We start from the raw sequence: 144179 nt of genomic DNA on the forward strand, positions 1-144179 counted from the left end.
CCGACTGCACTCGGGGCGTCGGCACGGGCGTCCTCCGCCACCCTCACGACCCTCGCACGAGCCTTCTGCCAAAGAGCCAATTGCCTGACTCTCTCGGACGCGACATAGGCCTCCCAGGCAGCTTGTTCCGCAGTGCGCATATCTTCCTCGGCCTTCTTCTCCGCCTCTATTTTGGCGCGATCTGCTGGAGGCAAAGCCTCTCACAAGGCGACATCCATTTCTTTCCAAAGCTCCTCAAGGCTGGGGGGCTCGGCGGGCGGCGCGGCGTTCTCCTCGTAGCGGGGAGCCGACGCGTCCTTCGGCGCGCGTGCTGGCGAGATTGGGAACGCCGATGCGTCCACCTCGACGCGTCGCGGCGAGGAGCAGAACCCCGATGCGTCCTCCTCGACTAGTGGCGGCGAGGAATGGAACGGCGACGCGTCGCGTAGCGGCGAGGAGCGGAACACCGACGCGTCCTCCTCGACTAGTGGCGGCGAGGAACGGAACGACGATGCGTGACCGTCCACGTGGTGCAGCGAGGGGCTCCTAGGGCTTAGGAGGGGCGATGCCATGGTAGTCAACGTGAGAGGGAGGGGGAGGAGATAGCGATGAACGTGAACGTGAGGGGGAGGAGATAGCGATGTCGTGGGAGGCGCAGTATTTATAGCGAGCAATGGCACACCTACGTAAGATATGGACTAAGCAGCACTGACTTAACTGTCGGTCCAGTTGCGTCACTGACATGTGGGCCAGACCCCTCTTGGGCCCATATGTCAGTGACTGAATGCACCTGCAGTTAAGTCACAGCTACGTGGGCATATTTGTTGGAGTGAATTACAGGGGAGCGAAGGGGTGGAAATATTGCTGGTCACAACGGGTTGGACGAGTGTGGGGGGAGGAGAGTCATGCATGCAGATTTTTTCACACGGGGTGGAGTGGTGGAACCGCCGGAGGGAGAAGGAGAGTTTGGCAGGCATATTGTTTCACACATGGAGAGGAAAAAATTTGGAGACGAACGGGCTTCCTACAGGTATGGGGAATGGTGCATAATAAGTCATCTTCATGCCGGGCTAGGTATAGTCTCAAGTCAATAAAAACAAACACGCCCCACACATGTTCATATTTCAAGGTGCACTAAATTATTGCGTGTGGTGATTAAGGCTGGCCATAATGGTGGTATCTTAGCTGGTATCATGCACACGGGAATAGCAAACATGCTGATGTGGCAAAGAATTAAAGAAGAGGGGGGGTTAGAGTAACTAGAGTTCATGCATGCATTGGTAAACACATTTTTTGTGGACAACGACAGCACTAGTTGAGTACTTTTGCAGACTTCAAAAACTATTCCACAATGTGTCAACATTCACAATGTCAAATCAATATTTTTACACTCATTATAAAACATAGTTCTTATACTAGTACTAGTTGAGTACTCATTATAATCAGTACTCCCTCCGTCTAGGTGAGCAAATCATCTTAGATTGTGCACTGTGACCAAGGAGGAGGGGAAAATGAGAGATCTTAATGTTTATAATCAGTACTCCCTCTGTCTAGGTGAGCAAGTCATCTTAGATTATGCACTGTGACCAAGGAGGAGGGGAAAACGAGAGATCTTAATGTTTATTTGCTAATTAATAACATTGCATGCAATGAACTAACCACTGCATGTCGTATTTGGTAGTCTCAAGTCATTAAAAGCATGCACACCCACATCTCCTATTGGTTTTTTTGCGGGAAACACATCTCCTATTGGTTGATATGTCAAGAAACAAGAAACGAGGTAGAAGTTAATGCACCGTGCCTAAGACTAGCCACAATGCATAGTAACATACACTAGTAACATAGACATATCCCTAGACTATGAACTACCTTCATAGTGGGTAGTAACTTAAGTGTGGTAACATGCAAAGATTCATTTATTAGGTTATAGACTCATATTGCATTGGGACATGTGATGTTACAGTAACTAGCTAAGTTACTACAACTATCTCTCTCTTCATTAACTCATTGCCACATAAGCAAATCTGATGAGTTGGACTTGATGTTACCGCTGAAGTTACTCCCACTGTGGCTAGTCTAAGTGTTTTGGGAGTATTGTAGATATTGATATTTTTAGTATAAATTTGGTCGTGGGATTTCATTGATGCATGTCAAAGCGTTGACAGGTCTGCTATGCGTGACCTGAAGATGAAAGCGTTGAGCATCTCGAAGTTGATCAACAATCTTCAATTGTCAAAGATTAGCCGTTCGGCCAATAAGGTGGCACACTTAATCACTAAGTATAGCTTTGACAATAGATTAGATGGTATTCTTGTAAATAATGTACTGCCCTGTGTGGTGAATATTGTATCGAATGAGTGTATTGGTGTGGCTGGTTAATTAATATAAGGTGGTGTTCAAAAAAAGTATAAATTTCGTCAAACACTTTGCAAACGGTTGACGGGGGTAAAAAGGACCAGAGGGAGTATCATGCATGCGGAGTAGGCAAAAAATTGCTTGTCTAAAAAAAGGCAAAAAATTTGCTCATTTATAGCCGGTCGAAGTCGCAAAGGGCGTGACCGCGCGAGGGAGGCGAAGGTCGTGGGAGGCGCAACGTTTGACGGCATTAAGTGAGGTTACATCCACACGCCTACATGGCGTGCGAACAGGCAGAAGCTATACCGTCAGGCCTACGATATGGGTCTAGTAGACATGACATCTAGTGGGTCCCGCATAGTTCTCGAGAACTCTTTGGGGGATTGCAGCCGTTTATCCACCAGACAAGCCAGCAACCCCACGCCGTTCGCACGCCCTACTCGTCCCCGTCTTCTACCTTACAACAGTTTGCTCCCAGTCGTCCCATCCTTTCACATTAGTTCGCTCCCAGTTTTTTTTGCGGGGTACAATAGTTCAACTTCTCCTAACCCTCCTCCAAAATCCATGGCCTCCCAAATCTCCATGGTCGCCGCTGAGTACCAGGTTAGAGCCATCACCGGCGATCAGTTCATCGTCATCTACACACGTGGATCCGAGACGGTGAAAGCATGGCTTGATCATTTCATACGCATGTTCAACAGTTCAACGGATGAGTGGGTCGCTGGGCTGAGTACACCACAGTCCTGGGATGAGAGAAGGATCTAAAGGACGAAGAGAGGAAGAAGCCCGCCGTGATCCAGGTTTGCGTACATAACGTTTGCTTGGTCTACCACATATGCCATGCCGACGTTGAGTGCCAGGATTTTAAGAACTTCCTCAAGGACAAAAGAGTGAAATTCGTTACTGTAGGCTTTAAGAACGACAGTGACGTCCTACGTCGGATAGGTCTCGTTGTAGGCCAGCCCTTCGATCTCCAGAAGGCAAGCCTGGTGTCCTCCTCTCAACCTTCAATGCTGACCCTGGAAGCAGCCATGATTGATCCTTCGTACGCTAAATTGAAGAAACCTCATCACGAGTTTCATCATGCATGGAAGTCAAAGACATTAGATGAAGATCACATCCTGTACGCAGCAATGGATGCCTACCTTTGTTTAAATATCTACAAGGGTTGGATGAAGAAGTAGAGCCCAGTGTCCGGTTCAAGCAAAGAAGCGTCGGCGAAGAGGAAGAGGAAGAGGGACGAGGACGAAGTCGAGGACGTGGACTCGGACTCCAAGTAGGTGGCAGTGTCGTCGCTCATGCTGGTTCTACTGCAGTGTCAAGTGGACTAGTTGCTTATTAGTTTATTTTCAAGGGTGTGTTGTGCTGAGGCCCCAGCAGAACTATGCGGCTATTTGGATTGTGACTATCTTTGCCATATGTTGCCACATGATTTTTGCCACATTTGTCACACCTGCCTTACTTGAGTTGCTCAAATTGTTAGCCATACTTTGGCTTGCCTAAGGGAATCTTGCCACACTTTTTGTGTCTATGACATGTGGGGTTCACTGCTCATTAAAAATTCCTTGTCTCAAGTGTGGCTAGAACTAAACACCTACCTAACTTGATCAAACTTGCCTAAGGTTAGGTGTGGCAAGGAACCAAACAGCCCCTATGTTTATGTTCTTTCTTGTTATTTGATCTCTTTAGTACGTACAGTAGTACTAGTACTATGTCTTACTACTATTCTTCTTGCAGTTGGTACTACTGCTCGTATCTTCGTGTTCCTACTGTACTTAATACGTTCATACTAGTAGTATAATTTGGGTCAAACGATTTGTGAAAGAAGTACGACGGAGCGAAGGAAGAAGACGGCAGAAGAGGTGGAAGAAGCCCTTCTAGCCATCCATGTTGCATCAAACGGCTCACATGAGTCGACTGACCCAAATTTCTCCTTCAGATTGCAGGATCCACGTGGCATTCAAGGTCTCGAAGGTAGATTCCGCGTCCGCACCCGGTTTGCGGGCTCGACGCACGCGCGACCGGCTTCCGCCATGACAGCCACCATGCGCGCCTCCTACGCGCGGGCGGAGACGACAATGGCACGCTAGTTCCTCCTCGCCGGCGTGCTGGAGCACGCGCTCGTCCTCCTCTTCGTATGCTGCATGCATAGACGCGGCTCCACCAGCTACTCGCGTACTTGGCAGCGCGGCGGCATCGCGAGGAGGGACTGCAGACGACGTGAGCGGGCGAGCCTTCGGCTTCATGGCACAGGGATGGCGGCGACACGGCGGTGATGGGCGAGAAATTGTTGACCGGAGTAGGCGGGCGCTGGCATGCGCAACGGCGGCGGCATATTGATGAGTGCGCGTGTGGGAGCTTACTTTAGTTTTATATATAAGGTTGGTCAAACTTAAAAGAAAACCGTACTAGTACACGTAAACATTAGACTTAGGCAGCGCTTTTATTAGTTACTAGCTTATGTTCTTGCCCATTGTGACCAGCCTTAGTACCACAGCCATGATACGGAATCATGTGCAAGCACGTGAACCGCGGCCGCGCGGTCGATCGAACGGTGTGTCACCGTGTCGCGCTCGAAGGACATCCACCGAACCTTTTTGTGTGTGTGAAAACAATCCTCGAATATTACTCAACTTTTTTTCTTGTGAAAGTTCTTGACGCTGCAATATTTCCATATATTTGAATTTAGCTCTAGTTCGTGTTTATTTGGATTTGGACGTTTTAGGTGCGGCCTAGTTTTTCTAATACTGATTTTGTGTGTGTGACTGAGAGAGAACGTGTGTATGTGTCCATATGTATGTTGTGGCGGAAGGGCAATGTGGAGACGGTGTGCGTGTGATACAGACACAGAGAGGTGTGAATGTGCAAATGATCGTGCATGAGTGAGACATAGACAGATGCCGATATGTTGTGTATACATGAGAGAACGGTCTTCTAGTTTTACTTGTGTGTGTGTGAGAGAGAGAGAGGGAGAGAGAGAGACAGAGAGAGGAGCATCCATAACACAACAACCATCTCTCTCGATTCGTCTATCCCTCGCACGGTCGCATGCAACACATGCATCAACGCACACATTTTGACACCCTCACCCGGCCCCTGCCCACCTCAAGGCCCGCACAATCTCTTCGTGAATACCCATTTCTCTCCTTAGGTTTGTTTTCTCTCAATATCTGACACACACACACACACAGAGAGAGAGAGAGAGAGAGAGAGACACGCAGCACAACACACACACACACACACTCCCTCGAGCACACAATTCATCCCCATCCAAGGTTATACGGCAACCACTCTCGCTTGTGCTTCTTTGCACCCCAACATGCACAACACCTCAATCTTCAAAGAGGCAATGAGCAGATCGAAGACGGCGACCACACCGCGCTAGAGAATGCGGGGTCATTTGGAAGCAGGGTGATGTGACGACGGCTGACTGACTCCTCCCCCCACCCTCTCTCTCTTGCACAAAATTACCAATCCCTCTCTCCTCCGCACAAAATTGTCAATCCCTCAACCCATGAGATCCTTCCCCTCTCGTCCATGTTTTCCTGCTCTCTCATTAAACATGTTGTCTCTTCTCCTTCCACGTATACAGAATCCAGATGCACACGCATCTCATGTATATTACATGTATGCATCTTTCTCAGAGACCTAACTTCTTCCTCCCTCTTTCTCTCTCTATCTCTCTCTCTGTCTCGTTAGGTCTGTCTCCTACTCTCTCGTCCACATACATACAATCTTTCCCTCCCTATCTACTCCATCTTCAAAAGCTCTCTCTGCACGTTTCATTCACACATTGGGATATGTCAAAATGTTGCTTCTATAATGGCTGATGTAGAGTTATGGTTGTTCTTGTTGCATCCTACAAAGTAATAACTATGAAATGCATTTAGATTCTCATTTGACTGGGATTATGTGAGTTTGAGCATGTTGTGAAGTACTATAGACCTTGTATACATCTTGGGATTCGACAATGATTGTAACTATTGAATTATATAGACCATTACATTCGAAGTCAATAGCCTAATATATTTATTTCACAATTTCAACAAATGATTAGTTCACTACAAACTAAGAAAACAAATGTGTACTCCCTTCGTTTTTATTTAAGTCCGCGTATTAGCATTGGTCAAAGTCAAGTTTTGTAAACTCTCAGAAAGCTTATAACAAAAAATATTAACATATACAATAACAAATAAATACCATTAGATTCATTACTGAATGTACTTTCACATCATACATATTTGTTATGTATATTTTTCTATAAACTTGGTCAAACTTTAGGAAGTTTGACTTCAGTCAAACCTAATATGCAGAGTTTACTACTACTACTCGCTAGTTGCTTAGCCGAATCACTCAACACGCCACACGGGGAGTCCAGTGTCACAAAATTTTGAGGTCGGTGGGAAAATCTCCCTCGACCCTGATTCGAGCAGTGGGAAGTTACCATCATAGCCTTTGGAACAGGCCTACGGATGACGCTTGGTAGGGGGTTGTTTTCGTAACTTCAGGTTCACCCTACCCAGCCAACCCCACCCCGGCACCCAGAGTAGTACACCTGAATACTCCCCAATTTCTATCCCCACCGCAAAATAGACTTCTCCGCGGCACTGCAGCCTTCGTGCTCCTCCCCTTTACATCGGCGCACTCGTCCACCGCAGCGCATCTGCCTAATCGACGACCTCGTACGCCGCACTAGAGCCGGTCCACCGTCATCGTCGTACACGGAGCCTCTTCCCCGGCATCGTCTTCCACGGTCTCGTATCTGCTTCCCGGAAGCCGACGCCAAGCGCAGAAGTACCACGGTCGTGGACAATTAACTGACTCCCGTTGCCGACCATGACTCACAGAGGCCACGACCATCATTCTCCTCCTCGATTGGTAATGTGTGTATTGAATCACTTAGCAGTACATGTGCAGTTCCAATTTTGTTCATACCTACCCTTCAAATTTCTTGGGTGCTATTGTTCCCATAAAAGTAATTGGTTATAGCCTCCATTGTCCAGCAGAATATCAGCTTGTAATTGTGCGTCGCTCCTATACCGCGTTGTGCTTGGGTAGGTTTTTCATCTGCAACCAGTAGTGTGGCAAATGATGGAAAGGTTTTTAGAACTAGCAAAATGCCCATGTGTTGCACGCATCAAGATGCATTTGTATGAGTAGTTTATCTTGTTGGAGATGCTCTAACATGGCAGATGAGTGCTTTAATGTTGCCCACAAGATGCACGAGTATTACTAGTAGTATATTTTTCTTGCCATGTTGAGATTTTAAAACCATGAGTGCGAACATGCAGAGGAGCAATGAAGATCAAACACGGGATATTCGGTACATCTTCAAGGAGCATGGCAAGTTAAAGAGGAGCTGCATCGAACCTGTAAAACGAGCTTTGGTAAGTAACACCCTTTCAATTACTTCCATGTAGCCTCGTGTTCTTCGATGTGTATATGTTGTAGTTTCTGTTTCTCTTAAGCGTGGTGTTCTTCGATGTGTAATAAGAAGAGTCTTAATCGTCCTAATGCTTTCGTTTTTAGCTTGATGTAGGAGGTGGGTGTTCTCACCTTGTAGTCTGTTTTTATTTATTTATTCCTTTTGAATTCACTTCTCCGAGTTTTGTTTATCTGGCTTCTACTAAATGGATCTAGGTTGCTCTGAGTATTAATCTAAAAAAGAAGTAACTTCATGTCAGGATGCAGTTCCTACGAGGAGGGAAGTATGGTCAACCTCGAGATCATGTTTCCAAAATGAGGCTGGATTACACACAAGATGCCAGTTCCCTAATGATGTTGGATTAGACACAAGGTGCAAATTCCCAGATGATGCTGGATTACACACAAGCCAGGTGGAGTCGTCAGCTGTTCGTGTCCTCGTGGCATTAGTAAAGGCTGAAAGAAAGCGTGCAGCAGCCCTTGAGAATGTAGCTGAGTTCCTGAAGAAGCGAAAAGAGCAATCAGATGCTCTCTTCACCCAAGCCAAAGAAGAGATGGAAGAAGCCAGAAATAAGCTAGCAGAGGCAGAGCAGGCTAGGCGTCTCCTGCTATCTAAAACTGTTGTCAATACAAAATTTCCTTCATAATAGCTAGGTTCAAATGTTTATCCAGTCAGCATGCCTGTTGTGATGTCCGTGCATCTACTGATGTGGCACAAAATGTTTTTTTTCGGGTCATGTAATAACAGCAATTACTTTCCAAACAATAACAGACAAAGCATTGGACATGGTATAGTTCACGCGCAAGCCCGACATTCCAAGTTCATCTTCCACATCGAACTCATGTTCAAAGATATCTGCACATTCATAGATAATGTCCACAACCATGATTCACTTCAAAGCCAAAAAAATGTGAGGAGAGTTATAAATAAAGAAAATCCTCTACTAGTTCCTGCTACCAGTGCGAGCACAACAAGTCAAGACCATGCGCAAATTAATTATATTGTAGTCATTTTTTGTGTTCTAAAATGCCTACCAGCTCGCGGAAGGACGTGTTGCCGGCACACGCGCGGATTCAATGAAGGCAGGCGGGGTAGTCTTAAGCTGGTTGGACGCGGCGAGGAGGCGTGCTCAGCCAGGCCTGCAGCGAGTGCAGGCCTCTTGGCCGCGCCGGTTCAATGCCTGCGCTATGAGAGGTCACGTCCATGTCAGAGCAATCACTCCCTCCAGTCCTTTTTTGTTTGGGTATAACAAAATCTCGTTTTCCATTCACATTTTAGTGGTAGGAGTTATGCGTGTGTGTCTGTGAGAGAGAGAGACAGGAGATGGTAGTCGGGGTTGTCTGATCGGTAAACAAATGAATAATGTCAGTCTGGGATGGAGACGAAAAGGAGACCGCAAAAAATGTTGTGTCTACAGGAGAGATAGAGAGAGTAATTTTAGTGGTATGAGTCATATGTAGAGACATATAGGGTGTGTGAGAGAATCCCATAGAGAGGAAGACAAAGTGAAAGACGAGTGGAGACTGTGTGTTTGGCGGTGAAAAAGAAAGCTTAGGTACCGAGTGATACCAGAGAACAGTAGAGATGTGAGAGATAATGAAAACCGTGTAATTTATAATGATAGGGAGAGTGTGACACTTCTCAAGGGAGACGTCGAGAGACCAGGGTTGCAAGGATAGGAGCAACATGAAGTGAGCGTGCGGGTGAGCTGGAGAAAAGAGAGTGATAGCTACCTGAAGGAGCATGCATGCGAGAGAGATGGGCGTGAAAGGAGTGAACAAAAAAGGGATTCAAATATTTGAATTCGAGATGATGATACATGTAATCCATACTCGAACCAAAATTGATCTATCAAACATGCATACTCATATGAATTCACGCACATCTATGTTATTTAATATGTAGATATTACTGATCCATACATTTTAGTAGAACATAATTTGGTTAAATTTTTTCGAATTCAACCTTAAGATTTCGAGATCATTGTATTTGTAGGTCATATTATACATATAAAGGAGCAGAATTCTTTGTTGTGCTTTTGAAAGTATATATATAAAAAAAATGATGTATATAGAATGTAATTCCAATTGAAAATGGATCCCGCCCAAAAAAAATAGAATACAAATGGGATTCGAATTGAGTTGGCATGGTAAACGTGCACTCTGCAAAATTTGAACGAAGCGGGATGGAAATCACTACTGCCTATCCCTGCCAAGCAAAGCCTATATGTTGGATTTCTATAGGTTTCGATAGGGGTAGGTTTGTAATTTCACCCAAACGTGACGTAACCGCCTCTCACCCGGATTCATACATGGTGGGCGCCAAAACACAGTGTGTCCTCGGCTGAAATCGACTCCCTCCCTGATTCATATTCATACACGGTGGGTGCCAAAAACAAACTCTCGTCGGCAATATTCGGTGTATGCGAGATTACCGTCCTATTCTCGACCGACTAGTGTTGCTGTGATTTAGTAGAAAGTTGAAATGGAGGCTAAGTTTGTAAATTTCCTCGCATTTGAGACAAGCGTGCCCTGAATACATGGTTCCCCCCTTCCTCTCTACCTCCCTTTTCCCCATTCGTACTCCGTGGGCGCAAAAACACCCTCTCCACCCCACCCTCCTCCGTCCGCTGTCGTCCGCCACCCCATCCACCGCTGTCCTCCTCCACCATGCCGGAGCTGATACCCCGATGCCGCCGTCCATTTCAAGAGATCGGCACCTCTCATCCATGGCTTCGGACCAGGATCCTTGCATCCCGTCCTCTCGCTTCATCCCCGCCGTCGTCCACCTTGCCGGCGCCGCTCCTACGACCGTCTCGTCCATTGCGCCCCACCGCCACCGTCTACCCTCCTAGATCTGCTTCCACGCCGCCGACAGCCATCGCTACCGCAGCACCGTCAAATTCTCAGCAGATGCCTACACGGAGCCGCACCAGAGGCGGTACTCTTTCATATCTGCTCAACTTATTTATCGCAGCAAGAAAATAGATCGCCACTGCTTTACTCTGATTTCTTGTCTTGGTTGCAAAGTTGCCTTTGTCCGGTTTGCACCTTCAGGTCCTCCATGGCACGCTCAACACCATACTCACAATGCTTATGGTTTTCCCCTTTTATATTCCACACTAGTTAAATCACAGTAGACTAAATTTCAAAATTGGGTCAGTCGATTTTTCAGAGCTCGCTGGAGTTCGCCGGTGCGATCGAAGCGGCTCAGGTGGTTGTGGGGCCTCGCCGAACAAAGAAAACTTGACGCGGGTGGGGGTTGGGGTGGGGGTGGGGGTGGGGGTGGCGGAGGAACACAGGCAGTGGGGGCCGATGGTCCGGTCGGCGGCCTGTGCGGTGTTCTGTATGGGAAGAATCAGAGACGAGGAAGAAGAAGGGTTAGGGGACGTAGGATCTTCATCCAACCGCTTGAAATGGTCGAGAGACAGCTAGGAGTTGCATTCTTAATGCGCTCTAGTTCATCATGTGTGGGCACTGCGCAACCAACATTTTATTATCCAAAATCTGCTTGCTCTTCTTTACCATGTTAATCTTCCGTTGTTATTTAATATGTACTCTCTCCGTTCCTAAATACAAGTCTTTGTATACATTCCACCATGGACTACATATGGAGCAAAATGAGTGAATCTACACTCTAAAATGTACCTGGATACATCTGTATGTGATCCATAGTGGATATCTCTACCAAGACTTATATTTTGGAACGGAGGGAGTATGATAGTAGTATAGTATGTTCCTTGTACTGGAGATGAGCAGGGACATTTGTAATGTAGAGGTCTATACAATCGGTTGTGATGGACACTTTGAGCCTCTTTGATTCGTAGGATCTTGTAAACATAGGAATAGGATTTGTAGTGGCCTGCCCACTTGAATCTTATAAGAATAGCAAGGAAATGCGGGGAGCTGTGCCGCCTTTGAGAGTTACATTGATATTAACAGTACCGCACCTTCACTTGAAGAGAGCTGGTATCCGAAGCCTTTCTAGCCGTACCGGCAATACTAGCACATATATTCCAGCAAGTTCCACTTTGTTGATTTTACTCTGATGCTTAAGGTTTTCCAGTTATATCTACACTATGATCTGTGTAGCTGCTTTGTGTCGCACTAGCAGCAGTCCACTCTTGAAGCTAAACACTGCAATGACTTACAAAATTGGCACCAAGGCATTGAGTGCCATTCTGGATGCAATGAAACTCATACGCTCCCCACCTGTTTATTCTTGTTCAGAATATCATCCTAATGACTATTCTAACCTCGAGGAGTCAAAGGCATATGGCCTGTCCTGTTCACCCATCAAGGTGCCTATTCTAATTTGGCAATGTTTTATTGATTGCCGGTATCTTGCATATGTTGTCTTGCATTTCTTCTACTTTGTTGCACCGCCATCTGCTTAGTTTACTCATCATATATGTCGAGATGCCATGCCCATCCATTATCAATACATGTTCCATCTGTCATCATACCATGTTTTTCCACTCAAATGTTGTTCTTGTGCATCAGACATCAAAAAGGAAGAGGGTGATTGCCGAACCTGAAGGAGCACCAGCAAAGTCCTTGAAAAACGTGGTGGTGCCGGAGAAATCAGACAGCACCCCACTTATATTGGTTGTACAACCAGTGACACAAAACGTAGGACCGACTCCAACAGGCTGTACCCATACTTCACTGGCCACACCACTAGCCCCACCACACAGGACCTGCACTCCAGCAAAAGGTATACCAATTTCATTTTCCATAGCACCAACTGTACCACAGAAAAATCCCACTCCAGCAAAAAGTACAGCAAGTCCACCGGCCGAAGACCTATCCCAACTACAGAGACGACCAATTCCTACAGATTGGAACCCCATCCATTTATTCCCAGTTTAAAAGACAATGCTTTCAATGTTGTTAGGGACTACGTGCATATATTCCCATCATGGGAAGATTATTGTGAAGACAAACACCATTTTCACATCTTCCTGTCCAACTTACGTGTAAGTGCTATTATTCATGGCTATTATTTTCCTGTTTTCTGCTGATTGAACACATCAATGATTTACATTACATTGTTGTAACTAGGCGAGGGTCAATCTGGATAGTCATGACGAGCAAAGCTTGCTTGTGCTTTTCAAGGAAGCATTGCAGCAGTATCGGTGTTACCTAAGGAAATCACACTTTGATGGCAAGTCTATAAACGAATTCCTGGTGAAGTCTCATGTGCTAAATTTAGAAGACTTTGAATGGAAAAACCTTGTTATGCACTGGTCTCATTCCCAGGATGAGGTACTGTCTATGAAATCACATGACAATTTGAACTTCCACTTCTCCGCATCTGCCTTACGGATCTTTTTTGCAGGAAATCTGCTCGAAGAAGAATTCCGGTTTGACAAGAACGACAGGATATCTCAAATATGCTGCCCGCTGCTTTGCTCTTGTTAGTACCTGTTGTCCTGTATCACTGTACTTGCATACATACCTGGTTCCTTATGTGACAGGAGTATGCATGATAGCTTGCTTATCAATTGTTCGCTCCAAATTATCTGATCTGTATGAATGGTTACATTAGTGTAGAATATATCCAATGCCAATGTTTTTTTAACTCTGCATTGTTCATGTAAGTACATGCTGTCCTTTATCAGTGTACTTATAATGACAGGTAGTTGTTAATGTACCATCACTCTGCAGCTTATTTTCCTTTGCCCTCCATTTTCTACACATCATATCTATATTTACTCTTACCATAAGGTTGGTACTGAAGAAGTTTAGCTGTGTATTGCTCTTGGCTGTACCTTTTGCCTGTATCGCTGCACTTACATTTATAGCTACTTGGTTATGTAGCATCACTCTTCATCTTATCTTAAATATTCTCCATTTTTTCGTATATTATCACATCTATATTTACTTGTAACAAAATGTAGAATAAAGGCAATGCTTTTGAAGAAGATTCTGTGGTAAACTTCTTGAATTGCCCCCCCCCATCAGCATGGACAAGGCCTTTATAGAGCCTGTCTTCACCAATAATGTAAGTTTGTCCATCTCAAGCCTTCAAACTTTGTTGTATATATTTGGTTAGGCATGACTGCAACAGCTGTTTATTTTTGGTGTTTGCATCAAATTGCTTGTTTAAAGTTTATTATATGTAGTTCATAAACAAAAGTTCGTCCTTTCTCAATTTAGGTTTTCAGTTGTACAACCAAGTTCCTTCTTCATACCATGTAAATTAAACTATACAGAGCAAGTGATCTTCTTTTGCACTGCATGTATGCTTCTGTTCTTCATCTGTAATCCAGTGGTGTGGTGAACCTACCCAGTTCAGCACAATGTCATATTCTGCAATGTCTTAACTATGAAAAATGTCATATCATTCTACTATTATTTAAACCATCTCTTTATTTGCCAATCTGAAATGGTATAAATTGACAGCACACTAACCACTGATACTTATGAGTTCTTGATCTATATTCCAGTGGTGTCGTGAAGCTGCCAACTCCTTCACAATGTCATTTCCTGCCATGTCTTGACCTGAACAATACCATATTGTGTTAATGCAAATTTAAACTGTGTCACTTTATTCGTCAGTAAGAAATGTGATGAATTGTCAGCACTGATACTTTTATGTGCAAAACATGTCATCTGTCTGCTTGTTTATCTTTCAGAGTGAGGAAGATATAAGTGTTGAACAAGCGCAGTCTCATCATCTTGCTCAGCTGCTTGCGCTGCAGCTCCCCAGCAGGGCTAACCTTTCTTGAACTCTATTGAAGTGCTGTCGGTTTTGTATATTATTTTGTCGGCATGTTTATTTGCACTGGTGGTGATCTTTGATGCCCAGTGTATGTAATCTGCTGTCTGCTTGTGCTTTATTATCATAGTGGCGAACTTTGATGCCCAGTGGATGTAATATGACTTAATTTCTTTATTGTATAGTATAGGTTTTTTCTTATTCATGATGCTGCAGTTATTTTACTGTATATATAGCATGTCTTCGCAGTAAACCGGCCAAACCGTAAAATTACGGTACATAATCGGGCCGTCATGCAATCACGATGTAGGTTGGGCCTGAAACGTGCCGATCAGCTCACGGGTCGGCAGCAGCCCGAAGTGAACCCCGGCCCATGATTGTGCGAATCAAATCACGGGCTTTTAATAGGCCAAAAATTGTCTCGGTCCTTGTTTGGCCCAATCAGATATCGGCTGCGAGCAGGCCGGATGCAAACCGAGCCGTAGTTAGGCCCAACTATATGACGGGCTTTTAACAGGCTGAAATTAATATAGGGCCGAAATGTTAAACGGGCCCTTAACAGGCCAAAACTAATATCAGGCCGAATTACTAAGTGGGCCTTTAGCAAGTGGGCCCAAAAGCATAGTGTCCAGTTGACGGGCTGAATCTGATATGGGCCATAATTAGGCCCAAAACCTCTTAAAGGTCCGAACCTGATCTAGGCCGTAATTTGGCCCAGAACATGGTAGGCTTTTAACGGGCCGGATCTCATATGGGCCACTATTAGGCCCGGAGCGTGGCAGGCCATTAATAGACCTTATCAAATATGGGCCGACATTTGGCCCAAAATATGGAAGCCAGTTAACGGGCCGGCCTACTAGGGTCCTCAAAATCTTGTGGGCCTACAGCTGGGCCGGCCCATTAATGTCGGTGAAATCTCGTGGGCCTTTAGCTGGGCCGGCCCATTATGATCCGCAAGAATTTTGTGGGCCTTTACCTGGGCCGGCCTATTATGGCACACAAAAATCTTGTGGGCCTGTACCTGGGCCGACCCATTATGGCCCGCGAAATCTTGTGGGCCTTTAGCTGGGCCAGCCCATTATGGTCCGCAAAATCTCGTGGGCCTTTAGCTGGGCCAACCCATTATGGTTTGCAAAATCTTGTGGGCATTTAGTTGGGTCGGCCCATTTAAACTTGTTGGGCCGTGCCACGTGTTGACGTATCATAGGCGCCTTCTGTCCAGTGAGTGGATGACATCTGTCCCGACGATGAGCCGACACGTGTTTCCTCCAGCCAATGATGATTTTACACGTGGAAAATCCCCATTGGTCGGGGCTGTTAACGGGTTATCGGATCCAAAACCCGACCCGATAGCTTAACAGCGTTCCGTTACGGTGGATGCCACGTGTCGGTCACCCTTGACAAAAGCACTTATGTGACGAGCGATTTATCGTCATGGAAGTGGACACTTCCATCATGATAATTTTGGTAATGTCATGGAACACTTCTACGACAGCACAGGTATGACTATCTTGATTCTGTCATAAATTTGTCATGGATGTACATGCATGACAAGAAAAGCGACCTACTGTGACAAACATGTATCATCACGGAAGTATTTTTTTTGTAGTGGTTCCAGTCGGACAAATATGATTGGAGATGGAGATGGAAATGGAATTTTACCTAAACACGGATATGCATGTCTATGTCTATGTGTGTCTGCATGAAGACTCTCACGACCTGGAAGCGGGGGCGTGTTTTTGATCGAGTTTTCTTTCTTGGTACGTTAGAAAATCAGTTTGTCTAATTCACATCTAGATGTTATTTAAGGATATCACATCTAAGCTCCCACAAGTATATAATGTAGCAACAAGAAACAAAAAAACTAGGAAAAGACCACAAACAGAGTGGACATCTCTTATGTGTGACATAACTATGTCACATCTAGATGTCTCCTAGACAGACCCTTAAAAAATTGTCCGCCAGTTTTCATTTCTTTTCCGAGAACGCGCGTATTCTATTTAAAACCACTGCTATGGAGAGATTTTTTTTACTCCATTAGAGCCTCTTGTTTGATAGAGTTTCTCGCATCTCGCTCTCTCACCCACTCCATATTAAAACAAGATGACAGTGTCCACTCTATCTCTCTCCTCACCGGTGGTCATAGATCCGCCCGAATCCAGTCCGCTGCGGGAGGTGAGGAGGTGCAGCGTTGACGTTGTCGCCGTCGGCGACGGAGGAAGCCGATGCGCACCGTCCTCTCGGAGCCGGCGCCGGCGCGGACGAAGATCCTCCGCGCCCTTGTTTGCTGCCGTCGTGTGGGCAGATCTCGCCCGCCCGCCTAAACGACATCTCGCCCACCCGAGGTATAACTTCTTGTACTGGTCCAGCTCCCCAGGTCGCTGCGTGCGGGTTTTCTTCTATGCAACTACTCCCCAGCTCCCCATGCATAGTAGCTAGGGTTCGTCGGCTGGTCCAACATCACCTACTAGTACTATTATAGAGGAAATGCCACTCAAAAATTTGTCCTGATTTATGCCTCGGTGGAGGTATACATGTTGTTTCGACAAAAAGTACATGGTGGTTGTGCGGTCATTGTCCATATGGTGGTAGTACTATCACTGGTTAAATGAAAAAATGCTTTTTTTCTCGGGTATCCTGGTTTAGTTCCCATCAAGATAATTATGATGCTTCTGTTTGTTGGTGTACTTTTCATTAATTCTTATTGACAATTGAGATGTCGTTGCTAACCCTTTTTTATATTTTTGGAAACAGCGATGCATGTCTCCATACCTGGGCATGTCTTCCTCAATTTTAGTGGAACTGCACAAAATTGGATGGCCATTGTTGTTCTGCCTCACTGTCCTCTGCCACGTGGTTCTTCCTTCCTCGAGCTTGATTACTGAGAAGAAACAGACCATAGTAAGGATCTGTCGAACTTCTTAGGTGTCTCACCCAAACTTGATGCCAAATGGATGATGCATCACCACGATGACCTATCGATGCTCATGGTTGTGCCTCATGGTTGCGTCGGCTGGTGAAGCTGATAGATTTTCGACGAAAAACAAGCTGTCTTCCATCAGTGCTCGTTGCTTGTTACGCACAAAGATGATATCCTTCGTCAATTCACCTTGGTTGCGTTGCAGACGCAGTCGTCTTTTACGTTGGTGCAATTTTCGCTAGGGTTTTACGACAGGTGGGCCCAAAATGTGGCTGGCTCACCTGTCATACAACCAAAGGCAGGTGCAGTGAAGGCACCGGAGCTCAGTCCGTACTACAGTAGTGTATATATATAAGCGGGAGCCTCAGCGCTTGTTCGCTAGGGTTTGCACTCTCCACACGCTCGCCGCACTACATATATGTTACTCCCTCCGTTCCGAATTACTTGTCTTAGATTTGTCTAGATACGGAGGTATCTAGCACTAAAATGAGTCTAGATACATTAGCTAGGGTTTGGTATATTCATAGTCTCTCACCCTCTCTTCACCAGATCTAAACAAGACTGCATTGGCCTCTTGTCTCTCTCTCCCCCCTCACAGCTGGTGATGGAGGCGTCTGTATCCCGTCGCACCGGGAAGGAGAGGAGGTGCAGCGTTCACTCTATCGCCTTCGGCGAGGGAGGCAATCCATTGCCGGCTACGCTGTTCTCTTTCACCCAGCGCCTGTGCGGGAGGGCCACCGACCCCTTCTTCCTCGTTGTCGTACTTAGTGTGGGCAGATACAGCCTCCTGCCGCACGCCTTGCCACATCCCAACGACCCTAGGGTATAAGTTTCTTTGAAACCGTCGTTGCTCTAGCCGCATGTGGATCTTTTTCGATCTGTAGTCGAATCTAGGTCTTGGTTCAAAGAAGAAAGAAGGGTGTGGTGGGCTGGAGCAAGAATCTAGGACGTGGTTCAATGAGGAAAGGAGGGGTGGAAAGTAGTATAGACTGGCTATCCAGCCGCTTTGTAGGTCGAAAAGGGAAAAAGGGGGTAACCCAGTACACACATCTGTAAGGAACCGATCTCTTTCTTGAAAAGGGAAAGAAACTGGGGGGTCGGTAGTTTGTGCACGACTAGATTTGCTGCCCTCACATAGGAAGAAGGTTCAAAGAGAACAATTATGGGACCAGCGCATATATGCTGCTTGGCTACATACTCTGCATCACCCATTTATACGTGTGGACGCACATGGTGCTGGCATGTCCCATGCAGCTATTTTGTTGTTGTTAATCTTAGAATTAACTACTGATCTGTTTTAAAAGAATTTCTCTGTTAATATGAATCAATGCAACCATTTTAGAAATGCTACTGTCCTATACTTTGTTTTCCATCAAGATAAGGTAGATGCTTCTTTTGTGGCCGCGTGTTTCATCCTCCTTTATTGGCCAGTAATTGTTTTCTTTTTTGCCTCTTAAAACAGGGATATCTATTCAACTTGTTGATATAGAAAACTTAAATGTCACACCGGCAACTTTGCTTGATTTCAGTGCAACTGCGCAAAACTTGATTGGATTTCCTATTCGTGTTGGTAGATTCGTATTTTAGGTTGGCCGGCTCATGAAAGGTCAATACAGGCCTTCATCCACATGATCATGCAGTGTACTTTGAGATGATGTGCTACTTGTATTGGTACTGTTTTAAATAAATGATGAATTGAAGCTATTGTATTGTTGTCTTTTCCCATTAAGTAGTGAACAAAAATGGGACCAACCCAGACATGATGCTTGTTGCTTTGTTACAACAAATTCAGCATCACCCCCTTTATAAGCCAGTAATTGATGCCACTCTCAGAATTAACTACTGAATCTTATTTCAAAACTGCAACACTTGTTAGGGATTGGCGGGATTACCATTTTTGTGGCCGCATGTTTCATCCTCCTTTATTAGCCAGTAGTTGATTCCTTTTTTGCCTCTGTTTATACAAGGATATCTATTCAACTTGTTGCTATTGTGGCATTTTGCTTCGCTACGTGAAACACTTTGCTTGATTTCAGTGCAACTGCACAAAACGAGATTGGATTTCCTATTCGTGTTGGCAGATTCATACGTGATCTTGTGTGCGTCAAGACAGGTTGGTACTTGCCTTCATCCACATGATCGTGCAGTGTGTTTTGAGATGTTGTGCTACTTGTATTGGTATTGTTTTAAATAAATGATGAATTGAAGCTATTGTATTGTTGTCTTTTCCCATTAAGTAGTGAACAAAAATGGGACCAACCCAGACATGATGCTTGTTGCTTTGTTACAAAAAATTCAGCATCACCCCCTTTATAAGCTTTGTCGTTCTTTATACATGTTGAAACAAGGCATTGTTAAGATAATGTATCAGTCAATATGAATGAATCACACTGATGGAGAATTGCTACTCTCCTGCTTTGTTTCCCATTAAGATAAAGTAGATCAGTAGATGCTTTTCTTCTGGGAGTACAAGTCATCAACCGTTATTTCTTAGTAATTGTTTCCCTTATACCTATTGTTGCTTAAAGGGATATCAAAATTAAAGCTCGGTTTTATTCCGACTTTGATTTTAGTTGAACTGCACAAAAGGAGCCAATGTGTAAGGCAAACTGCTGCATTACTAGGTCTAGTTGGTCGTTCCACTTTGCAGAAAGAAGCAGTCACTGTTTGCGCTACATTACAGAAGGAATGACCAAGAATCTTTACAGAGTATTATTAGACACTGGTGACATGACTAGTCTGCAGAGGCCATTGGCAATTTAACAATACGTGGAGTGCCCTGGGCAAAAAGTGCCCAAACAAGTATAAAAGCTACAACAGGACTCCACAATCATAGGCATTACATATTTTGAATGGGAAAAGCTTGTCAAAGTTTAATCATTGATGTTAGCAAGAAGACGTTAGTTTAATATATTGGAATTGGAAAACCTTGTCAAAATTTGCTCATTGATGTTAGCCACAAGACATGCATTTGATATTTTTGAGTGGGATGCCCTTGCTGTGAGCAGCGTCGAGTGTTTTTTCCTATTCCTATGTTCAGTTTAGAAGTAAATAGTTACTCTGCTGAGATATTCCTGTGTTAAGAGTTTGTTCTGAATATTGTCTATGTAATGCCAGGCCTTGTGTTTGATTGCAAAGTTGAGCTTGGAATGTTGTGGCATGCGGCATCACGAGTTGTTCACCGTGCCTCCTGAGAATAATGCTTCGTATTGTTTTGCATGTCGATCTAATGCCAATGATTTGCTTGTTAAGAAGATCATCCTCTTCTGTTGTTTCCGTGCTTAAGAAGTTCATCATCTGATGTTTCATTCATAGCCTATACGACAAGTCGGGTAGGTTAGACGTGAAACCATATGATCTTCCGACCAACTCATGATATTAGGCCGTGATTGGATCATCGTTTTCCAACCAAAACCGCTTGTAAAACTGACGCTTGTAAATTAAAGCAGATGGTCTCGGGCGAAGGCGCTTGGTTGGTCGATTTCGACTGGTAAAATGTCGGAAGTACTTGACACACGACAAAAACGCTGAACGACACTCGGACGATTGCTAATCCAGCCGTTAGCTGCTGTTTCAGCCTTGCCCATGGATGGCATGATACGCACGTCGTGCATGTATCGTCTGGTAATGTCGTCCATATAGCAGTGCTCGTAAAATATACACTGGTCTCTCAAATTACACGCGTAACCCGCCGGTTTTACTTACAGACCTTGGGCCCTCGGTTTCATTACGCCTGTATTTTACGCGTTGTTTTCGATGACGAGTAAATTACACTTGTATGTTAATACAGGTTTGAAATAAACCAGAGCACCCAAGCGCGGCCTTACCTTTTCATGTCGTCTCAGTTTCTCGAAGGTGCTCATAGGTGTCCAATGATCCTGGCTTCCTGAATGAGTAGTGGGCGCTGTATCAGACCATCCGTAGGGCCCGCGAGGCCCTCTCTGTTGTCCTTCGAGTTGTTGCGCTCGCCGTGGCGCCGAGCATTGTTAACATCGTCAACGAACATGAGGATTCAGGAGATGACTTTATTTTGACTGGATGACACTAGGGACCCACTAGGGCCATAGCCGTACGTACGCAAGTGCCTCCTTATTATGTACTTTTCGCTTTCTCCTGGTTTCCTGACATCACGGCCACACACCATTGTCAACCTATGTAGTCAATATAAATGAGAGAATTGCACAAGGTGCGGCCGGCAGCTGGGACCAAGCAGCTCGAGCAGTATTTGTGTTTTTGAGGCGTGAGCACTGCAGAGTTTTTCTTGGCGATGATTTCATTTTTGTTCAGAGGAGAGCAGGGTATTAACTGGGCGGGCTGTGGCCCGTCTAGCCCAGGCCAGATATCCAGCCCAGATACTAATTTTTTCAAGATGAAAATGGCTAGCCCAGCTATACGTCTTTTTGAGGAATACACAGGCAAGGTCAACTTGTTATTCTCCGCCCCGCTGGGCTGCAAATCTTTCCTAGGAGGGATGCATTAGGCTTAACAGGAAAATGGGCTTTAAAAATAATAAATGGGATGTAATTATAAAAAGTGGGCAGTAACTATAAAAAAATGCACCAAACACGAAATTAGTTTATAAAATATTATTTATGTATTTTAAAAATCCTAAATTTTCATTGTTGCGCGCGCAATGTTTCGTTGGATTTTTACGTAATACAAATTTATATTTAATCTAACATGAAATTTCGGGATAAAAATATTTCGAAGCCCATCAAAATGTGGGAAATTTTATTGAATCCTGTCTTCAATGGTTGGTTGAAATTATTAATCATTGTCCTAGCTAGAAAATGGGTTGTACTTTTAACAAACTGTAAATGGGCTGTTGTAAATTCCATTAGAGTTCCAAAATGGGCTGTACATTCTTACAAAACACAAATGGGCTATAAGTTCTCTGCCACACACTTGTGGGCCTACTAAGTGACGCATCCCCTAAAAAAATAAGTTGACACGTATGCAAGGCTTTGCCAACTTATTATAGTCAACACACGGTTCTAGCAGCAGTGGCCGTTGGATGTCTATCCAACGGATGTCGTGCTTCTTCTTCAATCTGGGATATTCTTAGCTACGATGTCTATCCAACGGCCGTAGTGCTTCTTCAACCTCTGGTCTTCTTGGTCCAGCCGCCCAAAGCAGCGCCGGTCGTGCCGCCTACTGCTGCCTCCCGTGGCCGGCTGTGCTGCCGCGGAGGCCTCACCGCCCCCATACTACTCCCACCGCTGGCCAGGCCATCCCTCCACTCACCCACACCCCATGTTATTCTGCAGCGACGGCATCCTCACACCGCAGCCGAACCAGTGAACCCTCGTACTCCTCTCCGCGCAGGCTTCCACTGCTGCGTCTTCCCCGGCTCCGCGTTGTCCCCTTCCTAGGCCTCGCTGTCGTCCAGACCACCGCCCTGGTGCTCTCGGCGCGGCGTGGTCAACATGGTCAACGACCGACTTCGATCGGAAGAGTACTGTACGTGGAGAGGCTGACGGGTGGGTCCAGGCGGCCGCAAGGAAGTGCCTCCTTATTACGCGCAAAATAATTATTCATCCACCTTATAGCAGGGACCCACCGGATGGGCCACCTTATTTCGCGAAAAAAAACGTTTCCCCCCTGACTGCTCGGACCCACCGGACGGGCCAGCGTATTTCGCGAAAAAAATGTTCCCCCCGCTGTCAGCTCGGACCCACCGGAAGTGCCTCCTTATTACGCACAAAAAAACGAATACTCCCCCTGCTAGCTGGGACCCACCATGGTGGGAGGCTGACTTGTGGGCCTACTATGTTCACTGGGACGGGGGCCTTTGTCAACTTTAGTCAATATGAACGATTCTAGCTCTAGTGACCGTACGATGTCCTTCCAACGGCCGTAGTGCTTCTTCAACCTCTGGTCTTCTTGCTCCAGCTGCCCAAAGCAGCGCCGGTCGTGCCACATGCTCCTGCCTCCTGTGGCCGGCTGTGCTGCCGCGGAGGCCTCACCGCCCCCTACTATTCCCACCACTGGCCAGGCCCTGCGGCGACGGCAGCCTCACACCGCAACCGAACCAGTGAACCCTCGTACTCCTCTCCGTGCGGGCTTCCACTGTCGTGTCTTCCCTGGCTCCCTGTCGTCCCCTTCCTAGGCCTCGCCGTCGTCCACCGCCCTTGTGCTCTCGGCGCGGCGTGGTCAACATGGTCAAGGAATGACTTCCATCGGACGTGGACTGTACGTGGAGAGGCTGACAGCTGGGTCCACGGCCGCAGCAAGGAAGTGCCTCCTTATTACGTGCAAAATAATTATTCCTCCACCTGACAGCGGGGACCCACCGGACGGGCCACCGTATTTCGTGAAAAAAACGTTTCCCCTGACTGTTGGGACCCACCAGCTACACCTTCGCACGCAAGGAAGTGCGTCCGGGAAAAAAACAAAATGATTCGCCCCCCTGACTACTGGGACCCACCAGCTACATCTTCGCACGCAAGGAAGTGCCTGACAGTCGGGACCCACCTGGTCGAAGCGTACGTAGCGTTGTCATTCTGGTCGCGAACATGTACGTACATATATATTGGTCGATGTAGAGGCACGCACGTGTCATAGTAGAGGCGCGCACATAGCATGTACACGTATGTACAACGGTCAGGGTGCAAGAAAGAAAATACGGCCACGTATGTGTACATACGGGCGGGGTCTCGAACGCCTACTCGCGCATACATACGACGAGGGCTCGTGTACATGGCTGGGTCGGAACGGAGAAACAGCGTCGTCGTCGTGTTCATGGGGAGGAAACGGAATGCATCGTGTTCATGGGGAGGCAACGGAACGCATCATGTTCATCGGGAGGGCTTGGACGGAACAGGCGATGGAAACGAGGCCTGGCGTACCGCAGAATGGAGGAAACGGCCTTGTGTTCGACCGGCCACATTCGAAACGGGATCCTGTTCATCGGGAGGGGTGTGGCGTATCGCAAAACGGAGGAAACGGACCTCCTACGGTTGAAACGGGGGTCCTGTTGATCGGGAGGGGTGTGGCGTACCGCAAAACAGAGGAAACGGACTTGTGTTGGAGCGCTACGGTCGAAACGGGGGTCATGTTCATTGGGAGGGGTGTGGCGTACTGCAAAACGGGACTCCACGGGATATTGTTCATCTCCACCGTCAACCTCCTCCAACCTCCACGGGCTCCTGTTCATCCAGCCTCCACGGGCTCCTGTTCATCCAGCCTCCACCGAGCGCTACTCCACCGGCTACTGTTCAACCACCCCTCCATCGTCTACTGTTCATCCAACCCTCCACACCACGGGGTCCTTTCAACCACCCCTCCACAGGAACCCCTCCACCGTCTACTGTTCATCTAGCCCTCCACACCACGGGGTCCTGTTCAAGCACCCCTCCACTGTCTAATGTTCATCCAGCCCTCCACACCATGGGGTCCTGTTCATCCACCCCTCCACGGGCACCCCTCCACTGTCTACTGTTTATCCAGCCACCAACACACCACGGGGGTCCTGTTCATCCAGAGGCAATGCCACCGCTCACTGTTCATCCAAACCGCCCCGCAACACTCACTATTCATCCCATCGATCGGCTTCAGTTAGCAGCAGTAGCAAAGGAATCGCTCGATCGGGTTCAGTTAACAGACATCGATCGATTGCTCGGGTTCAGTAACGTGTAGCCTACAGTGCAATCGCTCGGGTTCAGTTAAAGCCCAATGCCTCGCTCGGGTTCAGTTAGAGCCAACGCCTCGCACACACGCGTGTACGTGTACGAGAGAAACGCACATCACTCGGCCCCCGACCTCCCACCATAACCGGGAACTCCCCGAAATTTTCCTCCCCCTCGCTTCTACCACGATTTTTTCCATCATGGATGGCCCAAAGAATGTCATGCAGCTGTGTCTCCAGCCCGCCTAGGACGAAAAGCCCATTTTCTGTCATGACTTTTTGTCTTAGAAGTAGGAGCCCACCACATCTATGATGATACCGGGTTTTGTCACAATTATCGTCATAGAAGTGTCATATGTATGACAGAAAAAATTTTGTTCAGCCCAAACTGTCACAGATGTGTCTTTTTTTGTAGTGACCCTTGCCGTTTTATTCGCCCTCTCTTTTTCGTTCGCCTCTTTTTTGCTTGCTTGGCGTTATGGCTAGTTCCCTATCTGTTCCTTTGTCCCCTGAGTTTGAAGTTCTTCACTTTAAACAAAGACAAGGAGAAAATTTAAAAGATGCTTGGTATAGGATGATGGAATCTTATCGTAATTGCACCTTAGAGGTGAGTTTTAGAATTTTGCTTCGCAGTTTTTACGTTGGACTAAATATGTCCCATAGACAACTCTTGGATTGTGTTGCCAAAGAAATTTTTATTGAAATTGATCCCAGTGTTGCGCATGAAATCATCGAGGGGGTAGTGGAAACACTACCTCAACAAAAGGGGCCACAACATACCCAGGAAGAGACACAAGTTTATGAAAAAAATTGCGAACTAACTAAGATTTTACAAAAGTCTCTTGAACCTCTTAAGAGTGTTAGCGGAAATATTCACCGCATGAATATGTTGATTACCCTTTGCAACAAGTGGTTGGATTATTTAGATCTAAATTTTTCCGAATATGAAGGGAAACATAAAGAACCTCCCGGATTCGAGCTTGATTCCGCTAAAAAATTGAAGTCCAAAGATGGCAATACCTAGATCTATCGTTGCTATTTATGCCTAGCTAGGGGCGTTAAACGATAGCGCTTGTTGGGAGGCAACCCAATTTTATTTTTATTCCTTGCTTTTTGATCCTGATTAGTAATAAATAATTTATCTAGCCTCTGTTTTGGTTTTTTTTTTGTGTGTTTAATTAGTGTTTGTGCCAAGTAGAACCGTTGGGAAGACTTGGGGAAAGTCTTTTTAATCTTGTTGTAAAAAACAGAAACTTTAGCGCTCACGAGAATTGGTAACATTTTTATTTGGAAAGTGATATTTAGTTAATTATTTTTTCATATGATTAATAGATAAATTCCTCACGTCCAGCAATTTATTTTAGAATTTTTGGGGTTCCAGCTCTTGTGTTAGCTACAGATTACTACAAATTGTTCTGTTTTTCGTGTGTTGTTTGCTTATTTTAATGAATCTATGGCTAGTAAAATAGTTTATAAACCATAGAGAAGTTGGAATACAGTAGGTTTAACACCAATATAAATAAATAATGAGTTCATTACAGTACCTTGAAGTGGTGTTTTGTTTTCTTTCGCTAACAGAGCTCACGAGATTTTCTACTTTAAGTTTTGTGTTGTGAAGTTTTCAAGTTTTGGGTGAAAGATTTGATGGATTATGAAATAAGGAGTGGCAAGAGCCTAAGCTTGGGGATGCCCATGGCACCCCAATATAATCTAAGGACACCTAAAATCTAAAGCTTGGGGATGCCCCGGAAGGCATCCCCTCTTTTCGTCTACTTCCATCGGCAACTTTACTTGGAGCTATATTTTTATTCACCACATGATATGTGTTTTGCTTGGAGCGTCTTGTATGATTTGAGTATTTGATTTTTAGTTTACCACAATCATCCTTGCTGTACACACCTTTTGAGAGAGACACACATGATTTGGAAATTATTAGAATACTCTATGTGCTTCACTTATATCTTTTGAGTTATATAGTTTTTGCTCTAGTACTTCACTTATATCTTTTAGAGCACGTCGGTGGATTTGTTTTATAGAAACTATTATTCTCTCATGCTTCACTTAGATTATTTTGAGAGTCTTAAATACCATGGTAATTTACTTAAATAATCCTAATATGCTAAGTATTCAAGACTAGTAAAAACTTTCTTATGAGTGTGTTGAATACTAAGAGAAGTTTGATGCTTGATGATTGTTTTGAGACATGGAGGTAGTGATATCAAAGTTGTGCTAGTTGAGTAGTTGTGAATTTGAAAAATACTTGTGTTGAAGTTTGCAAGTCCCGTAGCATGCACGTATGGTAAACGTTATGTAACAAATTTTAAACAGGAGGTGTTCTTTGATTGTCCTCCTTATGACTGGCGGTCAGGGACGAGCGATGGTCTTTTCCTACCAATCTATCCCCCTAGGAGCATGCGCGTAGTGCTTGGTTTTTGATGAATTGTAGATTTTTGCAATAAGTATGTGAGTTCTTTATGACTAATGTTGAGTCCATGGATAATACGCACTCTCACCTTTCCATCATTGCTAGCCTCTTCGGTACCGTGCATTGCCCTTTCTCACATTGAGAGATGGTGCAAACTTCGTCGGTGCATCCAAACCCCGTGATATGATATGCTCTTTCACACATAAACCTCCTTATATCTTCCTCAAAACAGCCACCATACCTACCTATTATGGCATTCCCATAGCCATTCCGAGATATATTGCCATGCAACTTTCCACTGTTCTGTTTATCATGACACGTTCATCATTGTCATATTGCTTTGCATGATCATGTAGTTGACATAGTATTTTTGGCAAAGCCACCATTCATAATCCTTTCATACATGTCACTCTTGGTTCATTGCATATCCCGGTACACCGCCGGAGGCATTCATATAGAGTCATACTTTGTTCTAGTATCGAGTTGTAATCATTGAGTTGTAAATAAATAGAAGTGTGATGATCATCATTTTCTAGAGCATTGTCCCAAGTGAGGAAAAAAAGAGAAAGGCCATAAAAAAAGAGAAGGCCCAAAAAATGAGAGAAAAAGAGAGAAGGGACAATGTTACTATCCTTTTTACCACACTTGTGCTTCAAAGTAGCACCATAATCTTCATGATAGAGAGTCTTTTGTTTTGTCACTGTCATATACTAGTGGGAACTTTTCATTATAGAACTTGGCATGTATATTCCAACAATGGGCTTCTCAAATGCCCTAGGTCTTCGTGAGAAAGCAAGTTGGATGCACACCCACTTAGTTTCATTTGTTGAGCTTTCATATATTTATAGCTCTAGTGCATCCGTTGCATGGCAATCCCTACTCCTTGCATTAACATAAATTGATGGGCATCTCCATAGCTCATTGATTAGCCTCATTGATGTGAGACTTTCTCCCTTTTGTCTTCTCCACATAACCCCCATCATTATATTCTATTCCACCCATAGTGCTATATCCATGGCTCATGCTCATGTATTGCGTGAAGGTTGAAAAAGTTTGAGATTACTAAAGTATGAAACAATTGCTTGGCTTGTCATCGGGGTTGTGCATGATGAGAGTATTCTTGTGTGATGAAAATGGAGCATGACTAAACTATGTGATTTTGTAGGGATGAAATTTCTTTGGCCATGTTATTTCGAGAGGACATAATTGCTTAGTTAGTATGCTTGAAGTATTATTATTTTTATGTCAATATTGAACTTTTATCTTGAATCTTTCAGATCTGAATATTCATACCACAATTAAGAAGAATTACATTGAAATTATGCCAAGTAGCATTCCACATCAAAAATTCTGTTTTTATCATTTACCTACTCAAGGACGAGCAGGAATTAAGCTTGGGGATGCTTGATACGTCTCCAATGTATCTATAATTTTTGATTGTTCCATGCTATATTATATTCTGTTTTGGACATTATTGGGCTTTATTATACACTTTTATATTATTTCTGGGACTAACCTATTAACCGGAGGCCCAGCCCAGAATTGATGTTTTTTTGCCTATTTTAGAGTTTTGCAGAAAAAGAATATCAAATGGAGTTCAAACGGAATGAAACCTTCGGGAACATGATTTTCGGAACGAACGTGATCCAGAGGACTTGGACCCTATGTCAAGACATCAACCAGGAGGCCATGAGGTAGGGGGCACGCCCTCCACCCTCGTGGGCCCCCTGTTGCTCCACCGACGTACTCCTTCCTCCTATATATACCTACGTACCCGCAAACTACCAGATACGGAGCCAAAACCCTAATTCCAGCACCGTAACTTTCTGTATCCACGAGATCCCATCTTGGGGCCTGTTCCGGAGCTCCTACGGAGGGGGCATCGATCACGGAGGGCTTCTACATCAACACCATAGCCCCTCCGATGAAGTGTGAGTAGTTTACCTCAGACCTTCGGGTCCATAGTTATTAGCTAGATGGCTTCTTCTCTCTTTTTGGATCTCAATACAAAGTTCTCCCCCTCTCTTGTGGAGATCTATTCGAAATCTTCTTTTGCGGTGTGTTTGTTGAGATCGATGAATTGTGGGTTTATGATCAAGTTTATCTATGAACAATATTTGAATCTTCTCTAAATTCTTTTATGTATGATTGGTTATCTTTGCAAGTCTCTTCAAAATATCAGTTTGGTTTGGCCTACTAGATTGATCTTTCTTGCAATGGGAGAAGTGCTTAGCTTTGGGTTCAATCTTGCGGTGTCCTTTCGCAGTGACAGTAGGGGCAGCAAGGCACGTATTGTATTGTTGCCATCGAGGATAACAAGATGGGGTTTATATCATATTGCATGAGTTTATCCCTCTACATCATGTCATCTTGCTTAAAGCGTTACTTTGTTCTTATGAACTTAATACTCTAGATGCATGCTGGATAGCGGTCGATGTGTGGAGTAATAGTAGTAGATGCAGGCAGGAGTCGGTCTACTTGTCTCGGACGTGATGCCTATATACATGATCATACCTAGATATTCTCATAACTATGCTCAATTCTGTCAATTGCTCAACAGTAATTTGTTTACCCACCGTGAATACTTATGCTCTTGAGAGAAGCCACTAGATAAACCTATGGCCCCGGGTCTATTTTCCATCATTTTAATCTTTCAACACTTAGTTATTTTTATTGCCTTTTATTTTACTTTGCATCTTTATCATAAAAAATACCAAAAATATTATCTTATCATATCTATCATATCTCATTTTCGTAAGTGACCGTGTAGGGATTGACAACCCCTTATCGCATTGGTTGCGAAGATTTATTTGTTTGTGTAGGTGTGAGGGACTCGTGCGTGGCCTCTTACTGGATTGATACCCTGGTTCTCAAAAACTGAGGGAAATACTTACGCTACTTTGCTACATCACCCTTTCCTCTTCAAGGGAAAACCAACGCAGTGCTCAAGAGGTGGCAGATAGCTAGCATGATGTTTTCATGGCTTGTCCGTTTTTTGATGTCATTGCTACGCTAGATCATTGCACATCCCGGTACACCTCCGGAGGCATTCATATAGAGTCATATCTTTGTTCTAGTATCGAGTTGTAATATTGAGTTGTAAGTAAATAAAAGTGTGATGATCATAATTATTAGATCATTGCCCCATCAAAAAAAAAGAGGCCAAAGAAGCCTAAATAAAAAAAGGGGGCCAAAGAAGCCCGCAAAAAAAGAGAAAAGAAAAAGGGGCAATGTTACTATCCTTTTACCACACTTGTGCTTCAAACTAGCATCATGTTCTTCATATAGAGAGTCTCTTGAGTTATCACTTTCATATACTAGTGGGAATTTTCATTATAGAACTTGGCTTGTATATTCCGATGATGGGCTTCCTCAAATGCCCGAGGTATTCATGACCAAGCAAGTTGGATGCACACCCACTTAGTTTCAGTTTGAGCTTTCATACACTTATAGCTCTGGTGCATCCATTGCATGGAAATCCCTACTCCTCACATTGACATCAATTGATGGGCATCTCCATAGCCCGTTGATTAGCCGCGTCGATGTGAGACTTTCTCCCTTTTTGTCTTCTCCGCACAACCTCCACCATCATATTCTATTCCACCTATAGTGCTATGTCCATGGCTCGTGCTCATGTATTGCGTGAGGGTTGAAAAAGATGAAGCGCGTTAAAATGTATGAACCAATTGCTCGGCTTGTCATCGGGGTTGTGCATGATGTGAATATTTTGTGTGGTGAAGATGGACCATAGCCAGACTATATGATTTTGTAGGGATAACTTTCTTTGGCCATGTTATTTTGAAAAGACATGATTGCTTTATTAGTAGGCTTGAAGTATTATTGTTTTTATGTCAAATGATAGACTATTGCTTTGAATCACTCGTATCTTAATATTCATGCCATGATTAGATATGTGATCAAGATAATGCTAGGTAGCATTCCACATCAAAAATTATCTTTTTTTATCATTTACCTACTCGAGGACGAGCAGGAATTAAGCTTGGGGATGCTGATACGTCTCTGTCGTATCTATAATTTTTGATTGTTCTATGCCAATATTCTACAACTTTCATATACTTTCGGCAACTTTTTATACTATTTTTGGGACTAACTTATTGATCCAGTGCCCAATGTCAGTTCCTGTTTGTTGCATGTTTTTTGTTTTGCAGAATATCCATATCAAATGGAGTCCAAACGGGATAAAAACTGATGGAGATTTTTTTTGGAATATATGTGACTTTTGGGAAGAAAAATCAACGCGAGATGATGCCTGAGGGGGGCACGAGGTAGGGGGCGCACCCTGGGCCCTCGTGGCCACCCCGTAAGGCGGTTGATGCCCTTCTTTTGCCACAAGAAAGCTAATATCTGGATAGAGATCGTGTTAAAATTTCAGCCCAATCGGAGTTACGGATCTCCGGGAATATAAGAAATGGTGAAAGGGTATAATCAGGGAACGCAGAAATAGAGAGAGACAGAGAGACAGATAAAATCTCGGAGAGGCTCTCGTCCCTCCCATGCCATGAAGACCAAGGACCAATGGGGAAACCCTTCTCCCATCTAGGGAGGAGGTCAAGTAAGAAGAATAAGGAGGGGGCTCTCTCTCCCTCGCTTCCGGTGGCACCAGAGTGCCACCGGGGGCCATCATCATCACCGCAATCTTCACCAACAACTTCACTGCCATCATCACCAACTCTTCCCCCCTCTATGCAGCAGTGTAACCTCTCTCTTACCCACTGTAATCTCTACTTAAACATGGTGCTCAACGCTATATATTATTTCCCATTGATGTATGGCTATCCTATGATGTTTGAGTAGATCTGTTTTATCCTATGGGTTATTTGATGATCGTGATTGGTTTGAGTTGCATGTTTTATAATTGGTGTTGTCCTATGGTGCTCTCCGTGTCGCACAAGCATGAGGGATTCCTGCTGTAGGGTTTGCAATATGTTCGTGATTTGCTTATGGTGGGTGGCGTGAGTGACAGAAGCACAGACCCGAATAAGTAGGTTGTTTGCGTATGGGATAAAGAGGACTTGATACTTTAATGCTATGGTTGGATTTTACCTTAATGATCTTTAATAGTTGCGGATGCTTGCTAGAGTTCCAATCATAAGTGCATATGATCCAAGTAGAGAAAGTATGTTAGCTTATGCCTCTCCCTCAAATAAAATTGCAATAATGATTACCGGTCTAGTTATCGATTGCCTAGGGACAAATAACTTTCTCGTAACAAAAAGCTCTTTACTAAAACTAACTTAGTTGTGTCTTTATCTAAACAGCCCCTACTTTTTATTTACGTAATCTTTATTATCTCGCAAACCTATCCAACAACACCTACAAAGTACTTCTAGTTTCATACTTGTTCTAGGTAAAGCGAACGTTAAGCATGCGTAGAGTTGTATCGGTGGTCGATAGATCTTGAGAGAATATTTGTTCTACCTTTAGCTCCTTATTGGGTTCGACACTCTTACTTATCGAAACAGGCTACAATTGATCCCCTATACTTGTGGGTTATCAAAGATCCATTTATTCTTAATGACTCACCGATCATCGGGCAAGTCAATCAGAGTCCATACTTTGTTCTCATACATGGATCCCATCTCAGATTTCATGGCCTCAAGCCATTTCCCGGAATCTGGGCTCATCATCGCTTCCTCATAGTTCATAGATTCATCATGGTCTAGTAACATGACTTCTAGAAAGGATTATCATACCACTCTGGTGCGGACCATACTCTAGTTGTCCAACGGGGTTCGGTAGTAACTGGATCTGAAGTTTCATGATCATCATCATTAGCTTCCTCACTAATTGGTGTAGAGATCACTAGAACTGATTTTTGTGATGGACTACTTTCCAATTCAGGAGAAGGTACAATTACCTTATCAAGTTCTACATTCCTCCCACTCACTTCTTTGGAGATAAACTTCTTCTCTAGAAAGGATCCATTCTTAGCAATGAATAACTTGCCTTCGGATCTGTGGTAGAAGGTGTACCCAAAAGTTTTGTTTGGGTATCCTACGAAGACGCACTAATCCGATTTGGGTTCGAGCTTATCAGTTTGAAACTTCTTCACATAAGCTTCGCAACCCCAAACTTTAAGAAATGACAGCTTTGGTTTCTTGCCAAACCATAGTTCATACGGTGTCATCTTAACGGATTTAGATGGTGCCCTATTTAATGTGAATGCAACTGTCTCTAATGCATAACCCCAAAACGATAGCGGTAAATCAGTAAGAGACATCATAGATTGCACCATATCTAATAAAGTACGGTTACGATGTTCGGACACACCATTACGGTGTGGTGTTCCAGGTGGCGTGAGTTGCGAAACTATTCCACATTGTTTCAAATGAAGACCAAACTCGTAACTCAAATATTATCCTCCACGATCAGATCGTAGAAACTTTATTTTCTTGTTATGATGATTCTCCACTTCACTCTGAATTTTTTTGAACTTTTCAAATGTTGCAGATTTATGTTTCATCAAGAAGATATACCCATATCTTACTCAAATCATCTGTGAAGGTCAGAAAATAACGATACCTGCCGCGAGCCTCAACACTCATCGGACTGCATACATCAGTATGTTTTATTTCCAACAAGTTTGTTGCTCGCTCCATTGTTTCGGAGAACGGAGTCTTAGTCATCTTGCCCATGAGGCGTGGTTTGCAAGCATCAACTGATTCATAATCAAGTGATTCCAAAAGCCCATCAGCATGGATTTTCTTCATGTGCTTTACACCAATATGACCTAAACGGTAGTGCCACAAATAAGTTGCACTATCATTATTAACTTTGCATCTTTTGGCTTCAATACTATGAATATGTGTATCACTACGATCGAGATTCAATAAACCATTCACCTTGGGTGTATGACCATTGAAGGTTTTATTCATGTAAATAGAACAACAATTATTCTCTGACTTTAAATGAATAACCATATTGCAATAAACATGATCAAATCATATTCATGCTTAACACAAATGCCAAATAACATTTATTTAGGTTCGACACTAATCCCGAAAGTATAGGGAGTGTGCAATGATGATCATATCAATCTTGGAATGACTTCCAACACACATCGTCACTTCACCCTTAACTAGTCCTTGTTCATTCTACAACTCCCGTTTTGAGTTACTAATCTCAGCAACTGAACTAGTATCAAATACTGAGGGGTTGCTATAAACACTAGTAAAGTACACATCAATAACATGTATATCAAATATATCTTTGTTCACTTTGACATCCTTCTTATCCGCCAAATACTTGGGGCAGTTCTGCTTCCAGTGACCAGACCCTTTGCAGTAGAAGCACTTAGTCTCAGGCTTAGCTCTAGACTTGGGCTTCTTCTATTGAGCAGCAACTTGCTTGCCGTTCTTCTTGAAGTTCCCCTTCTTCCCTTTGCCCTTTTCTTGAAACTAGTGGTCTTGTCAACCATCAACACTTGATGCTTTTCTTGATTTCTACCTTCGTCGATTTCAGCATCACGAAGAGCTTGGGAATCGTTTCCGTTATCCCTTGCATATTATAGTTCATCACGAAGTTCCAGTAACTTGGTGATAATGACTAGAGAACTCTGCCAATCACTATCTTATCTGGAAGATTAACTCCCACTTGATTCAAGTGATTGTAGTACTCAGACATTCTGAGCACATGCTCACTAGCTGAGCTATTCTCCTCCATCTTGTAAGCAAAGTGCTTGTCAAAGGTCTCATTCCTTTCGACATGGGCATGAGTCTGAAATACTAATTTCAACTCTTGGAACATCTCATATGCTCTGTGGCGTTCAAAACGTCTTTGAAGCCCCGATTCTAAGCCGTAAAGCATGGTGCACTAAACTATCAAGTAGTCTACATATTGAGATTGCCAAACGTTCATAACGTCTGCATCTGTTCCTGCAATCGGTCTGTCACCTAACGGTGCATCAAGGACATAATTCTTCTGTGCAACAATGAGGATAATCCTCGGATCATGGACCTAGTCCGCATCATTGCTACTATCATCTTTCAACATAGTTTTTCTCTAGGAACATATCAAAAAATAAACGGGGCGCTACATCGCGAGCTATTGATCTACAACATAGTTATGCAAATACTATCAGGACTAAATTCATGATAAATTAAAGTTCAATTAATCATACTACTTAAGAACTCCCACTTAGATAGACATCCCTCTAATCATCTAAGTGATCAAGTGATCCATATCAACTAAACCATGTCCGATCATCACGTGAGATGGAGTAGTTTTCTATGGTGAACATCACTATGTTGATCATATCTTCTATATGATTCACGCTCGACCTTTTGTTCTCCAGTGTTCTGAGGCCATATCTGCATATGCTAGGCTCGTCAAGTTTAACCCGAGTATTCTGCATGTGCAAAACTGGCTTGCACCCGTTGTATGTGAACGTAGAGCTTATCACACCCGATCATCATGTGGTGTCTCAGCACGACGAACTTTCGCAATGGTGCATACTTAGGGAGAACACTTGTACCTTGAAATTTAGTGAGAGATCATCTTATAATGCTACCGTCGATCTAAGCAAAATAAGATGCATAAAAGATAAACATCACATGCAGCCAATATATGTGATATGATATGGCCATCATCATCTTGTGCTTGTGATCTCCATCTCCGAAGCACTGTCATGATCACCATCATCACCGGCGCGACACCTTGATCTCCATCGTAGCATCGTTGTCGTCTTGCCAACTATTGCTTCTACGACTATCACTATCGCTTAGTGATAATGTGAAGCCTTTACAGGGCGATTGCATTGCATACAATAAAGCGACAACCATATGGCTCCTGCCAGTTGCCGATAACTCGGTTACAAAACATGATCATCTCATACAATAAAATATAGCATCATGTCTTGACCATATCACATCACAACATGCCCTGCAAAAACAAGTTAGACGTCCTCTACTTTGTTGTTGCAAGTTTTATGTGGCTGCTACGGGCTGAGAAAGAACCATTCTTACCTACGCATCAAAACCACAACGATAGTTTGTAAAGTTAGTGTGGTTTTAACCTTCTCAAGGACCGGGCGTAGCCACACTCGATTCAACTAAAGTTGGAGAAACTGACACCCGCCAGCCACCTATGTGCAAAGCACGTCGGTAGAACCAGTCTCGCATAAGCGTACGCGTAATGTCAGTCCGGGCTGCTTCATCCAACAATACCGCCGAACCAAAGTGTGACATGCTAGTAAGCAGTGTGACTTGTATCATCCACAACTCACTTGTGTTCTACTCGTGCATGTAACATCTACGCATAAACCAGGCTCGGATGCCACTGTTGGGGAACGTAGTAATTTCAAAAAACATCCTACACACACATAGGATCATGGTGGTGCATAGCAACGAGAGGGGAGAGTGTGTCCACGTACCCTCGTAGACCGAAAGCGGAAGCGTTAGCACAATGCGGTTGATGTAGTCGTACGTCTTCACGATCCGACCGATCCAAGTACCGAACGCACGGCACCTCCGAGTTCAGCACGCGTTCAGCTCGATGATGTCCCACGAACTCCGATCCAGCAGAGCTTCACGGGAGAGTTTCATCAGCATGACGGCGTGATGACGGTGATGATGATGCTACCGATGCAGGGCTTCGCCTAAGCACCGGTATGATATGATCGAGGTGGATTATGGTGGAGGGGGGCACCGCACACGGCTGGGAGAGATCAACAGATCAACTTGTGTGTCTAGAGGTGCCCCCTGCCCCCGTATATAAAGGAGCAAGGGGGAGGCCAGCCGGCCCCTGTAGGCGCGAGGAGGAGTTCTCCTCCTAGTAGGAGTAGGACTCCCCTCTTTCCTACTCCTACTAGGAGGGGGAAAGAAAGGGGAGAGGGAGAAGGAAAGGGGGCGTCTCCCCTCTCCTAGTCCAATTCGTACCAGAGGGGGAGGGGCGCGCGGGCTGCCCTAGGCCAGCACTCTCTCTCTCCACTAAGGCCCATAAGGCCCATTATTTCTCCCGGGGGTTCTGGTAACCCTCCCGCACTCCGATTTTCTCTGAAAACACCCGGAACACTTTCGGTGTCCGAATATAGTCATCCAATATATCGATCTTTACGTCTCGACCATTTCGAGACTCCTCATCATGTCCATGATCATATTCGGGACTCCAAACTACCTTCGGTACATCAAAACACAAAAAACTCATAATACCGATCGTCACCGAACTTTAAGCGTGCGGACCCTACGGGTTCGAGAACTATGTAGACATGACGGAGACACGTCTCCGGTCAATAACCAATAGCGGAACCTGGATGCTCACATTGGCTCCCACATATTCTACGAAGATCTTTATCGGTCAAACCGCATAACAACATACGTTGTTCCCTTTGTCATTGGTATGGTACTTGCCCGAGTTCGATCGTCGGTATCTCAATACCTAGTTCAATCTCGTTTCCGGCAAGTCTCTTTACTCGTTCCGTAATACATCATCCCGCAACTAACTCATTAGTTACAATGCTTGCAAGGCTTATTGAGGGAGTCCTGGATTAGGGGGTCTCCGGACAGCCGGACTATATCCTTTGGCCGAACTGTTGGACTATGAAGATACAAGATTGAAGACTTCGTCCCGTGTCCGGATGGGACTCTACTTGGCATGGAAGGAAAGCTAGGCAATACGGATATGTATATCTCCTCCTTTGTAACCGACCTTATGTAACCCTAGCCCCTTCCGGTGTCTATATAAACCGGAGTGTTTTAGTCCGTAGGACAACATACAATCATACCATAGGCTAGCTTCTAGGGTTTAGCCTCTCCGATCTCGTGGTAGATCAACTCTTGTACTACTCATATTGTCAAGAATAAATCAAGCAGGACGTAGGGTTTTACCTCCATCAAGAGGGCCCGAACCTGGGTAAAACATTGTGTCCCCTGCCTCCTGTTACCATCCGCCTTAGACGCATAGTTCGGGACCCCCTACCCGAGATCCGCCGGTTTTGACACTGACCTTGGTGCTTTCATTGAGAGTTCATCTATGGCATCGTCATTAGGCTGGATGGCTCCTTCGATCATCGATAGCGATGCAGTCCAGGGTGAGACTTTTCTCCCCGGATAGATCCTTGTATTCGGCGGCTTCATACTGCGGGCCAACTCGCTTGGCCATCAGGAGCAGATCGAGAGTTACGCCCCTTGCCACCAGGTTAGGTTCGGAAGCTTAAACTACACGGCCGACATTCGCGGAGACTCGATCTTCGACGGATTCGAGCCCTTAGCAAGAGCGTCGCACGGTCGCAATGAGCATGATTTAGCTCTACCATCGGACAGTGTTCAGGCAACCGCTCTAACCCTCAATTCAGAGCCCATTGCGCCATCCATGGACGGGTGGATAGACCCCGCCACGGTGGCCGCACTCTCATCGGCGATCGAGCCGAATATCGACCTTACCCTTCACGGGAGCCGTGACGCCGAACTACCGGGTTCTTCCCCGGCCACGGACTCCGAACCGCCTGCGCCCGTGCCTATCGAATGCGATTGGGCGCCTATCATGGAGTTTACCTCCGCGGATATTTTTCAGCACTCACCCTTCGGCGACATACTGAACTCATTAAGGTCTCTCTCCTTGTCAGGAGAGTCCTGGCCGAACTATGTCCGGCAGGATTGGGATGTGGATGACGAAGAAATTCGTCGCCCACCCACCACCCACTTAGTAGCCACCGTCGACGATTTGACCGACATGCTCGACTTCGACTCCAAAGACATCGACAGTATGGACGACGATGCAGGAGACGAACAGGAACCACTGCCCGCAGGGCATTGGATGCCCACTTCATCATATGATGTATACATGGTGGACACACCCAAAGAAAACGACGACGAGGAACGGAAGGACGCAGCGAAGGGTTGTTCCCTCGAGAAGCAGTCAAAGCGGCAGCGTAAGCGCCGCTCCAAATCCCGCCTCGGCAGAAACATCAGTCATATAGACCCAGCAATAGAGCAGGGTGAACCATCGCCCGACCAGGGCAACATGGAGAATCAAACCGAACAACCTGACCCCGTCGAAGATAACAGTCCAGACGATATCACACCGGACAGGCACCCGGAGCAACAGAATGCCCATCAAAGGCTGGTTGCCACTGCGAGGAGTCTGAAAAAGCAGAAGCAAAGGCTCAGGGCGGCACAAGACACACTCAGAATCAGATGGAGTGAAGTACTCAACACTACAGCGAAGTACGGTGGCAATCACCACACCAAGAGCTACCCGAAGCGAAAGCTGCTACCTGAATTCGATGAGGAGGCCTTAGATCCCCCGCAATCCAAAAACAAAACGGCCATCCAGTCGGATAGACGACCCCGTGGCCAACATAGAACGGCAAACGACGCTGCACATAAGCCGGTACGCGATCCACGTGAGGACTCTCATCAAAAGTATGGTGCAACCAGATCCATCTACGAGCCACGCAAGCGCGCTCCAGCACGCAATGCAACACAACAAACATCCCAATACCATGGTACACCCAAATATAGGGGTGCCGCACACCCCCTATGTTTCACCGATGAGGTGCCGGACCATGAATTTCCAGAGGGATTCAAACCCGTAAACATAGAGGCGTATGATGAAACGACAGACCCTGGGGTCTGGATTGAGGACTACATCCTCCATATCCATATGGCTCGAGGAGACGATCTCCACGCCATCAAGTACTTACCCCTCAAGCTCAAAGGGCCAGCTCGGCACTGGCTTAAAAGCCTCCCCGAAAACTCCATTGGAAGCTGGGAAGAGCTCGAAGACGCCTTTCGGGCAAATTTTCAAGGGACCTATGCCCGACCACCGGATGCAGACGATTTAAGTCATAGAACTCAACAGCCCGGAGAGTCAGCCCGAAAGCTTTGGAACAGGTTCCTCACTAAAAAGAACCAAATAGTCGAATGTCCGGACACCGAAGCCTTAGCAGCTTTCAAGCACAGCATTCGAGATGAATGGCTTGCCAGACACCTCGGCCAAGAAAAGCCAAGAACAATGGCAGCATTAACAAACCTCATGACCCGCTTTTGCGCGAGCGAGGACAGCTGGTTAGCCCGATGTAGCACCAGCGACCCAAGTACATCCGAAGTCAGGGACGGAAACGGGAAATCACGACGCAGCAAAAACAAGCGCCGAAATAAAGAAGACAGCCCGAAGAGCACAGCGGTAAACGCCGGATTCAAGAGCCCTCGGCCAGGTCAGCAAAAGTTGCCCCCCAAAGGCAACAGAGACGAACTATCTAGCCTAAACAAGATTCTGGACCAAATATGTCAGATCCATAGCAGCCCCGATAAACCTACAAATCATAACCATAGAGAATGTTGGGTCTTCAAGTAGTCCGGCAAGCTCAACGCTGAACACAAGGGGCAGGATACACCAAGCGAAGACGAGGACAAGCCTCGCAAGCAAAGCACTGGGGAACAGAAGAAGTTCCCGCCATAAGTTAAAACAGTAAACGTGTTGCACGTGACAAAGGGGAGAAACAAAGCGGTACTCCTAGAGACACATGTCCCAGGGCCTATCACAGCGGAGTTCTGCCACTGGTCGTCCCAACAAATCACCTTCGACCATCGGGATTGCTCGGCAAGTATCCGGCATGCAGGATGGGCTGCCTTGGTGTTAGACCTGATAATTGACGGATACCACTTCACACGAATCCTGATGGACGATGGCAGTAGTTTAAACCTGATATATCAGGACACAGTCCGCAAAGTGGGGATAGACCCAACAAAAATTAGCCGCAGCAATACTACCTTTAAAGGAGTAACGCCAGGCCCAGAGGCCCATTGCACGGGCTCCCTGCTACTAGAGGTTATATTCGGCTTCCCCGGTAACTTCCGCAGCGAAAATTTAACCTTCCACATCGCTCTGTTCCAAAGTGGCTATCAAGCACTACTTGGACGCGAAGCTTTCGCTCGCTTTAATGCAATACCACCTTACGCTTCCCTCATGCTCAAGATGCCCGGTCCACGTGGCATCATTACAGTAAATGGAAATATTGAGCGTTCCTTGCGCGCGGAAGACCGTGCGGCTGCCTTGGCGGCCGCACCCTAAACGGCCTCACCAACTAAAGCATCTGACAGGTTGTTAAGACCACAGACACGGTTGGACGAGTCCGGTACAGCTATATGTAATTGATACAGGTTTGATGGCTATACCCCTATTACAATACAAGGGGCTCAACACGTGCGCACAAATGGCTATCAGGCTCAACTTTACTCATTTTGAACTATATATTGTTTATTTAGTATAACTTACCTTTTGCACGGCAACTTTTCAATTAAGTTCCTCTCTTTTTCATATGACCATCGTGCTACACCCGTCCAGAATACGGCACAACGGATACACAGGCGCAGACATGCAGTAGGGACCCGTTCCAAGGATTCTTTTTAGATTAAGACCCTGCGTAAACTTTTTTACTGTCTCTTGTTGATACACATCCCTCGGATTCTCAGTACAATTGAGAAGGATGCTGACGTATTGGCATGTGCCATGTTAGAATATTGCACGTACTTGGACACCAGGGGCTTATTACAAAGGGCACTGTTTAGGCCCGGTTTACACCATAAAGACCGAATACCTTAGGGAGTGTTCGGCGTCGCAAGTTTGGCCTTATATGCATTAGCTCCGAATCATGTCTTTGGTCAAATGTTGGGTTTGCCCGGCTCTTGTGTTTTGCTGCCTTACGTTCCACTCTATCAGCTAAGGCGGCACCAGGAGAACTACTGCGATTGTGCCCTGGTTCATCCGAACGAGCACCTCAGTAGAGAAAGCCAAAAACTGACTGTCTTGATATAGCGTGCGACTGGTCAACCACTCGATGACCTATCGGAATCTTCGGGATTCCTCCGCCTTAACGAAGGGCCGTTTCCCAGCCAGGCATGTACGCACCCCAAATTCAATGAGTGCGGAGCCACCAGGGGCTATATAGTAGGCCCACTATCAAACTCCTCTGGCTAAGTGAAAGTGTTAAAGCATTATAGTCCGGTTGCCTAGTTCGATGCGCTATCACCTCCTTAATGGACCAAGACGTTGGATCAAGTGTGAACATGTGTCTTCTGCGAACACCCCCGCATTATATGCGTGGGGGCTGAAGCCGACGACTGCAATCTTTCAGGTTATATACATATATACATAAACGGCCGCACAGGAGGCATCATAATACTTTCACGCAAAAGTATAAATACAGCCTTGATAAACTTAATAAAACATTGTTTTTACAATGGGAATACATGTCACTCAAACATAATATTCTTCAAGCACTGGGCCTCTATCGAACAAGCGCCTTCAAGAACTTCTTCAAAATAGTGCTCGGCAGCCACTCGGCCTATGGCCGAACCCTGCGCCGCAACAGTGGTGGCATCCATCTCCGCCCAGTATGTTTTGACACGGGAAAGGGCCATCCGCGAGCCTTCTATGCACGCCGACCTCTTCATCGCATTAATGCATGGCACCGCACCTAGGAACTGCTGCACCAAACTAAAATAGTTGTTCGGCTTTGGCCTTTCCGGCCACAGATGATCCACAACAGACCTCATGGCGAGTCCGGACAATCTATTCAGCTCGGCCCATTCGGCAAGCCGATCAGTCAATGGAAGTGGACGCTCTGGAAAGTTAAATTGTGACCAACATAGCTTGTCCACTTCATGATCTGTTTGATCTCGGAAGTATTCGGCCGCATCGACAGCACTCGCCGCCAAGTCTAGATATGTGTCCGCCGAACTCCACAGCCGGTCCAGAGGGGCATACCGAGGATCTCCAAACTTCCTCCGCGGCATAAAGGGTTTCCTAGCCGTGATATCCCCGGCTTGACGCAGCTCCTCCTTTTTCGCTCTCATCGCAGAGCGGGTATCTTTGGTCGCCATCGTGGCTTTTTCCAGGTCCGTCGCCTTCGCCCGGTTTTCTTCTTCAAGAAGATGGCAACGGTCAGCAGTATCTTTTAACTTTACAACCATCTTGGCCATTTTCTCTTTGCTCTCGCAATGTGCGGCCTGTTCGGGCCTTAACTCTTCGGCCGCCTGCAAAGCAGCCGCATTGCTACTCCTTGCTTGCTCCTTGGCTCGGGCAAGCTCCGCCCGAAGGGTCTCCACGATGGCCGCTCCATCTGCAGTCACAACATATTAAAGATACTGGCATCATGCTGCTCTTATTATGTGACGATCACCAGAAAGGCCACTCACCCCGTGCCTCGTCAAGCCGCTCGTTGACAAGCACGATGTCGGCAGCTGCCACATCCAGCTGCCGCTTTAGTTCGGCATAACCATCAGTCCGGCTAGCCACCGGAGCCTCCACCACCTGCACATAAAGGCAGTCTGGTTATTACCTGGGACTATGATCCTCTGTTTGCCGCCGTTTTCGACAACAACCAGAGTCTCAGGGGCTACTATCCACACAGGGCACATGTAAAAATGTGTCGTACTTTCAAAAATATACATCATTTAACGTACCTGAAAACCCGTCAGTAGACTCATAAAGGCTTCATGCAGCCCGCTTCCGGCGAACAAAATCCTTTCAATCACCGTACCCATCAATGTGTGGTGCTCTTCTGAGATAGCCGCCTTCTCCAGCAGATCCCTTCGTACATCTGACCGCTCACCAGACGATGTCTGACTCTTTTGATTGCTCTCTTTGAGAGCCGGATACTGAGGACTTCGCGTGGCCATAGGATTACCTTCTGGCCTTGCCGGATCAGGAGAAGCCCTCCGCGACGACACCTCAGGATCGCCCGCTTCGTACGGCGGTGTGGCAGGGGGAGGCGTTTCTCTCTCCATCATCTCTGGAAGAAGATCCCCCGAAGACGAGCTCAGCTGAGAAGGGCTAAGATCCGAACTGGAAGATAAATACTTCGGTTATTTTCCTCAGAAGTAAGGTACGATATCTTCACTATTAAATACCTTTTGATTACTTACGGCTCGTTAGAGGGCTGATCCCCGCGCAGACATTGTGCGGCTAGAACACCCTCCGAGGCAGGACCCTCTAGCGGAGATTTCTTCTCCCGTTTGGAAACCTTGATTTCCGGATCTTCGGAGGTAGTCCTCTTCCTTCCTCAGGGAGAGAGAATCTCAGATTCTTCCCCTCGGTTATCCTCCCTCGCGGAGGCGCTCATTCCCTCATTTGGAATAGGTAGCGATGGAGGCCCGCTTTTGCCCGCTTTATTCCCCCCTTCATCTTCCTTTGAGGGCACCGGATAATGTGCTAGCTCGAGCATCTTTTCCAGCACCGGATTGTCCAAGCCTTCAGGAAGGGGGGCCGAACACCGGATCATCTTCGCCTTTGTTATCCAGTCTTGGTCAAAGAGCCATTCTTCAGAATAATGTCATGATAAATAAAAAGATGGTGTGTTCGGCCATGGGATTACTTACTTGGGCGGCGGTGCGGTTGCTGCTCAGGCCCACGTCCTCGGTAGTGTCCGGACACTCTATTTGGGGTCCGAAGAATGATTTGTACATATCCTTGTGCATCATGCCGAGGAAATTATGAATAGTGCGCGGTCCTTCTGGGTTGAATTCCCACATGCGGAGGGGCCGGCGTTTGCAAGGCTGGACTCGACGAACCAGCATGACTTGCATTACCATAACTAGACTAAAATCTCCCTCAAAGAGATCTCGGATACGGCTCTGCGGTATTGGCACGTCCTTCGCTGGACCCCAGCTTAGTCCCCTGCTGATCCATGACATCAGTTGTGGTGGAGGGCCCGAGCTAAAGGTGGGGGCAGCTACCCACTTGGCACTTCGGGGAGCTTTGACGTAAAACCACTCCCGTTGCCACAATCCGGACACCTCTGGAAAGGAACCCTTTGGCCATGGAGCATCAACAATTTTGCTTATTAAAGCAACTCCGCATGCTGCGTACTGTCCCTCGACCATCTTCGGCTTCACATCGAAGGTCTTGAGCCACAAGCCGAAGTGAGGGGTAATGCGGAGGAAGGCCTCACAAATGACAATAATTGATGAGATGTTAAGAAGGGAGTCCGGGGCCAGATCAAGAAAATCCAGCCCGTAATAGAACATAAGACCCCTGACAAAGGGATCCAGAGCGAGGCCTAGTCCTCGGAGGAAGTGGGAGATGAACACAACGCTTTCGTTGGATTCGGGAGTAGGGACGACCTGCCCTCGGGTGGGCAGTCAGATATCTGGCCTCCCTCAACTTCTTGATGTCCTCCTCCGTGATGGAGGAAGACATCCACCGGCCTTGAGGGCTGGATCCGGACATGATTGAAGGTCCGAAGCAACTGACATTGGCTTTGGGTGTTAGAACTCGAGGCGGGGGAGGGATTCGATTGAGCACGGGAGGGAAAAAGTAATAGCCTTGTCCCTTTATAAAGAGGGTGAATATCAAGCGTCCTCCTCGTGGCCGTTTGGGACTTGCCTAAAATCTAGGAGTCCTAGGCACGGTTGGGTTACCTACGTCCGTATTGATGAGAATCCCGTAATAAGGGGAACACGATCTCTGCTTTGACAACACGTGTCAAGAAACCGCCTTGCGTTATGTGCGGGGCTGGTTAAAGAAAAACGGTTCAAATAATTACCGGGCCATGGCGTGATGTCATGCTGCCAAAACGTATCAGCAGATTAGATTTGTGGTAATATTATTCTCTCTACAGTGGTATGTGGAACTTATTTTGCAGGGTCGGACACTATCCTTGTATTCAAATTCTTCCGTGGTGTATTTGGAGGAGGAGCCCGCCTTGCAATGCCGAAGACAACACTGCGCGCCGGACTCATCGTCATTGAAGCTTGGTTCAGGGGCTACTGAGGGAGTCCTGGATTAGGGGGTCTCCGGACAGCCGGACTATATCCTTTGGCCAGACTGTTGGACTATGAAGATACAAGATTGAAGACTTCGTCCCGTGTCCGGATGCAACTCTACTTGGCGTGGAAGGCAAGCTATGCAATACGGATATGTATATCTCCTCCTTCGTAACCGACCTTGTGTAACCCTAGCCCCTTCCGGTGTCTATATAAACCAGAGGGTTTTAGTCCGTAGGACAATATACAATCATACCATAGGCTAGCTTCTAGGTTTTACCCTCTCCGATCTCGTGGTAGATCAACTCTTGTACTACTCATATTATCAAGAATAAATCAAGCAGGACGTAGGGTTTTACCTCCATCAAGAGGGCCCGAACCTGGTAAAACATTGTGTCCCCTGCCTCCTATTACCATCCGCCTTAGATGCACAGTTCGAGACCCCCTACCCGAGATCCGCCGGTTTTGACACCGACACTTATATGATGAGCATTACCGAGTGGGCTCAGAGATACCTCTCCGACAATCAGAGTGACAAATCCTAATCTTGATCTATGCCAACTCAACAATTACCATCGGAGACACCTGTAGAGCACCTTTATAATCACCCAGTTACGTTGTGATGTTTGGTAGCACACAAAGTGTTCCTCCGATATTCGGGAGTTGCATAATCTCGTAGTCATAGGAACATGTATAAGTCATGAAGAAAGCAATAGCAGTAAACTAAAACGATCAAGTGCTAAGCTAACAGAATGGGTCAAGTCAATCACATCATTCTCCTAATGATGTGATCCTGTTTATCAAATGAAAACTCATGTCTATGGTTAGGAAACATAACCATCTTTGATCAATGAGCTAGTCAAGTAGAGGCATACTAGTGACACTCTGTTTGTCTATGTATTCACACATGTACTAAGTTTCCGGTTAATACATTTCTAGCATGAATAATAAACATTTATCATGATATAAGGAAATAAATAATAACTTTATTATTGCCTCTAGGGCATATTTCCTTCATGGGCATCAAGATCTATAGAGATAGATCAAGACGCTTGATAAGATTTTTCAATGAGTACATACCTAGACAAGATTTTGAAGTAGTTCAAAATGGAATAGTCAAAGAAGGAGTTCTTGCCCGTGTTGCAAGGTGTAAAGTTGAGTAAGACTCAAAACACGACCACGGCAGAAAATAGAAAAAGAACGAGAAGTCATTCCCTATGCCTCGGTCATATGTTCTATAAAGTATGCTATGCTGTGTACCAGACCTATTGTGTACCTCACCATGAGTTTGGCAAGAGGGTACAATAGTGATCCAGGAGTGGATCACTGAACAGTGGCCAAAATTATCCTTAGTGGAATAAGGAAATGTTTCTCGGTTATGGAAGTGACAAAGAGTTAGTCGTAAAGATTTCCATCGATGCAAGCTTTGGCACCGATCTGGATGACTCTAAGTCTCGATCTAGATACATATTGAAAGTGGGAGCGATTAGCTGGAGTAGCTCCGTGTAGAGCATTGTAGACAAGGAAAAATTGCAAAATACATACGGCTCTGAATGTGGCAGACTCGTTGACTAAACTTCTCTCACAAGCAAAACATGATCACTCTTTGGATGTTAATTACATAGCGATGTGAACTAGATTATTGACTCTAGTAAACTCTCTAGATGTGAACTATTGGTGTGAAATCACATGATGATGTGAACTAGATTATTGACTCTAGTGCAAGTGGGAGACGGAAGGAAATATGCCCTAGAGGCAGTAATAAAGTTTTTATTTATATTTCCTTATATCATGATAAATGTTTATTATTCATGCTAGAATTGTATTAACCGGAAACTTAATACATGTGTGAATACATAGACAAAACAGAGTGTCCCTAGTATGCCTCTACTAGACTAGCTCGTTAATCAAAGATGGTTAAATTTCCTAACCATAGACATGTGTTGTCATTTGATGAACGGGATCACATCATTAGAGAATGATGTGATGGAGAAGACCCATCCGTTAGCTTAGCATAATGATCGCTAAGTTTTATTGCTATTGCTTTCTACATGACTTATACATATTCCTTTGACTATGAGATTATGCAACTCCCGAATACCGGAGGAACACCTTGTGTGCTATCAAACATCACAACGTAACTGGGTGATTATAAAGATGCTCTACAGGTGTCTCTGAAGGTGTTTGTTGGGTTGGCATAGATCAAGAATAGGATTTGTCACTCCGTGTATCGGAGAGGTATCTCTGGGCCCTCTCGGTAATGCACATCATAATAAGCCTTGCAAGCAATGTGACTAATGAGTTAGTTACGGGATGTTGTATTACGGAATGAGTAAAGAGACTTGCCGGTAACGAGAATGAACTAGGTATGAAGATACCGACGATCGAATCTCGGGCAAGTAACATACCAATGACAAAGGGAATTACGTATGTTGTCATAAGGTTCGAACGATAAAGATCTTCGTAGAATATGTAGGAGCCAATATGGGCATCCAGGTTCCGCTATTGGTTATTGACCGGAGAGGTGTCTCGGTCATGTCTACATAGTTCTCGAACCCGTAGGGTCCGCATGCTTAACGTTCGTTGACGATATAGTATTATATGAGTTATGTATGTTGGTGACCGAATGTTGTTCGGAGTCCCGGATGAGATCACGGACATGACGAGGAGCTCTGGAATGGTCCGGAGGTAAAGATTCACATATTGGATGATATGGTTAGGCCAAGGGGTCAGGCCCATGGGGCTATAGGTTGGTGCAAAAGATAGTTTTGCGGAGGTCAGAGGCCAAACACCGGAGACCCTGGCGTCTAGCCCTGGACCAGACGCCGAGGCCCACGGCGTCGGGGCCAGACGCCAACGATTGTGGCGTTTAGTCCTGGAGTCCGAGTGGGACTCTTGACTTTCGGGCAAAACCGACTTTGAGAAGGCTTTTACTCCAAGTTTCGACCCGAGGGCTCAACATATAAATAGAGGGGCAGGGCTAGCACCCAAGACACAACAAGAATCACCAAGTCATGTGCCGGCAACCCCGTCCCCTCTAGTTTATCCTCCGTCATAGTTTTCGTAGTGCTTAGGCGAAGCCCCGCAGAGATTGTTCTTCACCAACACCATCACCACACCATCGTGCTGCCGGAACTCATCTACTACTTCACCCGTCTTGCTGGATCAAGAAGGCGAGGACATCATCGAGATGAACGTGTGCTGAACGCGGAGGTGGCGTACGTTCGGTACTTGATCGGGATGGATCGTGAAGGTGTACGACTACATCAACTGCGTTGATAAACGCTGCCGCTTTCGGTCTACGAGGGTACGTAGACACACTCTCCCCTCTCGTTGCTATGCATCTCCTAGATAGATCTTGCGTGATCATAGAATTTTTTTGAAATACTGCGTTCCTCAACACTTTGATAATTTGATATGTGGGTGGACAGGTGCTTACGTGTTGTTCTTACTTGAACAAACCTCCTACCTATGATTAACCCCCTTGCAAGCATCCGAAACTACGAGAAAAGTATTAAGAATAAATCTAACCATAGTATTAAACATTTGGATCCAAATCAGTCCCTTACGAAGTAGCGGATAAACTAGGGTTTAAGTTTCAGTCACTCTCGCAACCCATCATCTAATAACTACTCCACAATGCATTCCCTTAGGCCCAAATATGGTGAAGTGCCATGTAGTCGATGTTCACATGACACTATTAAGGGAATCACAACATACATACCATCAAAATATCAAACACATCAAATTCAGATGATTACTTGCAACAAGATTTCTCGTGTGATCTCAAGAACAATAGTAACTACTCAGAATGATAATCATGCTCAAGATCAGAGGGGTATTAAATAGCATAATGAATCTGAACATATAATCTTCCACCAAATAAACCATATAGTAATCAACTACAAGATGTAATCAACACTACTAGTCACCCACAAGCACCAATCTAAGGTTCCGGCACAAAGATTGAACACAAGAGATGAATTAGGGTTTGAGAGGAGATGGTTTTGTTGAAGATGTTGATGGAGATTGCCCTCCCCAAGATGGGAGAGTTGTTGGTGATGATGATGACGATGATTTTCCCCTCCGGGAGGGAAGTTCCCAAGGCGAGATTGCTCCGTCGGAGGGAAAAAGTCCTCCTGCCCAAGTTCCACCTCGAGATGGCGGCGCTTCGTCCCGAAAGTCATCTCCTTATTTTTTTTTCTACGTCAAAATGACTTATATACTAGAAGAGGGGCACACAGATGGGCCGAGGAGGGCACAACCCACCAGGGCGCGCTTGGGCTCCCTGGCGCGCCCAGGTGGGTTGTGCCCACCTAGTGGGCCCCTCTGGTAGTTATTTGCTCCAATAATTCTTATTTATTCCATAAAAATCCCCTTGAAGTTTCAGCTCATTTGGAGTTGTGCAGAATAGGTAGCCTGACATAGCTTTTTCAGGTCTAGAATTCCAGTTGCCGGTGATGAAGCTATGTACCTAGGGTAGGATCATGGACATGTCCTAACTGCCCTACCCAAGGACATCTATAGAAGAAACCACCTTTCAATCGACTTGGAGGTGTTCCACTCGACAGACTCGAAGACGCTCGACCAAGAAGCAATCAATCGACCAAGATCCAACCACTTGACGGCCAGGAGACCTAAAGTCACCCCGCACGCTAACGGTCGGGCATTAAGTAGCTTTTATGGTCATCATAGCACTTTATTACTAGCGTTACCAGTAACGCTCTGCCTTAATGTACATTGAACCCTTTGTAATGTGGGCTGGTCGGGGTCCTGGCGCACTCTATATAAGCCACCCCCCTCCTCCGAGACAAGGGTTCGCACCTCTGTAACCCATATTCATATAATCCAGTCGACCCCCTCCGGGCTCCGAGATGTAGGGCTATTACTTCCTCCAAGAAGGGCCTGAACTCGTAAACCTTGCGTGCTTACAACTTCTCCACAGCTAAGATCTTGCCTCTCCAAACTTACCCCCCTACACTACTATCAGACTTAGAACCATGACAGTTGGCGCCCACCTTGGGGCAGGTGTTTTAGCGTTTGTTGGAGAAGTTGCGACTTTTTTCCGACCCGAATCATCATGGTTTTCAGCGGAGTTTCGGTGGAGGGCCGCGAGATCCATCTCGGCGCGCTCACGTTCATCGTCGACGACTCTGCTTGGATCCAGGAGGCTCCGCTCAACGTGGACGCACTCCCTTTTCGCGGGGCAACGCACTTTAGCGCGTGCGTCCGCGGCGTTCTCCTGCAGCAACCATCGACCCCCTATCGGTCAGCTCCTGTGTTGTCCTCACTCCCCGTTTCCCGCCGGCGCAAGCGTTCCGGTCGGTCGAGACTTCAGCGGTGGGTGAGGCACGCGGTGGCGCGTCAGTCGGCCACCCCCCAGGTCGTGGCGATCGAGCCCGACGAATCCCTCTACGGCCTGTTTGACCTGTCGACTGGCTCCGCAGAGACCGCATCTGAGTGCGACAGCAGTGATCTGGCGGCGGAGGTTCTGATGGTCGATGGACCGCCCAGTCCTCCCGGTTTTCCCCGTACCGACGGAGGCGCGGGTGGAGGAGACCCGTCGCATCTCCATGAGGAGTATCTTCCCAAGCCTCTCACATCGCTGCAGAGAGAAGAACTTCACCACCGAAACATGGATGCACTGCACACTCCTATCATTGGAGAGATCCCCGAGGCTCGCGCCTTGGAGGACGCGCGCCTGGCAAACTTGGCCGAGCGCACTCGACTGGAAAACCTCCAGCGAGCACTCGACGAGCGTGCACGACAATGGGTTCCCGAATCCATTCGACATCAGCTCTTCTCGCCCCCGCAGGTATATTGAACTCAGAATTTAGCAGCTGCGGCCCGTATAGCGGAGTCGATTCAGCCTTCCCAGTCGGAGGTTGGCAGAGGCTTGCTGCAGATCAGAGCGTTACTCCGGGCAGCAGGAGATCAGAATTCCGCTGTTTCTCAGTCGCGGAACAGGATTCACGACAGATCCGTTGCCACGAACACAGTCCAGTCAGCTCACAGCCCGAGATCGCCCCCGAGGCGTGAGGGACGTGGAGACCGGCGTGACCAGTATGGGAACCATGAGCAGTATGATCACCGAGTCGATCGTGACGGGCGACGTCGAGTGCCCACGCCTCCCCCGAGGAGCGGGTCGTATGTGCCTCGCCAGCAGGATGACAGGCGCCCTCATAGTGGTGGGCGAAGGATTCCAGTCGACCCCAGAGGGCCAGGCTTTGACGCGAGATCCATTCTCATCCAGGGTTTGGTCGACAGGAACAGGGCTCACCAAGGAGGTCACGACAGAGATGCACCTACCAGCAGCAGAGTACATGTTTCGGGGCCAGAGTGCTTTAGTAGAGCCATCAGGGCCGCTGTGATTCCTCCCAACTTCAGGTTGGCGACTGGAGTCAGTAAGTTCACTGGCGAGTCCAAGCCCGATACTTGGCTTGAAGATTACCGAGTGGCCGTCCAGATCGGCGGCGGCAATGATGAAGTGGCCATGAAGCACCTCCCTCTCATGTTGGAGGGCTCGGCCAGAGCGTGGCTGAACCAGTTAGCACCTAGCAGCATTTACACTTGGGAGGATCTCTCCCGAGTGTTCGTCACCACATTTGAAGGTACGTGCAAGCGACCGGCAGGGCTGACGGAACTGCGGTCTTGTGTACAGAAGCCAAATGAAACTTTGAGGGATTACATCTAGAGGTGGATCACGTTACATCACTCGGTGGAGAATGTGCCTGACCACCAAGCAGTTTGTGCCTTCAAGGAAGGCGTCAAGTACAGAGAACTGAATTTGAAATTCGGTCGAACCAGGGATATGTCCCTGAATCAGATGATGGAGATTGCCACCAAGTACGCTAATGGCGAAGATGAAGATCGGCTCAGGAGTGGCAAACTCAAGTCAGTCGCCCAAGAACCCGGAGGCAATTCCAATCGGAAACAGAAGCGGAAAGCCGAGCCAGCGGCTCCCGGGGAAGCCTTGGCTTTAACCCAAGGAAAGTTTAAAGGGAAACCTAAAGGGCCTTGGAACCCTAAAAAGGTTAAAGACCAGGACAGAAATGATGTGTTGGACTTGCCATGTCTCGTCCACACAAAGAAAGATGAAGAGGGTAATTTCATTTACCCGAAACATACCACTCGACAGTGTCGACTCTTGATCCAGCAGTTCCTGGGCAAACAGCCCAAGGGTAAGGAAAAGGAGTCGGACAAGGTCGAGGACAAAGAGGACAGTGACGACGGATACCCTCAAGTCAATTCCACCTTGATGATTTTTGTTGATGTTGAGAGCAAAAGTCGACTGAAAGTCATCAACCGAGAGGTGAATATGGTTGCTCCGGCAACACCAAGTTATTTGAAATGGTCCTAGACTGCCATCACGTTCGACCAGTCCGATCACCCAACGCATATTGCCACCCCTGGGAGGCAAGCTCTGGTGGTCGACCCAGTGGTTGAAGGCACTTGACTAACCAAAGTCTTGATGGATGGTGGCAGTGGTTTGAACATATTGTATGCTGAGACATTGAAAGGGATGGGCATTCCATGTCCAGACTCAGCGCCAGCAACATGAGTTTCCACGGAGTCATTCCTGGGAAGAAGGCTGAATCACTCGGCCAGATTGCTCTTGATGTGGTTTTTGGTGATTCCAAGAATTACCACAAAGAAAGGTTGACATTTGAAGTTGTAGACTTCTAGAGTGCCTACCACGCTATTTTGGGCAGGCCGGCTTATGCACGCTTCATGGCCCGACCGTGTTATGTGTATCTTAAATTGAAGATGCCTGGCCCCAAAGGTGTGATCACTATTACGGGCAATCAGAAGAAAGCGGAAGAATGTTTTCAGAAAGGTTCGAAGATCGCCGACGCTCAGATGGCAGTGGTGGAGTTGCGGGAATACCAGAAGACTGCAGACCCGAGTGATTTGTTGCGGGCCAAGAAGCCCGCTACAGAGTCAGCTTTTCAGTCAACTGGCGATACAAAGACAGCTCATATCCACCCGACCGACCCCCAGCGTTGCTCCAACTCATATCTCGACAACACTCGACTCCAAATAGGAAGAAGCGCTCATCCAGTTCCTCCGTGAGAACTGGGACATTTTCGCATGGAAGCCCTCTGACATGTCGGGTGTTCCCAGGGAGCTGGTTGAGCACTGCCTAAGAGTCGACTCAAAAATAAAACCTGTCAAGGAACATCTCCGACGGTCCGCCGTCCAGAAGAGAAAGGCCATTGGCGAAGAGGTAGCTCGGCTCTTAGCGGCAGAGTTCATACGAGAAATCTACCACTCCGAGTGGCTCGCCAATGTTGTCATGGTCCCCAAGAAGGACAAGTCACTTCGCATGTGCATCGACTTTAAACATATCAATCGGGCCTGCCCGAAAGACCATTTTCCTCTCCCCCGTATCGACCAGATAGTCGACTCGACTGCAGGATGTGAGCGACTGTCTTTTTTAGACGCCTATTCTGGGTACCATCAGATCCGTCTGTATGGACCTGACGAGATCAAAACAGCTTTCATCACTCCATTCGGGTGCTTCTGTTATGTTACCATGCCATTCCGCCTCAAGAATGCCGGAGCCACATTCATGAGGATGATTCAGAAGTGTTTGCTCACCCAAACCAGTTGGAATGTGCAGGCGTACATGGATGATATTGTGGTCAAGTCACGGAAGGGTTCCGACCTGCTGACTGACCTTGCTGAAACCTTTGCCAACCTTAGAAGGTTTGATATCAAGCTTAATCCATCAAAATGCACATTCGGGGTTCCTGGCGAAAAGTTACTCGGTTTTCTCGTTTCCGAACAGGGAATCGACGCCAATCCAGAAAAAGTTGGTACTATACTCCGAATGAAAAGTCTTGTGCGAGTGCACGATGTTCAGAAGCTTACTGGTTGCTTGGCCGCCCTAAGTCGATTCATATCTCGTCTCGGTGAAAAGGCGTTACCTCTTTACCGATTGATGAAGAAGTCTAACAAGTTCGAGTGGACTCCTGAAGCTGACGCAGCATTCGCAGAACTCAAAGCTCTGCTCTCCACCCAGCCGGTGCTTGCTGCCCCAATCAGCAAGGAGCCTTTGCTGCTTTACATTGCAGCCACAGGACAAGTCATCAGTACAGTACTCACGGTCGAGCGGGAAGAAGGGAAAACCTTCAAAGTTCAGCGCCCAGTGTATTATATTTCTGAAGTCTTGACCCCATCGAAGCAAAGATATCCTCATTATCAGAAGCTCGTATATGGGATTTATATAACCACAAAGAAAGTTGCCCACTACTTCTCTGATCATTCCATTACAGTCGTCAGCGATGCTCCATTGTCAGAGATCTTGCATAACAGGGACGCAACTGGTCGAGTGGCAAAATGGGTGATTGAACTCCTTCCTCTAGATATCAAGTTTGAGGCAAAGAAAGCTATCAAGTCCCAGGCAATCGCGGATTTCGTCGCCGAGTGGATTCAATAGCAACTGCCGACTCAGGTCCACTCAGAGCATTGGACCATGTTCTTTGATGGTTCTAAGATGATAAATGGTTCCGGAGCCGGAGTGGTGTTGGTCTCCCCTAGAGGAGATAAACTCAGATATGTTCTTCAAAACCACTTTGATTCCTCTAACAACGAGGCATAATACGAATCACTTTTATATGGGTTGCGCATGGCCATTTCACTCGGCATCCATCGCCTCATGGTCTATGGCGACTCAGATTTGTTGGTCAATCAAGTGATGAAGGAATGGGATGCCAGAAGCCCAGCCATGACTGGTTATTGCAATGCAGTGAGAAAACTGGAGAAGAAATTCGAGGGGTTAGAGCTTCATCACATCCCCCGACTGAAAAATCAAGCAGCTGATGATCTGGGAAAAATAGGTTCCAAAAGAGAAGCCATTCCCAGCAATGTGTTTCTGGAACACAACCACACACCATCAGTCCAGGAGGATCCCTTCACTAAAGAGGCCCCGTAGCCAAAAAGTGCCACGGATCCGACTGAAGTCGAAGTGCCAGCTGTGGTCGACTTGATCATGGAAGTCCTGGTTATCACTCTCGTCTGGACAGAACCGTACATCGCGTACATCATAAGGAAAGAACTCCCAGAAGACAAAGAAGAAGCTCGACAGATCGTCCATCGATCCAAGGCCTTTACAGTCATAAAGGGACAGTTATATAGAGAAAGCGCGACTTGGGTCGGCTAGAAGTGTATTACACCAGAAGAAGGTCAGATGATCCTTAACGATATCCACTCGGGGACCTGTGGTCATCATGCGTCCTCTCGGACCATTGTGGCTAAAGCATACCGAGCGGGGTTCTACTGGCCAAGAGCCAATGAGATGGCCAAAGAGATAGTCGACAAATGTGAAGGATGTCAGTATTTCTCCAACATGCCACACAAGCCCGCGTCGGCGCTGAAAACCATTCCACTCGTCTGGCCCTTCGCTGTTTGGGGGTTGGACATGGTTGGACCATTGAGAACAGGCAGGAGCGGCTTCACTCATGTGCTGGTAGCAGTTGACAAGTTCACCAAATGGATTGAGGCCAAGCCTATCAAGAATCTTGATGCTTGCACCGCTATCAGTTTCATCAGAGAGTTGATATTCAGATATGGAGTTCTCCACAGCATCATCACCGACAATGGGTCAAACTTCGATTCCGACAAATTCAGGGCCTTTTGCGCCTCTCAGGGCACTCGGGTCGACTATGCTTCGGTCGCTCACCCTCAGTCGAATGGGCAAGAAGAAAGGGCAAATGGCCTAATTCTCAAAGGACTGAAACCCCGATTGATGCGCGATCTCAAGCACGCAGTAGGTGCATGGGTCGACGACCTTCCATCAGTCCTTTGGGGATTGAGGACAACCCCGAATCGATCGACTGGAAGAACCCCATTCTTTCTGGTCTATGGAGCCGAGGCAATCTTACCGAGTGACCTGCTTCACAACGCTCCCAGAATCGATCTCTACTCAAAAGATGAAGCAGAACAAGCCCGGTAGGACGCAGTCGACATCCTAGAAGAAGAAAGAGAAATGGCCTTGATTCGATCGACCATCTATCAGCAAGACTTGCGTCGATTCCATGCCAGAAACGTGAAGAGCCGAGCCTTCCAAGAAGGAGACTTAGTCCTCCGAGTGGATCAGCAGAAACCACACAAGCTCGCTCCTACTTGGGAAGGCCCCTTCATAGTCACCAGAGTCCTCCACAATGGAGCATACCACCTCTACAATGTCGATCGCCAGATTGATGAGCCACGAGCCTGGAATGCGGAGCTACTCCGCCCCTTTTATACTTAAATTCTCACTCGGATGAGATGTAACAAGAAAAACTCCTGTAGTTCATTTATCAAAGACAAGAGCGTTATAATTTTCCCAGTGATTATTATTGTTTTCTTTTGTTTGCGTAAGAAATCCTGCAGTGGGTGGCTTAGCTGCGAATCCGCTTCGCCTAAGTTTGTAAAAACAGTTTCCTACCGAGTGGCAAGCCAGTCTCCCACTCGGGGACTTAGCTGCAGTCCGGCACTCGCCTAAGTTTGAAAAAATCCTACCGAGTGGAGAGCAATCCTCCCACTCGGGGGCTTAGCTGCAATCCAGTACTCGCCTAAGTTCTCTCACTTAGAGACTTAGCTACAGTCCGGCACTCGCCTAAGTTTGAAAAATCCTACCGAGTGGAGAGCAATCCTCCCACTCGGGGGCTTAGCCGCAGTCCAGCACTCGCCTAAGTTCTCTGACTTAGAGACTTAGCGGCAGTCCGACACTCGTGTAAGTTTAAAAAAATCCTACCGAGTGGAGAGCAATCCTCCCACTCGGGAGCTTAGCTACAGTCCAGCACTTGCCTAAGTTCTCTCACTTAGAGACTTAGCTGCAGTCCGGCACTCGCCTAAGTTTGAAAAAATCCTACCGAGTGGAGAGCAATCCTCCCACTCGGGGGCTTAGCTACAGTCCAGCACTCGCCTAAGTTCTCTCACTTAGAGACTTAGCTGCAGTCCGGCACTCGCCTAAGTTTGAAAAAAAATCCTACCGAGTGGAGAGCAATCCTCCCACTCGGGGGCTTAGCTGCAGTCCAGAACTCGCCTAAGTACGAAACACATCTCATTCCTCAAGGACGACGAGGGGCAGGTCGCCTGCCACCTTCTCCTAGGGAGCTTCGCCACAAATACAATGTGCGCTTCGTCCCACTCTACAGTAACAGGGTGTGGGTCGACCGCCGCCTTCCCCTGGGGAGCTTCGCCACAAATACAAGACATAGGTCGACTGCTTCCCTCTCCTTCAGAGCTGCGCTGCGAATACAAAAGTTGTCTCGAATGAAGAATGGGTTCACTCAGCAGGAGATTCATAAAGATATTCAACGGTAAACCAAGTTCAGGTAAATTCCAAAGGTTCCAAATCACAGATCGAAGTCCTCGGACATGCAGCCCGAAAAAGTTTAACGGTTACAAAAACCACTCAGCATTCCGAGGCAAATTTAAGGTGGGACATAACAGTTTGTTCACTCCCCGGGAGGAGGGCTGGCAGGCTCGACGAACTCATCCAGGTCGACGTCGTCGGCTATCCGAGTGGCTGCAGCGATGAAAGTCTCCATAAAGGTTCGGAAGTCATGCTTCTGCGTGTTCGCGACCTTGATTGCTGCCAGTTTGTCCTGTCGCACCTCCTTGCAGTGGACACGAACCAAAGACAAAGCCACGTCAGCGCCACACCAAGCAGCAGACTTCTTCCACTCCTGCACTCGGTCGGGGATTTCATTTAGTCGAGTCATCAGGGACTCAATATCATTTTGGAGCACAGCCTCTGTCCAAAGTGCCGGGTCAATCCGCGACATGGCGACCTTCAGTCGAGCCAAGTAGTCCACGGCACTGTCGATGCGAGATTCCAGACGGAGCAGATTCATGGCAGTTTCATCTCTCACGGGAGAGTTGATTGGATCCAAACCTGGCTCGATCCGCCAAGTCTCCTCTTCAAAGTTCTGGCAAAACTCTGCATTCATGATCCAAGGATAAGTCAATTTTCATACACTGAGTCGGCTCAAAAAAAATTCAGTCGGAACAGAATGTGCACCTTCAAGCTTGATGAACAACTTCTTGGCAAGACTTCTCAGATAACTCTCCAGATCATCCCTCCTGCGAGCAATGCCTTCCATTTTCTCGCCCTGGACGAGATTCGCCTTCTTCCAGCGCGAGCACTCCTTGTTGGAGTCATTCAGAGCGGTCTTCAGCATGGTATTCTCTTCTTCCAACTAGCCGACCAAAGCCAGCTTATGTTCGGCCAGAGCGGTCTTGTCGTCAGCTTACTTACGAGTAGTGGCAAAATCCTGATCCTTCTTCGCCAGAGCTTCTCTCAATTTTTCTGCAAAGAAATGATGATTGATTCAGAAATAGCAGAAGGGTACCCAAGCCTAAAACTGACCAGTCGACAAACTCGTCTTACCTGCGGCGCCGTCTTTGACCTTTTGCAGCTCTGTCCTGGCCAGCTCCAAGTCAAGGTTCAGTTGAATCTGTTGCTTCTCCAAGTCAGCAAAGGAAGCTCCAAGATCACAAGATTTCTGAAATCAAAGGGGAGAAGTTATTTTTACAGCAAAAAACAACAAAGGCAATAAATACTAAGACTACGGTCGACTGCCCGCAGTCCACCATAGTCTCGGGGACTACACCCAATGGGTGCACTTAGCGTGCCCCCACCGGTTCTGATCCCACTCGACCGGCCCGCCGGAGTCGAGTTCAGGGAGTAACAAAAGAAAGAAAAAAGAGAGAAAGTAGAACTCAGACCACAATCGACTGCCAGCAGTCGACCGTGGTCTCGGGGACTACACCCAGTGGGTGCACTTGGCGTGCCCCCACTGGTTCTGATCCCACTCGACCAGATCGAGTGGAAGAGACAAACTACCAGTTCGGTTTATACATTTGGCAAAATACAAAGACTACAGTCGACTGCCAGCAGTCCACCGTAGTCTCGGGGACTACTCCCAGTGGGTGCACTCAGCGTGCCCCCACTAGTCCAAAAATTCAATCGACGCACCCAATGGGTGTACAAATGCAAAGGTTTTCGGAAAGAATCTTCAGGTAGCATATCCTAACAGAACAAACGGCGACCAACTAACCTGAACGTTGCTCTGGAGAGCCGAGCTGGCATCATAGGCGGCTTGGCTGGCATCCTGCACCGTCTTCATCTTCTCCATCATAATGCCCGCCTGGCGTATGGCTTCCTTAGTAGCATTCACCTCATCCTCTGGGACATGATGGGTCGCAAAAACTGAAGGCGGGTCGACAGGGGCCTGAGCAGTCGACGAAAAAGGCAAGGCACTCGACAGCGGCTCAGCGAAGGTAACAGAACCCCGATTGACGTCGCCAGTGTCCTAAGCAACTGGTTCCGCCCTCGGCGTCATCTGTAGCGCCTCGCTTGCAGGAGCTCGCCTATTTTTCCTCGTCGAAGGCCTCTCGGGCTCTTCATCATCATCAGGGAGGTCAATAACATTGGGAGCTATGCAAAGTTCAATCGTCAAAATCACATCACCCAATGGTACGCGTTGCAGTTGAATCGACCAAAATAAAGACAGTATGGCAGGGATCATACCCAGATTAGAAGTGACCGCATCCTCCATCACCTCATCTTCGTCCCTGTAAGCTGAGGTCCCGGAGGTAGCAGCGCTAACAGTTCCAAAGTTCGTCCAGTTAAAACAAGAAAAACAAACAGCATGGAGCGTCGAGTGAATGCAAAGAGAGGCACTCACGCGGAAGCGACGGGGGTATCAATCTTGATTTTCGACAACGCCATCCGAGTCTTCGGCTCTGCAACTCTGGGATGCTTTGGCGCCTTCTCAGTCAGGGTTGGTGAAGAGATCCGAGGGCGCTTCAAAGACTGACCAGCCGGAGCAGTTGCCTTATCACGGGCACTCGGCCGTTCTTGGTCAAGCTTGGATCACCTCTCCCTGCGAGGAGGCGACTCGACTTCTTCTCCACCGCTTGAGTCATCGCTTCCTCCATCCCCTTCACCATCGGAAGTCAACTCGCCACTTTCGTCGCCACTTGCCTCGCCTTCCAGAGCTTGCTCTTGCTCCCCGTTGGGCATTGAATACATTTCAATAATGGCCTGAAAGAAAGCAAGTAGATCAAAGTCAGTCGACGCAATATAGATAGCTACGCGAGTGAATCCAGATTACAAGCAAAAACTCAGAATCAGACCTGCTCTGGTGCGTGAGACTGGTCGAATGGAGGGACTCTCCTGGCTCCCCTGGGATTGTCCTTATTCCCGGTAATGCCAGACAGCCACTTCTCCAGTGTGTCGTCGTCGACCTCCTCCGGGTGGATCCGAGTGGAGTCTTCAAGACCCGAATACATCCACATCGGATGGTCTCGGGCTTGGAGAGGCTGGATGCGCCGCTGAAGGAAGACCTCCAAGAGATCCATTCCAGTGACCCCGTCATGAATAAGTTGGACCACTTGGTTGACCAACACCTTCACGTGTGCCTTCTCCTCCGGGAGCACCTTCAAAGGGGAGGGTTTTTCCACTCGGTCCATGGTAAAGGGAGGGAGGCCAGTCGATTGCCCTGGCGTCGACTGGTCTTTACAGTAAAACCAGGTGGACTGCCATCCGTGAACTGAGTCGGGAAGAATCATGGCCGGAAAGGAGCTTTTCCCTCTCGTCTGGATGCCAAGACCCCCACACATCTGGATCACTTGGGTCCTCTCGTCACTCGGATTAGCCTTTTTCACTGTCTGGGAGCGACAAGTGAAAATATGCTTGAAGAGACCCCAGTGAGGCCGACAACCCAGGAAGTTCTCACACAAAGAAATGAAAGCGGCAAGATAAACGATTGAGTTGGGGGTAAAATGATGGAGTTGTGCCCCAAAGAAGTTCAGAAACCCTCGGAAGAAGGGGTGAGGGGGCAAGGAAAATCCACGGTCGACGTGGGTGGCAAGAAGGACACGCTCACCCTCCCGAGGCTGCGGCTCAGATTCCTTCCCCGGAAGCCGCACCGAGTCGTAGGGGATCAGCCCCCCTTCGGCCAAGTCGTCTAGGTCTTCTTGGGAGATCCTCGAGTGGATCCAGTCGCCCTGGATCCAGCCCCTCGGCAGGCCGGACCGCGATGAAGATCCGCCCCGGCTGGTCGCCTTCCCCTTCGACCTCGCCGTCGCCTTCTTTGCCCGCTCCAGAGCCGCTGTCTTCCCCTTCCCCATTGTCACCGTCGAGACGCGTACGGTGCGGTGGCGCTGGGGCGAGAGCGAGCGCAGCAGAGGGGCGTGAGGAAGAGAAGAGGTAATGAGATGCATTGTTCGGGAGACTCCGGTCTGGTGCTTTATATCAGGCCGCTTCCGAGTGGCTGACGGGTAGGCCCAGGCGGCTTTGTCAAATCCCGTAACGACCGCGCGCGCGATACGTGGCGAAAAAGGTGGCGCGGGGATCGAGGCGGCTCCGCTCTATCCCATCTGATTACTGCGGCCTCCCCCGTCCCGCACGCTTCCCAAAATTTGGATCCCACGGAATCTGCGTGCAGCAAACAACTGGTCAGACCAAAGATCTCCTGCGCACCATCACTCGGAGCCCTACAAGTAAAGGAACCCACTCGACGAAGAATTAAGAATGGATCAAGGCGACTGAAAAGAAAGTTGTTGTCGTCACTCAGGTCCGTTGATCTGAAACAAGATATGCTCACGGCATGAAAAACGAGTCAGAGAAGTTCTCAACTCCTTCCCCACTCAAACATCGATCCATTCGGGGGCTAATGATGAAGCTATGTACCTAGGGTAGGATCATGGACCTGTCCTAACTGCCCTACCCAAGGACATCTCTAGAAGAAACCACCTTTCAATTGACTTGGAGGTGTTCCACTCGACAGACTCGAAGACGCTCGACCAAGAAGCAATCACTCGACCAAGATCCAACAACTCGACAGCCAGGAGACCTGAAGTCACTCCGCACGCTAACGGTCGGGCATTAAGTAGCTTTTATGGTCATCATAGCACTTTATTACTAGTGTTACCAGTAACGCCCTGCCTTAATGTACATTGAACCCTTTGTAACGTGGGCTGGCCGGGGTCCTGGCGCACTCTATATAAGCCACCCCCCTCCTCCGAGACAAGGGTTCGCACCTCTCTAACCCATATTCATATAATCCAGTCGACCGCCTCCGGGCTCCGAGACGTAGGGCTATTACTTCCTCCGAGAAGGGCCTGAACTCGTAAACCTTGCGTGCTTACAACTTCTCCACAGCTAAGATCTTGCCTCTCCATACTTACCCCCCTACATTACTGTCAGACTTAGAACCACGACAGCCGGTATTCTCCCTCTTTGTGTGAACCTTGCATATTATGAGAGAAAAGGCATTAGAATTACTTCAAAAGGCATTATTATGCATAAAAACATTATAAATAATAGTATGTAAACATGATCCAAGATGGATGTATCAATTTCCTAGTTGACTTGTGCGGGTCTGCGGGGACGAGAGGCTCCCTATCTTGGTTGGAGGTCATTTTAACATAATCAGACAGAGAGAAGAAAAAATAATGATAACTTTGATGGGAAATGGCCATTCATGTTTAATACTATTATCGAAAGTCTGGACCACAGGGAGATATACCTCGTAGGCAGATAGTTCACCTGGGCGAACACATTGCAGAATCCAACATACGAGAAGTTGGATCGAGTTCTTGCCAGCATTGAGTGGGAGCAGAAGTTTTCATTGGTGACGGTGCAAGCCCTACATAGGGGCATTCCGGACCACACTCCATTGATTGTTGACTCTGGGGAGGCAACCCATGTGGGAAACAAGAATGTCTTCTCTTTAGAACTAGCATGGTTTCAGAGAGGGGGCTTCATTGATCTATTAGCCTGAGAATGGTCTAAGGTCATAGGAGGGAGGTCTAATGTTGAGCGATGGCAAAATAAGATTAGGCATTTTTGGCAATTCCAGAGGGGCTTGGCTAAGAATGAAAGCGGGATATATAAGGTGGAAAAAGATAGGCTTATACACCTTATAAATGAACTCGGCCTAAAGGCAAAATCTGTCTTACTAGATGTAGACGAACAGGCATCTAAGATGGGGGCTCAGCAGAAATTACGAGCACTTCTTAGAGAAGAAGAGATGAAATTGGCACTTAGAGCTGAAGTGAAGCAGGTCATCCAAGGGGATGACAATACTCAGTTCTTTCATTTGATTGCAAATGGAAAATACAGGAAGAATAAAATCTTCTAGCTAGAACGGGGTGAGGGTACAATCGTAGGACATGAGAACCTACAATTGTACATCTCTAACTACTATAAACAGCTTTTTGCTGCTCCAAAGGACAATTTTATGTCTCTTAACGAACACATGGTAGGGGATATTGCTCAGCTCGGGATAAACAAGAATGAGATTTTATCGGTGCCATTCATGGAGAAAGAGGTGTTTGAGGCCATATCACAGATGAAGAATAATAAGGCACCTAGCCCAGATGGTTTCCCAGCAAAATTTTATAAGAAATGTTGGCATATTATTAAGGGTGCCTTGTGCCAGTGTTCCATGACTTGTTTAATGGCCAACTACAACTATTCCACCTAAACTTTGGAACAATAACGTTGTTGCCAAACAAGGTGGAGGCAGTGCATATTGAGCAGTTCAGACCGATATGTCTGCTCAATGTGAGATTTAATTTTTTTACAAAAGTTGGTCCAACCGATTGATGAGGATTGCACATAACGTGGTGCAACCAACTCAGACGGCTTTCATGCCGAGCAGAAACATACTAGAGGGTGTGCTTGTCCTACATGAAACAATACATGAGATCCACTCAAAGAAACTAGATGGGGTGGTCTTCAATGTGGATTTCAAAAAAGCGTATGATAAGGTTAAATGACCATTTCTCCAACAAGCCTTGCGTTGAAGGGATTCGATGATTCATGGAGGAAGTAGGTCGATTCTTTTGTACAAAAAGGTAGCATCGGGATTAAAGTAAACAATGACATAGGTCACTACTTCCAGACACAAAAGGGTCTAAGAAAGGGGGACCCCATGTCACCTATATTGTTCAACATAGTGGTAGACATGTTCGCAATTCTCATAGGTAGAGCTAAGGAGGACGAACAAGTAGGAGGACTAGTACCACATCTTGTGGATGGTGGGGTGTCCATACTACAATATGTGGATGATACTATCATTATCATGGAACATGACATGGCAAAGGCCAGAAATATGAAGCTCGTGTTATGCCTATTCGTTGTCGGGTTTGAAGATTAATTTTAACAAAAGTGAATTGTTCTATTTTGCAAGAGCCAAGGAGGAACAAGAAGCTTATAGACAATTGTTCAGATGTGAACTAGGTACCCTACCGTTTAGTTATTTGGACATACAAATTCACCATCGCGGGCCCTCTAATAAGGAATGGAAGTGTATTGAAGATCGATTTAAAAAAACTAAGTTGTTGGAAGGGTAGCCTTATGTCTTATGGGGGCCGCCTGGTACTGATAAAATCAGTACTCACGAGTATGCCGATGTTCCTTTTGTCTTTCTTTGAAGTACTGCTACTTGTGTGCTACGTTGGGATTTCCCTGAAGAGGAGAAGATGATGCAGTATAGTAGAGATAAGTACTTCCCTCAGTTAAGGACCAAGGTTATCAATCCAGTAGGAGAACCACACGAAACCTCGTTAGCAGCACCTACACACAAAGGAGCAAATACTTGCACCCAACGCGATCAAGGGGGTTGTTAATCCCCTCGGCGGTTATTTGCAAGGATCAAATATGATAGTGATAGATAGATAAAGTAAAACACAAAATAAAATAACCGTAAATAAATTGCAGCACGGTATTTTTGGATTTAATATATGATAAAGGTAGATCCCGGGGCCATAGTTTTCACCAGAGGCTTCTCTCTCGAACAAAAAGCATACGATGGGTAGACAAATCCGTTGGGCAATTGATAGAAAAGTGCATAGTTATGACGATATTAAAGGCAATGATAATGTATATAGGCATCATGTCCGAGATAAGTCCGAGACAAGTAGACCAACTCATGCCTGCATCTACTACTATTACTCCACCCATCGACCGCTATCCAGCATGCATCTAGGGTATTAAGTTCATGAAAAACGGAGTAACGCCTTAAGTAAGGTGACATGATGTAGAGAAAGTAAACCCAAGCAATATGAATAAACCCTGTTGTCGGATTACGGGGTATCCCGACAGCTGGATTATATCCTTTGGCCGGACTGTTGGACTATGAAGATACAAGATTGAAGACTTCGTCCCGTGTCCGGATGGGACTCTCCTTGGCGTGGAAGGCAAGCTTGGCAATACGGATATGTAGATCTCCTTCCTTGTAACCGACTCTGTGTAACCCTAGCTCCCTCTGGTGTCTATATAAACCGGAGGGTTTAGTCTGTAGGGACAACAACAATCATACCATAGGCTAGCTTCTAGGGTTTAGCCTCTTCGATCTCATGGTAGATCAACTCTTGTACTACTCATATTATCAAGAACAATCAAGCAGGACGTAGGGTATTACCTCCATCAAGAGGGCCCGAACCTGGGTAACATCGTGTCCCCCGCCTCCTGTTACCATCCGCCTAGACGCACAGTTCGGGACCCCCTACCCGAGATCCGCCGGTTTTGACACCAACATTGGTGCTTTCATTGAGAGTTCCTCTGTGTCATCATCGTTAGGCTTGATGGCTCCTTCGATCATCGATAGCGATGAAGTCCAAGGTGAGACTTTTATCCCCAGACAAATCTTTGTATTCGGCGGCTTCGCACTGCGGGCAAACTCGCTTGGCCATCTGGAGCAGATCGAGAATTACGCCCCTGGCCACCAGGTCAGGTTTGGAAGCTTAAACTACACGGCTGACATCTGCGGAGACGTGATCTTCGACGGATTCGAGCCCCTGCCGAGTGCGCCGCACGGTCACGATGAGCATGATTTAGCTCTACCATCGGACAGTGTTCAGGAGACCGCACCGGCAAACGCTCCGACCCTTAATTCGGAGCCAATTGCGCCATCCATGGACGGGTGGATAGACCCCACCACGGAGTCCGTATTCTCCACGGCGATCGAGCCGAGTATCGACCTTACCCTTCACGGGAGCCGTACGCCGAATTGCCGGATTCTTCACCAGCCACGGACTCCGAACCGCTTGCGCCCGTGCCTATCGAATCCGACTGGGCGCCGATCATGGAGTTCACCTCCGTGGATATCTTTCAGCACTCGCCCTTCGGCGACATACTGAACTCATTAAGGTTTCGCTCCTTGTCAGGAGAGTCCTGGCCGAACTATGTCCGGTAGGATTGGGATGCGGATGACGAAGAAATTCGCCGCCCACCCACCACCCACTTAGTAGCCACTGTCGATGATTTGACCGACACGCTTAACTTCGACTCCGAAGACATCGACAGTATGGACGACGATGTAGGAGACGAACAGGAACCACTGCCCATAGGGCACTAGATAGCCACCTCATCATATGATATATACATGGTGGACACACCCAAAGAAGGCAATGGCGACGGGACAGCGGAGGATGACCCCTCCAAGAAGCAACCCAAGCGCCGACGACAGCGGCGCCGCTCTAAGTCTCGCCAAGGCAAAAGTAGTGATACCGGCACAGGAGATAATAGCACTCCGGATAGTGCCGAAGATGACGACAATCCCCTCCAGCAAGATTTAGAGCAGGAGGATGGAGAAGCCAGCCCTCCCGAGAGAGCGGCAGATGGAGAGGCAGAGGATGATAATTACATGCCTCCCTCCAAAGACGAGGCAAGCCTCGACGATGACGAATTTGTTGTGCCTGAGGATCCCTTCGAGCAAGAGCGCTTCAAGCGTTGGCTTATAGCCACGGTAAATAGCCTTAAGAAAAAGCAACAGCAGCTTCAAGCTGATCAAGATTTGCTAGCTGACAGATGGACTGAAGTCCTTGCAGCCGAGGAATATGAACTCGAATGCCCCTCCAAGAGTTACCCAAAGCACGGGTTGCTACCCCGACTGGAGGAGGAAGCATTAAAACCTACATCTCCAGCGTATGATGTGGCTGATCGGCCACCTCGTGGCCGCGACAGAGAGGCATTTCAGCCAAAAACTCAGCCCGCACCCCGAGGCCACTCAAATAAAAATGTCAAGGCACGGGGAAACACGCTAGACCTGCGAGACGTATTGGAGAACAAAGCAAAACACGCAAGATCGATCTACGGATCACGAGGGCGCGCCACTACGCGAGATGATAACTGTCACGCCGGATACAGTAAAAGTAAATCCGGTCGGGCCGGACATAGCGGAGAAGACTCATTTGAGTTGCGTCGCGACATAGCCCAGTACAGAGGCGCCGCACACCCCCTATGCTTCACAGACGAAGTAATGGATCACCAAATCCCAGAGGGTTTCAAACCCGTAAATATCGAATCATACGATGGTACAACAGATCCTGCGGTATGGATCAAGGACTTCCTCCTGCACATCCACAAGGCCCGCGGTGACGATCTACACGCCATCAAATACCTCCCACTCAAGCTCAAAGGACCAGCTCGGCATTGGCTCAACAGCCTGCCAGCACAATCCATTGGCTGTTGGGAAGATCTAGAAGCCGCATTCCTCGACAACTTCCAGGGCACTTATGTGCGACCACCAGATGCCGATGACTTGAGCCACATAATTCAGCAACCAGAGGAACCGGCCAGGCAATTTTGGACACGGTTCCTGACAAAGAAAAATCAAATCATCGACTGTCCAGATGCAGAGGCCCTAGCAGCTTTTAAGCACAACATCCGCGACGAGTGGCTCCCCTGGCACCTTGGGCAGGAAAAGCCGAAATCTATGGCAGCCCTCACGACACTCATGACCCGCTTTTGCGCGGGAGAGGACAGCTGGCTGGCTCACAGCAATAATATATCAAAGAACCATGGTACTTCGGATACCAAGGATAGCAATGGCAGGTCATGTCACAACAAACACAAGCGCCGCATCAACAGCGACAATACCGAGGATACGACAGTCAATGTCGGATTCAGAGGCTCTAAACCCGGTCAGCGGAAAAAGCCATTCAAAAGAAGCACTCCGGGCCCATCCAGTTTGGACCGTATACTCGGTCGCTCGTGTCAAATACACGGCACCCCCGACAAGCCAGCCAACCACACCAACAGGGAATGTTGGGTGTTCAAGCAGGCCGGCAAGTTAAATGCCGAAAACAAAGATAAGGGGTCACATAGCGATGACGAGGAGGATCCCCGGCCGCCGAACACCGGAGGACAGAAGAGGTTCCCCCCACAAGTGCGGACGGTGAACATGATATACGCAACCCGCATCCCCAAGAGGGAGCAGAAGCGTGCGCTAAGGGACGTATACGCGTTGGAGCCAGTCGCCCCAAAGTTCAACCCATGGTCCTCCTATCCGATCACCTTCGATCGCAGGGACCATCCCACTAGTATCCGTCATGGCGGATTCGCCGCACTGGTCCTAAACCCAATCATCGACGGATTTCAACTCACTCGAGTCCTTATGGACGACGGCAGCAGCCTGAACTTGCTTTATAGACCCCTCAAGGATCAAACCCACAAAACGACCTTCAAAGGCGTCATACCAGGTGTAGAGGCCCATTGCACAAGCTCAGTCACACTGGAAGTGGTTTTCAGATCCCTGAATAACTTCCAAAGCGAGGAGTTAATCTTCGATATAGTCATGTTCCGCAGTGGCTATCATGCACTGCTCGGGAGAACCGCATTTGCGAGATTCAATGCGGTAACACATTATGCATACCTTAAGCTCAAGATGCCAGGACCTCGGGGGGTCATCACAGTCAATGGAAACACAGAGCGCTCTCTCCGCACGGAGGAGCACACTGCGGCCCTTGCAGCAAAAGCACAAAGCAGCCTCTTCAGGCAATCCACCAGTTCGGTGATTAAACACCCGGACATCGTCAAGCACGTCCGAAGTAATCTGCCCCAAATTCGGCCTTCCAAATACTAGGGGCTTTGCCAAAATTTTAAATTGTAGACTTCTATGGCTAAGTGAGAGTGATAAAGCATTATAGTCTGATTGCCTTGTTCGTTGTGCTGAGCACCTCCCTTGAAGGACCCAACAATGGGAAAAAGAGTGCTCAGATTTATCCCGAACACCCCAGCACTTGTGGCATGGGGGCAGAAGCCGACGACTGGCCATCTCTCAGATTTGATAAACAGCCGCATAGAAGGTAATATTTCAAATTCAAACAAGCTTTGCATAGCGCACATGAAAAAGTTTTCATAATACAGGATCACACAAGCAAGTTCATTCAAAAATTACATCCTTCGCACACTCGTCCACCACAAGACGGGCTCCCTTCAGGACACCCTCATAATACATTTCAGGGTGGCGATGCTCCTTGCCCTGCGGCGGCCCCTCCTTCACCAGCTTCTCGGCGTCCATCTTGGCCCAGTGCACCTTCGCACGGGCAAAAGCCCGGTGTGCACCTTCAATGCAGACGGACCGCTTTATGACTTCCAGCCGTGGGCAGGCATCTACAAGCCGCCTCACCAGGCCAAAGTAGCTGTTGGGAAGGGAGTCGCCAGGCCACATCCGGACTATAAGGCCCTCATGGCCTGTTCGGCCGCCTTGTGCAGCTCGACCAGTTGCTTCAGCTGGTCGCTCACAGGCATCGGGTGTTCGGTCCCAGTATACTGAGACCAGAACAACTTCTCCGTCGAGCTTCCCTCCTCGTCCTGGTAGTACTTTGCGGCATCCGACACGCTGCAGGGCAAATCTGCGAATGCTCCTAGAGAGCTCCGGACTCGGGTAAGTAACAAGTAATTTACTTTCACATGCTTGCTTTGCATAATGAATACCTTACCCGCTGCTATCTTCCTCATCGCCTCAATTTCCTGGAGGGCCTTTTGGGCTTCAGCCTTGGTGCTTTGTGCTCTCGAGGGCCGCGGCAAGCTCAGACCCTCGCGTCTTCGAGTCAAGCTCCAAGGTCTCGTGCTTCTTCACGAGATCCTGGAGCTCTTGCTGCACCTCACCCACCCGTGCCTCTTGTTTCTCCCGCTCGGTGTGCTCCTTGGCCGCTTCGTTTTCGACCTCGGACAGCGCTTGCTTTAGGGTCGCCACTTCGGTCGTGACCCCTGGCACATCCATGATGATCCTATCATTTTGCAACCACATCTTTTATATATATATAGACATGGTATTACTTACCTTTGTTCTCCTCGAGCTACCTCTTGGCAAGTCTGAGCTCTTTCTCGGACCGCTCGAGATTCTGCTTCAGTGCAGCGACCTTCGCAGTCAGTGCGGCAGAGGTCAGCAGCGAAGCCTGCATACGCATACAGACATACTTATATTAGCCTCCTGCATATATTATTTGATCCTCTATTCGGCTTTTCTTTGTGAACACCAAACAGAGCATCAGGGGCTACTGTCTATGCGGTAATATTTTCCTATATTTTAAATACTGTTAGAAGGCTGGCACAGGCTTCAGTCAGTACGCTCTTGGCGGACTGAACCTTCTTGATCACCGCACTCATAATAGTGCGGTGCTCTTCGTCGATGGAAGCGCCGTGAAGCGCTCCCAGCAGGTTGTCCGGTGCCTCTGGATAGACAGAGGTCACCGGCACGGGCGGCTTGCCCCTCTTGGAAGAGGGCCGCCTGCCGGAGTCCGGAACCACTGGAAGTTCTGGCACGGTCTTCGGATGAGGGCCGAACTTGGAGCCCTTGGGAGTCTTGCTCCCATTGCGCCTGGAGTCCGGAAGGTCGCCTTGAGGCGCCTCTAGGACTATCTTCACCTGGTTCGGTGCCCCTTGAGACAATACCTCGAGATTGTCCGTATGGCGAGGAGAGGAGGCGGTTGGAAGTGATTCGCTATTCATATCTGATGAGTCCAAGGAGCCTTCCGACGAGGATACGTCGATACGGGCTCAGGGTGGACTGCATAATCATATTCGATGTTAGGAGAAGTAGTGCAACAAAAGTATACTATGAGTTACTCTGGTATCCGAATACTTACGACTTCGCCAGGGGCTTGGCCCTGAGTAACCACTCTCCTTCGCTGTCGGCGGCGGTGGTGGAACAGTTCGGAAGGAGAGTCCTTCCCTTCTTGAACCCTCCGGCCTCCCCGGTTGGGGCGGCCTTCCTTTTCTTGTATCCCCCGGCTGGCGGGGGAGAATCTTCATCTTCCGCCTTGTCGGTGTCAAAACCGGCGGATCTCGGGTAGGGGGTCCCGAACTGTGCGTCTAGTGCGGATGGTAACAGGAAGCAGGGGACACGATGTTTTACCCAGGTTCGGGCCCTCTTGATGGAGGTAAACCCTACGTCATGCTTGATTTATTCTTGATGATATGAGTATTACAAGAGTTGATCTACCACGAGATCGGAGAGGCTAAACCCTAGAAGCTAGCCTATGGTATGATTGTATGTTCTCCTACGGACTAAAACTGTAACGCCCCGAGACCGATGTGCTAGGTGTCGTCCAGTTATTCGTTGTTGTTGTCTTGTCATTGCTTGCGTGTCATGCTTTTCTTATCATGTCATCGTGTGCATTGCATCATCATGTTTTCAAAACTTGCATCCGTCCCGGTCTCCTTGTTCCGTCTGTTGTCCGTTCTGAGCCCAGACACACTTGCACGCGCCCGCGGCATGTCCGAAATAGTATTTTATAAGTGGCCAGAAAATGTTCTCGGAATGGGATGAGAGTTCACGTGTGGTCTTATTATAGTGTAGATAGACCACCTGTCAAGTTTCATTGCATTCGGAGATCGTTTGATGCCCCAACGGATAACTATAGCGGCATTATAGCCGGTCTATCGTCGGACGTTTTCGGTCTCCGAAAACTGCTGCCGGCCCCTCTCTCTCTTCTCTCCTCTCAGCCTCGCCACAGCCCACCTAGTCCATCCACCTACCCCTCTTCGTGTCCGGAGCCGTTCGATGCGATCGCACGGTCCGAAACCCTTTTTTGCTCAGTGCATCGAACCCCTCACGTGCGCGTCCGAACTTTGTCCCGGACCCGACCCGAGCAGTCGCCACCGTTGTGTCCGGATCATCCCCAAACATCTACAAAACGTCACCATTTTCTCATTTGGTCTCACTAAGATTTTATTTCGCGGCCGTCCGTTTAAGATCGGAGGGACCAAATGCCTCTATCCGAAAATCCTTTTGCTATATATACCAGACCAGACCCTAAAACCTAGGGGAGCTGTCCCATCCATCAATCCCCACGCCGCCGCCACTCTCCTTGTTATCAGTGTCGAACCAACCAGCCGCCCTCCTCGTTTTTTCCCCCCGATCCAATCCAATCCATCCCCTCCTTCCGATCCGACCAGCCGAGCGCCTCCTCCTTCCTCTGCCCGCTCGATCTTCTCCACCCCGCGCCCGAATCAGGGGAGAGGAGCTCCTGTGCACGCCTCCACCGGACCCCGCTGCCGCCTTCCCGTTCAGCGCCACTGCTGCTCTGCTTCCAACGAGCAGACGGCCCGCGCCCGTGCTCCTGTCGCCCCCTCGTCCAGGAGTTCCACGAGGAGAGGAGTTCCTCTTCATCGCCCCAAGCAGCAACCGTGCCCGAGCGCTCCTCTCCATGCCGACATCCTCTTCCCGTACCTTCCTCGACGCCTGCATCTCCTCCGTCAACGCTGCAGTGCCCGCAGCCGCCTCCGTTCCCGAACAGAAAGAGGAGCCTGGCGCTCTTGCAGTGCCGGCCATCCTCGACGCCGGCGTGCCCCATCTCGGCCCAGATCCGGTCGGTTCCTGTGCACCTTCGCCCCTCCAAGTCCCTCGTCGCGCCTTCCCCCACCTCAAGTCCTTGTCGCCGGCCTCTGTTTCTGCGTGTGGAAGAGGACGACCAGCGCCAAGTCCCGCATCGCCGTTGACCGCGTCCCTGTTCGCCTGGAGCCAGCGCCAGATCGCACCAAGCCCAGCCGCGCCAGGCTCCAGCTGGCCCGCGTCCGGCCTCCCCAACCGGCCTCCTCCAGCCTCTCTGCACCAACCGGGCCAAGGCCCACTGGGTGAGGCCACACCCCAGCGCCCCGCCTCTGTTTTTCCTCCTGTTGGCCCAGCTTGATTCGGCCCATAGTATTTTTTTCCCTGGCTGCGATTTTGTCCAATTATCCAGTGTAAAATAGTTTTGCAGAAAAGTCCCTCTAGATCATGCATTTAATATCTCCACAACCTGTTGGTGTACTAGAGTAGGGGTACCCTAGTATCCCGAACTCGTGCACGGGCAGTTGCAGCGCCCCGCGGCAAGGCTTGTCGGACGACCGCCAGGGTCCTCCGTGGGTTCCCTTGGAGCCCCTTCAAGAACAAAGCATTCAAGATGAAGAGACAAGGCCCCGGCAAGAGGATCTTGCCAGGAAGAGACAAGACCCCGGCAAGAGGAGCTTGCCGGGAAGGCCAACCAAGGCACCACAAGAAACTTGCCGCGACGCACCACACGTCCCGGCAAGATCCAGCGAGCGACAAGCTTCCAGACGCGACAAGACGACGACCCCGACAAGGTACTCGTCGGGGGCCCGCTGCCACTTTGTACCCACGCTCCAGCGCACCCACCCGCGTGTCGCCATGAGGCTTCCTCAGGGGCGCGTGGCGGGAGCCTGTGCAGCAAGGGGTACGCGGTGGCAAGCGGAGATGAAGAGAAGGCCATCGTGGCAAACGGTGGCGCTCCTAATGGTCACTTTTTGCACTGTTTAGAGAACTCAGACGGGCATTCAATGACCTTGTCCCCTGCCGTCAGAGTTAGGTAGGGTGCACTGTGTCCACAGTAGCGGTAGCTCCACCTACCGCATCCTTTTCCATTTTTACCCTTCTAGTCTACGTTGCCACCTGTCGGGGACCCCTTGAAAGTATAAAAGGAGGCCCAAGCGCAACGTAGAAGGGGTTCGGCTCATTCATCAGGAACACTCTCACGCTCGGTCTGGCAGCGTCCGTCGCTCCTGAGAAAGAATTCAATACACACAAACAAAGCAGCAGTAGGGTTTTACGCATCCGTGCGGCCCGAAGCTGGGTAAAACTGCTCGCGTGTACTGCCTCGATCCGCTCTTTGTGCAGCCTCCGCCCCCCTCCGAACCGAAAGGGGCCCTGTCCCCATAGGTGTTGGTGGATCAGTTTCCCCGACATCTTTGGCGCGCCAGGTAGGGGGCGTCGAGATTGTGCGAACCCGATCCGGCGTGCACGCGAGCTAAATCTTCATCGTCTTCATCGACATGCCACCAAAGAAGAAGGATTCGGAGGCAGCTGTTCCGTCTGTGTCGCTTTCACCGCCTCCGGAGCAAATGGGTGGTAGAGTGGACGCCGGCGGAAGAATGGGCGTCGACGAGGGAGCCCTCAGTGCGGCCAAGTCCAAGGACAAGGCGGCACAGACCTCGGCGTCCATGCGCGCACCGCGCCCCTCTCAGGAGGCGCGGGACCAGCAGCGTCATGGCATTCGCAGCGCCATACGTCCGCTGGGCCAAGATCAAGCTGGTGGTTCTCGTGGCGCTCAAGACCAACATGCACGTCAACATGCTGGCTCGAGCGAAGTACGGTCGCCTGGACGGGGCATTGCTCCTTCTAACGTGGTTAGGAGTCCGAGCACGCCCCACTCCTCGCACCGTTCACCTCCGCCGCCCACCACTCCAGCAGAAGCCTTGGCGCGAGCTCAACTGCTCCTAGACTATCCTCCGACGGCGGACAAGACCGACGAATGGAGGGCCACTATCCAGAGCCTCATCGGCTTCGCCAACGGTGACACTGCGCGGCAACCAAGCACCTCGCTGCCGCGGCAGGACAGCCGGACGCGAGCCGATGGCAACAAGACCAGGGGAGGTGCGACTTCCATGCACTCTCCACTACGAAGGCCAAAATCGCCGACTCGCCGGGTCCACCCCGACAGCAGCTCCACCGCGCCGTCGGACCCACGAGCTCGTCGCGACCAGCGCCAAGTTCTCCATGAACGACAACAAGAAGACGCTCGAACCCGCATCGAGCGCCGAAGAGAAGCGCGACGTCAATCTGACAAGCGCGCTGGGCCCTCTATTGACATGCATGCGCCAGGGGAACCAGGTGATCTGCCGTACGCGGTAGGTTGTCCTGCGTTCACCCGTGAGCTGCGGCAAGTCCAGTGGCCCAGCACAAAGAATTTCAAACCAGACGTACCAGAGAAGTACGACGGTAAGACGCATCCGTCGGAGTTTCTCAGCATCTACATCATCGTGGTGCAGGCTGCCGGGGGACGAGATGACAAGATCCTTGCCAACTACTTCCCGATGGTGCTCAAGCCCAACGTCAGATCCTGGCTCATGCACTTGCCGGACAACTCCATATCCTCCTGGGCTGATCTGTGCCATCAGTTTGTCGGCGCCTTTACAGGCGGCCACAAGCCACATGGCCAAGAGAGCGATCTTCATCTGCTCGCCCAGAAGGAAGGAGAGCCACTGCGCAAGTACATTCAGAGATTCAGCCGTGTACAGCACAACATCCCAGACGTCCACCCCGCCGCGATCATCAGCGTGTTCCATCAGAACGTGCGAAACCGAAGGATGAGGGAGGAGATGGCGATGTGTAAGATCAGAGACGTCAGCGAGCTTTACGCCCTGGCCGACAAGTGTGCACGCGCTGAAGAGGGGAGGAGGCTCCCCGGAGAGAGTACAGGAGCAGGAGGATCCGACAGTGAGGATGCCGCCCCGACAAGGAAAGGCCGGCGGCGGAACAACAGAAGGAAAAAGGGCAAGGAAGTGCTAGCTGTCGAGCAGACCAGCAACGGAGGTGGCGCCAAGGAAGCTAAAGCTGGTGGCTCCGACAAGGAGGCCCAGCCTGTGGCGGCCGCCGACAAGCAGGACAGCTCCGGCAAGCAGTATTGTAAGATTCACCGCACCAAGGGTCACGATCGCCAGAACTGCACGAAAGTCGAACAGCTTGTCGAGCAACAGAAAGCTGAGTACGAGCGGCGCGACAAGGAGAAGGCCCAGGAAGGAACTGGTGGATCCGGCAAGAAACGTCCCGGCTGAGGAGGACGTCGCGGCAAGGCCAAGCAGCGGCAAGGAGACAGACCTCCCCGCGGCCGCGACAAGGATGAAGATGACGACAACGACGAAGACATGGATGATGACGAGGCCGACGAGCAGGAATTTCAGAAAGCCACAGAGGTCCTGTGCGTTGACGGTGGTGCTTCTCTGCATACTTCGCACCGCCAACTCAAGCAGTGGATGCGGGAGGTTAATGCAGCGGAACCATCCGTAGAGTCACGCAAGCCTCTGAAATGGTCCGGCACGCCTATCATCTTCGACATTGAGGATCACCCTGATCGCGTAACTGCGGTCGGGTGCTTACCGATGTTGGTTTCACCAACTATCCGCAACCTCAAGGTCACGAAGATGCTAGTTGACGGCGGGGCCGGCTTGAACCTGATATCCTCCGCGGTCCTCCAGAAACTTCAGATCCCTGACAGCGAGCTCGAGGAGACCGGCACATTCTAAGGAATCAGCCCGGGAAGAAGCAAGCCGAAGGGAAAGATCATGCTGCCGGTCACATTTGGCAGCGAGCTGAATTTCAGAACTGAGAGGGTCACATTTGACGTTGCCGATTTTCCATTGCCTTACAATGGGATCCTTGGCCGTCCAGTGCTCGCCAAGTTTATGGCAGCCTCTCACTATGCATACAACATGCTCAAGATGCCAGGCCCGATAAGTGTCATCTCTGTCCCCGGCGACAAGAAGGATGCCCTTATCTGCACCGACAAGATCTATCGGGAAGCAGCAGCCGCAGCTGATCACAACACACTTGCCGCTGAAGCTCCCGGGGGGAAGAAGAAGACAAAGTCTGGCAAGAGCTCTGATGCCCACTCCGGCAAGCGCACCTCTTCGGAGTGCTGCGCTACCGTCGAGGACGCACCATCGAGCTCCACCGGCAAGTGCAAGAAGACGATGGCAGCTCCACCCGAGACCAAGAAGGTGTCTGCCAAGGAGGACGGCACTGGTGGTACCTTCACCATCAGTGCCACGCTTGACCCCAAATAGGAAAGCGTGCTCATTGCTTTCCTGCGGGCGAATGTCGATGTGTTTGCATGGCAACCGTCTGATATCCCCGGTGTTCCCAGGAAAGTAATTGAGCACCACCTAGCCGTTTGTCCTCATGCTCGGCCCGTCAAGCAGAAAGTTAGGAAGCAAGCGGTGGAGCGCCAAGAGTTCATTGCGGAAGAGATCAGGAAATTGGAAGCAGCAGGCCTTGTCAGAGGAGTGCTCCATCCCACGTGGTTGGCCAATCCTGTAGTCGTGCGCAAGGCAAACCGGAAATGGAGGCTTTGTATAGACTTCACTGATGTCAATAAAGCTTGTCCCAAAGATCCATTTCCCTCGCCGCGCATTGACCAGATTGTTGACTCCACAGCTGGATGTGATTTGCTTTCATTTCTTGATGCATATTCAGGATACCATCAAATCTTCATGGCAGAAGAGGATGAGGAAAAAACCGCATTTATCACCCCTTGCGGCACATACTATTTTGTACGGATGCCCTTTGGGTTGAAGAATGCTGGTTCAACATTTGCAAGGGTAGTCCATGTCGCTTTTGAGCCACAGATACACAGAAATGTGGAAGCCTACATGGATGATATAGTGGTCAAGAGCAAGGACAAGGCTACCCTGATCCAAGATTTAGAAGAAACTTTTGCAAATCTGCGCAGGATCAACCTCAAGCTCAATCCCGAGAAGTGCGTGTTCGGAGTCCCTTCTGGCAAGCTTCTCGGGTTCTTTGTGTCTCAGCGGGGAATTGAAGCCAACCCCGACAAGATCAAGGCCATCGAGCAGATTGAAGCACCGAAGCGCGTCAAGGATGTGCGAAGGCTTGCCGGTTGCGTGGCTGCTCTCAGCAGATTTATCTCTAAGTCCGCAGAGCGCGCCTTGCTGTTTTTCAAAATATTGAAAAAGGCAGGTCCAATGAAATGGACTCCAGAAGCGGAGGCCGCGCTACAGGACTTGAAGAGGTACCTGTCCTCCACTCCAATACTTGTCGCACCTAAGCCACAAGAGAAGTTGCTGCTGTACCTAGCGGCAACCAATCAAGTGGTTAGTGCTGTGTTAGTAGCGGAGAGGGAGGCGGATGATGAGCCAGCGACCGCGACAAGTGAATCCAGCGACAAGCAGGGGGCTTCTCCGACAAGCTCTGGTCCCGACAAAGATGAATCTGCGCAGACGTGCAAGGAGGTGCAGAAGAAGATGGTGCAGCGCCCAGTTTACTTTGTCAGCTCCCTTCTCCAGGGGGCTAGGTCGAGGTACTCTGGCGTGCAGAAATTGCTTTTCGGCCTTCTCATGGCCTCGAGAAAGCTGCGCCATTACTTCCAGGCACATGAGATAACAGTTGTCACTCGCTTTCCGTTGAAGAGGATATTGCAGAATCCAGAAGCAACAGGCAGGATTGTCGAGTGGGCACTGGAACTGTCAAGCTTTGGCCTCAAGTTTGAGAGTACTTCCACTATACAGAGCAGAGCATTGGCAGAATTCATAGCGGAATGGACGCCGACACCAGACGAAGAAACTCCAGAGACAAGCATCCCCGTCAAAGAGACAAGCAAGGAGTGGTTGATGTACTTTGATGGTGCCTTCTCGCTGCAAGGCGCCGGCGCAGGCGTGCTGCTTGTCGCACCCACCGGAGAGCACCTCAAGTACGTAGTCCAGATGCACTTTCCCAAAGAGCAAGCAACCAACAATACTGCAGAGTATGAAGGATTGCTTGCCGGTCTTAGAATCACAGCGGACCTTGGGATCAAGAAGCTCATTGTCAGGGGTGACTCGAAGCTTGTCGTCCGCCAAGTGAACAAGAACTACCAGAGTCCATTGATGGAAGCTTATGTTGATGAAGTGAGAAAGCTAGAAGAACACTTTGACGGCCTGCAAATGGAACATGTTCCGTGAGCTCAGAATGACATTGCTGATGGCCTGTCAAAGTGCGCTGCACTAAAGTTGCATGTGGAACCAGGGATCTTTGTGCTCAAGCTGACTCAACCATCCGTGACACCATCAACTGGACAGAATAAGAAGAGGAAGTTGGTTTCTAGTGACTACTTTCCGGCAGAGCTTCCCGAAGCCGCCGCCAAGAAGGTCCCCAAGATAGACGCCAAGAGTGCTGAGGAGCAGTTTGCTCCGGCAAGCCTTATGGCTTGTTTCGTTGAAGCAGACGCTCCCGACAAGTCTTGCTCCAGCAAGCTTGTCGGGGAGCATCACGCTCCGGCAGAGCCGCAGGTTCTTGCCGTAGAAGCGGATGTTCCCGCAGCAACAGATACGCCTTTAGTCCTTGTTGTCGAGGCACAAGCTCCAGCATGGGCGCAGCAGATTGTCCGTTTCCTTCAGACAGGAGAGCTTCCCCAAGAGCAAGAAGAAGCTGAAAAAGTAGCCCGACAGTCAAGTATGTACAAGTTTGTCGATAGCACACTGTACAGAATAAGACTCAACGGTGTGAAATTAAAGTGCATTTGCCGGGAAGATGGACAACAGCTGTTGGCAGAGATACATGGAGGCATATGTGGTCACCACATTGGCGCAAGAGCACTTGTCGGCAAAGCATTCCGGCAAGGCTTATTCTGGCCGACTGCCCTCCAGGATGCAACTGCACAAGTAACCAAGTGTGAAGCGTGCCAGTTCCATTCCAAGCAGATACACCAACCAGCTCAAGCTCTCCAGACGATCCCTTTATCCTGGCCATTTTCGGTCTGGGGGCTCGACATCCTCGGCCCCTTCCCCCGAGCTGTCGGGGGCTTTGAGTTCTTGTACGTTGCAATCGATAAGTTCACAAAGTGGCCGGAAGTGGAACCAGTGAGGAAGGTGACAGCACAGTCAGCAGTCAAGTTCTTCAGGTCGATTGTTTGCCGTTTCGGGGTTCCTAACAGGATCATCACCGACAACGGCACGCAATTTATGAGCCGCACCTTCATGCAGTATGTCCAAGATCTTGGCGCCAAGGTCTACTTCGCTTCTGTTGCTCACCCGAGAAGCAACGGTCAAGCGGAGAGGGCAAACGCTGAAGTGCTGCGGGGCCTCAAGACCAGAACTTTCGACAGGCTGCACAAGTGCGGAAGAAACTGGATCGAGGAGCTGCCGGTGGTTCTTTGGTCGATCAGAACGACACCAAATCGAGCCACTGGCCAGACACCTTTCGCTCTAGTCTATGGAGCAGAGGCAGTTCTCCCCACGGAACTCGTATACGGGTCACCTTGAGTGCTCGCTTATGATGAGCTCGAGCAAGAGCAGTTGCGCCAAGATGACGCGCTGCTCCTTGAGGAAGACCGTCTTCAGGCTGCTGTGCGAGCCGCTCGCTACCAGCAAGCTTTGCGTCGCTACCATAGCCGCAAAGTTAAAGCCAGGAGCTTCGAGGAAGGCGACCTTGTTCTTCGGCGTGTTCAGTCCGCCAAGAATTCCAACAAGTTGACGCCGAAGTGGGAAGGCCCTTATCGGGTGAAACGAGTCACTAGGCCCGGCGCTGTCCGCCTTGAGACCGAAGATGGCATTCCGGTGAGCAACTCCTGGAACATAAAACATCTTCGTAAGTTTTACCCGTAGGGCGCGGTTGCCGGAAGCTTTTCCGGCAACCACCTTTTGTACAAGTCTTGCCGCTGTTGCATGTAATCCTTTGTACAAAGTCGGGCGCAGACCCCGTGCACCAGTAAAGTTCATGTGCCCCGCACATCTTGTCAGCTTTTTTATGCTATAATCCTTTTTCGCATATGTTATCTGACACTTTGTGCAGCATCAGACCCCGGTAAGCGATAGCGAGCCCAAGGCTCCATATCATTACTTTATTTCTCTATTTCTTTCTCAAAATAAGGAAGGTTCCCTCGCCCACAAGGTTTACCGGGGGGGAAGGAGAAGATAATGGTGTGGACCAGGCCGTTCAAGAAAGTTTCTCCTTGCCGGGAAGCAGACGACAGAAAAGCTAAGTTGCCAAAGTTTGAGCAATCAAATTTTTTAAATTCTTTAAGTTATCTCCCTTGAACGACCGCACTTTGTATGGAAAACCTGTGCGTGGAGGAACCAACTCGTAGCTAGTTGCGCCTTTACTTTGTTTCGAGTCTGCTCAACAACTTAAGTGAGCTGCTAGCGCCCTTCCTTTGCTTCGAGTCCGCTCAGCAACTTAAGTGAGCCGCTAGCGCCCTTACTTTGTTTCGAGTTCGCTCAGCAACTTAAGTAAGCTGCAACTAGTTGCAACAAGGTTTCTTGCCGGTAGCGGCACCGCCAGCAGGCTGCTGACGTCCCGCACTCAGCGCTCGCGGCCCAGGTGTCTGCACCGGCAAGTTCCCTAAAAGCGCAGGGTAAAAAAACATACAAAGGGAGGGATCAAGTAAAGGGAATAACATTGCAATCATTCCATAGAACAAAGCTATATTACAAAAATAACTTGTCGCGCCTCTAATAAAGTGTTCCCGTGACATGGCTGGCAGCGACAAGGAAAGAAGAAGTGGGCGGCCTAATCTACGCGATCGCCTTCGACCCTCTTGATTCCGCTCACCTTGTCCACAATGGGTGCGACAAGGGCTTTGAGCTCCTCCAGATCAGCTTCTGGCGGAAAGGTCCTGAGGATATTGGTGAGGCGGAGGCCCGGATTGCGGAAGGCCACCTTCATCAGCACCTTCTCCAGAACTCCGGCGCAAATCGTGCGCGACTCGTCGGCCAGCTGCTTTGGGATCCGTTCCTGGAGCTGCTGGAGAGCCGTCGCCACGCCCTTGAAGAACAGAGTGAGCTTGGCGCTGGGTTGGAGGTTCTCGTCAGAGGAGTACCCGAAGCCTTCCACCCCCAACTGCACCAGCTCCTCTTCGATGACTGCAGCAACGTTCACGAGGCCCTCCGTCCAGAGCGCCACGGTATCTCTAAGGAGATTCTGGGTTTCGGCGGCCCTCGCCAGCAGCGCATCGTTGGCCTTGATGTCTTTCTTCAAGTCTGCCTCCCGTTTCCTGGCGCTGTCCAACGTCTCCGTCAAGGTGGCCAGCTTCAGCGTCAGATCGGCGTTGGAATCCTTGGCGGCGCTCAGTTCCTTGCCCCTCTCGGCGAGTCGGCCCTGCAGCTCACCATGGGCAAGGGCGTCCTTCTCGTGCTCTAGCTTGAGCGCAGCAAGCTCTTCGCCACCAACCTTCAGATCAGCTTCTAGCTGCGCCACCTTTGCCTCCAATTCTTTCTTGGCGGCCTCGGCAGCCGCAGCCGCATCCTTTGCCTCTTGGAGCGTCCCGCCAAGTGCCCATTCGCGCGTGGCAAGCTCCTCTTCGTGGCTGTCGAGGTTCACTTTCCGCTGAGTCAGCTCACCTTCTCGCACGTACAGCTTCTCGCCGGTGAGCCGTTGCTGCTCTTCAACCTCAGCCTTCTCAAGGAGGAAGGCCTTTCGCTCCTCAGCAAGCTGCTCCCGCTCCTCCGCCAAGGCCCGGAGAGTTTCTTGGCGAAGACCCCGGAGCTCCTCCGCACGCTTCTCTATGTCCACTCTCGCCCTCGCGACAAGCGCTTCCCGGGACTCCAACTTGACTTGGCGGGCGCGATAGAGCGCCAGCAGCCTCCGCAGCAGCCGCTCCTCCTCAGGCTCGCCGCTGCTGCTCCCCGGCGCGTCGACGATCAACAACCCGGCGGAGGCAAGCACCTCCCCATCCAAAACTTCTCCTTCCACCGGCGCCTTGGAGCTTGATGCCCAAGGGAGCTTGATGAAGATGCCCTCGCTAGCCTTCAGATAGGCGCCGGGCTGGGGCTCCTCGGAGCCTGACGCTGCGGCAGCGGCGGAGGGATCGGCGGTTGGTGCAGCGCCTGACGCTCCTGCGGCCTTAGGGCTGTCAGTGCGATCGCCAGATCCCCCGCCAGCTTCCTCGGCGGCAGCCTTGGCGGCCTCTTCACCAGCAGGCACATCGGCACCAGCTCCGTCTTCAGCGGCCGCGGCATCATCAGTGTTGTCGCGCGCATCCTCTCCGCCGCCCTCGTCGGTCTCCATCGGATCCGCGGAGGGTGGACCTGACGACCGGAGAAGAATGAGAAGTCAAACAAGCACTCAAGAAGAAAAATCAGCAGAAGAATACAAAGAAAGTTTCGGGCAGGAAGGATTACCTGTGCTGGGATCCGCTGTCATAAGCTCCACCACCGGCGGATCATTAGCGTTGTCCCTTGCCGGAGACTCCTCCCTTGCCGGAAGCTCCTCCCTTACCGGAGAACGCTCCCTTGCCGGGGAGTCCGCCCTTGGCGGCGTAGTCGAAGCAGACGACGAGTCGGAGGAGATCACCATGCCCTCCTGATGAAGCTGTTCTACTCCTGCACAAACAAACCAGTGATCAGATGTCAACAAAGGAAAAGAGCAACCACGCGCACCCAGAAGCAGAAAGTAAACCATATGCTTACGCTGGGGGCTGCTCTGCGAAGTGATGGCCGGATCCGGCAAGGTGGTCTCGGGCGCGCCTCCTGTCGTCGCAGTGGGCTCGTCCTCGATGACCACCACCTGAGCCTTGGCCCTCTTCGCCGCCCTCTGGGCCAGAGTCCTGAAAAGGGAGAGTCCAGGGTGGGTCAGATCAGATGCAAGACAGGAATGGCAAGTTGAAGAACTACAAGAACAACAAGGGAATCTTACTCTTCTTCCTCTTCCTCGTCGGAGCTGAGCGCGGAGAGGTCGAAGTTCGGGCCACCTCCGGCGCGACGAGGTGGAGGGGTGGGATCCCTTGGCCGCTTGGCGGGGACTGCGGCGCCAGCCCGAGATGACCCCGCCCCAGTTGCCACTACGGCGGGAGGCGCACCCGCGGCAACCGTACTTGCCGCGGCGGAGCGCGTCGCGCGGCGCTGCGGCTGTTGACCAGCTTGCCGCCCTGCTGCGTCCCCGATCCTGCGGAGGCGCCTTCTTGGATGCACTGGGGGCTGCGTTCCGGGCCCTGTTCCCGGCAAGCTCCCCAGAGATGGCGGGCCGCTCGTACCCTCGGCGGGCTCGCTCAACTCGGCGTCTGGCGCGGCAAGCTCTTCTTCGTCTTCGGGCCACTCCCGCTCAGCAAGACTCATCGCCGATGCCGCGTCCGCTTCCTCCACCATGAACCCAAATTCACCCGCGGCTGCGGCTGCCGCCGCCTCTTCCGCCCTGGTGGCGATGCGTTCCATCTCTTGATCGGTGGTGTCGCGGGTGAGGAGCTTCTTGTCGTCAGCATTGACCGCTACTTCCACTAGGCTGTCGAAGAACTGCTGCACAACGTCTCCGGCAGGCTCTTGCCAAGTTGGAGCGATCCCGTGCGAATCACACAACGGCATCATGGCGCAGATGCGGTCGCGCGAGGAGTTGTTGCACAGAGGAACGACGCCTGCCGGCAACCTGAACCACTCGGGATGCTGTGGGTCATGCTTGAATATCTCCTTGAGTATCCCGTCCAACTCTATGACGGTGAAATTGAAGTTGAGGCCTGGGCGCAACCTCATGATATATGCCGGGCCTCCAAATTCCCAGGTGGGTCTCCCCCTCGCCTGCAGAGGGGCGATGCGCCGGCGAAGGAAATCTGCGCCGACAGCTCCTACAGTAAGCCCGGCAAGCCTGAGACGCAAGATCCGAGTGGTGGCGATCTTCAGCTTGTCGTCGTCCACGGACAGAGCGCTCCAGTCATTGCCACGCACTGCTGGGGCTTGGCGCAGGGCGGTGAACGGCTGCGGGCTCTCTTCTACAACCCAGCACCAATCTGCTCTCCACTCGTCCCACTTACTGCGGAGCTCCCCCTCCAGATAGGTCTCCTTCTTGCCGGCCCGCGAGATCCAGGCGATCCCGCCGGCAAGAGGTTCCCCTCTCTCGACACGAGGCATAAAGAAATGGCGGAAGAGAGCTACGTTGGGGTGGACTCCGACAAAGTTCTCGCATAGATGGGCGAAAACTGCCATGGTCAGAACGGCGTTGGGGGTGAAGTCAAGGAGGTGGAGTCCATAGGTGTTCATGACGTCGCAAAAGAAATCAGAGAATGGCGGGCAGAGCCCGCAGTAGAAGAACACAGCAAAGAAAGGGTACCCGCCAACTGGAGCTTCTTGCGAGGTGATGGCGGAGAGTACCTTTGTGCGCGGATGCGCCCGTGTCTCCGTCGACCAGAAGAGATAGTACCACTCCCTCAGATCCTTTGCGGAGAGCTCGGGGAGGAAGGTGGCCCGCTCTTTCCGCAGCGCCTCAAGCCGCTTCGCTTCGGTCGACTTCACAGCTTTCGCGGCCTTCCCCTTTCCGGGCTTCGGAGCCATGGCGGAGGCGGTGGGGGAGATCGACGGCGCTGGTAGTGGCGGCGGCGACGGGAGCGGAGCGCTGCTCTCTTTCGACTTTGTAAGCGGAGGAGGGCGGCGGAGGTTTCTGCGATTGCAGCAGCGAATGACGAAGATAGGGGACATACCCATGTTTCCCCTGCTTATAAGGAGGAGGGGGCGGACGTTGCGCTCTTTCCGAATAAAGAACCACCCACGATCTCCCCCCACGACGCCGTGATTGACGCGTGCCGTTGCGGGGGGTGCGGTGGATACGGAGTTAGATTCGGCATACCCCAGGCCCGCGCGTGCCCGTGCCCTGTTTTGGGCCTGGCCCAACAGCGCTCGGCACCGTGTATGGCCCAGGCCCGGGGGCTCCTGTCGGTGTACTAGAGTAGGGGTACCCTAGTATCCCGAACTCGTGCACGGGCAGTTGCAGCGCCCCGCGACAAGGCTTGCCGGACGACCGCCAGGGTCCTCCGTGGGTTCCCTTGGAGCCCCTTCAAGAACAAAGCATTCAAGATGAAGAGACAAGGCCCCGGCAAGAGGATCTTGCCGGGAAGAGACAAGACCCCGGCAAGAGGAGCTTGTCGGGAAGGCCAACCAAGGCACCACAAGAAACTTGCCGCGACGCACCACACGTCCCGGCAAGATCCAGCGAGCGACAAGCTTCCGGACGCGACAAGACGACGACCCCGACAAGGTACTCGCCGGGGGCCCGCTGCCACTTTGTACCCACGCTCCAGCGCACCCACCCGCGTGTCGCCATGAGGCTTCCTCAGGGGCGCGTGGCGGGAGCCTGTGCAGCAAGGGGTACGCGGTGGCAAGCGGAGATGAAGAGAAGGCCATCGTGGCAAACGGTGGCGCTCCTAACGGTCACTTTTTGCACTGTTTAGAGAACTCAGACGGGCATTCGATGACCTTGTCCCCTGCCGTCAGAGTTAGGTAGGGTGCACTGTGTCCATAGTAGCGGTAGCTGCACCTACCGCATCCTTTTCCATTTTTACCCTTCTAGTCTACGTTGCCACCTGTCGGGGACCCCTTGAAAGTATAAAAGGAGGCCCAAGCGCAACGTAGAAGGGGTTCAGCTCATTCATCAGGAACACTCGCACGCTCGGTCTGGCAGCGTCCATCGCTCCTGAGCAAGAATTCAATACACACAAACAAAGCAGCAGTAGGGTTTTACGCATCTGTGCGGCCCGAAGCTGGGTAAAACTGCTCGCGTGTACTGCCTCGATCCGCTCTTTGTGCGGCCTCCGCCCCCCTCCGAACCGAAAGGGGCCCTGTCCCCATAGGTGTTGGTGGATCAGTTTCCCCGACACAACCGTGCATCAGATTAAAACATTTTATATATGAAACTTGCTCAGAATTTTGTCTAGTTTAATAATATGTCACTTTCATCCATGTTTAAAATGTTTAAAATGATGTTTGTTTAAAATTGCTCCTATGCCATGCTAAAATGATTTAATTCATAACTATTCAACCGTAGCTCCAAATTTAATAAACTTTATATGTAAATGGGGTAGAATTTTTCCTAGTTTATCTTGGTGACATTGTTTTGCATGCCTAACAACTCTAAAATATGGTTAAGGGCAGAACAGGACCTAATCTAAAATATGCATATGGGGATTTACCGGAATTTGTTGTTTGTTGTTCCCGGCCTCATTTAAACTTGACTAGATAGGTAGTTTTGCTTTGCTTCACTCTCTTGCCATGTTTAACAACATTTAATATTGTTGGGTACATAAACAAGATCGAACTAAATAATTGATGTGGTGCTCCGTCAATATGCAACTCGTTGCATATTGAGCTCCACTTAATTTGTAGTATTGTTTGTGCATATTGCCATGCCATGCTTCATTAAACCGGACATGCATCATACTTGATTGTGCATCATGCCATGTTCTTGTGTTGGTTGTTTACTATGTTGTTTGCTTCTTTCCGGTGTTGCGTCTTCGGGTTGTTTCCAGTAACATCGTGTTGTGAGGATTCGTTCGACTACGTCCGTTTGTCTCCTTCATGGACTCATTCTTCTTCCTTGCGGGATTTCAGGCAAGATGATCATACCCTCGAAATCACTACTATCTTTGCTTTGCTAGTTGCTCGCTCTTTTGCTATGCCTATGCTGCGATACCTACCACTTGCTTATCATACCTCCCATATTGTTGAACCAAGCCTCTAACCCACCTTGTCCTAGCAAACCGTTGATTGGCTAGGTTACCGCTTTGCTCAGCCCCTCTTATAGCGTTGTTAGTTGCAGGTCAAGATTGAAGTTTTGTTCCTTGTTGGGAACATGGAGATGTTGTTCCTTGTTGGAACATGTTTACTTGTTGGGATATCACAATATATATATTATTTAATAAATGCATCTATATACTTGGTAAAGGGTGGAAGGCTCGGCCTTATGCCTGGTGTTTTGTTCCACTCTTGCCGCCCTAGTTTCCATCATATCGGTGTTATGTTCCCGGATTTTTGCGTTCTTTACGCGGTTGGGTTATAATGGGAACCCCTTGACAGTTTGATTTGAATAAAACTCCTCCAGCAAGGCCCAACCTTGGTTTTACCATTCGCCACCTAGCCTTTTTCCCTTGGGAGTCACGCATCCCGAGGGTCATCTTTATTTTAACCCCCCCGGGCCAGTGCTTGTCTAAGTGTTGGTCCAACCCAGAGCACCGTGCGGGGCCGTCCCTTGGCAACTTGGGTTACGTTGGCTCCCATATGCTTAGCTTATCCGGTGTGCCCTCAGAACGAGATATGTGCAGCTCCTATCGGGATGTCGGCGCATCGGGTGGTCTTGCTGGACTTGTTTTACCATTGTTGAGGATGTCTTGTAGAACCGGGATACCGAGTCTGATCGGAATGTCTCGGGAGGAGGTCTATTCCTTCGTTGACCGTGAGAGCTTGTGATGGGCTAAGTTGGGACACCCTTGCAGGGATTGAACTTTCGAAAGTCGTGCTCGCGGTTATGGGCAGATGGGAATTTGTTGATGTCCGGTTGTAGAAAACTTGAAGTTGACCTTAATTAAAATGAATCAACCGCGTGTGTAACCATGATGGTCTCTTTCCGGCGGGGTCCGGGAAGTGAACACGGTTGTTGGAGTTATGCTTGATGTAGGTTGCTATAGGATCACTTCTTGATCATAGTTTCTCGACCGTGCTTTGCCTTCTCTTCTCGCTCTCATTTGCGTATGTTTTAGCCACCATATATGCTAGTCGCTTGCTGCAGCTCCACCTCATACCTTTACCTTACCCATAAGCTTAAATAGTCTTGATCGCGAGGGTGTGAGATTGCTGAGTCCCTGTGGCTCACAGATACTTCCAAAACCAGCTTGCAGGTGCCGATGATTCCGTGCAGATGACGCAACCAAGCTCAGGAGGAGCTTGATGAAGATCTTGTTCCTTGTGTTGTTTCGTTCTAGTTGATCAGTAGTGGAGCCCAGTTGGGGTCGATCGTGGACCTTTGTCGCTTTTGGGGTTCTTCTTTTATTTTGGTTCCGTAGTCGGACCTTGATTGTATTTGTATGATGTAATGCTTTATTCATGTATTTGTGTGAAGTGGCGGTTGTAAGCCAACTATGTATCTCTTTCCCTTATGTATTACATGGGTTGTGTGAAGATTACCTCACTTGCGACATTGCTTTCAATGTGGTTATGCCTCTAAGTCGTGCTTCGTCACGTGGGAGATATAGCCGCATCGAGGGCGTTACAAAAACCCTCTGGTTTATATAAACACCGGAGGGGGCTAGGGTTACACAAGATCGGTTACAAAGGAGGAGATATACATATCCGTATTGCCTAGCTTGCCTTCCACGCCAAGTAGAGTCCCATCCGGACACGAGACGAAGTCTTCTATCTTGTATCTTCATAGTCCAACAGTCCGGCCAAAGGATATAATCCGGCTGTCCGGACACCCCCTAATCCAGGACTCCCTTAGTAGCCCCCGAACTAGGCTTCAATGACGATGAGTCCGGCGCGCAGTATTGTCTTCGGCATTGCAAGGCGGGTTCTTCTCCATCTTTCGAACGTTTCTAAAGCAGTGTCCGGTCCCATAAATGTTTGGACCTCTTAGCTTCTGTGCCCAATAAGGGCTTTCTCCCACGCATCGAATGAATACGAGGCGCCAGGGCGTTTTTACATTCGCCCCCCTAGCCAGATAAATAAATTGTATGTTAAAGGGATGGGGATCCTTAGATCCGATCCATACCATCCTCCCCCAGCATGGCCGACCTCCGCAGCTCCTCCTCCCGCCCCCGAAGCCCTAAGCCCGGTGATTGGGAAAGGTGTTCAGTCCCACACAATCGTTTAGTCGAACTGCGGACTAAGGGATTTCTCCCTCCGGCATACATGGCGCCCGTTCGAGCCGGGCTTGCCACCTATAATTGTGGGGAGCAAGCGGAGAGCTTTCCCTGTCCCTCTATGGGGGAACGGGTCTGCCTTGTTTCCTATCTATTAAGGGGACTCGGATTTCCAATTCATACGTTCCTCCGCGGGCTCCTGGAGTTCTACGGCCTCCAATTACACAATTTCACCCCCCGCCTCCATCCTACATATCACCGGCTATGTGGCTCTCTGCGAGTTGTTCCTGGGCTACGAGGCTCACTTCAAGCTGTGGAAAAGGCTATTTTGCCTCGTCCATCGCACACAGAGGGGGTCACTTTATCAAGTGGGCGGAGCCGAAATATGGCGCATCGCCGATACCGGATACCTATCCGGTACTCCGAAGAAGTCACCCGAAGACTGGCCTTCAGAATGGTTTTATATGGAGGACGTTCCCCTTCTAGACCCTGTTCGGCGGGGTCTTCCTGAGTTCAACAATGCTCCTCTGAAGAAACACCGAAGTTGGCGCCCACGGAGCCCCCAGGTGGAAGACAATGGAGAAGTCTTCTATCTGATGAACCGAATTAAAGCACTGGCTCGATCAGGATTGACAGTAATCGAAGTTATGTCGATTTGCATAATGCGGGGAGTGCAACCACTTACATATCGTGGGCACCCCTTGTGGTGTTATAACGGGGCGGATGACGCCACCCGCTGCGGGCGTAAGGGTCCGGACAATGCTGCCACTTTAGCGAAAATTCTGTCCGAACTGTTCAAGGGTGAGGAAGAGGAGTTCACCCGCATCAAGCCACGGGATGGATTCTCTATGTACAATCCTCCAAGCTAGGTAAGTTATATCTCCCTGCTCCCATTTTTCCCGCATTCTTTGTCGTAAGTATTCACCTTGCCACTTTGCGGCAGGAACTGCAAAAAGCCATAAAGGAGGTCAGCAGCCCTTCTCCACAACCAGAGGACCCTGACCGGGCCCTCGACTCCGCACTTGAAGAAGATTCGGTTATATTCGTGGAGCTGATAGACCGGCAGTTCTATTAGTTAAGCTGCAATGATGCCATGGCGGCCATTACGGCCGATCCCGGACTGCTCCCTGCATCGCACGTAAGAAAAACCAAAAATCCAAACTCCAAAACTAGGATCCCCTTTTAGACACTTCACCCACCATATACACATGGCATTTTTACAGGGAAGGCATTCGGGACGCCCTGCCGAACCCGCAGCAACATGCCAACAGGAGGCACCGAGGCCGGGTAGGCCCAAAAGGAAGGCGGTCAGGACGGAGACGCCGGTGCAAAGGTATAACAAACCCCGCCCCGTGGTTGTCGTCTTTCTCGAAATATAATGACGCCCGTGTTTCTTCAACAGAAAAACGCTCACCGGAATATGTCCGGCGATGTTACTAATCACGCTTCCACCAGCCAGGCGCCAGGACCGGACATAGAGGCAGAAGCCGATATGGGGCGGGCACCGGATAATCCCCCTACAGAGGATGCAGATGGATTATCCACTACAAACTCAGAGGTGGAAAGCGCCATGAATCATAGGCGCCGCCGGGCCGTACTCCGTGACGCTTGTTTCTCACCAGAGGCATTTGATGCCTTCAATTCTGGACAGGCGTACCTCCGAGCTGCTCAAGATGGTCTAGCCAGAGCCTCGGATCAATATGTAAAGGATGTACGGGCAAGTAAATCTGACGATTTATATGTATCAGTAGCCCCTAAGACTTGAAACACTTAGCAGAACTGATTTAAGGATCATCTTTATTGTGCAGGTTCTTACAAAGAAGAATACTAGGCTGTCACAGGAGCTAGAGGAATGCAAGACCCAACTGCGGGCTGTTGTGGCCGCATTGCAGGAACCGAAAAAGTCACCTACTGGTAACATTTACTTTAAAGAATGATGATTACCATATAATGTGCGGCACGGCTGCAGATCTAACAGCAAATGTTGCCGATGAATCCGAAGAAAATCCGGAGGACCGGCATGTTATGCAACAGCTAGAGGCTGGCAAACGCGTGCCGACTGAGGTTAGGCGGGATAAAAACAATCTCCAAGACGCCAATATTAAGCTGACCGTGGAACTAAAAGACGTTCGGGGCCAGCTTGCAGACTCCGAGAAGGAGAATAAGCGGCTTCGGCGTGGCATTTTCAGTAAGTGCTTGAACGAATCCTTTTAAAGGAGTTCGGCGAAGAAGCCGACTAACAGCGTTATGTCTGTAGGTATGCTGACGGGTCGTCCCGCGAAGGAAATGCCCGGGTCTGCGGGTGATCTTCTATCTGAGTTGTCACATCTGCACGAACAAGTTCGGCAGGTGATGCAGGGTGTTGCCCAGGCCTTGTGGCCGTCCGTCTCCCTGCCAGAGGGCGTTGCAGAGCTTGCGGAGAAGCTCAAGGGAGCATGGCGGCGCTTCCGACTATGGAAGATATTAGCCTGCCGACAGGGTGCCAGAGAAGCCTGGGCCATGGTGAAGACGTGGTATACCAAGGCAGACCCAAATCACATGGCCGAGGTCGGACCTGTGGGGCCCGACGGAAAAGCGATCCCCGTTAGCTTAGTTTATGGGCAAGTAGAATTAGCCGCAAAGTATTCCCAACAGGATTGTAAGCTAGACCGCCTGTTGGATGGTATAGAAGAGGAGTTTAGTCAGTCTGCATGACTATGTAATTAAAGTGACATGTATAATGCCTTCTAGCCAGATTGTAGATAATTTTTCATGGCGGACCTTTTCGCTTCAACCTCGGGACCCGATAGTCCGGAGTGTATCCGAATAGGCGCTTAGTTATATAAGAACCAGGGTATGCGTGGAGACCGGGCGTAGGGGTCATTGGTGCTTGAACAGACAAGTGTCCAACTAGTTATGTTATATTACATGGGTAGTAAGAAACATCTTCCAGGGAGAATAGTTCCGTTAAGGGTTCCTTTCCCTGGGTAAGCATGCCCTAAAGTGCATGTCTGGACTGCGGTAGGAAACGCAGGAAAAAACATCTGGGGTCAGATATCGAAAACAAATAAAAATCATCTTTTGTTCACCGACTGAATATTCCCTTAAGAACGCTAGCTTTCGGCTTCACCCAGTCTGAGGTACACATCCGGCTGACCCGGCAGTAACAATCGCATAGGTGCTCCCCTTATGCCCTAGCCGAATTAACGGGAACATAGGGCATAAATACAAGAGCCAGGCAACCCAGCTTGGCCAAAACTTAAGTCATATCGGTGCATATAATGGCGAAAAAGGTACATGTGGAAGCATAACACATGTGCGGGGCATGAGGCCCAAATAAATAATCAAGCTTCTGTGAAAGAAGCCCCCAGGTACGATGAGTGCGGCTAGCGCATCTGTAATTTGGAAACGAGGCACAAGTTGGCCTTTGAAGGCCTGGAGAAAGAATAAAAGAAAGAAAGAAAAACAAGACAGATAATGTATAAAAAATGGACAGAGGAAGGGGACAAACACAGGGTCCGGCGCTAGGCGTAGAATCTTCGGAGCCTGGCCGTGTTCCATGGGTTCGGCTCGAGTCGATTAGTCGATGCATCCCACAGTCGGTATGCTCCACCGGTCAGAACTTGGTCAATAATGAAGGGACCTTCCCATTTGGGCTCGAGCTTGTTCTTTTTCTTATCCGGCAGACATAGAACTAGTTCGCCAACGTTATAAGTTTTTGCCCGTACTTCTCTCCTTTGGTATCTACGAGCCTGTTGCTGATAAAATGCGGAACGGGCTTTTGCCACGTCGCACTCCTCCTCCAAGGTGTCCAGACTGTCTTGCCGATCAAGCTCGGCTTCTCTTTCTTCGTACATGCGCACTCGAGGTGAGTCATGAATTATGTCACATGGCAAGACTGCCTCTACGCCGTACACCATAAAGAAGGGTGTGTATCCGGTACTACGATTCGGCGTGGTCCGCAGCCGCCAGAGTATGGAGTCGAGCTCCACTACCCGGTGCGTGTTAGACTCCGTTAAGGACCGCACTAGCTTGGGTTTAATGTCGCTCATTATAAGACCGTTCGCGTGCTCCACTTGACCGTTGGTTTGTGGGTGATAGACCGAAGCATAATCGAGCCTGATGCCCATTTTGTTGCACCAGAGTTTTACCTCATCGGTAGTAAAGTTCGTGTCGTTGTCAGTGATGATGCTATGAGGGACGCCATAACAGTGTACGACCCCGAATATGAAGTCTATCACCGGTCCGGATTCGGTTGTTTTAACAGGTTTGGCCTCTATCCATTTGGTGAATTTATCCACCATGACCAGTAAGTATTTTTTTCTTGTGGGTTCCCCCTTTAAGGGGACCAACCATGTCAAGCCCCCAGACTGTGAAGGGCCACGTAATGGGGATTGTTTGGAGGGCGGTGGGTGGCATGTGGCTTTGATTTGCAAAGAGCTGGAAACCGGTGCAATGTTGGACCACGTCCTGTGCATCTGCCGGGGCCGTTGGCCAATAAAATCTTGTACGGAAGGCCTTGCTGACAAGAGCCCGGGCTGCGGCATGGTGACGCCGAGTCCGGCATGAATTTCTGCCAAAAGGTTCCGTCCTTCCTCTTCGGAGATACACCTTTGAAGGACTCCGGTAGTGCTTTTTTATACAATTCTCCCTCATGGACCCTGTAGGCCTTAGATCGCCGCACTATGCAGCGTGCCTCATTTTGGTCCTCCGGAAGTTCCTGCCTAGTTAGGTAGGCCAGGAATGGTTCTATCCACGGGGCTATGATGTCCATTATTACGTGGGTTAAAGGTTTTATTTCGGTGGCGGAGCCTCCGATTGTGTTAGAGTGTTCGGTATTGGGTATTTTGGCTGGGTCCGGATTATAGTTACCGGTGTCCCCTTCCCATACTATGGATGGCTTGAACAACCTCTCCATAAATATGTTGGGGGACCGTGTCGTGTTTTGCGCCGATGCGGGTGGGGATATTCGCCGCCTGATTGTTTTCCCGAGACACATGATGAAATTCGAGCCCCTCGAACCGAGCTGACAGTTTTAGGACGGCGTTGCGATAGGCCGCCATTTCCGGATCCTTGGCATCAAAGTCTCCATTTATTTGGGATATTGCAAGGTTCGAATCCCCCCGCACCTCTAGGCGTTGAATGCCCATGGATACTATCATCCGGAGACCATGTAAAAGGGCCTCATATTCGGCTGCGTTGTTGGAGTCCGTATACATTATCTGGAGTGCATATTGAACTGTATCTCTAGTTGGGGACGTCAAAAGGACGCCAGCCCCCAGACCAGCCAACATTTTGGAGTCGTCGAAGTGCATGATCCAGTTGGAATATGCGCCGTACTCTTTAGGGAGTTCGGCTTCCGTCCATTCGGCGATAAAGTCGGCCAGTACTTGCGACTTAATGGCTCGTCGAGGTTTGTATGTGATGTCGAACGGGAGGAGCTCAATAGCCCATTTGGCAATCCGGCCCGTAGCGTCGCGGTTGTTTATAATATCATTAAGTAGCACTTCTGAGGCTATTGTAATCGAACACTCTTGAAAGTAGTGTCGCAACTTCTGGGATGCCATGAATACCGCGTAGGCTATCTTTTGATAATGTGGGTACCGTGATTTGCATGGAGTGAGGACAGTGGATACATAGTATACCGGCTTTTGAAGAGGGAATTTATGTCTGTCAGCTTCTTGTTCGACGACGAGCACTGCGCTTACAACTTGATGGGTTGCCGCAATATACAACAGCGTTGGTTCGCTGATGTTTGGCACGGCCAGGATTGGGTTGGTTGCCAAAATGGCCTTTATTTCTTCCAATCCGGCTGCAGCGTCCGTCCACTCAAAGTGTTCGGTGCTCCAGAGGAGGCGATAAAGGGGTAAAGCCTTTTCTCCTAAGCGGGAGATAAAGCGGCTTAGAACCGCCACGCATCATGTTAACTTCTGGATTTGTTTGAGGTCTGTTGGGGTAGCCAACTGTGACAAAGCTCGGATTTTGGCCGGATTAGCTTCAATACCTCTACTGGAGACAATGAAACCCAGGAGCTTTCCGGCTGGTACGCCGAAAATGCATTTTTCCGGATTGAGCTTGATGTCGTATGTTCAGAGGTTGTTGAATGTGAGCCTCAAGTCGTCTATCAAAGAGTCAACATATGCCTCTACTGTTTTGCCGATTTGTTTCTCCAGACATGTTTGAATCATGCGCTGATATGTTGCGCCGGTGTTTTTGAGCCCAAAAGGCATTGTGTTAAAACAGAAGGGACCGTATGGTGTGATGAATGCCGTTGCGGCTTGGTCGGACTCCGCCATCTTGATTTGGTGGTAACCAGAGTATGCGTCGAGGAAACACAATGACTCGTGTCCTACGGTAGCATCAATAATTTGATCGATGTGGGGGAGGGGGAAGGGGTCCTTTGGGCAAGCTTTATTGAGGTCCTTGAAATCGACACAAAGGCGCCAGGATTTATCCTTCTTTGGTACCATCACTAGGTTTGCTAGCTAGTCCAGATGTTTTATTTCTCTAATGAATCTGGCCTCCAATAATTTAGCTAGTTCCTCTCCCATGGCTTGTCTCTTAGGTTCAGAGAAACGCCGAAGAGCATGCTTGACCGGCTTGAATCCCTTTTGATATTGAGGCTGTGCTCGGCCAGCCTGCATGGGACTCCTGGCATGTCTGAAGGGTGCCAGGCAAAAATGTCCCAGTTCTTGCGTAGGAACTCTCGTAGTGCCGCATCTACGTCAGGGTTTAATTGTGCCCCGATGGAAGCTGTTTTTGTAGGGTCCATTGGATGGACTTGGAATTTGACTATTTCATCCACTGGTTTAAAGGAGGTGGACTTGGATCTCTTATCGAGTATCACATCGTCCCTGTTCATCGTGGAGCGCAGCGCAGTCCGTACCTCAGCCGCTAGGGCTTCGGATAATGCCTCGAGGGCCAGTGCGGCTGTCTTGTGTTCGGCGCGGAGTGCTGTGTCCGGATCACTAGCAAGAGTGATAATTCCGTTGGGCCCGGGCATTTTGAGCTTCATGTACCCGTAACGGGGTATGGCTTCGAAGATTGTGAACGCCTCCCGCCCTAACAGGACGTGGTAACCGCTACTGAATGGGGCCACTTGGAACGTAATCTCTTCGGACCTATAATTCTCCGGTGTGCCGAACACCACATCTAATGTGATTTTGCCTATATAGTGCGCTTCCCTTTTGGGGATTATTCCTCTAAAGGTTGTGCTGCTTCGCTCGATGCGGTTCCAGTCTATTTCCATTTTTTAAAGGGTTTCCTCGTAGATGAGGTTTAATCCACCGCCGCCGTCCATGAGTACCTTGGTGAGTCGAAAGCCGTCCACAATTGGACTGAGGACCAATGCGGCTGGTGCTCGGGCTGTTCGGAATTTAGGTTCGTCACTGGCATTGAAAGTAATAGCCATGTCACTCCATGGGTTTATTGTCGCCACGTGGTAGATTTCGGCAAGGCTACGGAGTGTTCGCTTTCGCCTATTATTTGATGCGGAAGTCTCGAAGACCGTTAATACCGTACTAGTATTTCTGGGATGGTGCTCTGTGGCTTCTGGAATTAGGAGATCCTCGCCACTTTTAGCTACCTGCCGGAGTATCCAACATGCTCTAAGGCTATGTGTTGGTATGGCTCCCTCTGTACTGTGAATTTTACAGGGTCCATTGAGCCATCCCTCCAGTACGGTTCCATGCCCTATAGAGGGTTTTTGCTTTTTGGTAGTTGACCCGGGTGTCTTTTGATAGTGCACCCTTTTATTTCGGACTGGGTTTGTATTTAGGGCCGGATTATCCCAAAAGTTTGTTTCGGTTTTCCAAGCACTTTCCATCGCACAGTACTTTCGTACTATGGATGCCAAGTCAGCAAAGCGTGATATCTCAAGGTGATTTATAGCGTTAAGGATTCCCTTGTCCGTGCAATTATTGCAGAAAAATAGGATTGCGTCTTCCTCGCGACAGTCCCTAACCTTGTTCAACGCAAGGCATCTGGCCCAATAGTGATGTATTGTTTCCTGGGGCTCTTGCCTGATGTGGGAAAGATCGCTTATGTTTGGGTGGGTGGGTGGAATTGAATCCGAACCCTTACCCGATCTGGGATCCAGGGGCCGAGGAATTTCCAATTTTGGAAATTCTGGTTCCGGGGTGTTGCCCGACAATTCTGGCCCGTTGCCTGACTCTAAGTTCAGGGATTGGATGTTGTCCTCCCGCGAACGGGTATCCGGCTCGGAGAGCTCAGTAATCCGGACATAGTTGGTCCTCAATATGGAGGAGAGGTCGCCGCATAGTTCCTCCACCACCGCAATATGATGGGTGACCGGCGGAGAGTTAATCTCCCTTTGATCGGGTTTAAGCCCAATCCGATCATAGTCCGTAGCGACTCCCAGGGCGGCGATGCGATCCAAGAGCCCATTTAGGGAGGCGAGCTCCATTGGATCCATCTGTTCGGCGAGTGCCAATTTGACGTGGAGGCTGTTTTTGATGACCCGAGAAGTCATCGTCGGCGCGGCGGCCGAACAGGCGGTCATGATGAAACCGCCTAGCCGGAGAGTTTGGCCGACAGCCAAAGCTCACCCAATAGTAGTACCATCTTTAAAGACGAGACGAGACATCCTTCCTTCTGGCGACGGCACAGTGGAACTCTCAATGAAAGCACCAATGTCGGTGTCAAAACCGGCGGATCTCGGGTAGGCGGTCCCGAACTGTGCGTCTAGGGCGGATGGTAACAAGAAGCAGGGGACACGATGTTTTACCCAGGTTCGGGCCCTCTTGATGGAGGTAATACCCTATGTCCTGCTTGATTTATTCTTGATGATATGAGTATTACAAGAGTTGAGCTACCACGAGATCGGAGAGGCTAAACCCTAGAAGCTAGCCTATGGTATGATTGTATGTTCTCCTACGGACTAAAACCCTCCGGTTTATATAGACACTGGAGGGGGCTAGGGTTACACAAGGTCGGTTAGAAATGAGGATATATACATATCCGTATTGCCTAGCTTGCCTTCCACGTCAAGTAGAGTCCCATCCGGACACAAGACGAAGTCTTCAATCTTGTATCTTCATAGTCCAACAGTCCGGCCAAAGGATATAATCCGGCTGTCCGGACACCCCCTAATCCAGGACTCCCTCACTCCTCCTCGTTTTCACGGGAGGAGTGCGTCTCGGAGTTATCGGACGATGAGTCCGATACCACCTGGCGCCCGGAACTCTTTCGGGTTCCCGTGGCCTTCCTCTTGATCTTCTTCTCCGGCACCTCATAAGGAGCCGGGGTCCACATCTCCGTCAAGAGAGCATCTGCGGGGTCTTTGGGCAGAGGGGCCAGGCAGTCAATCTACTCCGATGTCTCCACCCAGTCCTGTCAAAGGCTTGGGAGCTCATATCCCGCACATGGTTAAACTATGGAAAATAAATACCCTACGAGATGTACAGAACTTACCGGATTCGCAGGGCGCGTCGTGCTTAGCCCGTGGTCGTCAGTAAGGGGAGGGGGGACCTCGGCGCCCTTGAATAGCACCTTCCAGATGTCCTTATGCGTCTTGTTGAAGAGCTCGCGTAGAGTCTGGTGCTGGGCCGGGTCGAACTCCCATAAGTTGAAAGCTCGTTGTTGACACGGGAGGATCCGGCAGAAGAGTAGGACCTGGACTATGTTTACAAGCTTGAGTTTCTTGCCTATCATGTTCCGGATACACTTCTGGAGTCCGTCCAGCTCCACCGATGAGCCCCAGGACAGGCCCTTCTCCTTCCAGGAAGTGAGCCGCGTGGAGATTCCGGATTGAAACTCGGGGGCCGCCACCCAGTTGGTGTCGCGCGGCTCGGTGATGTAGAACCACCCCGATTGCCACCCCTTTATGGTCTCCACGAAGGAGCCCTCGAGCCATGTAACGTTGGGCATTTTTCCCACCATGGCTCCACCACATTCCGCTTGTTGGCCGCCTACTACCTTCGGTTTGACATTGAAGGTCTTCAGCCACAGGCCGAAGTGGGGCCGGATGCGGAGGAAAGCCTCGCACATGACGATGAACACCAAGATGTTGAGGATGAAATTCGGGGCCAGATCATGGAAGTCCAGCCCATAATAGAACATAAGGCCGCGGACGAATGGATGGAGGGGAAACCCCAGTCCGCGGACGAAGTGGGTGAGGAAAACCACCCTTTCATGAGGTTCTGGGGTAGGGACGATCTGCCCCGCGGCTGGCAGCCGGTGCGCGATATCCACGGCAAAGTATCCGGCCCCGCGCAGCTTTTTGATGTCTCCCTCCGTAATGGAGGAGACCATCCACTCGCCTCCCGCTCTGGATATGTTTGGAGAGGGTTGAGGAGAAGGATGTGGACTTGAGCGCTGGAGCTCGAGTGCGCGAGAATGGATGAGCAAGGAGGAAGAAGGCGTGGGTAGAAAAAGGTGAAGCCTTATCCCTTTATAAGGGTGGACTAAACTATGTGCCCCCACCAGCCTGGTAAAACTCGCTTATCCCCCAAGCGCCATAATTGATGGCGCGGTTGGGTTACCCACGTCCGTATTGATGGGAATCCCGTAATAAGGGGACACGATCTCTGCTTCGACAAGATGTGCCAAGGAAACCGCCTCGCGAAACACGCTTAGGTTGGTTGTGAAAAACGATTCGAATGGTGACCTGGCTGTGGTGTGATGTCACGCTGCGGAATGCGTCGGCAGATTAGATTTGTGAAAATATTATTCTCTCTGCGGTTGTATGTGGAACTTGTTTTGCAGAGCCGGACATGATCCTCGTGTTCAAAATCTTCTATGAAGTATTCGGAGGAGGAACCCGCCTTGCAATGCCGAAAACAATCTGCGCGCCGGACTCATCGTCATTGAAGTCTGGTTCAGGGGCTACTGAGGGTGAAAGTGCGTTATATCGACTAGAGGGGGTGAATAGGCAATTTTTATGAAAGTCTTAAAAACGTGAAAGTTATGAAGACAAACGACCGAAATAAACCTATTACCCTGCAGCGGAAGGTAGACTACACTAGGCAAGCCATAGTCAAGTATTCAATAGAGTGAAAGCACAATGACTAAGAGCAGCAATGTAGTAAGGATCAAGTAGGAAGAAATTATGAAGCCAAACAGAACACGCAGTCACTCAGTGAAGATAAAAGATAGTGCAATCATACAATGTCTTCACAAGGAGTAACAGTACGTAAAGAGAAGGGAAGGATGAAACAAGTGACTTGTTGAAGACAATGATGTGTTGGACCAGTTCCAGTTGTTGTGTCAACTGTACGTATGGTTAGGGCGGCTAGGTATTTAAACCTGAGGACACACAGTCCCGGACACCCAGTCCTGAACACGCAGCTCAGGACACCCGGTCCTCACCGTATTCCCCTTGAGCTAAGGTCACACAGACCTCGCCCAATCACTCTGGTAAGTCTTCAAGGTAGACTCCCAAACCTTCACAGACTTCGTTCACCGGCGATCCACAATGTCTCTTGGATGCTCAGAACGCGATGCCTAACTGGCTGGAGGATGCACAGTCCTCAAGTGTAATAAGTCTTCAGATCACACAGACAAGAACACTTAAGTGGTGCCTAATTCTCTTTGGCTCTGGGTGGTTAGGGCTTTATCCTCGCAAGGAATTCTCTCTCAAATGCTTCGAGGTGGGTTGCTCTCAAACGACAGAAGCCGTACACTAACTCTGAGCAGCCAACCATTTATGGTTGTAGGGGGTGGGCTATTTATAGCCACAAGGCAACCCGACCTGATTTGTCTGAAATGACCCTGGGTCACTAAGGAACTGACACGTGTTCCAACGGTCAGATTTCAAACTCACACGGCAACTTTACTTGGGCTGCAAGCAAAGCTGACTTGTCCGACTCTGGACAAGATTCGCTGTCATAGTCTTCACTCGAAGACATAGGTTTTGGTTAGGCATCACTTCAGTCATTCTGACTGGTTCTCTTGGACCCCACTTAACAGTACGGTGGTTCCTATGACTCAACAAAGAAGAAAAAGAACTACGAAAGATCTAAGTCTTCGAGCTCCATAGGCTTCATGTGATGTCTTCTCTTGTCATAGTCTTCAATGTGAATATCTTCATATACCACCTTTGACTTCAATGTCTTCATACATTTTTAGGGGTCATCTCTGGTAGGAAAACCGAATCAATGAGGGACTTCTACCTGTGTTATCCTGCAATTCTTACAAACACATTAGTCCCTCAACTAAGTTTGTCGTCAATACTCCAAAACCAACTAGGGGTGGAACTAGATGCACTTACAATCTCCCCCTTTTTGGTGATTGATGACAAACTAGTTGAAGTTTTCAACGGGGAATATAATATGTGAAATTGTAAAGGATAAGGAATTGTCTTCATAAGTTGCAAGGGCTCCCCCTGAAGATGTGCATATAAGTAATTTGCTTTTGGAATGCAAATGCACATGGCAGGTTGTGCTTGTGGAGATCCTCTTCAACTTATGATGACAATCCACTATGCATGTGAAGGTATGTGAAGATAATGATATGCATAATGGAAAATGGACGTCTGCAAAATGATCTAAGTGCGGAATTTATCGTCGCACATGCGGAATTTATCATCGCATCACAAGGTGGCAAATAAGTAGCAGACGACCATTGAGTTTTAAGTGTTACAACTCAAAGAACCAAATGTATCAAAATGAGAGTTGTAAACATGAAGAAAAATATAAAGCACCCGCCCATATGGACCCTATTGAAGACTATCAAACTCGTATGCTTCTCCCCCTTTTATCAGTAAGGACCAAAAAGGTTCGAAGACATAGAGCATCTACTCGTTCCCATGAAGATTAGGTGATGCAGCAGGGTCGTCGGTGGTGTTTGGCGGTGCAGAAGAGCTTGGAGCAGTGTCGAAGCGTGCTGAAGGAGGCGGCGGTGAAGTAGCATCGTCGTCATCCTCGATCACTCTGGCATTTACAGTTGCAGCAGAGGAAGAGAACTAAGAGTCTTCAAGAGATGGAGTTCGTCGCAGCACTGCCCTTCGAGGAGGTGTGGAGTCAAACTTGAAGTGTTCAGTGAAGCCATCCTCTTGAAGATCATCTTCAGAACACATCAGTGTTAGCCCTTTCCATGTGCATCGAGAAGTTTCATGTGCAACAAAAGCATTATTGGTGGCAAGATTGCGAATGCGATTAACATCCACCAAGAAGCTTTGCATTTGACGCTTCAGCCAGTCATGATGCCTATCCTGTTTCTGATGAAGAGCCACAAGAAGCTCTCGGTCATTGAGAACACGAGTGCGCTTCTTGGGTCATGGAACAGTTGTACTGTCAGTGGCTTCAGTGAGAGCGGGATGTGGTGCACGTGTAGTGCCAGCCAAAGGATACACACGAGCGACTGCTTCAACTCCTTCAATGTTCTGAGAAAAACTCTGATGCTCTGCATTCTGAAGACTTAGGGGTTCCTTGGCAGGCTCAGGATAGATGGCTTCAATCGACATATCCACATCAGGCAGAAAAATCTGATGATTGCGAGCAGATGGCTAATATGAGATGGTGGAGTGAAGTTTGATCAGCCGCATGACCCATGGGGCATAGAACTTCAAGCCAAACAGATCAGAGCCTGATGCAGCAAGTTGGCGAATGAAGAAGTCCTGTGCATTGAAGCATTTTCCATGAAGAATATAGAAGACCAAAGTCTTCATTGCACCTTCAAGCTTGGCATGTGGAGAGTGCCCTTTGATGGGCCAGAGAGTTCGCCTTATGATGTGATAAATAGTCCTTGGCAGATACTCTAGGTCTTCAACAAAGAACTCTTTGGGATATGCAGCATCTTGGGGTACATCATACTGAGCATCTGACTCATGTTAGGTTCAGGCTTCTGAAAGATGCTCTCCACAGCTTCACTGTGAAGTTGACAGCCAGATTCGTAGAGATCTCCGGGAGTGGGCAGACCAGTGAGCTCAATGATGTCAAAAGCTTTGGCTTCGTGATGAATGTTTCATGCCATCCACTCTAGGACCCAAGTCTTCGGATCTCTGTTATACCCGCGGATGTGAAGTGTGGCATAGAATTGGAGCAGCAACTCTTCATTCCAATGCTCTTGGTTAGTGACGAATGGCAGCAATCCAACTTCTTTGAAGCAATCCAGAGCTTCTTCCAGACAGGGCAGACCAGCTATAGCTTCAATGTCAAGACGCTTATGGGGGAAGATGCGACCTTGATTGTATAGAATGCAGGAGTAATAGCTGCGCTGCGGATAGCTCCAGAACCGATCAGATGATATCCTTTCCCTTGAGTAGGGGTTCCTGGAGCTATTGAAGAATGTGTTGTCTGCTCTGAAGCCATTGATATTGAAGGATCCAGGTGCTGATGTAGGACCTGGGAACCTGGGCAATCTTGGGATTGGCTTCTATACCTGAGGCATGTGCTCAACATGATAGCCGAACTGGGGACCGGCAGCAGGTGCAGGAACAGAAGCAGTGGGATCAGTGGCTTCGCTGACTTCTGATACTTTTGTTGGGGAGGGCTCCACATTAGCTTCAGCCATGACAGCGTTAGTGGCTTCATTGGTGGTGGTGGTGGCAGCCTCAAGATTTTCAACCTCCACTTGACGAGCTGGAGGGTCGGTCACAATCATGTTCTCCTCGAGAACCGCTTCTTGGTGGGACAGGGGAGTAGCAGCTTGTGGGACTTCTTCTTCATCGGCTGATGCAGCCGGAATGTCTTCAGCAATTTCAGCTTCAGACGCAGAGACTGGAGGCCTAGGTCCTTTGCGAAGCCTGCGCAACGCAGGCGACGCCTGTGTAGTTGGAGTTGGCTGGGCCTCAAAGTCTTCTTCCTCTTGTGGGCGATCAGCCCATGAAGCATCCTGAGCGATTGGCGTCAGAGGACGACCAATGCTGATGAGTTCGATGTTCTCGAGCTGAGGAAGGACTGCACCATCTTCTACATGGTCATGTTGACCAATGTCTTCAGTAGCGATGGGATCAGCTGCTGGAAATTCTTCAGCTTCATGAGCCTCTGTGAAAGCAGGCTCATGGATTGTCAGTTGGCGTTTAGCGTCAGGACGAACCATGGAAATGGGTTCAACTATCAAAGGCTCTGTGGGAGCAGCCCGATCTTTCTTGGTCTTCCTCTTTTTCTTGGAGGGGGCAGTAGGAGAGGCTTCAGGATGTTTCCTCTTCCTGGCTTCAGCCTCAGCAGTCCTCGTCTTCTTGAGCTCTGAAGCGGTTGACCGGATTTTTGGCTTCGAGCCAGTCATTCTAGTTGGAAAGACAATGGGATCTGCTTCCTGCCTTGGTGCGTCAGGTTCAGCCGTAGCGGGCTTCTTCATCTTCTTTGCTGCCATCCTGGGGTCAATGCCAGGACGCCCAAGGGCCTTGCGCTTCTCAGCCTCATTGTAGGCCTGCACACATTTGTCAGCCAGAACCTTCATGCGCTCACGAGAACCTTGAGCTTTTGCATGTTTCTTGAGAAAGGCTTCCTTGAGCTCGTGCAGCATAATCTTGAAGTTCTTCACCTCTTGCACGCTGAGCTTGGCCATATGCTTCTTGAACTAAGCCTTTTCATAGTCAATCTTTTGCTTCAGTTCAACAATGCGCTGGGCGATAGCTAACTCTGAAGCAATGGCGCCATGGAAGGCGACACTGAGGCCAATGGGTAGTTGCAGATCTTCGAAGCTGATGTTTGGCGTGTCAAACCATTCATCAATGAAGTTGTGGATGATTGTTACATCAAAGAGAGGCAGATCATTGAAGATTTCTGCTTCTTCTTTGCTCTTGATGAGTTGCTCAAGAGCGCCATCTGCAAGATCTTCATCACTTGACAGATCAATGGCATCATTGCACAGAATGGCAGCAGCTATTAGCTCTTGGCCGGTGTGTGGCAGAGGCATCTTGACCTTCTAGGGCTTGGAGATGCGTGACAAATCTTCAGACTACACACTGTCTTCAGGAGGTGCAGTTGCTAGTGGCTTTGCTCGTCAGAGTTTTGGAGCAGAGGCAGGCTTTGAAGCTTTTGGCTGCTTCTTTGGCTTCGGTGCTGCAGGCGCTTCATCTGATTCAGCGTCATCTGCAGGCTCATTCACGGCTGTCCCTTGAACCAAGATATGGGTGATGAGACCTTCAAGGTTGTAGAAAGGACCAACGATATTGGGTTCTGCATCATGTGTGTCGTCAGCCCTTGGAGCAGAAGGACCGGGGTTGAAGTCTATTCCCAATGTCTTCTTGTTCTGCTTTGCTGAGTTCTGGGCAAACTGGAAGTTGCGGTTGAACATAATGTCGTCACGACACCATAGCAGGGACGATGGGTCAGCATCCGCAGGTTGTGGTCCACGGACCATGCAGGGATAGAAGCCTTGTTCAATGGCTTCATCTCTGGTCCTGGGTTGAAGATTTTTGTAGAGGATGTCTCCCCATGGTCGCTTGATGGCATTCTTTTCAGCATATTCCTTGGTCACAAATCTGTACTTGAACCACTGTTCTGCCCAATAGCGTCGAATCCATTGGATTCGTGTCTTGCGCTGATTGTAATCCTCTTCAGGATCTGTCTTGTACAGCTCTGAGAAGTCATCGGGCAGATCTCTTGATGTTTCTCCTTGACGCTTTCTGCCACCCTTCCTTGCTGATTTTTTTTGAAGCCATGAACCTTAATCTGAAAGGCTTCAATACGTTCAGAGGCTTCAAAGGTTTTCGCTTGCTGGACAAACAGGAACTGGCTTCGGGAGAATTTATGTGATGCTGTAAGAATTCTGCAAATGAATGCAGACTATGAGAACCAAGGGATTCTCCCATGGACATGTACCTGTGACAGCATTAAGGTGCGAGGGAAGGGGAAGAGGTCATATGCATTCTCAGAAGATTTTGAAGATAAATCAGTTTAGAAGACATTGACCTCATCGTGCGAAGGCATTCACTCATAGATAAGGAGTTGGTTCCAGATTTGTACGAATCCACAGATCAGTACAAGTGAGGAATCTAACTACTTTGTGAAGCATAAGTGAATATAGTGGCATGTTATGAGATGCAGTATGAAAGGGATCCAACTTGTGTGAATAGAAACTGCTTGTGGTAGAAAGTGATAAAGCTATAGGATCAAAGGGGGACGTAAAAAGGAGGTTTTATTTACCACACGAAGAACTGCTAGACGAAGTGGAAGAGGAGGCCGAGAAGTTCGATCTTCTGTGCCCTAACTTGGCGACGGAGGACACCTACGGCGACGGCGGAGAGGACGATGTCCGCGGTCGGCGTGAAGACGGCGTCGGAGAGGTTGCGGCAGCGAAGCGCTTCGTCGCCGGCGTCGTCGAGTGCTAGCGGTGGCGCTAGGGTTCGTGCGAGAGTGGAAGAAGAGATAATGACTATGGTGAGGCGTGTATTTATAGGTACAGGGGCGGCACTGCGTTATTACACAGGTGCCCCTGGCGATTCACATCTGATGGGCACGTGGCCGTCATGCAGCATATCGGGGGTTGTTCCACGTCCCATGCACGCCTGGATTGTCGGGTGGTCGTTCCCACTTCTCTGGGTTTCAGGTGAAGGAATGAGCATTGAAAACGGACTTAATGGTTGTCTCTGTATCTTCTGCTGACAAGGACGTAGAGAAGACATTCGACAGTTTCAATAGAATGCATATGATTTGGAGAGATAGAGTTTGAGATAGAAAGCATAGAGAGGTTAGGGTCCGATCACATTCACTTAGTTCAATAGATTCAACAAGAAGACATAGCTTTAAGTGAATGTTGTAGAGGACAGAACACTAGTATATGTATATATATAATCAACATAGTGAAGATAATCATGAAGACATGTTGAGATTGAAGCCAAACCAAATGTGAAGACATAGCTAATGTAACACCATGAGTGAAGCACTTCAAACAAAAAGTTTGGTGGTGGCTTTACCCACCGGATAGGAAGTATTAGACCCAGACACGGCGCACAATTATCGTGGCGCTCCGAAGTCAAATTCCACATTAATGTATTCACACTTAGAATGTATGTCTTCATTGATTGAAGATATAATTTTCTTCGTGTGTTGCACATCTAAGTCATCAATATGCATAAGTGTTAGGATGTGTGCCTAATCACAAGACATTTGAGGATTCCAAGATATTTAGCTCACACCGTAACTTGCAAAATCTCTTCTCATCCAAGGGCTTGGTGAAGATATCTGCCAATTGCTCTTTAGTGTTGACGTGTATGATATCAATATCTTCCTTCACAACATGATCTCTGAGAAAGTGATGACGAATTTCAATGTGCTTTGTCTTCGAGTGCTGAATTGGGTTGTTGGCAATCTTGATGGCGCTTTGGTTGTCGCAGTAGAGTGGCACTTGCTTCAGATGAATGCCATAGTCCTTGAGTGTTTGCTTCATCCACAGAAGCTGAGCGCAGCAAGATCCAGCAGCAATGTATTCGGATTCAGCAGTGGAGAGAGATACACAGTTCTGCTTCTTTGAAGACCAACATACAAGTGATCGTCCCATAAAATGACATGTGCCTGATGTAGACTTGTGATCCACCTTGTCACTAGCATAATCAGCATCCAAGAATCCAACCAGATCAAACTCTGAGCCCTTTGGATACCATAATCCTAGAGTTGGGGTGTGAGCCAAATATCGAAGAATTCGCTTCACAGCTAAGTGATGCGACTCCTTTGGTGCCGCTTGGAATCGAGCACACATGCAAACACTAAACATAATATCTGGCCTAGATGCACATAGATAAAGTAAAGAACTAATCATGGAGCGGTATACCTTTTGATCGAACTCTTTACCATTGTCGTCGGGACCCAGATGATGTTTGGCTGGCATTGACGTTGTGAAGCCTTTGCAGTCTTGCATACCAAACTTCTTCAGGCAATCTTTGAGATACTTCTCTTGAGATATGAAGATGTCGTTGTGTTGCTGTCGTATTTGGAGATCGAGGAAGAACTTCAGCTCTCCCATCATGGACATCTGATATTGCTCTTGCATCATATATCCAAACTCTTCACTGTACTTCTGATTGGTGCAGCCGAAGGTAATGTCATCCACATATATTTGGCACACAAATAGTTCACCATCATATGTCTTCGTGAAGAGAGTGGGGTCAAGGGAACCAGGTATGAAGCCTTTGCTCTTCAGGAAGTATTTGAGTGTGTCATACCAAGCCCGAGGGGCTTGTATACCATGTCAGGATGTTTTGGATCTTCAAAGCCAGGCGGTTGTGCAACATACACTTCTTCTTCAATCTTGCCATTGAGAAAAGCACTCTTCACATCCATTTGATATAGAAGTATCTTATGATGATTTGCATAGGCCAGCAGTATGCGTATGGCTTCAAGTCGAGCCACAGGAGCAAATGTTTCATCGAATTCAATGCCTTCCACTTGAGTATATCCTTGAGCAACGAGGCGAGCTTTGTTTCTGACAACTTGACCATGCTCATCTTGCTTGTTGCGGTATATCCATTTGGTGCCAATTATGTTGTGCTTCCGAGGATTAGGACGCTTAACCAGTTCCCATACATTATTCAGCTCAAACTGTTGAAGCTCTTCTTGCATAGCTTGAATCCATTCAGGTTCCATGAAGGCTTCTTCAACTTTCTTGGGTTCTGTTATTGAGACGAATGCGAAGTGCCCACAGAAATTTGCTAGCTGAGTCGCCCTTGAACGAGTAAGTGGACCAGGTGCATTGATGCTATCAATTATTCTCTCAATCTGCACTTCATTGGCAACACGAGGATGTACAGGGCGAAGATTTTGCTCTTGCTGATCATTGTCATTGTTAGTGGGATTGTCTTCAGACTGAGCATTGTCTTCAGGTTGATCAGGTGCGGAGATGATAAGTTCCTCTTCAGGTTGAGCTTCAGAGGGTATGATTTCTCCAGTTCCCATTAGCTTGATTGATTCGCTGGATGGAACTTCATCTAGCACATTTGGCAGGTGCTCTCTTTGTGAACCGTTAGTCTCATCAAACCTCACATCCACTGTTTCAACCACTTTATAGAGAAAGAGATTGAAGACTCTGTAGGAGTGCGAATCCTTTCCATATCCAAGCATAAAACCCTCATGTGCTTTTGGTGCAAATTTTGAAGTGTGATGTGGATCCTTGATCCAGCACCTGGCACCAAATACTCTGAAGTAACTGACATTTGGCTTCTTGCCAGTAAGGAGCTCATAAGATGTCTTGTTCAGAAGCTTGTGAAGATAAACACGGTTGATTGTATGGCATGCAGTATCAATGGCTTCAGGCCAGAATTTTCTTGGGGTCTTGTATTCATCTAGCATCGTTCTGGCCATCTCAATGAGTGTTCTGTTCTTGCGTTCGACGACGCCATTCTGTTGTGGCGTGTACGGGGCCGAGAATTCATGTGTGATGCCCAAGGTATCAAGATATGTATCAAGGCCAGTGTTCTTGAATTCAGTGCAATTGTCACTTCTGATGTGCTTTATCTTGGCGCCATAATTGTTCATAGCTCGATTGGCGAAGCGTCTGAAGACATCCTGCACTTTAGTCTTGTAAAGGATTATGTGCACCCAAGTATATCTAGAATAATTATCAACAATAACAAAGCCATAGAGGCAAGCAGTAGTAGTAAGAGTTGAGTAATGAGTGGGACCGAAAAGATCCATGTGGAGCAGTTCGAAGGGTCGAGTGGTTGTCATGATTGTCTTCGAGGGATGTTTGGCCCTCGTCATCTGCCCTGCTTCACAGGCACCGCATAAGTGATCTTTCTTGAACTTGACGCCCTCGATGCCTATGACATGCTTCTTCTTTGCAAGGGTGTGGAGGTTCCTCATGCCAGCATGCCCTAGCCTCCGATGCTAGAGCCAGCATTCTGAAGCCTTTGCTAGAAGATATACGGCAAGCTGTGGTCCTGCCGAAAAATCTACCATGTACAAATCATCTTTCCGATACCCTTCAAACACTAGAGACTTGTCAGATTCCATTAGTACAAGGCAATGATATTTTCCAAATACTACGATCATGTTCAAATCGCAAAGCATTGAGACAGATATTAAGTTGAAGCCAAGGGATTCAACAAGCATGACTTTATCCATGTGTTGATCCTTTGAGATTGTAACTCTACCTAGACCCAATACCTTACTTTTACCATTGTCAGCAAATGTGATGTGACTCTTGTCGGATGGACGTAAGGTTGAGTCCATAAGAAGGCTTCTTTTGCCAGTCATGTGGTTGGTACACCCACTATCAATAATCCATTCTGAAGACGCTGGTGTCGTACCCTACAGTGCAGTTAGGGGGAGAGGCTTCACGGAGAATTGTGAAGCAAAAACATTTGACGAGCCAGTGGGTTATGAAAGCTTAGATCCAGATTAGGACTGATAGGGAGAGTAGCAAGCGATTCAGGAACGAAGTACATAGTAAGACCATTCGGGCATTTGATCTTGCGCCCTACAAGATATTTAAGGTCCCTAGCAGTAGCGTCAGACGATTTTGGTTTTCTGCGGGAGACCTTTCCCTGCAAAAGAGAGTTAAGCTTTCTTAGCCACCCACATCTTCAAGGGTGGCTTAGAAGCAATAAGTCTAAGTGCAGCGTCTGAGAATTTTGGCTTTGGAGCCCTAGCAAAAAGTCTTGCAGGCGCACAATAGTACTCATAAGAATAAGCAGAATAGTTCTTGGTCTTATGAACATGGAGGTTTGATGAAGCGTGCTCATATTCATAGGCCTGAGTACGGTTTCCCTGCAAAACATTTGCGTTAGTGCGACTCAGGTGAGTCCTCTGTCTGTATGAAGCCTTTGGACCGTATGAAGTCTATGGTCTGAGGTTTGTCTTCTTCACGTGTGGTGTCATGATGACATTCACAGGAAGATTCTCCAGACACTTTTTCGGAACCCAGATCTTCTTCATAGGCGGTCCATTCCTGCAGTTAGTACCAATGTACCTGGCAAACACTTCACCATTTTGATTCTTAAACAGTTTATAGTTTGCATCAAAGGATTCATCAATGACAATGGGATTTGCACAAGAGAAGCCAGATAGATTGGATAGATCTGCTGAAGATTCCTTTGCAGCAACCCATGTGGTTTTGGGGTACTGCTCAGGTTTCCAGTAAGAGCCATCAGCATTCATTTTCCTTACGAACCCAACACCCTCTTTCCTCGGGTTTCGGTTCAAGATCTGCTTTTTGAGGACATCACATAGTGTCTGATGCCCTTTAAGACTTTTGTACATCCCTGTTTCAAGCAATGTCTTCAACCTAGCATTCTCATCAGCAATAGCAGTGGAATCCTCAGCAGAGGGGTTAGTTCCCACATCAACAGTTGAAGATATTGCAACAGTAGCAGCAGTAGAACATTCAGCAACAGTAGTAGCATTATCACACTCAATGCACTTAAGACATGGTGGTTCAAATCCTTCCTGAGCGGAACTGATCTGTTTGGAGCGAAGTGACTCATTTTCCTTTTGAAGATCTTCATGAGCCGCTCTCAATTTCTCAAGATCTGGCTTCCTTTGAAGATAATCATAGGAAAGCTTTTCATGAGTTGTTGAGAGCGTTTCATGACGACTTTCAAGTTCCTCATACTTAACGTGAAGATTTTTTATAACTTCAATTAAGGACTCAGAACGAGTCATTTCAGCGCCTAACAGATCATCGCTTTTGTCTAACTGTTTTTGAATATGTTCCATGGCTTTCTATTGTTCAGTTGCAATTTTAGCAAGTGTTTTGTAGCTGGGTTTTGAACCACAATCAGAGTCATCGTCACTGGATGTTTGATAGTGAGTAGTGCGTGTGTTTACCTTGGCACCGCATGCCATGAAGCAGTAGGTAGGAGCGGAGTAGTCCTTGTCATTTGCATCGGTGTTGGTGATGAGGTCATTGTCTTCAGTGTTGAAGATGGACTTGGCAATGTATGCTGTAGCCAGACTTGCGACGCCAGAATCGGACTCCTCCTCAGACTCCACCTCCGCCTCCTCAGAAGCGGACTCCTCCTCTGAATCCATTACCTTGCCAACAAACGCACGTGCCTTGCCAGATGAGCTCTTCTTGTGTGATGAAGACTTTGAAGAATACTTGGAAGAGGACTTTGAGTATTTCTTCTTCTTCTTGTCGTCAGAGTCATATTCCTTGCTCTTCTTCTTCTTTTTGTTCTCATTGTCCCACTGCGGACACTCAGAGATGAAGTGGCCAGGTTTCTTGCACTTGTGACATGTTTTCTTCTTGTAGTCATGAGCAGAAGCTTCATCATTCCTTGAGCTTGATCGGGAAGACTTTCTGAAGCCTTTCTTCTTGGTGAATTTTTGGAACTTCTTGACAAGCATAGCAAGTTCCCTTCCAATGTCTTCAGAATCATCAGAACTGCTGTCAGATTCTTCTTCAGATGAGGAGACAGCTTTTGCCTTCAAGGCACGAGTTTGCCCATAGTTTGGACCATAGATATCTCTTTTCTCAGAAAGCTGAAACTCATGTGTGTTGAGCCTCTCAAGTATGTCAGACGGCTCGAGTGTCTTGAAATCAGGACGTTCTTGAATCATCAGGGCTAGGGTGTCAAACGAACTGTCAAGTGATCTCAGTAGTGTCTTGACGACTTCATGCTTGGTGATCTCAGTAGCGCGAAGGGCTTGAAGCTCATTCATGATGTCAGTGAGTCGATCAAATGTGAGATGGATATTCTCATTGTCATTTCTCTTGAAGCGGTTGAAGAGGTTGCGAAGGACACCGATTCTCTGATCTCTCTGGGTTGAGACGCCTTCGTTGACCTTGGAGAGCCAGTCCCAGACTAGCTTAGATGTTTCCAAGGCACTCACGCGGCCATACTGTCCTTTGGTCAGATGACCACAGATGATATTCTTGGCAGTAGAGTCCAGTTGAACGAACTTCTTGACGTCAGCAGCAGTGACACCTTCTCCAGCCTTGGGAACGCCGTTCTTGACGACATACCATAGGTCGACGTCAATGGCTTCAAGATGCATGCGCATCTTATTCTTCCAGTAGGGATATTCAGTTCCATCGAAGACGGGGCACGCATCGGAGACTTTAATTATCCCTGCAGTCGACATAGCTAAAACTCCAGGTGGTTAAACCGAATCACACAGAACAAGGGAGTACCTTGCTCTGATACCAATTGAAAGTGTGTTATATCGACTAGAGGGGGGTGAATAGGCGATTTTTATGGAAGTCTTCAAAACGTGAAAGTTATGAAGACAAACGACCGAAATAAACCTATTACCCTGCAGTGGAAGGTAGACTACACTAGGCAAGCCATAGTCAAGTATTCAATAGAGTGAAAGCACAATGACTAAGAGCAGCAATGTAGTAAGGATCAAGTAGGAAGAAATTATGAAGCCAAACAGAACACGCAGTCACTCGGTGAAGATAAAAGATAGTGCAATCATACAATGTCTTCACAAGGAGTAACAGTACGTAAAGAGACGGGAAGGATGAAACCAGTGACTTGTTGAAGACAATGATGTGTTGGACCAGTTCCAGTTGCTGTGACAACTGTACGTCTGGTTAGGGCGGCTAGGTATTTAAACCTGAGGACACACGGTCCCGGACACCCAGTCCTGAACACGCAGCTCAGGACACACAATCCTCACCGTATTCCCCTTGAGCTAAGGTCACACAGACCTCGCCCAATCACTCTGGTAAGTCTTCAAGGTAGACTCCCAAACCTTCACAGACTTTGTTCACCGGCGATCCACAATGTCTCTTGGATGCTCAGAACGCGACGCCTAACCGGCTGAGGATGCACAGTCCTCAAGTGTAATAAGTCTTCAGATCACACAGACAAGAAGACTTAAGTGATGCCTAATTCTCTTTGGCTCTGGGTGGTTAGGGCTTTATCCTCGCAAGGAATTCTCTCTCAAATGCTTTGAGGTGGGTTGCTCTCAAACGACAGAAGCCGTACACTAACTCTGAGCAGCCAACTGTTTATGGTTGTAGGGGGTGGGCTATTTATAGCCACAAGGCAACCCGACCTGATTTGTCCGAAATGACCCTGGGTCACTAAGGAACTGACACGTGTTCCAACGGTCAGATTTCAAACTCACACGGCAACTTTACTTGGGCTGCAAGCAAAGCTGACTTGTCCGACTCTGGACAAGATTCGCTCTCATAATCTTCACTCGAAGACATAGGTTTTGGTTAGGCATCACTTCAGTCATTCTGACTGGTTCTCTTGGACCCCACTTAACAGTACGGTGGTTCCTATGACTCAACAAAGAAGAAAAGGAACTACGAAAGATCTAAGTCTTCGAGCTCCATAGGCTTCATGTGATGTCTTCTCTTGTCATAGTCTTCAATGTGAATATCTTCATATACCACCTTTGACTTCAATGTCTTCATACATTTTTAGGGGTCATCTCTAGTAGGAAAACTGAATCAATGAGGGACTTCTACCTGTGTTATCCTGCAATTCTTACAAACACATTAGTCCCTCAACTAAGTTTGTCGTCAATACTCCAAAACCAACTAGGGGTGGCACTAGATGCACTTACAGAGGGAGTCCTGGATTAGGGGGTATCCGGACAGCCGAATTATATCCTTTGGCCGGACTGTTGGACTATGAAGATACAAGATTGAAGACTTTGTCCCGTGTCAGAATGGGACTCTCCTTGGCATGGAAGGCAAGCTTGGCAATACGGATATGTAGATCTCCTTCCTTGTAACCAACTCTGTGTAACCCTAGCTCCCTCCGGTGTCTATATAAACTGGAGGGTTTAGTCCGTAGGGACAACAACAATCATACCATAGGCTAACTTCTAGGGTTTAGCCTCTTCGATCTCGTGGTAGATCAACTCTTGTACTACTCATATTATCAAGAACAATCAAGCAGGACGTAGGGTATTACCTCCATCAAGAGGGCCCAAACCTGGGTAAACATCGTGTCCCCCGCCTCCTGTTACCATCCGCCTAGGCGCACAGTTCGGGACCCCCTACCCGAGATCCGCCGGTTTTGACACGATGTTTGACTGTTTGTCTAGACGCCTAGACGCACAGTTCTGGAGTTAATCTTCGAGGGTCCTACCCAAAACATACGACGAGAGTTAATCTTCGAGGGTCAAACATCGTGGAGATGGAGGTAATTCAGGGCCAGATCATGGAAGTCCTACCACGGATCTGAGACCCAGGGGCCGAGGAGTTTCCAATCTTGGAAGTTCGGGTTCCCGGATGTTGCCCGATAAGTCTGGCCCGCCGCCTGACTCTAGGTTCAGAGCTTGGGTGATGTCCTCCTGTAAACGGGTATCCGGCTCGGAGAGCTCAGGAATCCGGAGATAGTTAGTCCTCAAGATAGAGGAAGAATTGCCGCATTGTTCCTCCACCACCACAATATGGTGGGTGACCGGTGGAGAGTTAATCTCCCTTTGATCGGGTTTAAGCCCAATCCGATCATAGTCCGTAGCGACTCCCCAGGCAGCGATGCGATCCAAGAGCTCGTTTAGGGATGAGAGCTCCATTGGATCCATCTGCTCGGCAAATTCCGAGCCAACGCGGAGGCTGTTTTCGATGACCCGAGAAGTCATCATCGGTGCCACAGCCGAACAGGCGGTCATGATGAAACTGCCTAGCCGGAGAGTTTGGCCGATAGCTAGGGCTCCCCCGGCGGTAATGTTGTTTTTAACAACGAGACGAGGCATCCTTCCTTACGGTGACGGCACAGTGGAACTCTCAATGAAAGCACCAATGTCGGTGTCAAAACCGGCGGATCTCGGGTAGGGGGTCCCGAACTGTGCGTCTAGGCGGATGGTAACAGGAGGCGGGGGACACGATGTTTACCCAGGTTCGGGCCCTCTTGATGGAGGTAATACCCTACGTCCTGCTTGATTGTTCTTGATAATATGAGTAGTACAAGAGTTGATCTACCACGAGATCGAAGAGGCTAAACCCTAGAAGCTAGCCTATGGTAGGATTGTTGTTGGTCCTACGGACTAAACCCTCTGGTTTATATAGACACCGGAGGGGGCTAGGGTTACACAGAGTCGGTTACAAGGAAGGAGATCTACAGATCCGTACTGCCAAGCTTGCCTTCCACGCCAAGGAGAGTCCCATCCGGACACGGGACGAAGTCTTCAATCGTGTACCTTCATAGTCCAACAGTCCGGCCAAGGGATATAATCCGGCGGTCCGGATACCCCCTAATCCAGGACTCCCTCGGTAGCCCCCGAACCAGGCTTCAATGACGATGAGTCCGGCGCATAGACTGTCTTCGGCATTGCAAGGCGGGTTCTTCTTCAAACTCTGAGTACCTGTTAAATAGTGTCCGGCTTCTCGTAAATGTTGCGATTCTTGGTTTCTGCGTCCAATAATGGCCATCTTCCACGTGTCAAGCGAATGTGAGGAGCCAGGGTGCTTTTACATTTACCACCCCATCTATGTGAATGAACTGTCTATTAAAGAGATGAGGATCCTCAGATCCAAACCACACCATCCTCCCTCAGCGAGTGTTTATCGGAGCGCGCCCGAAAAAAAAATCCATCCCAACATGGCCGGCCAGCGCGGCTCCTCCTCTCGCTCCCGCAGCCCCAAGCCTGGAGACTGGGAGAAGTGTTCTGTCCCGCACAGCCAATTAGTGAAGCTACAGACCCAGGGATTCCTCCCTCCAGCGTATATGGTCCCGGTTCGAGCCGGGCTCGCCACCTATAATGGCGGGGAGCAAGCGGAGAGCTTTCCCAACCCCTCTAAGGGAGAGCGGGTATGCCTTGTCCCTTATTTGTTAAGGGGACTTGGATTTCCAATCCATCCATTTCTCCGAGGGCTCTTGGAGTTATACGGCCTCCAGTTGCACGACCTCACCCCTGCCTCCATACTCCACATCGCTGGTTACATAGCCCTTTGTGAGCTGTTCCTGGGTTGCTAAGCTCATTTCGCGTTGTGGAAGAAGTTGTTCTGCCTTGTGCCCCATACACAGAGGGGATCAATATATCAAGTGGGCGGAGCCGAAGTATGGCGCATCGCCGGGACCGAATACCTATCTGGTACCCCGAAGAAGACGTCCGAGGACTGGCCTTCGGAGTGGTTTTATATGGAGGATGTCCCTCTCCCGGATCCTATCTGGATTGGTCTTCCTGAGTTCGACAACGCCCCTTTGAAGAAACGCCTAAGCTGGCGCCCACGGAGCCCACAGGAGGAAGATGATAGAGATGTATTTTATCTGATGGGCCGGGTAAAGTTGCTGGCCAAATCAGGATTGACCATAACCGTGGTTATGGCAATATGCATTATGCGGGGGGTGCAGCCACTTCAATATCAAGGCCACCCCATGTGGCACTTCAACGGGGAAGATGATGCCACTCGCTGCGGGCGCAAGGGACCGGACTCAGTTGCTGCTCTAGCAAAAATTCTATCTGATCTGTATAAGGGGGAAGAAGAGGAGTTCCTCCGCATCAAGCCACGGGATGGAATCTCCATGAACAACCCTCGAAGCTGGGTGAGCTTACGCTCTTTTTACTTCCATCCTACCCTTGTTTTCGTGATAAATATTTACCTTGTCGTTTCATCGCAGGAACTGCATAAGGCGGTAGGGGAGATCAATAGCCCACCTCCACAACCGGAGGATCCTGAGCGGGTCCTTGACCCCTGCCTGAAAGAGGATCCAGACATATTTGTGGAGATGATTGATAGGATTTTCTATCAGCTAAGCTGTGATGATGCCATGGTGGCTATTATAGCCGACTACCCTGGGCTACTCCCAGCCTCGCAGGTAAATGAGACCGGAGTCCCAACCTTTGAAAAGGATTTCCTTTTATGCACTTCACCTACCATATACAAACGGTGTTTTATAGGGAAGGCCCTCGGGACGCCATGCCAAGCCCGCGGCGACTCGTCAACAAGGGGTTTCAAAGCCGGACAGGCTAAAAAGGAAGGCGGTCTGGACGGAGACGCCGGCGCAGAGGTATGATGAAACTCCTCACTCCGTGGTTGTCGTCTTTAAAAACAAAATAACACATGTGTTTCCTAGAAGGAAGAACGCTCGTTGAACAACATCCGGAGAGGTCGCTGATCATGCCTCTACCAGTCGGGCTCCAGGGCCGGACACAGAGGCGGAAGCTAACACGAGGTACATGCCGGATGCTCCTTCTACAGAGGATGCGGATAAGATATCCGCTACGAATTCCGAAGTGGAGAGCGCCATGAATCACAGGCGTCGCCGAGCCGTACTCCGTGACGCTTGTTTCTCCCGAGAGGCGTTTGATGCATTCAACTCGGGAGATGCGTACATCTGTGCTGCTCAAAATGGTTTAGCCAGAGCCACGGACCAGTATGTAAAGGATGTACGGGTAAGAAAATTTGATGAGTATATATATCAGTAGCCCCTGAGACTTGAAACAGTTGGCACAACTGATTTAAGGATCATTTATTGTGCAGGTTCTTACAGAGAAGAATACTCGACTCTCACAGGAGCTGGAGGAATGCAAGACCCAACTTCGGGCCACCGTTGCCACATTGAAGGAACCTGAAAAGTCCCCAGCTGGTAACATTTGTTTCAAAGAATGATAGGTACCATATACTATGCGGCATGGCTGCAGATCTAACAATAGATATTGCAGATGACTCCAGAGAGAATCCGGAGGACTAGCATGCCGTACGACAGCTAAAGGCTGGCGAACGCGTGCTGACTAAGGTCAGGCGGGAGAAAAACAATCTCCAAGACGCCAATACCAAGCTGAGCGTGGAACTGAAAGATGTTCGAGCCCAGCTTGCGGACTCCGAGAAGGAGAAAAAGCGGCTTCGACGCGGCATTTTCAGTAAGTGCTTGAACGAACCCTTAAAAGGGTGCGGCGGAGAAGCCCGCTAACGGAGTTATGTCTGCAGGTATGCTGACGGGTCGCCCCGCAGAGGAGATGCCCGGGTCTGCGGGTGATCTTCTACCCGAGCTCTCACAACTGCATGAACAAGTTCGGCAGGTGATGCAAGGTATTGCCCAGGCCTTGTGGCCATCCGTCTCCCTGCCATCAGGCATTGGAGAGCTTGCGGAGAAGCTCAAGGGAGCACGGCGGCGCTTCCGATTATGGAAGATATCGGCCTACCGTCAAGGTGCCAGGGAAGCCTGGGCCATGGTGAAGACGCAGTATACCAAGGCTGACCCAAACCACATGGCCGAGGTCGGACCTGTGGGCCTGATGGGAAAGAGATCCACGTTAGCTTAGTGTATGGGCAAGTAGAATTAGCCGCAAAGTATTCCCAACAGGATTTTAGGCTAGACAGCCTGTTGGATGGTATAGAAGACGAATTTAGTCAGTCTACATGACTATGTAATTAAAGTGACATGTATAATGCCTTCTAGCTGGATTGTAAATCATTTGTCATGGCGGACCTTTTCGCTTCAACCTCGGGACCCGATAGTCTGGAGTGTATCCGAATACCCGCTCGGTTATATAAGAATCGGGGTATGCGTGGAAACCAGGAGGAGGGGTCATTAGTGCTTGAACAGACAAGTACTTAAGTAGTTATGTTATATTACATGGGTAGTAAGAAACATCTTCCAGGGAGAATAGTTCCGTTAAGGGTTCCTTTCCCTGGGTACGCATGCCCTAAAGTGCATGTCTAGACTGCGAGAGGAGACGCAGGCAAAAACATCTGGGGGCACATATGGAAAATAAATAAAAACCATCTCTTTGTTCACTGACCGAATATTCCCTTAAGAGCGCTAGCTTTCGGCTTCACCCAGTCTGAGGTACACATCCGGCTGACCCGGCAGTAACAATCACAGAGGTGCTCCCCTTATGCCCTAGCCGAATTAACGGGAACGTAGGGCATAAATACAAGAGCCAGGCAACCCAGCTTGGCCAAAACTTAAGTCATATCGATGCATATAATGGCGAAGAAAAGGTACATGCGGAAGAATAACACATGTGTGGGGCATGAAGCCCAGATAAATAATTAAGCTTCTGTATAAGAAGCCCCCAGGTATAATGAGCGCGGTTAGCGCGTCAATAGTGTGCAAACAAGGCACAAGTTGGCCCTTGAAGGCCTTGAGAAAGAATAAATGAAAGAAAGAGAGAAAAAAAGACAGATAATGTATATGCAAAAAATGGACAGAGGAAGGAGACGAACATAGAGTCCGGCACTAGGCGTAGAATCTTTGGAGCTTGGCTGCGTTCCATGGGTTCGGCTCAAGTCGATTATTCGATACATCTCGCAGACGGTACGCTCCACCGGTCAGAACTTGATCAATAATGAACGGACCTTCCCATTTGGGCTCGACCTTGGTCTTTTTCTTCTCCGGCAGGCGTAGAACTAGCTCGCCAAAGTTATAAGTTTTGGCCCGTACTTCTCTGCTTTGGTATCTGCGAGCCTGTTGCTGATAGAATGCGGAACGGGCTTTTGCCACGCCGCGCTCCTCCTCCAGGGTGTCCAGACCGTCCTGCCGATCGAGCTCAGCTTCTATTTCTTCGTACATGCGCACTCGAGGTGAGTCATGAATTATGTCGCAGGGCGAAACCGCCTCTGCGCCGTACACCATAAAGAAGGGTGTGTGTCCAGTAGTACGATTCGGCATGGTTCGCAGCCCCCAGAGTATGGAGTCGAGCTCCTCTACCCAGTGCGTGTTAGACTCCTTTAAGGACCGCACTAATCTGGGTTTGATGCCGCTCATGATAAGACCATTTTCTCGCTCAACTTGGCCGTTAGTTTGTGGGTGATAGACAGAGGCATAATCGAGCTTAATGCCCATGTTGCTGCACCATAGTTTTACCTCGTCGGCCATGAAGTTCGTGCCATTGTCAGTGATGGTGCTGTGGGGGACGCCATAACGGTGTACAACCCCGGATATGAAGTCTATCACCAGTCCGGATTTGGCCGTTTTAACAGGTTTGGCTTCTATCCATTTGGTGAATTTATCCACCATGACCGGTAAGTATTTTTTTCTTATGGGTTCCCCCTTTAAGGGGTCCAACCATGTCAAGCCCCCAGACCGCGAAGGGCCAGGTAATGGGGATTGTTTGGAGGGCGGTGGGTGGCATGTGGCTTTGGTTTGCGAAAAGCTGGCAACCGACGCAGCGTTGGACCAAGTCCTGTGCATCTACCCGGGCCGTCGGCCAATAAAAACCTGTACGGAAGGCCTTGCTTACAAGGGCCTGGGCTGCGGCGTGGTGGCCGCCGAGTCCGGCGTGAATTTCTGCCAAAAGCTTCCGCCCTTCCTCTTCAGAGATGCACCATTGAAGGGCTCCGGTAGTGCTTTTTTTATATAGCTCTCCCTAGTGGACCCTGTAGGCCTTAGATCACCGCACTATGCAGTGTGCCTCATTTTGGTCCTGGGGAAGTTCCTGCCTAGTTAGGTAGGCCAGGAATGGTTCTATCCACGGGGCGATGATGGCCATTATTACATGGGTTGAAGGTGTTATTACGGTGGCAGAGCCTCCGATTATGTCAGAGTGTTCGGTATCGGGCATTTTGGCCGGGTCCGGACTATTGTTACCGGTGTCCCCTTCACATACCACGGATGGCTTAAACAACCTCTCCAAAAATATGTTGGGGGGACCGCATCGCGTTTTGCACCGATGCGGGAGAGGATATCCGCCGCCTGATTGTTTTCCCGAGCCACATGGTGAAATTCGAGCCCCTTGAACCGAGCTGATATCTTTAGGATGGCATTGTGATAGGCCGCCATCTTCAGATCCTTGGCATCGAAGTCTCCATTTATTTGGGATATTGCGAGGTTCGAATCCCCACGCACCTCCAGGCGTTGAATGCCCATGGAAATTGCCATCCAAAGACCATGTAACAGGGCTTCATATTCGGCTGCGTTGTTGGAGTCTGTATACAGTATATGTAGTACGTATTGAATTATAGTAGCTCCAGACCAGCCAGCATTTTGGAGCCGTCGAAGTGCATGATCCAATTGGAGTATGTGCCGTACTCTTTAGGGAGTTCAGCTTCCGTCCATTCGGCGACAAAGTCGGCCAATACTTGCGATTTAATGGCTCGCCGGGGTTTGTATGTTATGTCGAACGGGAGGAGCTCAATGGCCCATTTGGCAATCCGGCCCGTGGCATCGCGGTTGTTTATAATATCATTAAGTGGCACTTCCGAGGCTACTGTAATTGAACACTCTTGAAAGTAGTGTCACAGCTTCCGGGATGCCATGAATACCGCATAGGCTATCTTTTTGATAATGTGGGTACCGTGATTTGCATGGAGTGAGGACAGTGGATACATAATATACCGGCTTTTGAAGGGGGAATTTATGTCTGTCCGTTTCTCGTTCGACGACGAGCACTGCGCTTACAACCTGATGAGTTGCCGCAATGTACAACAGCATTGGTTCGCCGATGTTTTGCGCGGTCAGGATTGGGTTGGTTGCTAGTATGGCTTTTATTTCTTCCAATCCGGCTGTGACAGCGTCCGTCCACTCGAAGTGTTCTGTGTGCCGAAGGAGGCGATAAAGGGGTAATGTCTTTTCTCCTAAGCGGGAGATAAAGCGGCTTAGAGCCGCCACACATCCGGTTAATTTCTGGATTTGTTTGAGGTCCGTTGGGATAGCCAACTGTGACAGAGCTCGGATTTTGGCTGGATTTGCTTCAATTCCTCTACTGGAGACAATGAAACCCAGGAGCTTTCTGGCTGGTACACCAAAAACGCATTTTTCCGGATTGAGCTTGATGTCATATGTTCGGAGGTTGTCGAATGTGAGCCTCAAGTCGTCTATTAGAGAGTCGACGTGTTTGGTTTTGACGACCACATCATCTATGTATGCCTCTACTGTTTTGTCGATCTGTTTCTCCAAACATGTCTGAATCATGCACTGATATGTTGTGCCGGCATTTTTGAGCCCAAAAGGCATTGTATTGAAACATAAGGGGCCGTATGGTGTGATAAATGTTTTTGCGGCTTGGTCGGACTCTTCCATCTTGATTTGGTGGTAGCCGGAGTATGCGTCGAGGAAACACAATGAATCGTGTCCTGCGGTAGCATCGATAATTTGATCGATGCGGGGGAGGGGGAAGGGATCCTTTGGGCAAGCCTTGTTGAGGTCCTTGAAATCGACACATAGGCGCCAGGATTTGTCCTTCTTTGGTACCGTCACCAGGTTTGCTAGCCAGTCCGGGTGTTTTATTTCTCTAATGAATCCGGCCTCCAATAACTTAGCTAGTTCCTCTCCCATAGCTTGTATCTTAGGTTTAGAGAAACGTCGAAGAGTCTGCTTGACCGGCTTGAATCCCTTTAGAATATTAAGTTGTGCTCGGCCAACCTGCGTGGGATTCCTGGCATGTCTGAGGGGTGCTAGGCGAATATGTCCCAATTCACGTGTAGGAACTCTCATAGTGCGGCATCCACGGCGAGGTTTAACGGTGCCCGATGGAGGCTGTTTTTGTAGGGTCCGTTGGGTGGACTTGGAATTTGACTATTTCATCCGCTGGTTTAAAAGAGGTGGACTTGGATCTCTTGTCAAGTATCACGTCGTCCCTGTCCACTGTGGAGCGTAGCGCAGTTAATTGCTCGGCCGAAAGGGCTTTGGATAATGCCTCAAGGGCCAATGCGGCTGTTTTGTTTTCGGCATGGAGTGTTGTGTCTGGATCACTAGCGAGAGTGATGATTCCATTGGGCCCGGGCAGTTTGAGCTTCATGTACCCGTAATGGGGTATGGCTTGGAAGATCGTGAATGCCTCCCGCCCTAAAAGGGCGTGGTATCCGCTACTGAACGAGGCCACTTGGAATGTAATTTCTCCGGACCTATAGTTCTTCGGCATGCCGAATACCACATCTAGTGTGATTTTTCCAGCACAGTGTGCTTCCTGACTGGAGATGATTCCTCTGAAGGTTGTGCTGCTTTGCTCAATGTGGTTCCAGTCTATTTCCATTTTTTGAAGAGTTTCCTCATAGATGAGTTTTAATCCACTGTCGCCGTCCATGAGTACTTTGGTGACTCGAAAGCCGTCCACAATTGGACTGAGGACCAGTGCGGCCGGTGCTCAGGCAGTTCGGAATTTAGGTTCGTCACTGGTGTTGAAGGTAATAGTCGTGTCACTCCATGGAGTTATTGCTGCCACGTGGCAGATTTAGGCAAGGCTATGGAGTGTTCGCTTGCGCCTATTATTTGATGCCAAGGTTTCAAAGACTGTTAATACTGTATTGTTATCCCCGGGATGGTGCTCTGTGGCGTCTGGGATGAGAAGATCCTCACCACTTTTGGCCACCGGCCGGAGTACCCAACACGCTCTAAGGCTGTGTGTTGGTATGGTATCCGTTGTACTATGAATTTTGCAGGGTCCGTTGAGCCATCCCTCCAATACGGTTCCACGCCCTGTAGAGGGTTTTTGCTTCTTTGTAATTAACTCGGGTGTCTTATGATAGTGCACCCTTTTACTTCGGACTGGGTGTATATTTGGAGCCGGATTATCCCAAAATTTCATTTTGGTTTTCCAGGCGCTTTCCATCGCACTGTACTTTCGTACTATGGACGCCAAGTCAGCGAAGCATGATATGTCACGGCGACTTATGGCGTTAAGGATTCCCATGTCCGTGCAATTATTGCGGAAAAATGAGACTGCGTCTTCCTCGCGACAGTCCTTAACCTTATTCATCACAAGGAGGAATCTGGGCCAATAATGATGTACAGTTTCCTGGGGCGCTTGCCTGATGTGGGAAAGATCATTTATGTTTGGGTGGGTGGGTGGATTTGAGTCCGAACCCTTACCCGATCTGAGACCCAGGGGCCGAGGAGTTTCCAATCTTGGAAGTTCGGGTTCTGGAATGTTGCCCGATAAGTCTGGCCCGCCGCCTGACTCTAGGTTCAGGGCTTGGGTGATGTCCTCCCGTAAATGGGTATCTGGCTCGGAGAGCTCAGGAATCCGGACATAGTTAGTCCTCAAGATAGAGGAAGAATCGCCGCATTGTTCCTCTACCACCACAATATGATGAGTGACCGGTGGAGAGTTAATCTCCCTTTGATCGGGTTTAAGCCCAATCCGATCATAGTCCGTAGCGACTCCCCAGGCGGCGATGCGATTCAAGAGCTCGTTTAGGGATGAGAGCTCCATTGGATCCATCTGCTCGGCAAATTCCGAGCCGACGTGGAGACTGTTTTCGATGACCCGAGAAGTCATCTTCGGTGCAGCAGCCGAACGGGTGGTCATGATGAAACTGCCTAGCCGGAGAGTTTGGCTGACAGCCAGGGCTCCCCCGGCGGTAATGTTGTTTTTAACAACGAGACGAGGCATCCTTCCTTGCGGTGACGGCACAGTGGAACTCTCAATGAAAGCACCAATGTTGGTGTCAAAATCGGCGGATCTTGGGTAGGGGGTCCCGAATTGTGCATCTAGGCGGATGGTAACAGGAGGCGGGGGACACGATGTTTACCCAGGTTCGGGCCCTCTTGATGGAGGTAATACCCTACGTCCTGCTTGGTTGTTCTTGATAATATGAGTAGTACAAGAGTTGATCTACCACGAGATCGAAGAGGCTAAACCCTAGAAGCTAGCCTATGGTATGATTGTTGTTGGTCCTATGGACTAAACCCTCCGGTTTATATAGACACCAGAGGGGGCTAGGGTTACACAGAGTCGGTTACAAGGAAGGAGATCTACATATCCGTAATGCCAATCTTGCCTTCCATGCCAAGGAGAGTCCCATCCGGACACGGGACGAAGTCTTCAATCTTGTATCTTCATAGTCCAACAGTCCGGCCAAAGGATATAATCCGGCTGTCCGGATACCCCCTAATCCAGGACTCCCTCACCCTCGTTTTCCCCTTAATGGAAACAATACAAATACGTGTCATGTCCCCTTTTGTCATTGGGATTGAGCACTGCAAAATTGAACCCATTACAAAGCACCTCTCCCATTGCAAGATAAATCAATCTAGCTGGCCAAACCAAACAGATAGATCGGAGAGAAATACAAAGATATAATAATCATGCATAAAAGAATTCAGAGAAGACTCAATTAATATTCGAATAATCTAATCATAAACCCACAATTCATCGGATCCCAACAAAACACACTGCAAAAGAAGATTACATCCAATAGATCTCCAAGAATATCAAGGAGAACATTGTATTGAAGATCAAAGAGAGAGAAGAAGCCATCTAGCTACTAGCTATGGACCCTTAGGTCTGTGGTAAACTACTCACACATCATCAGAAGGGCATGAAGGTTGATGTAGAAGCCCTTCGTGATCGATTGCTCCTCCGGCAGTGTGCCGAAAAAGGCCTCCAGTTGGGATCATGGAAGAACAGAAACTTGCGGTGACGGAAAAAGTATTTTTGGGTGGCTCTTTGATGTATTAGGAATATTTGGGAATTTATAGAGCTGGAATTAGGTCAAGAGGTGCCACAAGGGGTCCACAAGCCTGGAGGGCGCGCCTCTTGAGCTTGTCGCTTCCTCTTGGCTCTTCAAGTCTTCTCCCGAGCTTTCTAGGGTCCCTTCTGGTCCAGAAAAAATTAATCCAAAGTTTTTCTCCGTTTGGACTCTGTTTGATATTGATTTTCCGAAAAGCCAAAAACAAGCAAAAATAACAACTAGCACTGGACACTAGATTAATAGGTTAGTCTCAAAAAGTGATATATATATATATATATATATATATATATATATATAATTGCATATAACTGCACAAAAACATCCAAGATTGATACTATAATAGTATGGAAAAAACAAAAATTATAGATACGTTGGAGACTTATCAAGTACCTGCATGGGTACGAAAAAGGTTAGATTTCTATCGAACACGATTTTTTGGAAATGCGATGAAATAAAGAGAAAGTACATGCTTACTAAATGGGGTATCATTTCTAGACCGAAGGACCAGGGTGGGCTCGGTATTGAGAATTTTGAGGTATAAAATAGATGCCTACTCAATAAATGGTTGTACAGGCTTTCTATTGAGACTGGAGGTATGTGGGTACAAATTTTGCGTAATAAGTACCCACAGCCTAAAATCTTGGCCCAGGTTACTGTTAAACCCAATGATTCACCTTTATGGAAGGGGTTGATGAGAGTGAAAACGGCCTTCGTCCATAGGACAAAATTCATCATTGGAAATGATAATACTACTATTTTTCAGGAGGATACTTGGCTAGGGGAAGCACCTTTAGCAACACAATATGTGTCCCTGTATAATATTGTACAACAAAAGGAGGCTTATGTTGTTACAGTATTACAGTCTACACCCCTAAACCTGTGAACAAACCCCTGTCAAAGTCTTCATGTGGAGGCTTATGTTGTTACAGCATTCCGAGATCTATACATATTTGGAAAATTAAAGTGCCTTTAAGAGTCAAAGTCTTCATGTGGTTTGTTCACAAGGAGGTGATCCTGACTAAGGATAATTTGGCAAAGCGAAGTTGGGAGGGCAATCAACGATGTTGCCTTTGTGGTCAAGATGAATTGATTAAACACCTCTTTCTCGAGTGTCCGCTGGCTAGACTATTATGGCATTCACTTCATATAGCCTTTAATATTACCCCTCCAAATAGTATTCACAAGTTATTTGGGACGTGGCTAAATGGAGTTGATCCAACTATTGTGACACATATTCGGTTAGGAGTATGTGCATTACTTTGGGCTATATAGACTGCATAAATGATATGGTTTTTAACAGACAGATTCGAATTAATGTTTTGCAGGTTATCTACAAGATCGAATTAATGACTAAACACTCGTGCGGAGGTTGATGGACGTGCGGAGATGACTTTGGGATATTAAGGTTACTAGCTCTACCCGATGAGAGATGGTAGCCCAGGATATCTACAACAGGTTTGAATGGGGGTCCAATAATAGACTAGGTGTTTAGTCATCTCGTTCTATTTTTGCTCGTTGTGGCATTTTACATTTATTTGCACTTTTCTTCAGCTCCGACGGAAGCCTGTACTAGACCACAGACATTTTCGAATTTTTTTTCTTAATAATATGGCTGCATGCATTACTCTTGATGCAGAAGTCGGGAGTAATTCTTCTTTTCCAAAAAAAAATAAAAACATTACCATGAACCATTATTTATTTATTTATTTAACATCACCAACAAACATTACCGGCAACCATTATTATCCTAACACAAAACAGGAAGACCACAGCAGGGTACTGCATTAGACAAAAAAAACAGGCAGAGAACATTACCACTTCTCATCAGGTCTGAAAAACGAGATGGAGAACACAATCCATAGGCGCACGAGAGTAAAAAAAGTGAAACAAATGGCAAAAGATTTTCCATATTTTCATAGCAAAAGTGCGGTGTTTGGTTAAGTCACAAACGCGGCTGCCTATAAGGATGAACCACCATACATTGTCCAACCAACAAGTGTTAAAGACTGCTTGCTGCTTGGTTTCTTTCTTGTTGGACATCGAGAACTTAGCACTAGTAGATTCATAATCTGCGCGTGGCTGTTTACCAAAGGACCTGGATAACAGGGGGCAGATCTAATGGGGTGCCGTGGGCGCCATGACACCTCCTTCAAAGTTGTAAAATAAATTTTACTATGTACCTAACACTACATGTTGAGTATAATGTTTATTAGGAAAGACGAGATAGATTATGACTTGTTCCAGCTTGTCTTATACTTCAAGTAGATGATTATACTCTTATATATATGCCCACGGGGCTCAAGCAATACAACAAACTATTTCCATCAAATCCCTCTCTCTCTCTCTTCTAACATGGTATCAGTTTTCAGGTTCCAAACCCTAGGCGCCTCCGATTCCGCACCCGCGCGCCGCTTCTGGGGCGATTGGCCTCCATGACCGCCGTCAGGGGCCGCGCCGCCCGTATCTAGGGTTCGCCCACCGGCCGTGTTGACCAGCTGCCCTACAGAGTCTTTTTCCCAAGCCCTCACTCCGATTTTTTCGCTCTCTCGCCAGTTGTTTTGATTGGCGTTTTCTTTTTGGGTTTCCGATCTCTGCTTGATCGGTTTGCGTCGCCCGCCACCGTCGTCGACACCCCGCGCCTCTACTCCGATACCGGCGCGACCGGCCGGCTACTTCACTATAACGCCCTCGATGCGGCTATATCTCCCACCTGTCGAAGCACGACTTAGAGGCATAACTGCATTGAAAGCAATATCGCAAGTGAGGTAATCTTCACACAACCATGTAATACATAAGGGAAAGAGATACATAGTTGGCTTACAATCGCCACTTCACACAATTACATGAAACAAAGCATTACATCATCCAGATACAATCAAGGTCCGACTACGGAACCAAAATAAAAGAAGACTACCCCAAAAGCTACACAGATCCCCGATCGACCCCAACTGGGCTCCACTACTGATCAACTAGAACGAAACAATACAAAGGACAAGATCTTCATCGAGCTCCTCCTTGAGCTTCGTTGCGTCACCTGCTCGGCAACATCGACACCTGCAAAATGGTTTTGGAAGTATCTGCGGGTCACGGGGACTCAGCAATCTCACATCCTCGCGATCAAGACTATTTAAGATTATGGGTAAGGTAAAAGGTATGAGGTGGAGCTGCAGCAAGCGACTAGCATATATGGTGGCTAACATACGCAAATGAGAGGAGAAGAGAAGGCAAAGCACGGTCGATAAAAGTATGATCAAGAAGTGATCCTAGAACAACCTACGTCAAGCATAACTCCAACACCGTGTTCACTTCCCGGACTCCGCCGGAAAGAGATCATCACGGTTACACACGCGGTTGATGTATTTTAATTAAGGTCAACTTCAGGTTTTCTACAACCGGACGTTAACAAATTCCATCTGCCCATAACTGCGGGCACGGCTTTTGAAAGTTCAAATCCCTGCAGGGGTGTCCCAACTTAGCCCATCACAAGCTCTCACGGTCAACGAAGGATATTCCTTCTAGCAGGAAGACCCGATCAGGCTCGGAATCCCGATTACAAGACATTTCGACAATGGTAAAACAAGTCCAGCAAGACCGCCCGATGCGCCGACATCCTAATAGGAGCTGCACATATCTCGTTCTCAGGGCAACACCGGATGAACACTACATACAGCTAAAACCGGCCCTCAAGTTTCCCTGAGGTGGCGCCGCAAGTGGCTCTAGTTTGGACCAACACTTAGAAAAGCACTGGCCCGGGGGGTTAAAATAAAGATGACCCTCGGGATGTGCGACTCCCAAGGGAAAAGGGCTAGGTGGCGAATGGTAAAACCAAGGTTGGGCCTTGCTGGAGGAGTTTTATTCAAAGCAAACTGTCAAGGGGTTCCCATTATAACCCAACCGCGTAAGGAACGCACAATCCGGGAATATAACACCGATATGACGGAAACTAGGGCGGCAAGAGTGGAACAAAACACCAGGCATAAGGCCTAGCCTTCCACCCTTTACCAAGTATATAGATGCATTAATTAAATAAGAGATAATGTGATATCCCAACAAAATAACCATGTTCCAACATGGAACAAACTCCAATCTTCACCTGCAACTAACAACGCTATAAGATGGGCTTAGCAAAGCGGTAACATAGCCAAACAACGGTTTGCTAGGACAAGGTGGGTTAGAGGCTTGGCTCGACAATATAGGAGGCATGATAAGCAAGTGGTAGGTATCGTAGCATAGGCATAGCAAAAGAGCGAGCAACTAGCAAGCAAAGATAGAAGTGATTTCGAGGGTATGGTCATCTTGCCTGAAATCCCACAAGGAAGAACAAGTCCATGAAGAAGATAAACGGACGTAGTCGAACGGATCCTCACACACACGACGTTATCGGAACCAACCCGAAGAAGCAACACCGGAAAGAAGCAAACAACATAGTAAACAACCAACACATCAACATGGCATGATGCACAATCGAGTATGATGCATGTCCGGTTTAATGAAGCATGGCATGGCAAAGTGCACAAACAATCCTACAAATTAAGTGGAGCTCATCATGCAACGGAGTTGCATATTGAAGAAAACACCACATGACTTATTTAGTTCTCTCTTGTTTATGTACCCAACAAGATTAAATGTTGTTAGCATGGAAAGAGATGAAGCATAAAGAAACTATCTATCTAGGCAAGTTTAAATGAGGCCGGAAATAACAAACAACAATTCCAGAAAAACCTCATGTGCATATTTTACGGTTTGGTACTGTTCTGCCCTAAACAATATTTTAGAGTTGTTAAACATGCAAAGTAAAGCCACCATGTTAAGCTAGGCATTTTTCTACCCCATTTACATGTAAAGTTTATTAAATTCTGAGTTACGGTTATTTAATTATGAAATAAATAATTTTAGCAAGTTATTAAGCAAATTTAAACAAACAGCATTTTAAACATTTTAAACATAGATGAAAGTTGCATATTATTAAACTAGACAAAATTCTAAGAAACTTTCATATATAATTTATTTAGATCCGATGCACGGTTGTGAAGTTATTAAATGCATGAAGTTCAAGGGTGTTTCAGCAAAACTGCAAAAACCTGGAAAATAGCTAAAACGCAGAACTAAAAAAACGTGACATGGGCTGCAACAGTTGGCCCAACCGCACAGAGGTCTGAAGGGGGGGTCTCACTATCGGCTTCGGCCCAGTCTCAGTGGGCCGGCTTGCGCTGGCGGAACTGGACCGCGAGCACGCGGTCAACGGTGACGGGCGAGCTCCTCCCATTCGAAGAAGAGGCGGGAACAGGCACGGCTGCGGTGGCCGGGAACGGGTCCGGGCGGCGGAGCATGGGAAGATTGGCCGGATCCCGACGTGAACGCTGAGAGGGGGCGGATCCGCCGGCCGACGCCTTGATCTGAAGCAGAGGAAGCCATGGCCTTGGTTCTCTAGTGATGCAACGGCGACGGGGAGGCAGCAGCGGAGGGCGGCGGGGTCCTGACGAGGACAGAGTTTTCCGGCGAGGCACCAGATCCAGGAGCGATGGAGATGGCGGGGCGTCTTCATGCGGCGTCGGGGCTTGGTCGGCACGAGCGTCGAGGAAGGAGCTCCGGCCATGCTCCATGGCGCTGCGGCTCCTGTGCGAAGAACCAGAGAGAGAGGGAACCGGGTGAGAGAGAGAGAGGGCAATGAGGGAGAGAAGGGAAGGAGAAGGCCAGAAGGAAGGCAGGGGCGCGCAGGGTCCTGCTGCAGGTGGTCGCTGGCTACGAGGGGGTTGGTCCGGTTAGAAATTCGAGGAGGATTTTTGGATTTGGGGAGGATCCCGTGGTGGGAGATGCTGGCAGCGGTGGGATGGGACAAGGGTCCTAATTTTTAGGGTTTGTCCAAATAGACTAGGAGTGGAGTATATATATACCTCACAGACTAGGTTAGGGGCTACCTCGTCCCTACGATCGCAATTGGACGATCGCGGATAAAATAGCTAGGGAGTCCAAAAAGGAAAGCGGTGACGTTTTGTAGATATTTGGGGATGATCCGGACACAACGGTGACGACTGCTCGGGTCGGGTCCGGGACAACTTCCGGACGCGCGCGAGGGGTTCGGTGCACTGTGCAGAGAGGGTTTCGGGGCCTGGCGGTTGACAGCGGACTGTGCAGAAAGCTTTGGGTTGAGAGAAGAGAAGAGAGATGCAGGCCGGCAACTGTTTCCGGAGACCGAAGACGTCCGACGTTAGACCGGCTATACTGCCGCTATAGTAATCCGTTGGGGCGTTAAACGAACTCCGAATGCGATGAAACTCGACAGGCGGTCTATCTACACTAAAATAAGACCACATGCCAACTCTCATCCCATTCCGAGAACATTTCCCGGCCACTTATAAAATAATATTTCGGACATGCCGCGGGCGCGTGCAAGTGTGTCTGGGCTTAGAACGGAAAACAGGGAGAACTGGGATACCCCGGACGAATGCAAGTTTTGAAAACATGATGATGCAATGCACATGATGACATGATAAGATGCAACATGCAAGCAAACGACAAGACAACAACATTGAATAACTGGAAGACACCTGGCGCATCAGTCTCGGGGCATCACAACACTCCACCACTATGAGAGGATCTCGACCCGAGATCCTAGGGATGGCACCAGAGGGACAAGGAAGAGGAAGAGAAGAGGTAAACCAAATTGCTTCTTTGACAATTGAGTGAAACCAAAGAACCTTCCGAGGTTGAACAAATTCGAGAAAAGAATACAACGAAGGTGAACAAAGTTGAAACCTCCGTTAGGGAAGAGGAACAAGGAACCTTACTAGACCCTTGTAGTTTGAAAGACATAAGAAAAGTGTTACGATGGACAATAGGTACATGCAAGCACTCCGATTGAAACGAGATGTATAGGAACGATAAGGATCAATTACGACAACACTCCGGTTGGACATGGAAGGTAAAGAATATAAACTTTGCGAAACGAAAGCACTTGGATGAGACTCCGGTTAGAAGAGGAAAGATAAAAATGACACTCCGGTTAAAACAAGATAGAGAAGGAAAAAGAATGATATAATTTGGGCAGCATTCCGACTGAAAATGGAAGGAATTAACAAGAACTTGACAAGATGAGAGGATACTTGATGAAATCAACAACACACTACCTCCGTAACTATTGAAAGATGGCACAATGGGTAAGAACGATTTCAGACGGCACTCCGGTTGAGAATGGAGGTAAAACTTGATAAGATGATAGAGCTCGAATGAAAACACGACACTCCGGTTGAATGGATAAGCAAAAGGAAAGAACATGATCTTCACAATACGAGATGATGAGTGAAGAGAGCATCATTCAATGCCTCCGGAAGAAATGAAAGAATGCAATGAAAAGAACGGGTAAGAAAACAACATGTTCTACCTCAAATGAATTTGAGAGAGCATCCTTAAAAAGAAGGATTGAACGGAGTTGTTGGAAAAACCAACAACGAAAGAGTAAGCTTGTTGTGTGCTTAAGGAAAACATCTCGAGAACTTGAGGTGAAAACCTGCCACAAACGAAAACAATTGCTTGCTTGGGAGCGACGGAGAGATGAAAACATCTTTCATCGCGAGACTAGGAGGAAACTTGGATCATCGATAAACACCATAAATAGCAACATTCCTTAGGGAAGGTTTTAGGTGAAATATAACCCAATATAACTCGAATGAAGAGATTGATGGATTTAAACTACCTCATTCTTGATAACTTGTGAATCATGAAACATGAACTCAAATTATCAAGAATGACATAATACCACCTCCACTGATACGGAAGAAAGAATTGCACTCCGGATAGCAAGATGAAGAATGTTTGAACTCCTCTGAAAAGAATGTTGATGAACACTTCGAGAAGGAATTAAATCCTTGATGAACCATCATGTAGAACCTTCATGAAGAACTCCGTTAAACAAAAGAATGATCAAACGGAAGGAAAGAGAAGTTGAAAACATCAGGTGAATCCTTGCAATGATTTAGATGGAGCTATGCGACAAGATAATTGAGAGAGCTTGGAACTCCGGGAATAGAAAAGATAAAGCATCTCGAACCGAGTATGTGACATGATGAACCTCCGGAATAAGGAATTGAATTTACTTGATGAAGCAAGAATAAGAATTACATTATGCTTATCCTTCACCAATTAAATTGATGACAATCAACGGATTTGACATATTACTAATTCTCGCAGAAAGGATTAAAGAGAGATATAGCACAAACTTGGGAAGGTCTTCAAGGAACCACCGGTAGGGTTGAAACAACGAATAAATTGATATGATAACGAAGGAAGAGAAGTGTTGAACGAACCACCGTAAGAATTAAAATGACCGAGTAAAAGATAAGGACAACACCGGGAAGAATTATCAAATGAACGAAGAAGCTTGAGGGAATTTAGATACATGAGAACGAAGCGATCACGAGCTGATTAGAGAATATTTGAATGATGCACCGGTAAGATTTAGAGAAAGAGAGCTGAAAGCTGAGAATGAATAAATCTTCTGAAATGATGGGCTTCGGAGAATCAAACAGAAAAGACTCTTGAATTTCTCCGGAAGGATGAAAAGAATTTCCACAATCAAAACCAATTATGAGAGGATGGCCTCAAACTAGAATCACGAATCTCTGAGAGAACGGATAAGATATGGAGGAAAAACTCTTCTTCGGTCTTCAAAATCCGAGAATGACGATGAGAAACACCACCAAGAATTGTTGAGGCACTCCGGAATGAAGAATGGAAAAGGTTGAGCCAACGATGAAAAGAATTTGAAAGATCTTGGAGAAAAACATATGACAGATGATAAATCATTCTTACGTCAAACTTCAAAAAGAATTTGATTATAACTCCGGAAAAATAAGAAGAGTCAGGTAAGATCCTGGAAAAAAACATGTGGGTTAGGGCCCACTCAAGAGAAACACCGTTGAAATGATTTAAAAGAGAGAATGCATCGGTTGAATTAAAATGGCTTGAATGAGAGAACATCCTCGAAAGATCTTGAACTACTGCAGAGTGGAAACACGAATCTTCTGAGATATCTTCAGCACTCCGGAACGATTGAATAGCAAGAGGTGAATGATTATGAGGTGCACCGGCATGGAAAAACATTTGAAACGAGGAAAAGATATGGTCAACAAGGCTTGACTTGAATCCACCGGAGAAGAAAGAGAACAAACAGTGATGAACTTGAAGAGCATCTTCATGAGAATCACCGGATAAGAACATTGACTGAAAGAATGGATTGGGTTCCCATCAATAAAATGGATAGTTGAATAAGGAATCTGAGTCCTTGAAGAAAAAGGGTGGGAGGGTGGGAAAACAAAGACAACTTGGAACGGATGAAGCAAACACCGTTGAGAAGAACTGTAATTGGATCTTGTGGATGTTGACAAGATTGGATCCACTTGAAGAGAGACACACCGGTAGAACAAGATTGGCATAACAATCTCGATTATCGAGAAGGATTAGTATTCACATCGGAGTATGAGAACACCGTGTGGGGAAGGTATGGAATCAACACTTGACATTGAAGCAACTCGAATACCACAACTCCAAACAAAAACAAAGGATTGACTTGCAGAATAAGCCGGAACAAATATATGATAGAGATTTTGTCCGAAGTTTTCGTGGTGGGGCCTACACGGGCTCGATCGTACAGCACCATCATGTACAAGGCAGTGCACATGACATACGAAGCGTCCCCGAGTCGGCATAGCCAAGGACTCTTTAAGACACAACGAGACCACTGTAAAACCAACCGTGGATAGGCGGACCACTAGACGTCGAACCCCAATTTCATATCATACATCTGTCGGAAAGATATCCTAGGAGCTACTTGAATTCCCACTTATAAACTCCCGAAATTTTCCGGTTATGCAATCAGGTGTTGGGGATACAAGGGAAGCATAATATCTCACCCAAATCTAGCAAATCCTACATCCAGCTGTATCCATCCTTCAACACATAACCGAGAAACCTTCGGAAATCATCTACCTCAACCTTCAAAAAGCATCCGTTATACGAGTTATGGCAATACTCCCAAACTCCCGCCCCAGTACTGGGTGGCGTCGAGGTTATCTCACCAACAACTGCATAAAAGAGATTTTCGATGTCGGCGAAACTAAACTCAGGTATTCCAGAACTGCAACGATAAAATTGTGACGACAACACCTCGGATCTCAACTCCCCGGGACACTGCCACAACCCCTAAATGTCAGGAGGCACCAAGAACAATGTTCTCGTCACAAAACCATCGGAACGATTCCAAGATACCCGCGTGATCCTAAAAAAATTAGTGAACTTTGAGAAGAGAAGAGTCAAAACTCTACGTCAGGATGCCTTACCAGAGCGATGAAGGGACTGGGGAGTAAAAAGAAGTCCTAACTCTCCGATATATATAATTCCTAAATGACTCAAAACATTTTTCTAGACTCAACAACGTCATCTATTCGATCAAGCAGGGGGCTCCTAAGGTCGGGGAAGGCTTTGATACCAACTTGTAACACCCTCGATGAGGCTATATCTCCCACATGTCGAAGCATGACTTAGAGGCATAACCGCATTGAAAGCAATGTCGCAAGTGAGGTAATCTTCACACAACCCATGTAATACATAAGGGAAAGAGATACATAGTTGGCTTACAATCGCCACTTCACACAATTACATGAAACAAAGTATTACATCATCCAGATACAATCAAGGTCCGACTACGGAACCAAAATAAAAGAAGACTACCCCAAAAGCTACACAGATCCCTGACCGACTCCAACTGGGCTCCACCACTGATCAACTAGAACGAAGCAACACAAAGGACAAGATCTTCATCGAGCTCCTCCCTGAGATTGGTTGCGTCACCTGCTCAGCAACATCGGCACCTGCAAACTGGTTTTGGAAGTATCTGTGAGTCACGAGGACTCAGCAATCTCACATCCGCGCAATCAATACTATTTAAGCTTATGGGTAAGGTAAAAGGTATGAGGTGGAGCTGCAGCAAGCGACTAGCATATATGGTGGCTAACATACGCAAATGAGAGCGAGAAGAGAAGGCAAAGCACGGTCGATAAAAGTATGATCAAGAAGTGATCCTAGAACAACCTACGTCAAGCATAACTCCAACACTGTGTTCACTTCTCGGACTCCGCCTAAAAGAGACCATCACGGTTACACACGCGGTTGATGTATTTTAATTAAGGTCAACTTCAGGTTTTCTACAACTGGACATTAACAAATTCCTATCTGCCCATAACCGCGGGCACGGCTTTTGAAAGTTCAAATCCCTGCAGGGGTGTCCCAACTTATCCCATCACAAGCTCTCACGGTCAACGAAGGATATTCCTTCTAGCAGGAAGACCCGATCAGGCTCGGAATCCCGGTTACAAGACATTTCAACAATGGTAAAACAAGTCCAGCAAGACCACCCGATGCGCCGACATCCTGATAGGAGCTGCACATATCTCGTTCTCAGGGCAACACCGGATGAACACTACGTACAGCTAAAACCAGCCCTCAAGTTTCCCTGAGGTGGCGCCGCAAGTGGCTCTAGTTTGGACCAACACTTAGACAAGCACTGGCCCGGGGGGGTTAAAATAAAGATGACCCTCGAGATGCGCGACTCCCAAGGGAAAAAGGCTAGGTGGCGAATGGTAAAACCAAGGTTGGGCCTTGCTGGAGGAGTTTTATTCAAAGCGAACTGTCAAGGGGTTCCCATTATAACCCAACCGCGTAAGGAACGCACAATCCGGGAACATAACACCGATATGACGGAAACTAGGGCGGCAATAGTGGAACAAAACACCAGGCATAAGGCCGAGCCTTCCACCATTTACCAAGTATACAGATGCATTAATTAAATAAGAGATAATGTGATATCCCAACAAAATAACCATGTTCCAACATGGAACAAACTCCAATCTTCACCTGCAACTAACAACGCTATAAGATGGGCTTAGCAAAGCGGTAACATAGCCAAACAACGGTTTGCTAGGACAAGGTGGGTTAGAGGCTTGGCTCGACAATATAGGAGGCATGATAAGCAAGTGGTAGGTATCGTAGCATAGGCATAGCAAAAGAGCGAGCAACTAGCAAGCAAAGATAGAAGTGATTTCGAGGGTATGGTCATCTTGTCTGAAATCCCGCAAGAAAGAACGAGTCCATGAAGAAGATAAACGGACGTAGTCGAACGGATCCTCACACACACGACGTTATCGGAACCAACCCAAAGGAGCAACACCGGAAAGAAGCAAACAACATAGTAAACAACCAACACATCAACATGGCATGATGCACAATCGAGTATGATGCATGTCCGGTTTAATGAAGCATGGCATGGCAAAGTGCACAAACAATCCTACAAATTAAGTGGAGCTCATCATGCAACGGAGTTGCATATTGAAGAAAACACCACATGACTTATTTAGTTCTCTCTCGTTTATGTACCCAACAAGATTAAATGTTGTTAGCATGGCAAGAGATGAAGCATAAAGAAACTATCTATCTAGGCAAGTTTAAATGAGGCCAGAAATAACAAACAACAATTCCAGAAAAACCTCATGTGCATATTTTACGGTTTGGTACTGTTCTGCCCTAAACAATATTTTAGAGTTGTTAAACATGCAAAGTAAAGCCATCATGTTAAGCTAGGCATTTTCTACCCCATTTACATATAAAGTTTATTAAATTCCGAGTTACGGTTATTTAGATATAAAATAAATCATTTTAGCAAGTTATTAAGCAAATTTAAACAAACAGCATTTTAAACATTTTAAACATAGATGAAAGTTGCATATTATTAAACTAGACAAAATTCTAAGCAACTTCCATATATAATTTATTTAGATTCGATGCACGGTAGTGAAGTTATTAAATGCATGAAGTTCAAGGGTGTTTCTGGAAAACTGCAAAACCCTGGAAAAATAGCTAAAACGCAGAACTAAAAAAACGTGACATGGGCTGCAACTGTTGGCCCAACCGCACAGAGGTCAGAAGGGGGGGATCTCACCATCGGCTTCGGCCCAGTCAGTGCAGCGGGCCGGCTTGTGCTGGCGGAACTGGACCGCGAGGACGCAGCCCACGCGGACGCGGTCAACGGTGACGGGAGAGCTCCTCCCGTTCGAAGCAGAGGCGGGAACAGGCACGGCTACGGCGGCGGGGAACGGGTCCGGGGCGGCGGAGCATGGGAAGATTGGCCGGATCCCGACGTGAACGCTGAGAGGGGGCGGATCCGCCGGCCGGCGCCTTGATCTGAAGCAGAGGAAGCCATGGCCTTGGTTCTCTAGTGATGCAGCGGCGACGGGGAGGCAGCAGCGGAGGAGGGCGACGGGGTCCTGACGAGGACGGAGTTTCCCGGCGAGGCACCAGATCCAGGAGCGATGGAGATGGCGGGGCGTCTCCATGCGGCGTCGGGGCTTGGTCGGCACGAGCGTCGAGGAAGGAGCTCCGGACATGCTCCATGGCGCTGCGGCTCCTGTGCGAAGAACCAAAGAGAGAGGGAACCGGGTGAGAGAGAGAGGGCGACGAGGGAGAGAAGGGAAGGAGAAGGCCGAAAGGGAGGCAGGGGCGCGCAGGGTCCTGCTGCAGGTGGTCGCCGGCTACGAGGGGGTTGGTCCGGTTAGAAATTCGAGGAGGATTTTTGGATTTGGGGAGGATCCCGAGGTGGGAGATGCTGGCGGCGGTGGGATGGGACAAGGGTCCTAATTTTTAGGGTTTGTCCAAATAGACTAGGAGTGGAGTATATATATACCTCACAGACTAGGTTAGGGGCTACCTCGTCCCTACGATCGTAATCGGGCGATCGCGGATAAAATAGCTAGGGAGTCCAAAAAGGAAAACGGTGACGTTTTGTAGATGTTTGGGGATGATCCGGACACAACGATGACGACTGCTCGGGGCGGGTCCGGGACAACTTCCGGACGCGCGCGAGGGGTTCGGTGCACTGTGCAGAGAGAGTTTCAGGGCCTGGCGGTTGACAGCGGACTGTGCAGAAAGCTTTGGGTTGAGAGAAGAGAAGAGAGATGCAGCCAGGCAACTGTTTCCGGAGACCGAAAACGTCCGACGTTAGACCGGCTATACTGCCGCTATAGTAATCCGTTGGGGCGTCAAACGAACTCCGAATGCGATGAAACTTGACAGGCGGTCTATCTACACTAAAATAAGACCACATCTCAACTCTCATCCCATTCCGAGAACATTTCCCGGCCACTTATAAAATAATATTTCGAACAATGCCGCGGGCGCGTGCAAGTGTGTCTGGGCTTAGAACGGACAACGGGGAGAATTGGGATACCCCGGACGAATGCAAGTTTTGAAAACATGATGATGCAATGCACATGATGACATGATAAGATGCAACACGCAAGCAAATGACAAGAGCACAACAGTGAATAACTGAAAGACACCTGGCGCATCGGTCTCGGGGCCTCACATTCACCGACCCGGCGGCCTCGCGCGACAGGCGGCCCCTCAAAGCCGTCGTCCGCGCGCCGGCCCGCCCGTCGCCCTGCGTCGGCCGTCACCACCCTGCTCTGACCGGGACACCTGCATCACCTACACCCGGCGGCCTCACGTCATGCGGCGGCTAATTATAGCCCCCGCTCGCGCGTCGGCCCACCAATCGATCCACGCCACCCGTCTCCGCCGCGTCTGCATGGCGGCCCTGCGGTTTGCCTCGTCGGCTTTGTCCCCGGCTGCGTCAGGCCCGTGGGCTACCTTGAGCTCGGGCGCCGCTGCTCCATTGGTCGCTCGGGTCTCACTGCCCTAGCATCGGCGCTGCTTTGGTGGACAGGGTGTCGGTGTTGATGTGCTTGTTCGCACGTTGTCCCACGCCGTCCATCGTCGCCAGCTTCATCTTTGACTCCGCCACCACCCCGTCTCCATCGAGCGGTGTCCCCGACCTCGCGCGCAATCGGATTGATCACCCATCCGCCGCCGCGATCCGCCTCATCCACGCCGTGCGACCGACCTGACCCGTCGGTTGCGCGCGCCTCCGCCGGCCCCATGAAGACTGTCCGGAGTTCAGCGCGCCCCTCTACCGATCGAGCACCGGGCTGCCGCTGCGTCGCCCCATCAGGCCGTAGCGCCGCCGCCCTGTGGTTCTTCTCCCGGCTGCACTGACCCGTGTCACCGCTGCGTCGCCCCTTCGTGCCGTAGTGCCGCGTCCCGCGGTCCACCGCCGCCCCGGGGCCGTCCGCTCCAGGCCGTCCCCGTGGCTGCATCGACCCTCGCACCGCCGCTGCGTCGCCCCGTCGGGCCGTAGCGAGTGTGACACGTGGTCCACGCCATCGTGCCAAGGCCGTCCCCGCGGTTGCACCGACCCGCGCTCCGCCGCTGCACCGCCCCTTCGGGCTGGAGCGTCGTGGCTCGCGGTCCCTACGACCTCCCCGAGGTCTTCCACCGTCGCCCTGACCTGCCCACCGCCGTTGCGTCGCCCCTTCGGGTCGTAGCGCCGCGGCCCGCGGTCCACCGCCGTCCGTGCATGTTGACTTCTCGTGGTATGCGCCGCGCCGCCTTCCTTGGCGCGGGAACACCATCGTCCGCGCCGGTCTTCGTCACGATGTTGGGTTCTCCTCGCCTATTTCGAGCACCGCCATGGCGCTCCTAACTTAGCCGCTGCCGCTTTTCTTCGGCTGCCGCCGCTGCTACCCCAGTAGCCGACGCCGACGCCCGTCCACCTCCCTTCGTCTTCGTCCAGCACCAGCCTGTCGCCAGCGTCGCCGTCATCTACCCCGACCACTTCATCTACTCCGACCACCGTTGGTGACATCGGCCCCGTGCCGATGGACGCCGCAATCGTCGTCGAGTTCTTCTCTGTCGGCCTCTCCGGCTTCTTCGACATGGCGTACAGCTCGTGCAGGTCCCAGTCTCCGCGTGCCCGGTGCTGGCAACACCGCCGCGCGCCTTCGTCCACGACGTATCCCCAGGCCTGGCAAGCCTGGTGCGGCGCTCCGTCAACTTCGTCTTCGTCCGTCTACGCATGCCCAGTGTTGGCAACACCGGTGTGTGCTTTCGTCTATGATGTGTCCCCGGGCTTGGCAAACCTGCCACCACGCGTCGTCAACAACATCTCCTTTCCGGCGCACCACTACTTCGACACCACTGCGCCCATGCTAACTCGACGCCCCTTGCGCCTGCGGCTCCATGGCGACTTCCTCGACACCGGCCACCCGACTTGACATCGACCACGGCATTCTTCGCACGGCTACCTCGACCACGGCTCCACCACCCACGCTCTCGGCTATATCGACAAACGGCACAAAGGGCTACCGCCTGCTTGAGCAACCTCATCGGTTTCCACTCCAACCACGACTCCGCGATGCATCGACCGTTACCACTAGGGGGTGGGGGGGGGGTCCGTCGGCTTGCCTTCGGATTCTTCTCCAGTCTCACCGTCTGCGTCGCTACTGTTGTGACTGCGGGGATGTTGGGTATAATGTTTGTAGGAAAGACGAGATAGACTAGGATTTGTTCTGGCTTGTCTTGTACTCCAAGTAGATAATTGTACTCCTATATATATGCCCACGAGGCTCAAGCAATACAACGAACTATTTCCACCAAATCCCTCTCTCCCTTCTAACACTAAATATTCCTCCAGTTGT

Source organism: Triticum dicoccoides, chromosome 1A, assembly GCF_002162155.2.
Source record: "Triticum dicoccoides isolate Atlit2015 ecotype Zavitan chromosome 1A, WEW_v2.0, whole genome shotgun sequence".
NCBI classification, from domain to species: domain Eukaryota; kingdom Viridiplantae; phylum Streptophyta; class Magnoliopsida; order Poales; family Poaceae; genus Triticum; species Triticum dicoccoides.